The sequence below is a fragment of the Ctenopharyngodon idella genome, chromosome 21, assembly GCF_019924925.1.
Source record: "Ctenopharyngodon idella isolate HZGC_01 chromosome 21, HZGC01, whole genome shotgun sequence".
Taxonomy (NCBI): Eukaryota; Metazoa; Chordata; class Actinopteri; order Cypriniformes; family Xenocyprididae; genus Ctenopharyngodon; species Ctenopharyngodon idella.
In genome coordinates, this window is record NC_067240.1 from 14071562 (window position 1) to 14181448 (window position 109887).

The window sequence follows — 109887 nt, forward strand, 5'->3', positions numbered from 1 at the left end:
TTCGCACCATACCACAGTTTGGAGGGCACCAAGCAGTGTCATACCCATAATCATGCCAGGTTTCCTGCAGTGGATGACGTTTATAGTTAATCTTTATCACTTTCCCAACATCGACCCTCACTCTCAGAACCACTCTCTGGCTCTCAGGTAAATCCAGAGGGTATCTGGAGGCCTTCTGTAGATCTCGGCTGAGGTAGACACCAGGCCCAAGCATCCCATTAGAAGACTGAAGGAAACCATACATAACAATTTGTTGCTCATTCTCCATAGATGTGCCATGATACATTTTGTAGACTTTGCCTTCCTCTGGAGCTGTATAGCTCTCAAGACATGGTGGAGCAGATGGACCCAAGTCATCTTCTTCCCACATGTTTGCACCTGAACCACAAATAATTGTATGCATTGTATCAATATTGGAAACAGCTGTGCTGCCTAATAGTTTTTTGGAACCTGTGATACTTTTTTCAAGATTCACTGATGAAAAATGTTAAAAAGAACAGCATTTATTCAACATAGAAATCTTTTCTAACAATATAAATCCTTACTATCACTTTTTATCAATTTAACACATCCTTGCTGAATAAAAGTATTATTTATTTAAAAAAAAAAGAAAGGGAAAAAATGACTGACCCCAAACTTTTGAACGGTAGTGTATTTTAACACAAGCAAAGTAACTTACCTCTGATGCTTCTTCTAACACTGCGTGCAGACCTTCTGAAAGTAGGTTTATGAAGGGGGTTTCCACAATGGAAATATTTTGCGCGCAAAAGAATAAGCTTTCAGTTTCTCTTTATCTTAAACTCTTTTATGAATGATTACATGTATATGTGGACTTCGTAAAAGATAGAGCTATAGATTCTGTAAGATTTGGCAAATCTGCATTTGACCATTTTGTAAAAGCATGTTTATTTGTTTTCTCCAAAAGCAAAGAGAGCTGTACCATGATTCTCCAAGCCCAATATATTGACAAGTCTGAAGTAAATAGGGTATGATTTGTGGCCATGTTACAGGTTTAATGATTTTTATTAAATTGGAATCAAAACAACTGCACTGATTTCTATTATATATTATAATAATTATTATTTATTTTATATACGTTTCATTCAAACTCAGAAGAAAAAAATTCAGAAGAAAAGAAAAACATATCAACCCCCCTCCTCAGGTTATTCCATTAAAAAAAAAAGTGTAATTTTAGTTTCATTTTTACTTTACAGATCTGTTTTTCTTTAAATGCTCCATGTGTGCAGCTGGAAACTGTGACTGTTAGAGTCTAAAAGGGTCACAGTAATGAACAATGAGCATGGATGAAATGCTTGAAAATGCATGAGCAGCAGTTGTATGATGACTATGTGATGCTGAGTCGAACAGGCAAATTAAAACACATACCAATCCTGTTTTAAAGTCTATTTTCATCTTCAAGCACACAGAGGAGGGTGATCTTTCATGAGGGATGCAGTGAGAACAACAGAAACATGAATACTTGTGGCTACGTAATACTCAACTGACAGGAATGTGGTGGGAAGATACCTTGTGTCACAATAGAAACCATTTCTACACAGCTAATTTTGACTCAAAAGAGTTTTGGAAAAAAAGGAAGAGGAGAGGATCTTTGAATTAGTGTACAGCAGATTTATTGTTTTGTTTTAGATTACATGTTTAATTAATAGTGCAGTGGAAACAAGAACTATAATTTGCCCCCTTTTTCCATTTTTTTCCCCCCATTTCCCTCATACCATGTAAGTTTTCTGATTTACAGGACTGTTTCCTGGGAAATCCCTGACTTAGAAATGCTTACACAACTGTGACAGGTGTTTGAACATGTCCTGAAGGTTCATGAACAATAACTGATGTGATATGACTAAAACAGATAAAATCAACACATGAATTTATTTTTATTGCTAAAAATCTTTTTAAAATTGATTACATAGGTTGTCATGATAAGTATTCTATTGTGTTGTTTAGTTGTATTGTAATTATTAGTATTTTATAATTTATTGTTTTTTTTTTTTTTGTATTGTATTTTTATACTTCTGCATTTTTTTTGTTGTTGTTTTTTTTTGCTATTGTTTGTAGAACTTTGAGTTTTAGAAAAGTGCATTATAAATAAAATGTATTATTTACTTTTATTTGAAGTTAAACTGTGACCAATATAACATTTTCCATGTTAGAAACTTGCTCCAGACCAGTAAATACAATATGTTTCATAGGGTATTTAATTAAGATTAAGCTCAGTGTTGGGTGATACTACTATGGAAAAAACAGTTCTCTGTGTTATATGAAAAACAGTTGTCAATATCCCATTTTACTGCTTTGCAGTTTGAATGTTTGCTTGTTAGAATATACATCAGGTATGTGCAAAAGGATGGATGCATAGTGTTACGACCCAGATTAGGGACTAACATAAAAAGCCATTCAGAAAAATAGCAAAACAAATTGCAATGGCCAGGGCAAGAAAAAGATCAAATTTATTGGCAGCAAAAATTAACAAAACAAACAAGGAAGATATAAACATATACAAAACTTATAAGGACTGGTGAGTGAAACAAATAAGGACTGGTGAGTAAATCTAAATCTAATCTAAACTACAGCTTAGAGTTAAAACTTTCCTAAGTCCCGAGAAAAATAACAAACACAAAAGAATCTTCCGGGTCAGATTACTACACTGTAAAAAACTATTTTTATGTTTGGTGTTTGGTTATCACAACATTTTTTCTTTTGTCAAATCAACTTCAATAATTAATGTGGTTAAGATAACATAATATTTTGAGTTTCTGTTGATTAAACTAATCGCCTTCGTTGTATTAACTCAAGTTTTTAATTTCAATTAACTCAAAATTTAAGGCAACCAGGTAACTTACAGGTAACTTTAAGTTAAACCAACAATTCTTTTCTACAGTGTACCTATACTTTCCCTCTATTCTAATATAACTAAACAAACAAACAAAAACTCACCATCCTGTACAAAAGACAAGAAAAACAAACTCCAAAACCACCAACAACAGGGGCCTATACCATAAAATCGGTTTAGGTGGCTAGCAGGGTGTTTACATACCTGGCTAAACTCTGCGTTTTAGGCAGAGTGAAAGTGGCTTGGCTTTTAGCGGTGTTCCATCATCATAAGTTATCATAAGTTATATGCTCCATGGCTAACCTGCTCCAGGGCAGGTTATGTTCTTGGTAAGAGGTCTCAAACTGAAACTAGACCAATCAGCTGTGAGCAAAGTTACACGTCTGATGCAATAAAGTCACTCCCCCAGTTTCTATTGCTCCAAATTAAAGGTCACTAGTAGCAGAGTTTAAATACAAAATTGTCTGGCTTTTAGCGATGATTATTTATTATAATTATTTTATATGATTTATATATTATTTATATAATTATTATACCCCTAATCCATTACACATGAGCAATTTTAGTTTAACAATTATTAGGCTATTAAACATTTAGTTTAAATACACATAAATATATACAGATAATATGTAATATAAATAAGATTTGGATTCAGTAGATACAGCTTTAAAACTACATGTGAGCTTACAACTGAGTCTCTGTATACCTAGACTATATATATTATTAACTATATAAACTAACATCACAACTTTCACTTGCACTGTTGTAACAAGATATTTTCTTCTTACTGTGTAAATGCATGTATGTACTTCATATACTCTGATCTACTTTGACAGAAGAGAGAAATAAATCTCACTGATTCTCTCGTGAGAAGTGAATCTCAGTTTCACTATGTTTCAAGGCATGTGATTGGCTGTTCGCAACTGATGTCACACTTTTATGGGCATGCGCTCCATGAACTAAGGATCAAAGCCCGAGTTGACAGAGAAAACTGATGATCAGCGTCATCAGCAGCTCTTAAATAAGCAGAGGCCGCAGGTGTTAGGAAGAATCAGGCTCCGCCCTCATTGGCAACTATACTCAGAAAAAAAGAGAAAGGGGAAAACAAGAGAAAGAGCTGGGGCTCATAACACATGGTGTCAAGTGGTACATTATGTAGGATTTACCGTATTCTGGTACCGTACAGCTTTCGAGACATGATGGAACAGCTGGGTTATTTTCAGTTGTCATGTTTGCACCTGGACAACAACGATCTTTAATTCACACCCTGGTATGAATAAGATATTGATAAAAACTTAGATTACCACAAGTCAGCAAAAATACAAGTTAGATATGATAAACAAACTCACGCTTAGGATTGCACGTGCGCGTTGGCTCGTCTAGCCTGAAAAATATGCTTTTTTAATGCTATTTGAGCATAAGAAACAACATTTATGGGACAGTTCATGTCAGATTTTGTTGCTGATTTGAAATTTATTATTTAATTGTGAGTTCACCAAACAGTTTTTGAGGTTTAAGGATTCCTCCATTCAAATAAATAGGACTTAGTCTTGGATGCCCGAAATAGCTGCCCGGAGGCATTGCAAATATGGCCGCCGAGTGAACAGACTTTCCTTGAAAGGGACTTTGGTATAATAAATTATCTGTTGGGTATTTTGAGCTGAAACAGACACATTCTGGGGGCACCAGAGACTGACATTACATCTTGTAAAAGGGGCATAATAGGTGTTCAGACTGAGTGCATGGGTGTTTTTCCACTTATGAGTCAACACCATCTGAAACAAAATACATAAAATATGTTGGTTTTATGAGAAAAGAACAACAGATCTGCTCACTGATCTTTGCAGATTTTTTGCAAAAGTTTTGCCTTTGAGGAAAAGAAAATAATTTAATTCTTACATCTCAGATACATCCCAGTAACTGCAGAGTGTCTGCAGATAATAATTTCTGTGAACAAGCAAATAAATGCATCATACAGCTCCTGATCATACAGTGTGACAGAAGATACACAAAAACAACAGTGATAATGGACTATTATTCTTTGAAGAATAAAAAACACTTTGGCTAGACAGTCCTGTAATTTCTTCCTCCAAGGTTTATGTGAGTATTTCGATAAGGATCAGTAACAAAAAGAATAGACAGGGTAATACAACTTCTAAAAATGGGTAGATCATTTCAATGATCTGAATCCTCTGTGGATCCCAAACACAGTCTTCCTCAAGGCCGCTTGGCACCATGCCACATTTTGGAGGGCACCAAGCAGTGTCATACCCATGATCATGCCAGGTATCCTGAAGTGGATGGCCTTGGCGGTCAATCTTCTTCACTTTCCCAACACTGACCTTCACTTTCAGAACAACTCTCTGGTAAGCACACAGATTCACAGGATACCTGCAGGCCTTCTCTAGATCTCGGCTGAGGTAGACACCACGTCCCAGCATGCCATCATCAGACTGACGAAATCCCTCTTTTCTAATTTTCTTTGCAGCCTCCATGGATGTGCCATGATACATTGTGTAAACTTGACCTGATCTCGGATCTGCGTTGCTTTGGAGTAAAGTTGAACCATTTCCACCCCACATATTTGCACCTGGACAAATTACAAATAGTGTCAATATCTTCAAAATATGCATAGAAACAAACAAATAATAAGATTTATACTGGATCATACGTTTAATAAAAATAAATGATGTTCAAAAGAATCTTACATTTACATAACATTACCTGTAATGTATACAATCTATCTTGTATATAGAAATTTCTCTTACCAATCCTCGAATTCAAACTCAGTGACAAGCTATTTAGGTGAGATGACCAGTCCAGCCCTCTTTATGTTACTTGAGCAAACTTGTAGACCAGTAAAAACATTACAATATAGTCTTAAACAGTGTCGTTGAGGGCATACAAGAATACTTCAAGCTGTTATTTGAACCGGCACATTTCAAAACTGTATGCTAGCACTTTCTGAAAGTAAAAATGGACTAAAGGAACTCACTTTGAAGGCACGGTTGATGTCATCAAGCAGCTGTCGCGTACACGGACAGTCGAAACCAATTAAAACCTTACTTTCAGCGGGGCGGGATATTTCTCAACCAATCAAATCTTTCGTTTTTAGCTCATCTACAATATAAAACAATACACGTGCTAAAGGAGTGATGTTTCTGGCCCTAAATGTTTTTCACTGTTTAACGTTAACATATTTGAGGATTTAAACACAAGCTATCACACTATATGGAAATACTGACTATTCCAGTGCGAAATTCTGATAGTTGCTCTTTTATGTGTGATTTTTCTCCTCGTTCCTCTTTTACTTTCACTTTCCCAGTGAATCGCCATTGGCCATCTGACAATCATCACTATCAAGCGACGTAACCACTGCAACCAATCAGGCCACAGCCAAGAAGATTAAAATAGCGCGCCAGTTCAGCTGCTCTTGGTTTATTTGCTCTTTGATATTACTAGTGTTGTTCGGTGTCGTGTTGGTGCACTTCTGAACTGAACAGGCTTTAACGTTTGTTTTTTTACTCCAATATAAAATTCATAGATTTTATTCACAAAGTCACCATTTAATAGTTTCCAGGTAAAAGACATGTGGAACTGCATTAACAAGAAAACAACACTATGTTATTATTTATTTCTTTATTATATCTTAATTTACACTATAGGCATATTAACACTTTTTTACCAAAACCATTTTGCATTTTGATTTTACGTTGCTTCAGAAATATAATTACAATAATACACTATTATTAAAATCAATATTATTTAAATAAAATACAAAAAATAAAGCATTACTTATAGTCTACATTTTTCTTTTTAGCAATGGATGAACAAGTAGTGTCAAAATTAAAAAAGGTAGGCCTATATGACACAAAATTTCAAGGCAACTAAAATGTGTTTAAAGGCCCACTGAAGTGCCTTGAAAAGTGCAGCATTATTCAGTATGTTGATGTCATTTCCATTGAAACAGGAAGACAGGGTGGGACATATCGAACAGCTCCTCCCCTTTTTTAAAAATATCCAATAACCTTTAGTTTATATCACAGCTCAGGCCAGAGCCACTGAGCTCAGTAAAGCTGCAGTTCCTCCTAATCTATAACCATTCCTCCTCCTAATATCCTCCATTATCACTTTAAAATATAGCATTCTGTGCAGAATTCAAATGGGTCTGTTACGTTTTGTGGTCTGCGCCGACTTGCGCATATAATCCACTCTGTGCTATCGTGTCTCTAGACCGGAGCAAACACTAATGTGAAACCAGACTTCATTCGCCCCAAATGGAAAGCATATTTACACTGTCTGAATCGTTCACTATCCCCTATATAGTGCACTATGTACCATTGTAAAGAATAGTAAATGTGTGAACAAGTGACTGATTTTAGCCACAGCTTCAGCGTCTGTTTGGGGGCGGGACGCTTAGATTCTAGAAAGCATTTGATTGGGCAGAAAATCTGATGAGAAGCTGAAGTGTAGAGTGATGTCACCAAGAGACTTCTGAAGGCTTGTATCTTATAAATGTGAATTTTGTCATTGTTTTGGAGCACACTAGCTCATAGATAACCTTAAGGCTAACATAATTCATACTAAAAGCCAAAAAACTTCAATTTAGATTTCATGGGGACTTTGAAGTAGGCATATTTTTGATTAATTTTATCACATTATCAATGTTGTAAGACATGGTCAGCAGCAGAGCACTGTATAATGATCAAACTCTCAATAAAACATTATATTGTAGGATAAAATATATGTTCAGCTAACAAAATCACATACTCCTTAGTTTGGACTTTGGACGAATTACATCAATGACTGTGATTCGTTTTGGATCCCAAACACAGTCTTGCTCGAGACCACTTCGCAGCATCCCACAGTGTGGAGGGCACCAAGCAGTGTCATACTCATGATCATGCCAGGTTTTCTGTAATGGATGACCTTGATAATCAATCCTTTTCACTTTTCCAACATTAACCTTCACTCTCAGAACACTTCTCTGATGCACAGGTACATACAAAGGGACATTAAAGGCCTTTTCTATATCTCGGCTGAGGTAGACTCCACGTCCAAGTATGCCATTAGACTGACAAAAGCCATAAGCTTTGATTTTTTCTGCATCCTCCTTAGATGTGCCATAAAACATTGTGTAGTTTTTACCTTCAACTGGATCAGATAGAATAGTGTTTTGAAGGCTTGGTGGAATTACATCAATTATAGTGATTTGCTTTGGATCCCACACACAGTCTTCTTCAAGATCACTTGACAACATCCCACAGTTTGGAGGACACCAGGCAGTGTCGTACCCATGATCATGCCAGGTTTTCTGCAGTGGATGACCTTGTTGGTCAATCTTCTTCACTTTCCCAACATTGACCTTCACTCTAATAACAACTCTCTCATGCGGCTTGTCAAGTGGGTATCGGCTGGCCTTGTTAAAATCTCGGCTGAGGTAGACGCCACATCCCAGCATTCCATCTTGAGATGGCTGAAAGCCAGAAACTTTGATCTGTTCTGCTGCTCTTTCAGTAGTCCCGTGATACATTCGGTATACTGTACCATTCACAGGCTCTGTATTACTTTGGAGACACGACACACCTGAATACGAGTCACTCTCTGTCCACATGTTTAAACCTAAAGACAAAAAAAAAAACAATCTGTAGTTTTCATGTTCAAGTTTGGATAGAGAACAGCAGAAAGAGGGAGGGAACATTTAGAACATTTGTCTAAATAATCACATTCAGCGTATATGTTACTTACCTCTATGATGACAAATTCAGTCTGAGCAGAGAACAATCGTCTTGGACACACCTTTAACCAATAAGCTGAAGAGGTAGGGGGGGGGAAAGCATCTGTAGCAGCATGAGTCAGTATAGTTTACAGTATATTCTCTCTCTCTCTCTGACAACATATTTACACTTAGCCTAATTTATAATTTTATTTCTAATTCATATAGGCTAATATAATTAATATAGTATTTCATATTTATAAGGTGAATTCAGGGTGATTGGGACACTTTTTGCCATTGAGATGAATTGGAAAAAGTGTCCCAATCAACCTGAATTCACCCTATATGATATTGTTAATGTTTTATTTTGGATTACATGTCTAAATATTGTAATGACAATAAGAACTAGCGTAGCCTATATTCAGTATATGTTTGACCCTAGTTTCGTTTCTGATTTACAGGACTGGAAACCCCTCATTTATTCAGATTAATGAACAATATACAACTCATCTGATATGATTCGAACGGATAAGATAAACACATGAAAGTATTTACTTTTATTTAAAGAGGTCATGAGCTGCATTTTTTTTTCATAATGTTCTCTGAGGTCCACCTATAATGTCAGCGTTTTGATTTTTACATCAAAAAACATCCTAATTTAGAAGAAATAAGCTATTTTCTATCCTGTTTTTGACCATCTCCTCTTTTTTCAGTGTCGTGTTTTAAATAAAATGAAACGTGTTGTTATGTCTTACTGATGACAAAACAGAAGATGTCGTTCCATCGAAGCTTTTATTCAGGATTACAGCGAATGACTTGGACAAAAACAAAAGCTCTAGGTGCTTTCTTCCGCATCCGATAATCCAAAACATTAACCCCATAAACGCCGAAGCAAAAGAAAAAACAGCACATGACAACTGTCACCGTTCGATTTGAGTGCGGGGCTATAGTATAGGGCTTACTACAAAAATATGTTTTTGCTAATATTTCCATCAAGTTATGAAAACTTTATTTCTGATTTTTATTATTATTTTTTTTTAAACATTCAAAACGTCCAGTTTTAGAATGTTCTTTTTCTTGGTTAATGTGAACATTAAAGGAACATTCTATTATTTTGAAAATGCTATGAAAACATTATTTCTAAATGTTTTCTGAATGTTCAAAACGTCCAGTTTTTAAATGTTTTAAGAACTTTTTTTTGTTGGTTATGTAAAAATCCTCCAAACATTCACCCCGGAACTTTGCTTACATTGCCTACTTATCCATTCACTCTCCACACCGCTTATCCTCTCTGGTCACGAGGTTGCTGGAGCCTATCCCACCATTTTGGGCCACCCTGGAAACACCCTGGATCTGGACTGATGGTCAGTCCATCACAGGGCTCACACACAGACAATTAAGTATTGCCAATTTACCTATGCTGCATGTCTTCGAATTGTCAGGGAAACTGGAGTACCTGGAAACCCACAGTGACACACAGTAAGTTATAAACAATATAAATTCCAATATAAATTCAAAGTCACCATTTAAACAGTTTCCAGGTAAAAGACAAATGGAACAGCATTAACAAGAAAACAACACTACAGTTTTTATTATTTATTTCTTTATTTAGAGTGCATGACACACTTTTTACCAAAGCCATTTTGCATTTTGATTTTACATTGCTTCAAAAGTAGCCTATGCAGGCTGATATTTATGACACAAAACTTCACTAAAATGTGTTTAAAGTATTTTAAATTAATTTTATTTCTCCAGCTTCAAAATCAGATAATGTTGTAAGACATGGTCAGAGCACTGTATAATGATCAAATTCTCAATAAAACGCTATATTGTAGGATAAAATATAGCTAGGATTTTCATTGCTCAGCTAACAAACATCACTTAGTTTCTACGAATTACATCAATGACTGTGATTCGTTTTGGATCCCAAACACAGTCTTGCTCAAGACCACGTCGCACCAATCCATATACTAGAGGGCACCAAGCAGTGTCATACTCATGATGCCAGGTTTTCTGTAATGGATGACCTTTATAATCAATCTTTTTCACTTTTCCAACATTAACCTTCACTCTCAGAACACTTCTCTGGTGCACAGGTACATGCACAGGGACATTAAAGGCCTTTTCTATATCTCGGCTGAGGTAGACTCCACGTCCAAGTATGCCATTAGACTGACAGAAGCCATGAGCTTTGATTTTTTCTGCATCCTCCTTAGATGTGCCATAAAACATTGTGTAGTTTTTGCCTTCAACTGGAACAGCTGGAAGAGCATTTTGAAGGCTTGGTGGAATTACATCAATAATAGTGATTCGCTTTGGATCCCACACACAGTCTTCTTCAAGATCACTTGGCACCATCCCACAGTTTGGAGGACACCAGGCAGTGTCATACCCATGATCATGCCAGGTTTTCTGCAGTGGATGATATTGTTTGTCAATCTTCTTCACTTTCCCAACATTGACCTTCACTCTAATAACAACTCTCTCATGCGGCTTGTCAAGTGGGTATCGGCTGGCCTTGTTAAGATCTCGGCTGAGGTAGACGCCACGTCCCAGCATTCCATCTTGAGATGGCTGAAAGCCAGAAACTTTGATCTGTTCTGCTGCTCTTTCAGTAGTCCCGTGATACATTCGGTATACTGTACCATTCACAGGCTCTGTATTACTTTGGAGACATGGCACACCTGGATACACGTCACTCTCTGTCCACATGTTTAAACCTAAAAACAAAAAAAATAACCAATCTGTAGTTTTCATGTTCAAGTTTGGATAACAGCAGAAAGAGGGAGGGAAAACAATAAGGAGGAATACATTTGTTTTTGGTACATTATAGAATATTAGAACATTTGTCTAAAAAATCACATTCAGGGTTTTAACTACTTACCTCTGACAGATTCAGTCTAAGCAGATAACAATCGTCTTAGACACACCTTTAACCAATAAACTGAAGAGGCAAGAAAAAAGTATCTGAAGCAGCGCAAAAGAGTACAGTGTACAGTATTTTTTTCTCTAATATTTGCACTTAATTTGACAATGCAGATAGTTTTATTCTATGAAATGTTAGCACATACATTTATTTACACACTTTCTAAGTGTCATATGGGTAAATGAAAATACACTGAATGTGCTTGTATTTGGGGTACTGAAAATAAGTAAAATTTCTTGGCCAGCGTGGCGTTTCTGTAAAGAGTATGTCAACATTATCAGTCTTCAGATGATTGGATATGGGGTTCAAAGCGCAGGTAGTACAGGTTTGTATGACTCAAGCGTGGACAGAACAATCAGACAATGCTTTGTTAACCCTTTCGCACGTAAGTTTAAAATATTCTGGCTGACCCCCAGCGTGAGTTTTTAAGGCGACCGTTATTTAGAACGTTCCACTTTATTGTTTCCATGGTGCCGCGTCATTGCTTGTCACGTAAAACAGCACAGCGCTGTATGACTGATGATCTGCTTTTAATTTTTCCTTTTTTATTCAAAATATTCACAAATTTGTTAACTATAGCATGAAATATCTGATATTCCGATTGTCAAATATGTGCAAGTGGATGTGTTTTGCTGTTTAAACACCTTTATAACGATCGCGTTAGTAGAGCTGAATGCGCGATGGGCGCCGCCATGTTAGTTTGCGCCGCACAGAGAATCGGATCTGTTGGATTTACAACACGTGAATTCATTCACTTCTCCCGAAATACATGAAAGTAAGTGAGCTAGTCAACTGGGGAAGTATAGAGTAAACTTTAAAGTTACTTTCACAATGTGTATCTGATATGAATAAAACGTGTCGTCTAATTTTAATGGAAAGGGTTGTTATTTCCGCTTCTATAGACATCATTGTGTATTTTACAAACTCTAAATGTATTGTTTTGTTAGTACTCATGTGTATTTAAATGTCTGAAATGTGTATTTAAATGTTTTATTTGGTTGAAAACACTGCATAAATGTTATATATAAAAGTGCTGCGCACATCCGTCTTTGGTTAGCGCCAGCCAAAGCGCGCGCGCACATTTGAATTTGGCAGTTGATCACGTGATGCGCGGAACGTTCTAATCACACCGGTGTTATCGTACGCTCCTGGGGCCAGCCAAGACTGATCACACCGGTGTGAACGTACGCGTCAAAGGGTAAGTCAAATTCAATAGAATGCTAACAAGTCTAATAAGGCTGAGGCTAAATAATGCTGCAGAGACAGGCAAAGTGATACAAATCTGCAGGCACAAATCCAGAAAATGGCAGAGAGTAAACTAGGACAAATGGACCGAATAACAGGCATGAGAAAAACTTTGAAGAATTATACAGTGATATTGACTAAAAGCATTTTTAATTTCATTAAACACAGAATGTTTTAGATAACAATAGTTTAACAGTATAAAATATTTTCACTGGTTATTCTGTGATTTTTTAAGCTTTATGACCAAAAGCACAAGATATATTTTCACCAAGACAAAGTGGCGCCTTACCTGTGATATCGCTTCTAATGCTGAATGTTTGCCTTCTGAAAGCAGGCATATATAAATACAAATCTTTCAGGGCGTGTCCACGCTGGAAAATGAGTTTCAGTTTCTATTATGGATTGCACTTTATGTATGAAATTCATAAAACGTAGAGCTGTAAATTTGATTGATAATTTTATTTTATGTTTATAATATTAAGATATATAAAAATGTGGAAGAAATTTTATTTATATGTATGCTTTTATTAATATGTTATTATGCTTATGGAACATGGTATTATGTTTGTATTTTTGTACTGCTTAGAGAGACAGGATGTAGTTATTTTTTTTCACTAGGATATCATGTGGTTTCACATGCTTCTCTGCCTTTGCCTGAACAAAGAATAGTTATTGATCCTATAGATGTGTAAGGTCATTGTATGACAGAAAATAAGAAAAGTGTAACTATCATACGACAGGAGAAAGAATACACTCATATAGAAAAATGGTAAACAATGTTCCTAATAAGGTAAAAGAAATTATATGAGGGCCTTGAAATTTAGAGAGATATAAATATGGGAGAAGCCCTCCCTTCCTTATCACACACTCTGCAGCAACTTTGAGTCTCTGTATGACTGTTTGACCTTTTTCTTGCAAGAAAATAAAACCTTTGAGAAAGACAATTGGATCTTGTCTCTTATGTGATATTATTTTATTGCCACCATAAAACTAGTGAATATATGACTTGGTAAAACTGTTGACTTTTTTGTTTTCTCCAACATCCAAAAGCCTTGAGACTCTTGTACAATATTGATAGGTCTGAAGCAAACCAGGTAAAGATGTAACCTTTTGTTAGACTTCTGTAAAAAAAGCAGGAACTGCACTGATCTCAGTTTTACATTAACTTTATAAAATACTTGAACTGCTGAATTATATGATATGAATATTTCTAATTAATTCCCTTAATGTAATGAATATAGTATTTAATATTTGCATGTGATATTTTATTTTAGATTACATGTTTAATTAATATTGCAATGAAAATCAGAACTATATTATTTACCCCATTTTCCTATATGATTTAAGTTTTGTTTCTGATTTACAGGACTGTTTCCCTGGAAATCCCTCAATCACCTTATCAGGAAATATTTACTGTGACTGAAGGTTTGAACATGCCCAGTTAATGAACAATAAATACAACTCTTCTGATATGATTCTAACAGATAAGATTAACACACACAATTATTTATTTACTTTCATATAAAGCTACACAAGAAAAATATCTGTGACCAATATACCAGTTTCCGTGTTAGAAACTCGCTCCAGACCTGTAAATAGTAAATGCTATATATTTTAGTGTATTTTGAAGAGAAAGCACACAGTGTTGGGTGATCACAGGGAGTTTGGTTTAACTAGTGCAGTAAAATCAGTAGGCTACCATCACTTTCTCAGTTTTCACTTTTCCATCATACTGCTTTGCATTCTGTGTCCAGCCTGTTAGAACATGGATGCAAATAAACAAAGAACAAAGAGCTCCTATGTACATTTCTGTACAAGATTGAAAGTAATTGGCAGAGAGATGCTGAAAAATTCATGGTAAATATGAAAGCAAGTTTGATACCAAACTATTTATTTTTTACTGTAAGCATTTGTGATTGTGAATACAGTATTACACAGTACGAAAGAAAAGAAATACATAAACCATGTGTAGTTGGACAGAAATAATGGTTGTGTTTGAAAAAGGAAATCAAGACACTTCCTGTTAGATTTTTGTGTGTTCCATAGGGAACTGTGCATTGTGTTTTGCAAAAAGTGTTTTATGAAATTGTAAACTGAGTCGAAGGCCGAGAATTAGACTTGGTGTGTGGTTCTGGTGTTTAAGTGTCAGGTTTCAGAAATTGTGTGACAAGTAAGGATTTTGTGTGTAAGCGGTTGAAAATTTGCTAGAAAGAAAAGAAAAGAAAAGAAAAGAAAAGACCAATTAAAAGTGAACCCAACAGTATTCTGCTCATTTTGATAGGTGAAATGGCTCAGAAAGTGACTTTATTTTTTCTTTCTTCATGTAAATGAGTGTGCATTGAACACATAAACAAGCAGAGATTGTAGTTCAACCCTGAGCTCCTTTGTCATTTTACAGTACCATGACATGCCCAATTAACCTGACAAAAAAAAGACGACTATATGACTATGTCAGCTTTGAACACAGGTAAAGATCTGGCAGATCTAATAGCGACAGGGAGATCGTTCCACAATTTAGGACCGGCTCGAGAAAAGGTGTGTTCCATACGGTGTCAGAGTTGGGTTTTGTTAAATTAATGTAAAGGTTTGAATGAAGTTTTTCATTTTGCAAAAGAACTGATGTGTTCTGCTACTTTTGAGTGTTTATCTGTGAATTGTGTGTAGTGTTTTGACAAAATGAGCCTTGTTTTTAAAATTGTGCTTAAGCAATCGTAAAAAAAATGTAATTTACATAATAATTGATGATCTTTACAACAGAAGTGAATCAACACTGAACTGACTTCAACCAAACAATGACACTACTTTCTTTTAGAGCTGCTGTACAGCCGAAATGAACTATCTTTGTATTACTGATCATCATTTACCTGTTATCACTATAAAGCTGCTTTGAAACAATCTGTATTGTATACTCAGGCCGGACCCAACATGAAGACGTGATGCTGAAGCAGAATAATAGTCGTGGGCTAATGGTTAGCAAGTCCAACTAGTAATCCAAATGTTGCTGGTTTGATTCCAGCATGGCAGAACATGACTGAGGTGTTCTTGAGCAAGGCACCTAACCCCCAATCGCTGGAATGTGAAGATGTTTTAACTATGAGGAGTATCAAACTCAGAGGCCTTAGTTTAAATTTAAACATGTGGTGGGGGAGAGAGACAAAATAACAAATCACAGAAGTTGGCAGATATGTGGAAAGATCTTGTTTGAATGGTACAGATATTTTTGTTAAGATGTTGTTCTTCTCTGGCCAAAAAAACTTTCTTCTGATGGTAAAACAAATCCTGAGACTTACTTGTGTTTTGTTCTCTTTATTAAGAATATTCCCAGACAGTCCCAAATATAATTTCTGATTCATATATGGGGTGGAATATATGATTTAAAAAAAAATCCAATTATTGCATCTCTCAAAAGTGTTAAGTATATGTTTATTCTGCCTTGATCTACATTATTCTGAATACTGTAGTCTGTTTGTAGAGTATATTATTCGAATGTATTTGGTCCAATAAAATCTAATTTAATTCAGTAAAATCAGTCAATTTTATTTTAACTTAAAGTTTTAATGACAAAATACCAGTAACATTTCCATTGTTTTTTGTTCTTGGTCTCCCCACCCAATAAGAAGATATAAAAATGAAACTCTCAGAAAAACGAAATAATATAAATAGATTAGACATAAAGTCATAGTCTCAAAATGAGGTGCTGAAATTGCTTATATTGGTTATAGACCACAATTCTTTCATGTATTGAATAACAAGCACATTTATCTTTTGCATCAAATTCTCTGTCTTTTTCTACCCTTTTGAACAACATCAACTAAACTAATATTTTTACAGTTAAGTAACAAACTTGATTTTAGCCTTGATTTTGAACACAGACATGCAAATGCAATCTGCAAGCCTGGAAATATTCAAAAATATTACATATACATAAGAAGTTGTCAGATTAATGCAGTAATTCATTTGACAAGAAATCTTGTATTCTTAAAAGTCATGAAAAAAGAAGCAGTACATTTGCAATTTCTATCTATTTTATTTTGGGTTTTTCTTTTTAACAATAATAACCACATTGCACCTTTGGGTAAATTACATCAACGGTCTGAATCCGACGTGGATCCCAAACACAGTCTTCTTCAAGACCACTTCTCACCATCCCACAGTTTGGAGGGCACCAGGCAGTGTCATACCCCTGATCATGCCAAGTTTTCTGCAGTGGATGACCTTGATGGTCAATCTTCTTCACTCTCCCGACATTGACCATCACTCTAATAACAGCCCTTTCATGTTCAGGCAAATGAAGCGGGTATCTGCTGGCCTTGTTAAGATCTCGGCTGAGGTAGACCCCACGTCCCAGCATTCCACCTTGAGATGGCCGAAAGCCCCGGCTCATGATCTGCTGTGCAGCATGTCGAGAGGTCCCATGATACATTAGGTATATTTTACCATTCACGGGCTCCGTGTAGCTTTCGAGACATGGCACACCTGGACACAAGTCATTCTCTGCCCACATGTTTAAATCTAGAGAAAACAAACAAAACTATTCATCCGCTGTTGTATAAAGAAGTGCAAGTAAAGGTTTTAATTTTGAGGATTGTTTAATTTTCATATCAAAGATAGCTTTTGGTGTAAAGTTTAAAGAAATTTGATGCTTACCTCTTGGATGACAAATTTAGACTGTGCACAAGGCTGCTTAAGAGGTGAATATATTGAAGCCACACCTTCAACAAGATGGAAACCCCCAAATTTTAAGTTTCGTTTCTTTCGTAAAAAGTTATAACCAGAAACAGCTGCCAGAGAGCAGCAGAATGTGTTCACCTCAAGTCTTGTTTGGAATTTCACAATTCACAGTTTCTTACTGAGTCTTACTGGCATCTTTAAAATCACTTTCAAATTAGTATAGTTGTACAGTTAAGTGTACTACAGTCATAAAGATAACAGTTTAAAGATATAAAAAGAAATAAGTGTAATACAGAATGTTTGTCTTGCCAATGAAATACTGCACAGCTGCAGATCAAAGGAAGTGATTCATTTCAAAGACATTTCCTGGAAATGATCCACTGCATTTGAACATAGGCACATCCATCTCCTGTAAAAAGCTGTGACCTTGCATTTTTGTGATAAGCAACCATTAAAAAGGTCCAGCAGAGGTGGATCAGAGTCAGATATTCTTTACAACACATTTTAAGCATGAATTCTGTGCATTCTGTTGATGTCTGGAACTATTCCAATTACTCATTTTAGGAAGAAATACTTGTGCAGGATGATCACATTTGTTGTGCATAATTTATTGAGTTTTTATTTGAATTATTATTTACCATGGTACACGCATCTAAAAAGCTCTAAAGTTGTATTCTCTCTCTCTCTCTCTCATTTTTTCTGCACTTTAAAAGCCAAATAATTACATTTATTATTAACTTATACAATTGTCTGCTGATTTTTAATGCACAAAGTTAACACAATAAATGCACAGGTGACAATGTCACTTGGCAAAAAATAGTATACCATTTTTTAATTATTTATTTTTTATTTTGCAACAAAGAATACAACATATGCTACAACAGACAATAAACAAAATATTCTAAGAGGGTTAATACCTGGAATTCTAAACTAAAGTGTATTATAGTGTATTATTTATTTTATAAGTATTACACCATTTAACCCTTGTGCTGTGTTGAAAACCCTATCACACTCGTGGTGTTCCCGGTCAAAAATGACCGGCCTGCAAAAAATTGCTTATAAATCTCTTGTTATGCTATGTCAGTCTTTTTGTCAGCTTATTTTCTTTCAATTAGGACAGGTTTTGTGTTTATTTTTGGAATAGATCGATCGTAGGCCTTATTTATCTGAGCTTATGTACCTCAGTTTTTGAGTGAAAAAAGTGTTTTTTTGTGGATAATTTTGTCAATTTTGCACAAAATATGAAAAAAAAAAAAATTGCACCGTTTATCACACTAGTGTGCTTTCATGTTTAAATAGGAAATTTGTTTTGAAATGGTTTTATTTTGTTTATATTTATTACAAAATGGCACAAAATCACACTTGTAGTGTTCCTGGCCTGCAGAAAAATAACTTATAAATCACTTGTTACACTATTTTATTACCAAATATTGGATATTCAACTTGTTTCCTTTGAATTAGGACAGGTTTTGTATTCATTTTTGAAACTGATTAATCGTAGGCCTCATTAATCTGAGCCTCACTGATTTGAAGATAAAGTTCATCTCTGTGCAAAAGAAAGCCTGTAATACTCAAAATAGTTTGTTTGTGTACATGAACGTGTGTGAATGTGCACGGATGCACAAGTATGCATGTATCCACACATGTGGAGGTCCGAGGCCTTAATTTTTGCTCGCCCACATGTATATATGTGAACATGAACATGATGAACATGCTCCTGAACACTGGTTGTTTCTCTGATTTTCGACTCCCCATTCATTTTCAATGGACGGTCATTTTTGACCAATATAAGCTCAGATCAGTGAGGCCTACAATCAATCAGTTTCAAAAATAAATACAAAACCTGTCCTAATTTAAAGAAAACAAGTTGACAAAAAGATTGAATCCAATATTTGGTGATAAAATAATGTAGTGATTTATAAGTTATTTTTGTAGGCCGATCATTTTTGACCGGGAACACCAGGGGAGATTTTATGCCTTTTGTAATAAATAAAAACCAAAATAAAAACATTTCAAAACACATTTCCTGCTTAAACATTAAAGCACACTAGTGTGATAAACAACGTAATTTTTTTTCATATTTTTTGTAAAAAAATTATCCACAAAAAAAACACTTTTTTCACTCAAAAATTGAGGTGCGGACTCTCAGATAAATGAGACCTACGATTAATCAGATGCAAAAAGAAATACAAAACCAGTCCTAAATGAAAGAAAACAAGCTAACAAAAAGATTGAATCCAATATTTGGTGATAATATAGCATAATGAGAGATTTATAAGCAATTGTTTGTAAGCTGGTCATTTTTGACTAGGAACACCACAAGTGTGACAAGGTGAAAAACCTTCCCCAAAAAAGTACGAAAATTATTATCAAAAAAAAATTTGAGAAGTTTGTTCGCACAGGGTAGGCTATAACTACTTCTCAATTTTTTTTGATAATTTTCGTACTTTTTTGGGGTACATTAACTAGTATTTTCGGGAAAAAGAAAATCTTCGTCGGGTCAAAATGAGGGTCAAGGAACTTTAACAACTTTTGCTTCTTTTGTCGAAGAAGCCAGACTTCTTTCTATTCTATGTCTGAATTTATTAGTCCAAAAACTTGTATTTTGCGTTGTGATTTTTGTCCCTTAGCAGCGTCCGTTCGGTGACGTAATACATAAACAAGATGGCTACTTCCACAGACATTGGCAAAGGTGCTGCGCTTAATAAGGCAGATTACCTTAAAAGGTATTTATCAAGTGATGAAGCTGGTAAGAAGTCTAAAGAAAAGAAGATTAAGAAGAAAAGGCCGAAACCCACGGGGAGAGGGTAAATATGATCGGACACACGTAACAGAAATGCAGATATTAGCTCGCGGTGTCTACAGTAATCACTGAACATAATGACATTACGTCTGAGTCTCAAATGCTTAGTAGTTTCTTTAATATTTTGTCAAGTGCTCAAGCAGCGAACTTCTCATTATAAACTACAGGATGAAAATTGTGGATGATGACATTGATTGGAGGCAACTTGCTGCTAATAACGAAGAAAATAAAGAAGACGACGAAGATGATGAGGCGCCTATGGTGTGTAGAAGCACGTTTTTCCTATTTAAAGCTTTTGTAACACTGTCATAGTCAACATAAATACAGGTCTTTAGTGAGCGCTATCAGAAAAGTACTGTGGTACTACCTTGGTTTTTGAACATGGATTGCATTCATGACTAGCAGTGTTAAATGTCTTGGTCAAAATCTGTCTTTTTTAGATTGCAGACGTGATAGATGAACGCCCAGATGAGATCAAGCAGCTCGAGGTATTTCGAACCAGCAAGTGGAAAGTGTTGGGCGGTAAGACGTATACTTTATCCCCCAGTTTCACAGACAAGGCTTAAAGGGTTAGTTCACACAAAAATGAAATTTCTGTCATTAATTACTCATCCATCATGTCGTTTCATACCTGTAAAACCTTCATTCATCTTCAGAACACAAATTTAGTATTTTTGTTGAATTTGACGAGTTTTTTTTATCCCCTATAGAAAGCAACAAAATTGACACATTCAAGGTTCAGAAAAGTATCAAAGACATCGTTATATCAACTGTGACTACAGTGGTTCAACCTTAATGTTATGAAGCAACAAAATAATTTTTGTGTGCAAAACAACAAAAATAACGACTTTATTTCTTCTGTACCCTGTCATTCTCTTACGCTGTTTACGTTGTATAGGCGGTGCAGGCTTCCGGGTTCTATGTCAGAACAGCAACTCGGTATTGGCCGACGTTGTACACGTGAGCAGCTTGACGCATGAGTGTGATGCTGACGCAGGAGCCGGCCAATACTGAATCAACCTTGTGACGTAGAACACGGAAACGCTGCACTGTCTATACAATGTAAACAGCATAGGAGAATGACAGGGTAGAGAAGATATTCTTGAATAAAGTCATTAGTTTTGTTTTTGTCGCTTATTAATAAGGTGTGTATAGAATCTTTTAATAAATTAGTATGTTGCTGTGTACTTTAGTATATGTGCAGGTCAAGGCAGTTGGTTTAGGTTTTTTTTTGGCATCTCCATGTGGTCCTGTTCAGTATTGCAACTTGACTTGTCTAAAATGTAAACAAGCTCTGTGCTGTTGCACATACTATACACTCTGAATTCTGAAACTTTTTTTTGCTGTGAATTTTTTTTTTTTTTATGGGTGCTTTGGTGAAGCCTACATAAATGTATGAATTATATGAAATCATATAATTTGGTTATTTGGTGTCCTTTTTTGGAAAGACATATAAATTTACCTTGAAAAAAGCTGAAAAATACAGTTTTGTGAAAATCACACTTCAATCTGATGGTTTACTTTGCTGGATATAGGCAATGATGGCAAAATGGACGCGTTAAACAAGATAAATGGTGTATGCTTAATTTCGCGATAAGTGTTTTTTAAATCTATTGACCCCTAATATATATGTGTGTGTGTGTGTGTGTGTGTGTATGTATATATATGTATTCATATATATAAAAAAAATACACACTCTAATTTTGTGTCTTAGCAACAGAGCAAGATCTCCAAGAAACTCAAGACTCCACATTAGATAGAAGGTAACTGTCATTTTCTTCTTATTCTTATTAAAATATTCTTATTAAAATCATTACTGCATAGAGAGTATAATGAATGTTGCTTTGTTCAGCTCAGACACTGACAGAGGTCGTACAGTGCGACATGACTCACCGGAGAGTTCTCCTGTACAGAAGGTGCGGCACGATTCCCCTGACCTCTCGCCCAAGAGGACTCGGCACGACTCGCCAGATCTCTCTCCTCTGAGCCACAGAACTGAGAACAAAAACAGATGGCATGACTCCTCATCACCTCCACCTCCAAGGAAGAGCCAAATAAGCTCACCCTCCAGAACTCAAAGGCAGCATGATAAAGGTATGAAAATCCATCCACCAATCAGAAACCACATTTACACAACGAATGGAATCCCAAATGATTATTTAGCTTTTAATACTTAAAATAAATCTCTTCAGAGTCCCCACACAGAAAAAAGACAAAAACTGCAGCTTCAGGTGACCTTTCGCCACCCAGGAGACGAGCCCGGACAGGCAAAGGCTCAGACTCCGATCAGTCCCCACCACGCAGACGTCCTCATGGGCGACGGGACTTGGATTCTGATCTGTCTCCACCCAGAAAGAGAGGCCAGGGTGGAAGAGGTTCAGATTCAGATCTTTCTCCTCCCAGGAAGAGGGCACAGGGAGGACGTGGATCTGACTCAGACCTGTCTCCACCACGGAGAACACGCTCTCCTGATGCAGTAAGTTCAGGGTTCATGTTAGAGGATCCTTTATATTAGAGCAGGGGGGCAAAACTTAGTTCCTAGATCCCTGCAGAGTTTAGTTCTGACCCTTCTTGAAGGATTAGCTCACTTTCATATAAAATTTTCCTGATAATTTACTCACCCCCATGTCATCCAAGATGTTCATGTCTTTCTTTCTTCAGTTGAAAAGAACAAATGATCACCTTCCAAGTGGTTCCACCAAAAACGTACTTTCGTATTTTTCAAAAAGCTCACGCTGTATGTCCTACACCTTCCCTATTCTACTTACGGAACGAACGCAGCAGCAGTTACGTTTTTTCCGTAAGTAGTATAGGGAAGGTGTAGGACATTCAGCGTAAGCTTTTTGAAGAATACGAAAGTACGGTTTTGGCGGAAGCACTTGGAAGGCGATCATTTGTTTATATAAAGCATATACATTTTTTTTTAAAATGACTGATCGTTTCGCTAGATAAGACTCTTATTCCTCGTCTGGTATCGTTTAAAGCCTTTGAAGCTGCACTGAAACTATAATTTTGACCTTCAACTGTTTGGAGGCCATTAAAGTCCATTATAAGGAGAATAATCCTGGAATGTTTTCATCAAAAACTTAATTTCTTTTCGACTGAAGAAAGAAAGACATGAACATCTTGGATGACATGGGGGTGAGTAAATTATCAGGAAAATTTTATATGAAAGTGATCTAATCCTTTAAACACGCATACCTGTAGCCTAAAGGACTTAATTAGCTTGATCAGGTGCGTTTAATTAGGGTTGAAGCTAAACTCTCCAGAAACTGATGCTGTGTTCGAAATCGCCCCTATACCCTCATTCACTAATATAGTCCACTTGAAGGAGTGAATGAAATGAGTGAGTGAATTCGGACACTGATTGCACTGGGAGGGCTGCCGATTTCGCATAGTTTGTGCTTGCTGTTTAATAATCATTTGAAATGTAGCAAACTGGCAGCTCCAGAATATTTATGTTAAACTCTGCCATGAAAACTAACATGTACAAACCTTAATTAAACGATTTAATGATCAATTAAAAAGGAAATTATACTTGTATGATATTATACTGGACCAGCGCGGTGTGGAAAATGAATGGATGATTGATTCAGCTGCGGGCGCCATCTCCTGGCGAGACCCGGGAATTCATTCAGCACGCGACTCTCACAGTGCATTATGGGTATTCTCTAGCCGTTGAGCGTGCATAGGTTGTACACTCGTTATTGCAGTGCATTGTGGGATTGAATGAGTGCACTCTGCATAGTCCACTATGGTTTCGGACACCACTACAAATGGCTGTCCCCTCAAATAGTGCCCTATTTAAGGATATAGGGGACGATTTCGGACACAGCCTGAGTTTTGCACATTTGTATTTCTGGTTCTCAACCAGGGGGTCAGGGCCCTAGCAAACTTAAAAGGAGATACAAGATGACTTAAAATTAAATTAAATAAATGATATCAGGTTTTATTTATTTTATTGTATATTTATTTTCATGTAAAGTTTGTGTTTATTTAACTGAATTAAAATGCTAAAAATGTAATGAGGGAAAAATGTAAACTGTAGTATTATTTCTTAAAATTTATTTTAATTTTTTCCCCTCAAAACTCTTTTTTATTTAAGGGCATACATTTATTGTAACTTCTGGAATCACAGAATTAATGTGTAAAATATTACCCCTTTCATAATTTAAAATATTAAATTATTAAATTGTTTCCTCTGAGATCCTGTTATAATGTTAGTACTTAACTTCTTCACGGCCATTTTTCACTCTGACTCTTTAAAATCAATGGTATGTTTTTCTGTTGCTGTGCCTTTTAAGAAACACCCCCTTTGTGGATATAATAAGCCACAGTGTTCATAAAATAAATCCCCTTTTCAGTGGATCTCACATGAAATATATACAATTTCCTTTTTTTTTTTTTCTTCTTCTTCTTTTGGATTAAAGTTGTAGTATGGATTCTTATGTTGAGACTTTTACTGTTCTTGCTTTCAGGCCCCTCGAATGCTATCTGGTGGAGCAGCGGGGCTCGTGTCTGTCGATATTTTGAGGAAAGAACAGGAAGAAATTCGCAGAAAGGAAAAACGCAATCAGCCTCTTGAAGGTTTAATGAAAAGCCATTGTGTTGTTTTATTTTCTTTCATTCATTATGTCGCATGAACATTGATGTTTTTTTGCTCTCTCAGAGGCATCCAGAAATGCGGAGACGATATTTCGAGACAAGTCAGGTAGGACACGTAACCTGGAGCAGGAGAGAGTCGAGTTTAGCAAGAAAGCTGGAGAAAAGGCAGAGAAAGATGAAAAATATGCACAATGGGGAAGAGGGTAAGGTGTATTTAGTGGTGTTCAAATGCAGCTATTTTTTCGGTCTTGTGGCTTTGACATCTGTGCTGTCCTTTTTCAGGCTTGCTCAGGGTGAAATGCAGCAGCAGAATTTAACCGATGCCATGCGGGAGGCACAGAAGCCGCTAGCAAGACACATTGATGATGAAGACCTCGATCGGATGCTGAGGGAGCAAGAAAGGGACGGAGACCCAATGGCAGCTATGCTTCGCAAAAAGAAGGACAAAAATGCTAAGTTAAAAGGAAGCAACGGTAAAACTGAGGAATAATGTCCAAATTCCTATTAGTGATCACAGTTGTTAATGAAGCAGAGTCTAACCTGCAGAGATTAATCTGAAAGCAAGCTCACAGTAGTAATCGTAATAATTTACATTTTACTGTTTTCACCAGAAAAACCTCGTTACAAAGGTCCGCCCCCACCTCCAAATCGTTTTAACATTATGCCAGGGTATCGCTGGGATGGAGTTGACAGGTAAGAGATTTAGATTGATGAAAGTCAGCTGGTATCTTGATGTTAACTTATGAAAACGAGTTAATTGACTTTTCCTATGATTCTTTAGGTCCAACGGTTTTGAGCAGAAGCGATACTCTAGGATGGCAGATAAGAAAGCTGTCCAAGAGATGGCGTACAAGTGGAGCGTGGAAGACATGTAGATGTCGATGTAGATACGGAAGATTCCTTGTGTGCCATCATGAATCAGGACTTTTGATCGAAAAGCAAGACATTTTGTGTGCAGTTATCAGTCCTACTGTGTACAAGAAACATGTTCCTTATTAAATGCTACTTTTTTAATAAATCTGTTTTTATCAGTGTCATTTCAAACTCAATAATTTTAATTAACAGAACAAATTAAGTGACAGACAAATTTAGATAATGCAGCCTACATTATTTTGGATATAGATAGATCGATATACTACTATTCAAAAACAAAAACAAGTCGTTTCCTGTCAACTTCAAAATAACAGTTCTATTTTAATTATTTTCTTTAATTTTTAAGTTAAAATTTTAAATCTTAAAATGTAATTTATTCCAGTAAAGGCAAAGCTGAATTTTTAGCATCCATTACTCCAGTCTTCAGTGTCACATTATCCTTCAGAAATCATTCTAATATGCCGATTTAGTGCTCAAGAAATATTTCTTACTGTTATCAATGTTGAAAAGTACCACATTAAATTGGATTTTTTAGTATTATTATTAATGCATCCAGTGTATAAATGCACTATAATGATTCTCTCTGGCCTTCTTCTGTTCTTTTGAGTCGGGCAGGGGCTGGACGGGCATGCACAGAAACATCCCAGCCTGGAAAAGCCTCTTGCTGTACTGTTCTGTAGTCAGCTCTATAGAAAAGAGATTTAATTTGATTGCTTTCACAATATTTTCAGTTCAGATTTCAGGTAAAACAGAATATAAGTTCATGGGTTGTACACTTGCCTCATTGAAGTGTTGATCGCCAGGTTGTCGGGATGAGGTACGACCTGATTTCTCCTAATATAGATTCTCTTTGGGGCTGGGAAGTCCTGCTGGTAAAGAGAACATCTCTGTGCTTGGCCAGTCCTGTTGTCTCTTGCTGGTACTTTTCCCTGCCATGCAATTGGAGCGTCATCTAGGTTGTAAGAAGGGTAATCCTCCCTGTTTGTTGTGCTGAAGCTCCTGTCCCCTGCAATTATGTAGAGATAATAATGTTTGGCTCATAGATCTCCAAAATAGGTTAGGTAGGGTTAATTCAGTGGCAAAAAAGTGTTCCAATTTGCCTAAAATGAATTCATCCTAAGTTTATAATAGATGGTTTATATTGTTTCTAATGGATTCTAATGAAATATTTTCTAGATTTTCATGCCATATCAATTTATGCAGCACTGTAGGATCTTGAAATATATTTTAAAATGTAAATTTAAGTCTTCAGTGTCACATGATCCTTCAGAAATCATTCTAATATGCACTGTAAAAAGTAATACGCTCTATCTACTCAATACAATTGCGGCAACAGATTACAAGCAATATTATTAATTAAATTCAACATATAAGAATTTAGTTTGAATTAATCAAACTAATTCCTTAAAAGTCAACCATTTAAAATGTGCAAAATTAGCAAACACCATTAAAAAACCAAACTGACATAAAAAGGAACTAAACCAACTAAAGGAAACACTGATCACCATAATAGTGACCGAACATTTTCAATAAAATCAACATCTAAACCTCTGTTAATTCATGCGTTTCTCTTTCCTTCAGTGATTCTACAATGTTGGCAAAAAAAAAAAATAAAGAGTTTTAAATTCATCTTTGACGTCTGTCTGTTACTCAGATATTTTGTTTAAATTTTACTTAAATTTTACTCGTTTTAAATGGTTGACATTTAAGGAATTAATCTGATTAATTCTAACTCAATTCTATTTGTTGAATTTAATTAATAATATTGCTTGTAATCTGTTGCCAAAATTTTATGGAGTAGATATTTGTAATAGAAATCTTTTGTAAAATTATAAATGTCTTACCTATTTTTTTTTTTTTTTTAGCAATATGTAAGTAAATAAATAAATGTCTCCTTGCTGAATAAAAGTAATAGTTTTTTAATCTATCCCCAAACTTTTGAATGGTAGTGTTCATAAATATTTCTATTTTTTTCCCCCCAGCCCTCTAATGTGGTCTGCCAAGGAAATCAGTTATTTAATAATGAACTTGATTCAAAATTCAGTGAAATAAGTTAAGACACATGTAAATTAATATTTGGCTCATACCTCCAAAATAGGTCAGGTAAGTTAAAAATAGATGGTTTGTAGCTTCCCTAATTGATACTAATTAATTTATTTTTCCAAATGTGTATGATTTTCATACCATCTAGAGTTAGGTTGCACTGTAGGATCTTCTTTGGCTCTACCTTTGGGCATTTTTTGGGTCCAAATTCACTTTCTGTTGTGGTTACCATCTTTTCCCGCTTACCAGGATAGAGCAGCAAGCCTGAAGAGAAGATTTGACAGCATTTGTCTTCTAAGTGACACTCACTTGTTTAAACATGCTGTAATTGTCTAGTATGTGAATGCTATGTGCCATTTCCTGACTAGCCATATATCTGAAGGAATTCTGAAAAATTTCTTTTTCCACTTGTTACCTGCCAAAGAAGGAAGTTCTCCCAGCATCGGAAAGGCTTGTGGGTGTTTCGACACCATTTGACCATTTTTGAGGAGCAATAAATCTGTTCTACGCCGATGACCAAATGGGATTCTTAGAGATGGTCTCTGCTGCTTGCTGATTGTCTTCTCAAGAGTTGTCATCTTTGAGTTACTATTGAGACTGAAAATATAACTAAAAATGTTCTACATTGTTGTTGTTTTAAATGAATGAAGCTGATTTAAAGATTATACCTGTTTCATATATTTGAATCATGCTTTAAATTCTTAGAGGCTTCTTTAAATTACTCACACTAAAATATTTGCTAATGAGAAACTTCCTATGTCTACAGATCTGATGACTTTATACACCCAGTTTTGAAAACTTTGTGTGCTTTCTGTCTATATATATTCAAAGTAGTTACTGGCTTATTTCAATACCTTTTGAAGAGTTTAAAATGATTTCACCTTGTTCTCTTACAATTAAAATTAGTGCTTTGAAACTTACCTCATGCATGACATGTTTTCTTTGCATAAATCTGATTCCTGAGCAGTTCAGTAGCTTCTGATTTTTGTCACATTCTTGCAGCACAGTGGCATGTTTGGAAACTGCTGTTGCACTCTGTTAGTGGCTGTTGCCATGGCTGCTTTATTCTTTGAAAGCCTGAAGGGTGATGGACTCCGCTCAAGAACAATGAGTGTTCTGTAATAAATACCGTAGACTGACGTGACGCTGTGCTTGTGCTCAGTTCAATCAAACCTGAATAAAACCTGTTGATGTCAGTGTCTTCATATTTATGCTTAAAAACTGATCAATTTCTTAATGGATGATTAACCCTTATGTTTTTAATATGGTTTGGTTATTCCTTGGGATCCAATTTCTATAGAAATGTTTTTTTTCTGTATCATTTTTATATAACCATGAACTAAGATTCCTTGGAACATTCTGGGAACTCAAAATTGTTAGCTGGGAATAGTTAAATTCATACACATATAAATATTTTTATGTATTGTTATAGAAAATGCAAAGAGAGAAAAATGTTTTAATGGTTATGAATGAAGTCTCTTATGTTCACCAATTCTGCATTTATATCAAAATGCAGTAAAAACAGTAATAATATGGAAGATTACTACAATTTAAAAGAACTATTGAATATATTTTAAAATTTAATAAAAAATATTCCTGATGAAAGCTGAATTTTCATCATCATTACTCTAGTCTTCAGTGTCACATGATCCTTCAGAAATCATTCTAATATGCTGATTTGCTGCTTAAGAAAAAAAATCTTATTATTATTAATATTAAAAAGACTTTTTTGTTGCATTATAAATGTCTTTACTTTTTGGGGATAAATTTAAATCCTCCTTGCTGGATAAAAGTATTATCTTTTATTTTATAGTTTACTGACCCCAAACTCTTTCTTTTCTATATATATTATTTTTCCAGCCCTAATTTGGACTGCAAGAAAATTATTAAATAATGAACGTAAAATTAAATTTGCAGTGAAATAAGTCAAGAAACAACAATATATGATAGTTTACAGTTTTAATCAACAGTAACATTGAATATTCCCGAGCAATGGCTACAAATTATGATTTGAGGAAGAGTAAATACAATAGTGTGCCTGTTCAAAATCATTTTATGCATTCATTGGGAAGAGCAAGAAGCCTGTAAAGGTGCAGTCAGTGTCTCTACTGAAGATAGAGCTTGGTGCAGTAGTCTGTATAGACACTTTATCACCTATTTTCAGTGGCAGTACCACAGATCCTGCAGTTACCATCATCATACCAGGTGAATCACAGAAACTGACTTTCTCTTGCTCCCCTACCTGAATCTTTAGGCAGGCAGACTGAGAGGACGAAATGTGGTAGCTGATGTAATACATTCCAGCTATTGTAACGTTGAAGTAACCCACACTCTCCAAATCATCCTCTAACCTGGAGATCAGAGGGATATCAAAGACGATTAAGGTGTCTGCAGGAGCTCTCTGTGACCTAGGACTTTTTTTGTTAGAGAAAACAGAATACTGGGTTGGATCATCAACCCCTGTAAAATCGCCCTTCTCTCCCTTCGGTCCCATTGGCCCCGGTAACCCGTTCAGTCCATTGTCCCCCTTCTGACCAGGCCTGCCTGGGAATCCATGAATTCCAGGGTCCCCTTTTGGCCCAATCACTGGCACTGCATCGTCACCTGCAAACATTCACACAGCAGGGTAACATGAGTTTAAATGCAGACTTTTTATTTAATTTATTGGATTTTTAGCCTTTATTTATAGTGAGTCATGGGAGATAGAAGGCACATTTTTGACTTTCAATATGCAGGTTTTCCAGGCACTATCACTTTACCTGGATCTCCTTTTTCTCCTTTTGTGCCATCCTTCCCATCGGTACCGTGAACTCCTGGAATACCTGGTCTTCCAGGGAAACCCCTGTACCCATCGCATGTATCTGACACAGAGGAAGCCACCAGCAACAACATGATAGCAAGTTGCGGCACTACATGTGCAGTCATGAAGATAAACGCCTGTTTTAAAACAAACAGCATAGTTTAAACAGCATAGTTTAAAAAGAAAATTGTTGGAAAATAACTGAAACGTATAATACAGTAACTGCTAAAACAAGCATGCAAATTTTCAATAATCAAATGCTGCATTACAGTAAGACTTCTTGCAAACAGAAACAAAGCACAGATTTATTCCAATAAGGTTCATAATTAGAAGACTTTAATCTTACCATCTTATCTTCCAAGATAGTGTTGGAAATTCAGACGATGGCCTTAAAGAAGAGTGTTACATTGAATGTTTTTCTCCTGTATGTATGAAGAGCTCTGGTTTGATTTCCCAGCTTCACAGGAGAAGATCAGTGTTGCACAATAAAGGGAAGTAACAAAATGCATATTCATCAGAATCTTGATAAAGTTTGGATTACTTTTTTCATTAGTATTATTAACATTTCATTTTGCTAATGTTTGCAAGTTTCATATCCCTTTTCTGAGAAATTGGAAATGGAAGTCAAGAAATGAAAAGTTTATTACAGATCAAAACATTCAGGGTGCGAAGTATGATGGGGGTCTTTTAAAATGATGCCAGACAAACACAAAATATTGAGTACTGTTTTCAATATTAATAATAAATATTAGAATATTAGAATGATTTCTGAAGGATCATGTGACACTGAAGACTGTAGCAAGGAATGATGCTGAAAATTCAGCTTTGTTATCACAGGGATAAATGCATTTAAAATTAAAATAGAAAACTGTTATTAATTTGTAAAAATATTTCACAATACAACATTTTACAGTATTTTGCTCAAATAAATGCAGCCTTGGTGAGCAGAAGAAACTAATTGGTTGCATAGTATCACATTTTTTAGGTTTAAAAGTTTTTTTATGATTTAGATAACCTGTTTAGACAACTTATAACACAAACACTGTGCGTTATTGTCATTCAGATAATGCTTAGAATTGTAACAATTCATTTTTGAAAAATGTAGAATAATTGTACTTTGTCAGCATTGATTTGCTAGGTCTTGGATTACGTATGTCAAATACAATCAAACATTTGATAAGAATGATAATGTGTATTCAATAAACTTGAGACAAACAATTTACTGAAGCATGATTTTATTTTATTTGATCAGTAGATTTCAATAAGTAATTGTGTACATTTTTCTTATAAGTAATCATACCGTGTTTAATACTTTTCAATGTTCAACTTTATAGTTCAAAACAGTGCAACAATCAATCAGTGTGCATGAATCAGGAAACCTGAGAAAACACTGTCGCCTTTATTCCCTTCTGCATACAAGCCATTATAGCTACCTGTCACCAGCCAGACTTTCTCATTCTCATTCAGATAAACAGCCAGTCCACCAGAGCTCACCTGCTGGCTGCTCCTTTGCAAGTGATCACAGAAATTAGCTACCTTCTTATCATCATGCATTAGGGTTACACACAGACTTTTTTCTTTGGACGATGCATGAAACACAAAATAATAAGTGCCAGGAATTTTACATACAAATTTGCTCTCGTCAGTTTTGAAATGGCCATCGGGATTAGTGATAATATTAGTGAAGCGTATCACAGTATTGGGCTCGGGAGGCAATCTTGTACCACGGGACACACTGAATGCAGACTGCAGGTGAGATTTGGAATTCTCTAAATTGCCTGGGTCCCCTGGCTGTCCTTGGGGGCCATTTGGTCCCCTTTCGCCAAAATCCCCACGGAGACCCCTCTTTCCAGGCATTCCTTTGAGTCCAGTCTCGCCTTTTTCTCCTTTTTTCCTGGTTTCGTAAGGTTTTAGAGGAATCCCTGTTAAGACACACACCAAATGGTCATGTTAGAGGTACAGTATATAGGCCTACACTATCTTTTAAAGACAACTATTGGCATTTTTAACCCTTAATTAGAGGATATATTATTTAGTCTAGTTTTTATCAATGTGTCCACTCAAATACCAAAATATTCCCACCATTTTGGTCATTGCCAGTTTTACTGTTACTAAGTTTTAATGTGGGAAAAGTTGCTCTCTATAGACAGAACTTACACACAAACACATTCAACACACTTTTCTTAATCTCGGATAAAAACCTTTTATTGATACTGTTTCGGTAAGACTTATTTGATCTGAGCTTTGGTAAGAAACTTATATATAGACTTTATAGCTATTAAACAATATTAAACATAGGCCTATAGGCTAAAAGTGGTAACCACGTTCATTTGTTGTGTGTATATATATATATATATATATATATATATATATATATATATATACACATATATATATATATATATAATACTGACAAAATAATCATAAATTGTATCTTTGAATGTTAATCGATTCTTTAAGATGATTCATTAAAAGAACCAACTCATTAGAGTCATTTGGGAATTGCGCTACAATGGTTGCTCTGTATGATTTTGATTCACTAAAAAGAACCGGCTCAAAAGAGTCATTTGTTCGGGATTCAAACTCGCGCGACAACCGTTAACAGAACCGTTTTACAGGTTCTAGTCTAAATAAGAACTGGTTCTCGGTTTTCCACAAACTAAAGCACTCTGAATGTTTTATTTTACATAAAAATAAATAAATAAAAAACAGAGTCAATCTTACCAGGATCTCCTGTCTCTCCCTTCATCCCATGCCTTCCATCACGTCCAGGAAATCCAGGGATACCTGGCAAACCAGGCATCGCTCCAGCACTACAAGTGTCCGTAGAGACCAGATGGAGGCAGAGAGAACCAGCTAAAAGTGTTCCAAAAATTATGTGTCCACCAAACATGTTTGCTGTGGCGCGAGAAGATAACCAGACCAATACGTCTTGAAAGAGTGAGCTCTATAATCTTATACATGTACGCAAGGAGAAGCCAATGAAATGACAATCACAGTTCCTCATTTGCACTGCACGTGTTGCACCCATCCAAGGACCTTTCACAAAACTGTATTCAAACAAAGACTTGTTCATAGTAGCCTATTCATATAGGCCTGTTTTATATGCTATTCCCAACAATAAAGATGCAAATTAGATTTTTTTTTTTTTACATCAATTTTTATTTTCATTAGATATATATTGCATTGTTAATAGTTTTCAGAATTTAGAATCAAAATATAATGAAAAGTAATAATTTTGTATAGTCATGTTCTATTGCTTTTATTTAGAATTTGTTCATTTGACACATTTATCAAAGACAACAAAGCATTTAAAACAAAACACATGAATACAAGATCTGAATACAACAAAGCAGATTACATGGTTTCATTTATGTTTTTAAGTTGCTTACATCACTTCAGTAGGCTAAAACCTGACGATCAGTCAATAAACATTTGCAGTGTGTTTTATATGTAGGCTAAAATGTCTGCTATTCGCTGGGATAGATTAAAAAACCATTGAACACTACAGACATGCTTTTGGGCATTTTGCTACCACCAGAATCTTTGAAAGGCTCAATCCATACTTTATTATTTCTGGATAGTTTGAGTACGGCTCCACCTGACACAACAAGAGATTGTGATCGTAGGTTATGATCGCAGAAACTTAGGCTGACTGGAGATGCAGAGTCACTCTTAAGTCTGAGACACAAGTGTCCTTCAGACGATGCATGAAACACAAAGTAATACACACCCGGAACCTTGCAAGTGAAATAGCCAGTTTGAAGGTTGAAATCATTATTGACATTGCTAAGTTTACTTTCAAAGGTCACAGGTTGGCCATATGATGCATGATCTTGGCTTTTTCGCAACACAGAGAAAGCTGGCTTCTGACTGGCGACGATGCCACCAATGCCTGCGCTGGGTCCTTTAGGACCCTTAGGACCAGGGGGACCAAGTGGGCCCCTTTCACCAATGAAACCCTTTAGACCAGGTTCTCCTGGGGGGCCTCTGCTGCCCATCTCTCCTTTGAGCTCCTCTATGTTGATACTGTTCAGCTCATCCTGCAGAGCTGTAAGAACATTCATAAACTATCATTTCATTTACTTTGTACTAAACAATTGTAAAGAATGCTATTTTTAACTGGTTGTTTCCATCTAACCATGAACATGGTATGCATATTATACATTATTTTCTTACCTGGTGCTCCTTTCTCTCCTTTTGCTCCTGGTAAACCATCCCGGCCAGGGAGTCCATTCGCACCATCTCTCCCATGGTTCGCACAGCCATCCTGACAGGAAGCAGAGGGAAGCAGCACTCCCACCCAAAGAAAAGCAAACAAAGCCAAAAGCTGCATCCTAAAACATCTAAGATGAATCACAAATGAGGATAACGTCACAGGCATTTGAGGTAATGTACTATTAAAGAAACAACTAAAAAGGAATATAAAATAATACAATTATGATTATAAAGTCATAAAATCCTTAGTAGTTAGACAGGTCTGCCTTACCAGTATCTCGCTGTAAATTTTACACTTCTTTTCCTGATTGTAGGCAGTAAAATTGAAAAAAAAAGATCACTGCTGAGAAAAAAAAATGTAATGGTTTCATTTCTCCAAAATGTGAACTATATAAAAAAAAAAACGTTTGAAATTGCCAACACATGTATTTTTTCTTCCCTGTTCTCTATCAGCCTGTTTCCTATTCTCAAAACAAAAGGTCAAGCATTTATTGTCATCATAAATTATGTAAAATCATTAAAAAAAATGTTTTTAAATCTGCAGCTGCAAAACAACCTGCATGATCCATTCAGTTAATATTTTAAATAATTTTAATTAAGACAATGATCACCCCTTCACTGTCAAACAAGAAAGAAAGAAAAAATATTAACAAAATAAACATAACCAAAATAAAGTCATAGAAAACAAATAAGTAGGCTATTGTTCTGAAATTTTAACCCTACTTAACCCTTTTAACTGTCAACAATTATCAAATTACCAAACAATGAACAATTTAATTATAATTTAAACCCAAACTTTTCCTTGCCATGAATTCACTAGGAAGAAATATTTAATTTTTTTTGTGTCCAAACTGGTATGATATTCTTTCTTCTGGGGAACAGAAAAGAAGTTATTTTGAGAAATGATTTGACCATACATTGGAGGTCAATGGTAACCAAAACAGTTTGTTCTTCAAAATGTCTTCTTTTGTGTTCCTCAGAGGAAAGAAAGGCATACAGGTTTGGAATGAAATGACGACAGTTTTCCTATTTTTGGACAGAATACTTTACACAAGTACAGAAACCAGAATAACAGTGCAAAAGCATTCCATAACAAAGCTGAAAAAAGTGGTTACTTTTTATTAATTATTGCACATATGCCTAAATAAAATTAACAGACAGAATAGCACAAAATGACACAGAATTCAGCATAGATGCATGACTTTATATATAAGTCACAAAAAAACAACATTTAATTCATTGTCTGTTACTGTAATACAGATTCTAATTGTTTTTAATGAACATGGAGACAAGACTCTGATTCCTGTTTGCTTTCTTCTCATGGCACTCATGAACACCAGTCAAAGGAACAGGTGCTGTCTTACTCTCCCTCTGGTAGTATGGACAAACCTTTAGATGTTCAGAAATCGGAGGCAGTCTGTCGAAGCACCAGCTGTCCACAGTGGAGAACAAGTTGCTAAACTGCCAAACCTAATGACGTTTTGAAAGTCAGTTAGTGTAATATTAAAAGTCAGATTCTGTTTAAAATGTAAAAAGTGAACTGCTGCATCATTCTGACACATTTTAAGACTTATGCACTGAACATGTATCAGCTTTCTAATTGATAATTATGCTTCTACTACTATCTGTTTCAAGATATAATCACTATACCAAAACTATACCAAAATGTATTTAAAATACATTTATTTCATACTTAGTACAAATCCATTTACATATTTACTGATATATCGCTGATATAAATATTATAATTACACTTTACTTGGAGTACTTCTTTATTGCACAATGCAGATTTCTTAATATTAAGCCTAAAATGTCTTTTAATATCACTATTAGTCAGGATAGTATGATCACTGTATAATATCAGTCTTTAAATGCAAGATATTTAAAGTGTACCAAAAGTATACTTGCAATAATTCCATTTTAGCACTATCAAATTTAAGTATATCTTAAATTAAGATTAGTTGTTCCAATTTAGCAGATTTTAAGTATATCAATTTAGTATACCAAAAGTACAATTGCAGGGTATTTATATTAAGTACATAAACATGTAAATGTATTTATAGTATACTTAGCATAAAATAAACATAAAATAATGTAGCTAGGGGGTTTTCACCAGGGATGGCTGTCATAAAAAATGCATTTTTGTTAAAATTGCCCCTAAATGTTCTAACATTCTAACACCAGGAGGAATTTTATTTAAAAAAATACATAAAAGTGCATATACTTCACAATATATTTACAATTTCAGCAATATGCTCTTTTCTAAAGTTCTTTTTTCTAGTTAAATAATGGCTATGGATGGACACCGACGGACCTTTCTGAGGTAAATGTAAAGTCATGTGACATGTTCAAAAGCTGTTTTATTGATGTCTTACCGCTGCTGAAACACTGGCATAGCTATTATATGAAAGATGTTACATTTCAATAAGTCGTACTGTATATTTTTCCATAGCCTACCTTCTCATGTCTACTCATGTTTTGTTGGTCTACCAGTAGGCGAAGCAATGATCAGTTCATGTGCGCTCTGTGCTGAGCATCAAATCGACATTTATTGTTTGAATTTTGTAATACAACTGACATATTCAAAAGCTGAGACTTTGGTTTATCAAAAATACCATAAAACTGTAAAATTCATTTTTTTCCCCCAAACGCATTATTCTACAAACGGTTCATTTCGACTTATGACTCTAGACAAGTTTGCAATTTTTCATTATTCAGAATTTTGATTGCTGTAGAAACTCACCCTCTTCTTGCTTCTCCAGCACCATCCACCATGAGAGTAGACCTTCTTCTCCCACTTCAGTGAGACCATCCCTCTCTCATGAAGCAAGGTGCTGCATACCTCCCTCATGAGACGGGAGACCAGAGCCAGCTGGGACAGGGTGAAGCTGTCGAGAAATCTAGCAACATGGACCAGAACCTCAAAAGGTAGCCTGCTCAGAGCGTCTGCATTGCGTGCACGCTTTCTTTCCACGGTCACCGTTTTTACACCTTCATACAGTGTGTCTGAAACCTCTGGTCGGAGGCAGAAGGTGCTGAGCTCTTTGTCATAGAAGACCGTCGCTCTGTGAGAGCTGGGCTGAAACCTTCTCTGAATAAAAGTGCAGCCCAGGTAGGCGAGAGGGCATCGCTGTTCAAACCATCCACTGACGCAACTCTGGATATCAGAGTGAACATTCTTGTAGTGTGAAGGAAACTCATCCCGTCTGAACGTGTGGTTGCACAGGTATGTAAACGCAGAGCTGGATTTGTTGTGCCTTCTGGTGACGCTCTCGGCCTGAATGTGGACATGAAGTTTCAAAGCCCGGTCAGCAGTAATGTCAGCCAGCGAGGTCTCTGCTTTGAAAGGTGCTGAGTAGAAATCATATGTCTGAGTTCCAATGTCCAGAAGAAGTGCGTCTGTGGACACTGATTCAGCTATGAGATGCCCCCGTAGTTCTCTCTCTAAAGAGCACAATAGAGTAGCTTGAACTTCATCCCATTTTGGCATGTCATCGATTTCAACTCCTAGGTCAGAAGTGTCTACGCTTGCGTTCACCTTCTTGTTATGCGAGGGGTTTCGAATGCGACTGTGTTTGGCTTTGAAGCTGGTTGGGACTTTGAAAGTGCGGACTGTTTTAATCTTCATGGGCTCCAAATGTTCGTAAATTAGTTTCTTTTCGGGTCTTGTGTCACATGCAAATAGGGATGTGGCGATGAGGAATTTATGCTCATCCATTTCATATGCGTTGTATTGAGGGATGTCAGTAGCTGCATCTTGACTGTCGATCTGCATTTGCTGCTCTTCCTGTAAGACTTCTAACCTGCTTGGGTTTGCTTGTGGCTTTATTTCATTACCATGAGAGGATTCAGATTTTTTCCCCAAAGATTTTATCGTGTGCTTGCAGCCGCTCAATTCCATGCTAAACATTCTTTCCCAAATATTATAGCTTTCGAGATTCACCACAATAGGATTCCTCGCCAATTCTTCTCGTTCCTCCTGAGTCAGACCTCCTTCCTCAGTTTCCGTGCTTGAAGACACAGACGCTTCCTCGACTCTATTTGAGAACGGTACCCCTCCCACGGCCCCCTCTGGCACTGCAACTGAAGGCTCCTCAGCCAGCTTTTCAATAAGTTCAGGGAAGATATTCTTCATTTTAAGAGAACGAAACAGACGCTGCTGGTCCCTCAGAGCCATCGAGAGATCCAAAGGTTCCTGAGCGTAGTTCTCCTTCAAAACATTCTTATAGAACTCAGGGGTCTCAGACTCTTCAATGGGCCATCGGTTCCACTCCATGGAGCAGGAGACAACACTAGCAGGACACACCGCCAAGTGTTTAGCTAGGTTCGAGCGGCACATGGTGAATGGGCAGCCATTTTCAACGTTGAGACAAGGCACCCTCTCATTGGGACACAAAAGCATGTGTTCTTCTTCCTTGCACAGGTGAAACACGGCACCGCACAACAAACGGCAGCTGATGATCGCACATGACACAGAAATCTCAACTGCCGTCTTGCAGCGGCGGTTGTGGCAGCTCTCACAGTGGCGATGAAGCTTGGATGTTTGGGTCCTTTGTCTACCCTGTGAAGAAATGCAAGATAAGGGTGTTTTAACAGTTTTATACTGGATAGACACTTTGGAAAGTGTTTTAACATAACTAAGTGAATGTCAATGACTTAATCAAATCTCAGATCCTGAAGAACATCATTAAGGTCTTGGAATTACATAGATTGCAGTTGTAATTGTATTTAAGAAATAGCCCATCATTAACTCTAAGCTAATGCTAAAACTAAATTGTTTCTGCAAGAAGCATACACACATTTAGACTGTTTACATCTTGCATTTAGTAGACACTAAAAAGGCAAAAGTTGACCTACCATAATGTTTTACTGTGAGCTCCACAGTGGCGTTCAGCTTAATGTTGGAGTGAGCCTAAATCTGTGCCTGCCCATTAGTTAAAAATAGTCTTGTACTTGGGAGTGTGACTTGTTCTGTGGCATACAAGAGTCAAGTTACATGTTCTGCAAACTTAGCCGCTCTAAGGTACCCGGTGTTTTCAAGGCATCTAGCGCCATTTTCCACTGCTTTTTAATTGATTTTGTAAATACGTAAATCTTTGACCTCCGTGCAGCATCTTGCTGAATTTTCGGCGAGTCTCACACGAGCGCCGCGTTTTTAGACAATGTGTCAAGTTTAAAAATGTTTTTAACTTGACATGGCGTTTTAAAGTTTCTTCAGCTTTTCTTTACAGCGGTGCTGCGTCTGGCTGTTTGAATGCAAGAATTAAATAATGCACAAATGGTGTTTTTAAAGTTTCAGTATTATTAGATTAACATTTGTTAGATCTGTTTGTAGTGATGGCCGATTTCGAAACACTGCTTCATGAAGCTCTGAAGCTTTATGAATCTTTTGTTTCGAATCAGTGATTCGGAGCGTGTATCAAACTGCCAACCACGCAATCACGTGATTTCAGTAAACGAGGCTTCATTACGTCGTCACTGTTTCGAAACGTTTCAAAACAGTTCGAAATTTCAACGGTTCACCGGTAGAGGGCGATGATAAAGTGAACCCATGAATCATGCAGATTCATTGAGAACCATTGAACAAGTGTCTATGGGCTTTACCCTATTGTTTTACCTAATCAGTTTTATACATTTGTAGATGTTTTAGACATTAGAATAATTAAAATGAATAATGGTAGTTATTAATCTCTTATTTGCCTGTTTAGCTTGAGCCATGGAACAAACAAAACAAGCCCTGAAAATTGAAGAACACATATTATACAGACATTCTATATTTAATCTTATTAGATGGTTACTTAATTGAATTTAATTTATTTTTTACTTTAAATAAAACTTTTGCAATACATTTGTAAAAGGTGTTTTTAATGCATGTTTGGCCTGAGTTTTGTTGCATTTACACTGTTCTGACCACTAGAGGTCACCGTGGAGACGGGAGTCAGATTGTTTCGAAGCCTCGACACATTACGGCACATTTGCTTCAACTGCTTCAGTGTTCCACGATGCCTCGATCTGCCCATCACTATCTGTTTGTGGTGCTTTTCTAATCAAACAATCAATGTGCATATGGTGTGCGCAACGACAACATGTAGTAAAAATGGGGGGAAAATTCTTTGTACAGAGGACAACGTTATCAAAACGATCCCACGAAACTAAGGATGCTGTATTATGCATGCCAGGCCAGTAGTTGGCGATGTCACTTTGTACGGCACACATACTGCATTGTTTTACAGACCACTCGCACCAAACGCGCATATCCACCTTATTTTTCAACGCGGAAGTAAGTAAGGTGTTTTCTGTGAATGTGCCAGACTTCCAATTTTGCTACAGGGAAATAACTAGAATATCAAAGTGCAGTAAACTGTAAAACTGTTTGCACTACAAACCACCGTGTTTATAATTAAGACATTAAAATAATATACCAGTTTGCAATATAAAGCAGCATAACAAGCTGTTTTGTACAGCTTAAAATAATTAGAAGCGAATGACACTGGATGCCATGCAGACACATTAAAATTACAAATGGCCACGTCTGCTCTTACCTGAATAAGGTGGATAGACAAGTACACATGTGCTTGCTGTCACCATTTTCACAGATTTATGTTTTTGTAGTTTACACTGACACGATGACAGTATCGTTTTTCAGTAACTTGCCTTTCGTGTGCTCTCTTGAGTAGGTAGGCCTACTTATTTTGAAGTAATTACTTCACGGCCGCTAAAAAAGTATGTTCTATGTAGTATGAGTGTGTGGATGTAGGCTACTACATTCGCCATGTTGTCATTATCATGTGCCTTACCAGCGTCAGTTACGCTCTCTGTCACTCTCTGTTACATCAGTAATTCTCTCCCGTGGCCTCATGGGATAGTAAAGTGTCCATTGTATGCACACTTCAGAATCTCGCCGGAAGTAGTAGGTCACCCGGGTACTTTTTTCCTACTCTTATATGAGTACTGTGAATTCGAACATACTTCTTTTGTGTCATACTGTTTTTCACCTACTATACAGTAGGGAAGCATGAGATTTCGAATGCAGCCTTGCACTTTGAAAACCAGTTTTCAAAAGTTTGCATTTTCATAAAAAAATTTCCGTTTTAAGTTGAAACTGGTGTTGTGTAAATGGCCCCTTAGTGTCCCCATTCATGTTTGAACTAAAAATATTAAATGTAAACATGACAAGAGATATGGAAGTCTATGATAATCAAGTCATAAGACAATAATCACAAGCTGCTTTACAGTCAGTGATTTAATGAAAACTTAATTGAAGTTTTACAGAGAGAATAGAAGGTTACATTCAGTTAGATATTAAACATAATTTGAGACCTGAAAATCTAAGATCCCAAATTTTATTTAAACCTAGAAATAAAATTATTAATAAATAACCAAAAAAGTAATAAGATCCTGCATTATTTCTAGGCCACTAATCAAGTAAGCAAATCAGGTTTTACACAAACTTATGGAGTTCATGCAGCAATTCAAAATAAAAGTTACAGTATCATTTGCGTCCCATAAACAAAGAAACCAAACCGTGTTTCCCCTTTCCTTTGTTGTCAAACATTCTGGCCAGAGCAAAAGGCTCAGTTTTCAGTTCAGTTTGGTAGAATGGACAGTGTTTCAGGTGCTCAGCCATTGAAGGTGTGTTGCCGATGCACCAGTTATCCACTTTGCTAAAAAGACTACTGAACTCCCAGACCTAAGAAAGAGAGATAAAGAAATATGAGGAAGAGAATATAGTTAAAACCAATAAGAGATCTTTTACCTTGAACTTAAAAATGGATTAAAACCTGTCAAATGAAAATGAAAAGGTCTTTTTGACTACATTTCATTCTGTTTCTGATTTTAATATCAATTTTATCAGTCCTACCTTCATTTTATGCAGATTTTGAATTGTTAGAATCTTTTCAGTTATGTTATAAACAAATGCTGAAAAGCCTTACTATGGTAGGTTTCCAGCGGGCTCCTCCATGAGAGTATGACTTCTTATGCCACTTAAAGGCCACCATTCCTCTCTCCTGCAGAAGCGTGGCACATATATCCCTGAACAATCGTGAGACCAAGGCTAGTTGGGACAAAGTGAAACTATCCAGGTAACCAGCGATGTGGTGAAGCACCTCAAAGGGAAGGTTACTGAGAGAATCTTCATTTTTGACATGTGCCTTTAGTGCAACAGTCTGCAAATCGCCCATGAGAGAGGCAGGAACCTCAGGTGTGAGGGTGAAAATACTGAGGTCTTGGTTATAGGAGACTTTGGCCCTTTCCGTGGTGGGCTGTAATCTTCTCTGAGTGAAGGTACAACCAAGGTAGGCCAGAGGGCATCTCTGCTCAAACCAGCCACTCAGACAGGATTGTATATCCAAATGCACGTTCTTAAAGTGTGAGGCAAATTCATCCCGCCGGAAGAAATGGCCACACATGAACGTGAAAGCCGAAGTGAATTTGTTGTGTCTGAGGGTAACCGTTTCTGTACCAAGCTCAACGTGAAGTTTCAAATCTCTGTCTGCTGTAATTTCAGTCAGAGTTGCATTGTATTTGAAGGGAGCTGTGGCAAAATTATATGTCTGTGTTGCGATATCAACATAAAGTCCATCTGTCGCCACCGTCTCGCTTATTTTGTGGCCCCTTGTCTCAGCCTCTGCAGAACAGAGTAGGGTTGCAAACATCTCATCTATCTCCCAGCCATTTTTCTCAGATACATCCAGGTCAGACGTGTCGACACACTTGTGCTCAGTCAATACTCTTGAACAGCATTCTCTAAATTGAATGCGTTTTTCTTTGTAACTACTGGGAACTTTGAAAGAACGTAGAGTCTGGACTGGTATTGGCTCCAGGCTCCCATAAACAAAATCTCTCTCTCTGGGCGTGCAAGCATCCATCTGACCGAAGGAGATCAGCATGCGCCCGTGATGCACAATGTACATGTTGAATTCTCTGGGTTTAACCTCCTGCCCGAGTCTCTCCAGGACGCCATCCTGCCAAGGTGCAAATCCAGTTTTGGAGATATCCACATGGGATACATCTGCGTTCTCTTTCTCAGGCTCTACAGAAGCTCCTTGTGGCTTTGTCAACGAAGAACCTTTAGAAGGCATCTTTTTTTCTTTCTTATCTTCTGTTTTCGACGCCTCTGCCTCTGCCTGCTTGCAACCTCCCATTTCCATGCTGAACATCTTTTCGAATAGATTGTACTTCTCCTTGTCAATGGTACCATTTAGGACCACATCTTCATTTAGAGATTTCTCACAAGATTTTGATGGTTCATTTACTAAAACTGAACCTTCATGTCCGTTAACATGAATCCCATTACACACAGACTCTCTTCCTACTGCTTCCTCCTTGTCATCCTCCTCCATTGGAGCAGGTTCCTCTTCTTGTTCCTCCATCAACTCGGGAAAGCAGCTCCTCATTTTCAACCTGGCACATAGATGTTTCTGGTCTCTCAGTGCCATGGAAAGGTCCAGTGATTCCTGCTTGTGAAGCTCTTTCAGAAGGTTTGTATACAAGGGGGCATCTGGGTTCTCGACAGGCCAGCGGTTCCACTCCATCGAGCAGCAGATGACGCTCGCAGGACACACCTCAAGGTGTTTGGCCAGCTGAGAGCGATGCATGGTAAAAGGGCAGCCATAGTGAGCATTAATGCAAGGTACCTTCTCATTGGGACACAGCAGAGAGTGTTCATCCTCTTTACACATGTGGAAGAAGGCCCCACAGAGCAAGCGGCAGTTGATGACCATGCATGACACGGAGACCTCTATTGAGGCTTTGCAGCGGCGGCTGTAACAGGTCTCACAATGCCTGTGCAACCTTGGACCGGATCTCCTATAGTGGCTCTGTGGGAAAACACAATAGACAAGCACAACAAAGCACCTCATAAAGACAAGCACAGTATTCATTCTATAATGATGTATTTCCTATTGAAACAGGATGGAAAACATGTATGATTTACTGATAGTTGTGTCATGGTTATGTTTAGTTTCTTTATCATGGCTTGTTTAGTTTCATAGTCATGTTCTGTTTGCTTTCTAGTAGGAATGCACCGATACAGATACCAGTATACCGACACAGATACCAGTATCGGTATCGGGCCGTACTCGTAAAAATACTCCCGATACCAAAGACCGATACCTCACGTGACGTAACTGACAGAATTTTCTGTGCACAGAGACACCGACAGCAGCAAAAGAAACAATGTCAGCCTCCAGGGGTGTGGAAATACTTCAAAATTAATGATGACAACACACATATTGCGAACTGCATGCTTTCAGTCACAATTCGTTATCGATTAGCGAAGGCGGGATAGGCGGAATCGCGCTGAATGACACAGACCAGAAGCGCTCTCTCTCGTGCGCGCTCTCTCTTTCTTCCGCGCGATCCCAGTTCTCTCAGACAGCACGCGATCAGTTCTCCTCGCGCCTGAATGGTCAAATGCACACATAGTTGTCAAAATGTCCATCGTGTGGAGTATCTCACGTAAATACAGTCGGTTATGGCTTAAGTGGACGTAAACATTTGGGTGAAAACAGGATATATGTCAGTATCCATGGATTCGGTCTTAAAGGGACCGTAGCCTATATTTGTCATTAATGTTAATAAAACAACAAAATATGTTAAATAAATGTAGGCTATACATGGTAAATAAACCTACTGTATCTGAAAAACAAGTTTATTTAGTTTGTATCTCTATAGTATTTGTTGTATTGTTTGTAATTTGTTTGTAAATTTCTTTTTATATAACAACAATTATATATATTGGTAATTATGCCCTTTGAAGGTTATTGGAGACTGTGAAATTTTTGTTCTGTAAGTTTGGGACAAGTACATAAAAATTATTACTTTTTTCCATTAGAGTAATCATAAAGAAGCTGTCCTGCATTCATTAGTCTCACTGTGTTGTGCTAGGAAAACTGCAACATCACCAAAAAAGAGAGAGAAAGAGAGAAATTAATAAATGTATAGGCATCGGTATCGGTATCGGCGAGTACTAGAAAAAAAGTATCGTACTCGTACTCGGTCCTTAAATAATGGTATCGGTGCATCCCTAGTTTCTAGGTCATGGTTTTCAATGTCACCGTCTCTGAGTTTGCGTTCATTTGTTACTATGGTTTCTGATTATAGAGCACACCTGGTTCCTGTTTATTTGATTCCCTGCGTCAGTATAATTCATAGTAGTACTGTATTGATTACCAACATTCTTCAAAATATCTTCTTATATAACAACATAATTTTCATTTTTGGAGTGAACTATCCCTTTAAGCCTTCAGTTTTTTCAGTTCTGTGTTCAAGTTTATGTTAGATGTGAAGTGTGCTCTCTATGTTTATTAAAGTTTCTTGTTTCATCGTCATTCTGAGTCACGCATTTCATCTCTGGATTTAGCTATGCGCTAATCGAGACAAGTTGGAGTCAGGTGGTATGTAGAATTTAGGGGGTGGGACATTCTCATTCCCATTCTTCTCTCATTTATTTTGATATGCCCATGAGTGCAGGATGGGTCATCAATACTTCTGGTACATTTACTGTAAATTTAGATCTTATTTTGACTCAACTTTTCTAAGTACAATAATATATAAATGGTATCAAATCTAAATTTTGTGGACTTCAAGCCATAAAATACCAATCTTGAGCTATTATATTAAATTATATAATCTCTTATATAATTCTTTGCTCAGTTAATTATAATAAAGTGCATTGTAGTTTCCATTCCATCATAATGCTCCCTTATATAATGCTGACCAATTCTTTAATTTAAATATATATTATACCATATACTTTTACAAACAAAATATCACTTATTAACCAATATTTCAGTAATGAGAAAATTAAATGAACATACCATTATTATCCAAAGCAGTGTCAATGAGCAACAGCAGTTTCTGAACAAAGTAAAAGTAAAGTATCTTATTTGTTAAAATGTCTGTATACTGTAACACGTCTACACACATTGTATAATTATAACACAATTACCTTTATGCATTTATATTTGTGCTAAGACATATATTTTCACTTAAAAAGTACTTGCTTTTATAAGACCTTGTCTTATACATAAGGATAAGAGGTTGCAGGCAGCACTGACAGCAAAACAGTTGAGTAAACAGTTACCAAACAACTTACCTAAAGGGTGAACCATGTCTAAAGAAGTTCCCCGGCTTGTTCCAAGAGACCTTTCTAAGGAACAAGATGGTGGGTCATGTTAAAAATAGTTGTCTCAGCTGGCAGTAGCAAGTTACATGACCTGTAGATACTGTAAAAGTTGACAAACAAATTACAAACATTTATTTGCTAGTGTTTGTAATTTGTTTGTCAACTTATCTTACTATAATCAAAGCTCTTTACTGCCTTCATAGGGCAAACGGACGACAGGACAGATCAGAAGAAATAGTTTAAACCCATTTATATTTTAATGTTTCTTGAGTGGGTCACCAGATGGCAGTCTTTCCTTTTGTTTAGGACTGGGCTGCATAAGTACACAAAATGCATTCTGTGTTCTTCTCCATCCTCACCCTTTCCTTATTTTTCATTAATAAAGTCTGATGTCTTTATCAGAAGGTTCAGGAACATGCATCCATCCATGCTTTTTCCAAACCACTTGTCCTGTGTAGGGTCACGTGGATGCTGGAGCCTTTACCAGTGTCTCTGGCAATCTCAGGACTGGCACAGGAATAAGTAAAATTGCAATTTTTAAATGAAGCAATTAACTAATAAGATTTCTTCACATGACTTGGCCATGATGATATTCTACAGAAAAGTTAAGTGTGCCATGCAATGGCATGCTATAGCTAGTAATAATATAGTAATAATATACTATAATATAATATAGTATTTTAGTAAATGTAGTTACTGTACTTAAGTATCTTTTTGGCTACATTGTAGTTTTACTGAGAATCAAAGATATTAGCAAATTTTACTCTCTACTTGACTATTTTTGAACAAATGAAGTGATATTGCCATCTACAGGGCATTGAATGTACTATATCTTGTGCATTTTGCCCTTGCTCACCCAAACTTGTCAACAAGACTATTTTAAGCAAATGCGAGTACATTAGCAGGTAGATGGTGAATCGCAGGTGATTTATATAAGATGAGGACATGACTGCAGCCGGTGATGAGGATCTTAACTGAGACTTGAGTGTAGACGTTTAAGAGGCTGTTGCGTCGACCTTGATTTATTGCAATTTTGAGTTGTTCAGTTTATTTTGATTTTAGAAAATAAACATGTAATTGCTCTCCTCACAAATCAGCTTTTTCACTGGCATGTCTCTCAGGTGTCGAGGACTAGTGCATCTTTAAGCCTACAGTCAGAACGAGTAAAATACTTAAGTGCTGTTAAAATCAGATACTGTTAAGACTTTTACTCAAGTTGTATTGGAATTGGTGACTTTTGGAGTCATATGGAGTCATTTTTGCTGTAAGGTAGCTATGGTTTTCAGGTAGTACTTTTTACACCTTTGTATAGTATATTGTACCTTACAAAAATGCACTATGGTATAACCACAATTTCTGGCAAAATATCATACTTTTAATAGCTTATTACATTAGTAAAATCATTAAATTAGCTAATGAATATGAAATAAAACAAATACTATGTATCCATCAAGTAATGTAGCTTTGAAGTGTGTGTGTGGTTCAGGTATTCCCTACTTTGTGGGAAAATATTTTGGTCCCCATGAGGAAAACAGCTTATAAATCATAATAAATTATGTGTTTTGAAAATGTAAAAATGCAGTTTTCTGTGAGGATTGTGTTTGGGGCAAGGCTAGGGTTAGGGGATAGAATTTGTTCAATATAAAAATCATTATTTCTATGGAATGTCCAAAACAAAAAATCAACGTGTGTGTTTGTGTGCGTGTGTGTTTTTGTGACATATCAGGACACAGATATGTATAATGACATGGGTATGACATAGGTGTTACAAGGAGAGGGTGACTTATGAGGACATTACCCCATGTCCCCATTTTTCAAAAGGCTTATAAATCATACAGAATGAGTTTTTTTGAGAAAGTAAAAATGTGCACAGTTGATGGGTAGGTTTAGGGATAGGGGTGGTGTAGGGCGATAGAAAATACGGTTTGTACAGTATAAAAACCATTACGCCTATGGAATGTCCCCACAATTCACAAAAACAAACGTGTGTGTGTGTGTGTGTGTGTGTGTGTGTGTGTGTGTGTGTGTGTGTGTGTGTGTAGTTGTATCAAATGTGGCCTATAGGCTACTCGTTTTGTTCAACTTCAAACTGTCAAATGTCATGGCATTTATACTTTTTGTAGGCCTACATCAAACACTTTTGTGAACGTTATATTAAATTAAACTAGAGAATTTGCTGATAATTAAAAATAAATCCAGCATAAAATTGTTATTCTTACCCCCACCTTTTCTTTCTTTCTTTCGTCTTGGAAAAACGAACCTTTCATATTCTAGAAGTACAACTTCTACGGTCACCTCAGGAGGGTGTAGTAGCATAGGCTACATACCAAACACAGCACAGTCGCCTAATCATGTCCTTATGTTTTACTGTAGGTGAGCGGGATTAGACCAGTAGGAGTCACCGCTACACTCGCTTTCTCGCTCTACTGAACCTCTCAGTGATTGAGCAGGGAAACAAAATGCCGGAAGTGGGGTTTCGGGATACGGTGTTTCGGGACTCGTAACCGTAGAAAGTTTACATTATTAAGAAATCGACTTTTCCTGAGGATTAAAGGTTTCCCGGTTGCTGGTGTTCGTCAGGTTTTGTTACAGTGTTTTTCATTCATCCGCACTTTTACAATGGGGCTCCCGGCGCTGGAATTTAGTGATTCTTTTCTAGACAGTCCTGACTTCAGAGAGCGACTCAAATGCCACGAAATTGAGCTGGATCGTACTAATAAATTCATCAAGGAACTAATCAAAGATGGAAATATGCTTATCAGCGCGCTTAAAAGTAAGTTACAGCTCGTTTGTCTTTTTAAATTTAAGATAACCTATGATTTATTGAGGTTTAAGCCCTCAAATTTGTTGTACCAGTAAAATATATGATTCTCAGAACATATCTTAATAAAAATCCAGATACATACATATGCTTAGTTTGGTATTTTTTATTTTTATTTTTTTTGCAGATAAATCTTCTTTTTGCTGACTGTTGTTTGTTAGTATTGCTTGTATGTATGTATTTATTTATTTACTTAATTACATCAGGTGACAAAATGTTAAGAGTGAGAATTATGTTCTCAGAACTGATGTCTTCAGTTCAGTGTTCCCTATTAAGAAGGGACCAAACTAGTATTTGACCATTTGCCCTTTTGAATACCAAGACATTTTATCTAACTACTTAAAACTACAGCTTCCTATGTAACTTAAAGGGTATTATACACTTACTAAAAGTTTCATCTCAATGAGCTAACCGTTTCAGGTGTCACTCTCAAGCCCTGGTGTGTATACACACATATTTAACCACTCTAATATTGAACAGGAGTATTAAACAGTGAACATGTACAGGGTTTTGTGTATGCCATCATCAAATACTTGTTTATTCAGCTGGGATCTGATATGATATCAGAAAGGAGATGAGTCTCTGCTAGATATGCCGTTATCAACCGCTTCACTAGCATGGCTCCTCCTGCCTCCCTCTAGATGGATTTGCTTTACTAGTCTTAGTCTTTGAACTGTAGGTCCAGTCAGCTTTGGTTAGATCTTGCTATTTTCAACAATATTCTCTTTCACAAGTTTCTTCTTTATTCTCTGCCTCAGAGCAGTTTGGCAGACAGCTCATTCTGGCTTTTGTACCAAACAAAAGGCAGTGAATGTTTTCCCAAAAAGACCTTAATCTTGCTTTGCACTAATGCTTTGATTGAATAAGTATTTGTGATGTCATCTCCTTCCTGTTAGACTGAACAAATCAAAGTGAATATGCTCAAATGATAAGGAAGCTTCATAACATAATTGTATATTCGACAGATCTTTCTGCAGCTGTGCAGAAATTTTCCCAGTCCCTTCAGGATTTCCAGTTTGAATGCATTGGAGATGCAGAGACAGATGATGAGATTAACATTGGTAAGTAGTTAGCAAATGATCAAGATGATTTGAATAACTGAATTTGAATGATCATATAATTTATTAAATTATATTTTTAAAAATAGGAACAGTTTACCCAAAAATCATAATTTACTCACCTTCATGTCTTTCTAAACCAGTAAACCAGCTTCTTTCATTCAACTCAAAATGAGAAGTTTAGCAGAATGTCTGAGCTGCTCTCATCCTTACAATGAAAGTGGATGGGAACCAGAGTTAATCAAGCCCAAAAAAGCACTATAAATAATATTTACAAAAAATCTTGCCTTAAATAAATTAGCTTGATAGCTGTGATTACCATTCACTTTCATTGTATGGAAAAGACCAGCTTGGTCATTCAGCTATAAATAATTATTTTGTCTTTGGTTTGGAATGACATGACGGTGCGTAAATAATGACAGAACATTCATTTGTCGGGTGAATTATCCCTTTATGCTGTAAACAGTGATGCAATTAGTGAAACAATCTCTTAAATGTTCGTGCCTCTATAAGATTTTTATTTGCAGCTGTTGTCCTCAGGCACCCACCAACAGTAACAAATAATGTCTAATAAAGCTGAGAACACTGCACATTGCTGTAGTACCACAGCTCCATAGTGTCAAACACAACAGTGATGGTTTTTATCAGACTGGGACAATTGCTGCCTGGCATTTAGAAAACCATGAACCCAAACAACAACTGTCTGCAAGAAAGTTCAAGGAGTCAAAATGTTCCTTTCTGGCTCTCGATTCTGGTCATAACATTGTTAGATATTTAGACGGTTGAGACTGATAGTTTACTATTTAGGCCTGTTTAATGTTAATGGTGGTATTTTAAAGGGCTAGTTCACCTAAAAATGAAAATTCTGTCATTATTTACTCACCCTCATGTCTTTCCAAACCCGTAAGACTTTTGTTCATCTTCGGAGCACAAATAACAAATTTTTGATGAAATCTGAAAGCTTTTTGTCCCTCCATAGACAGCTATGTGACTACAACTTTGATACTTCATAAATCCATATGAATTGAGCTGTTTAGTCCACATTTTCTGAAGAAACACGATCACTTTATATGATTGAATTTAGGCTTTTATTCACATATAAACATTCATCAGCTCGCACATCAGTTGTGGTAAATGGAAGCTCAAGCATGTTTGCTTGTGTGAGAACCAGTGAGGTTCATTTTCGTGTGTTACGCAGCACGTTTGAGCTTCCTGAAGAGGTTTGTTCTCGCACATGAAGCAGGTTCGGTTGAGCTTCTGTTTATGTTCGCTGATCAAAGTTTATATGTGAATAAAAGCCTAAATTCAATCTGTTTATCATATAAAGCGATTGAGTCTCTTCAGAAAATTTGGACTAAACCACTTAATTCATATGGATTTGTTTTACGATCTCTTTATAAACTTCTTGAAGCATCAAAGTTATAGTTGCGTAGCTGTCAATGGAGGGACAGAAAGCTTTCAGATTTCATCAAAAAGATCTTAATTTGTGTTCCGAAAATGAACAAAAGTCTTATGGGTGTGGAACGACATGAGGATGAGTAATTAATGACAGAATTTTAATTTTTGGTAAACTAACCCTTTAATGTTAAGATGTATATAGTAACTAATTTTATCCTCAAAGTGTACAAAACCCATCCATTTATTAGAGATATTAGATTGAACAGAAATTAAGCAGTCACTAATAATGGCCATACAATACCGTTCAAAAGTTTGGGGTCAGTAAGATGAAAGCAAAGACATTGTTACAGAAGATTTCTATTTCAAAGAAATGCTGTTCTTTTGAACCTTCTATTCGTCAAAGAATCCTGAAAATAAAATGTATCATGCTTTCCACAAAAATATTAAGTAGTGCAGTTGTTTTCAACATTGATAATAATAAGAAAGGTTTCATGAGCAGCAAATCATCATATTAGAATGATTTCTGAAGGATCATGTGACACTGAAGACTGGAGTAATGATGCTGAAAATTCAGCTTTGCCACCAGGAATAAATGTCATCTTAAAATAATAGAAAACAGTTATTTTAAATTGTAATAATATTTTAAGATTTTACTTTTTTTGATCAAAAAGATGCAGCCTTGCAGGTGAGCGTAAGAGATGGCTTTAAAAAATATTTTAAAAAATCGTACAACCTCAAACTTTTGAACAGTAGTGTATGTGTTTGCGAAAAATCGCAATGCCAGAAAGTGTAAAAGCTGTTCTAATGTGAAATGAACATCTCATTAGGATAGCTATTGTTTCATGGATGCCTGGCAAGGCTATTTAAGTGCATCTCAGTGGATTTATGGTTCTTCTGCTATGCAGCAAAGCAGATTTGTCTTGCTGTAACATGATTTTTAAATGACCGAGGGTGTGTTTATCTTTAGGTCTGTGCTCCTAATAGAAAGTAGTTGAAAGTAGTTCTTATCTGAGTTCCTAATTGGAAATCTGGGGGAGGTAAAATCCCCAAAGAATGACGAGGGGGACTGTGAGGTGGGACCCTCTCTTATCGCCAAACAGAAAAATGCTGTATTTCCCAGGACAGGAAGTGATGTGGCCAAAGCGTCCTTTGTTTAAAAAAAAACAAAAAAAAACAAACAGAAGCACATACTCAGAATCATCATGTGCTTTTAGTAGTGTGACATAATATCAACAGTGGTTTATTGTAGATTTTCTCCCACATTTCTGTTTTAAATCATTTCTTGGGTGCTGATTTTAGCCTACATCTGGGTTAAATTTCAAGTATCATGTCCTATAAACATTAAAAAAAGGCATATTGGATCACTGGATAAAGGATCACTGTAATACATGCAATGTGGCTTATGAAATTAAATTATTTATCTTCATTTTTTTTCTACGACTGACCATGTCGCACACATGCAGGCCTCGTACAGGAAACGTGCTTTATGTTACTCTCACATTTCTTCATCTTGAACATGTGGTCTGCTGTTTCTTGAAAACCCCTTTGTGCATTGATCAGTTGTGGGTGGCCATGGTATTTTTTCTGCCTGGCTAATATTATGTGCAGGTTTTCTGTATTTCCTTTATGCCAAAAGTTCAAAGGGCAACATAAGATGTGCTGATAGAGTAATTACAGATCCAGAGCCGATGGATTCATGATTGGAATTTCTTCTCTCTTATCACAGCCCAGTCATTCAAGGAATTCTCCCAGCTACTGAACACAGTGGAGGAGGAAAGACGACGACTTGTAAGTTGCTTTGTTTCTGTTTAAAAAGTTTGGGGTCAGTAAGATGTTTATTTTTTATTTTTTTGCTCTCCAAGGCTGCATTTATTTGATCAAAAATGCAGTAAAAACAGTAATATTTTGTGAAATATTATTACTATTTCTTGTGATGGCAAAGCTGAATTTTCAGCATCATTACTCTTTAGTCACATGATCCTTCAGAAATCATTCTAATATGCTGATTTGCTGATCAAGAAACATTTCTTACTATTATCAATGTTAAAAACATTTGTGCTGTTAAATATTTTGGTGGAATCTGTGATGCATTTTTTTTTTCAGGATTCTTTTATGAATAGAAAGTTTAAAAGAACAGCATTTTTTTTTAAAATAGAAATCTTTTGTAATATTCTAAATGTCACTTTTAATTAATTTAAGGCATCCTTGCTAAATGAAAGTAAAAATGTCTGATTTTTCTTTCCATGGAAGGAAGGAAGAAAAATAATCTTTGAATGGTTGTTAGGGTGTAATATCTCAGTGATGGCTGTAAACACACCACATGATGTGGTTCACGTTGTAAATTGAAGTAACCATAGTGATTGTTTGCTTTTGTAGTAGTTGTCTCTTTATTGTTCCTTTTATGTGGTATTGTTCACACATGGATAAAGCTTCATAGCACACTTCTAGGCTAGTGGTTTAGCACCGTAAGTGTTTGAGAAAACTTGAGTTTTAGATTTGGCCAGAAGTAGTAAAACTACTATTTTGAGTGAGAGTTTTTTTGTGAGCTTCTGCAGTCAAGTCTGAGTGTTATGAGAAACAGACCGTCTACCAAAAGATGCTTTCTGTAGGTCATGACCCTTCATGGAGGGAAAGAAAACAGCATAGATCAGCAAGTGCAGATGATAATAAAATATCACTCATAGCATCTTCTTTCCCATCAGCTACAGCAGCTAATAGGTGCTTTTATGAGCATTATTCATAAGGCAACGTGTTGCCAGGGAATATTACTGGCGTTCACTGCTGCAGCTGGTGGATCATTAGTCATAGTACAGCAGTGAAAGACCTCATCAGGCAAACAATGCTCCTCTGTGCTTCACTGGTGACCCTACCCACATGTTAACTAACATGCAGCTTTGTTTGGGATTCATGAGACACTTTTCTATACATTGACTGGAGTTTCTTTTATTGATAATATAGATTGAAGACACTATCTTTCAAAGGTTTGGGGTTGGTCAGATTTTTCATTTTATGGTTTTGAAAGAAGTCTCTTATGCTCACCAAGGGTGCATTTATTTGATCAAAAATACAGTAAAAATAGATTTATTGTGAAATATTTTTGCAATTTAAAATAAATGCGTTTTATTTGAATATGTTTAAAAATGCCGTTCAGTCCTGTGATGGCGAAACTAATTTTCAGCAGCCATTATTCTAGTGTCACATGATCCTTCAGAAATCATTCCAATATGCTGATTTGATTCTCAAAAAACTTATCAATGTTAAAAACAGTTGCTGCTTAATATTTTTGTGGAAACCATGATATATCTTTTTAGATGGATATTAATTGACTTTTATTTTATTAAATGAATAGAGAGCTCAAAAGAGCAGCATTTATTTGAAACAGAAATCTTTTGTAAAATTACAAATGACTTTTTGATCAATTTAATACATCCTTGCTGAATAAAAGTATTAAAACAATACTGACTCCAAACTTTTGAATGGTAGTGTACATATATCTATTGATAGCTGCAATCACCCGTGTTTGAAATTTATAAACAGACCAATAATAAACGGGCAGATTGAGCAGATTGACTGGCCAAATCTAAAACTCAAGTCTTCTAAATGGAAAGCCCAAGTTATTAGCTGCAATGGTGTGACTGTAGGACAGCAGGGTCTATTGTAACAAAGACAAGCATCACTATTGTGTCTTCTGGGCTTGTGTCTGGATGTCTGATAAAAAACTCTGGGGTCAAACCTTAGGTCATCCACTCATGACACATTGTGTTGTTGGATCATACTTTTTGAGGATTACTTTTCCAGTCTGTAGATCACAACATTGTTTCTCTTCTCAGCGAGAGACCTGAGTAATGCTTCCTTGCGCAATATGTCATGTTATTGAGTCATTTCTGCTCCTTCATATTCTCATCATTTCTCAATCTTAAAGATTGATAGTTTTGTCACAATGTCACAATGAAGTGAACGTATGACAGTCATATGGCATATGACTGAATTTGAAATTGGTTACTTTGTTTTTGGTCAGATTTTATAACTTCTAAGATGAAGAACTGGATTTTTTTTTTATCAGAAATTTCCAGATTATCTATTGGCTAATCCATCTTGTCTTTCCATCTTGTTAGTGTTTTAAAGGGTTAGTTCACCCAAAAATGAAAATAATGTCATTTATTACTCACCCTCATGCGGTTTGGAGCACCAAAGTCACGTGATTTCAGCAGTTTGGCGGTTTGACACGCAATCCGAATCATGATTCGACACAAAAGATTCATAACGCTCCGAAGCTTAATGAAGCAATATATTGAAATCGGCCATCACTATATAAGTCGTTATTTTGTTTTTTGGTGCACCAAAAATATTCTTGTCGCTTTATAATATTAATATTGAACCACTGTATGAACTGATTTAAATATGTTTTTAGTACATTAATGGATCTTGAGAGAGGAAATGTCATTGCTGGCTATGTAGGCCTCACTGAGCCATCGGATTTCAGCAAAAATATCTTAATTTGTGTTCTGAAGATGAACAAAGGTCTTACGGGTGTGGAATGGCATGAGGGTGAGTAATAAATTACATTATTTTCATTTTTGGGTGAACTAACCCTTTAATAACTAAGAAGCCCAGTTAATTAATGACATCCTCTACCAGGAAGTGACATCATTTTCAGTTGTCAAAGGCTATGTTCAGACTGTCAATCTAAATCCAATTTTTGTGCATATCCAGTCAGATTTAGCAAGTGTGAACAGCAAAAAATCACATGAAAAGCTATTTTTACAAATCCGTTTCGAGCTACATTCATATGTGGTTTGAAAATCTATTCAGATCACATTTCTGGAAGTCCGTTTCAATCTGACTGCTTTGATCGGATTTCGCATGGTTTATATGACTTTCAGAGCAGAAAATGACAATATAACAGAGAAATGTTTTGAAACTGGTGGAGACGACAGCACGGAATAAAACCGCTCATACTAGCCTCCTATGTTTCTGCCAATGCTTCATAAGACGCATTAGTCCAGCACTGCGGCTACACATTGTCATGTTGTAAATAAGACAACATCCACAAATCGGATCTGAACAGTTGCTATACACAGTGTGGACAGTCACTAGCTGGGTTTCCATCCAAACTTGAAGCGAATCTTTTCAAAGTTCACAAAAAAAACAAAAAAACAACAAAAAAAACAAATGCGAATTAGGTGCGTTTCCATCAAGTTGTTTGAGCGGATGATGGTGGTATTGGTTAACCTAGTAACCAACAGTAAATAAAACACCATCAGCGGAAACAGCCAATTAGTAGTAATGTTTGCTACGTCAGAATTTATTCAGTAAATGCGTTTCCATCTCCCATTATTCACATTAACTCTTTTTCACACAAGTCAAAAATCACCTCAAGTGAGCATAAAAACTAAATTTGCCGTTTTCATCACTCGTTTCTGATGCAATACTTCAAATTGCCCATAAAAACAGGGTAATGGAAATCTTAGATAAGATTCCAGTCAGATAGACAAATAATCGGATTTGGACTGACAGTGTGAACGTAGCCAAAGTAGTTCTCTGATGTTTTGTAATGATAGTTGGTTTGATTTATTCTACAATTTGTAGAAGTTTGATAAAATTACAGAAATCTGTATTGTATTATCAAAATCCAACAGATGGCTAACTTCAGCTCTTTATTTCCATCGAGACGCATCCTGTTAATCTTATCTTGTTTATAATCAAGCTATAATTAAAAAATAAAGGGTTTTAAGCTTTAGCAGAGCATATTTCTGAACATCTAATATAACCTTTTATGGAAGTACTTGCTTAATTACAACACAAGCATATTCACACGTAACAGAAATGACCCTGAAAGTGGATTACATTAAAAATGTGTCAATGCCCCAAGCAAAGGCAATTCATTTTGACATGGAAACACTTGATTTGCGCAAGAGGATATTAAATATGTTGCATTTGCCTGGAGAGCCCCAGTCGGTCAGCATCCAGGCTGCATATTTAGTCCCATCCATTGTTCAATGGAGAAAGGAGAATGGGTCAGCAGAGCTGTGCGAAGAGCCTCAGGGGAAGAATTACCCAGCAGACTCCTACAGTTTCTTTACTTCCTGCAGACCGTGGCCGTGTTACGCTTCAGTCTCACAGGCTCCTGCTCTGGGCCTCTCAGGATGACAAACACCTCCGTCAAGCTGAGAAAGTCCCCAAGGGCCTTTTCATTCATAGACATACAATAACAGAGCCAAGGGGTGAATAACTCCCTGTAAATGCTTTGCCCTCCCACAGGGGTGCAGATGGGAAGTACTCCATGTTACTAGAGCATAGTGGCGAGACGGTCAGGTCCAGAGGCTGTCTCTCACGTAATGGTGAATCATTATGTAAACACAACTGTAGTGTTTTATTGAACTTCTGCCATTGTGTTCTGCCAGATTAGTAGACAGTTTCATATCCACTGGTACTTTCATCTTAGGCGCACTGCCAGCATGCTCTGCTTTAAGTGGGAGGCATTTTCCCACATGATGGATCGGACTGATGTAAGAAGTGAGCTTCCTCTCTGGCTAAAAAGGGCCATGGGAAGTTTTGACGGGAGAAACTCTTGAGCAAACAGTGACTGTCTGCACCCAGTGGAGTGCTCGGCACTCTGCTGTATCTGAAGTGCTGAAAGGCCCCTTGCTTTAATGAGTTGAGTGCTTATTGTTAAAGTTCAAGTTCAAATGAGCTTTATTATGATTCTGCTATATGTGTAGACATACAAAGGAATGAAATGTCGTGCCTCACAGGACCATGGTGCAATTTATGTAAAAATATATGTACATAAACAGACACATAAATCTATAAATATACATAAAACTATAACCTATAAACTATAAACCTACATATAAATATAGCTGCAAGCAGCGATATGGGGCCAAGCCCCGAAAGCACCGAATGTAGAGCAAGCACTTCAGCTGCAAGCATTGTGAGCACAGCAGCAAGCAGAGCAAGTACAGTAAATACAGTATGTACAGCAAGCATAATAATCAAAGCACATCATGTTTAATACTCAGTCTCTACAAAATGAAACTTAAAAAACACCAACTTTGGGGTCTAACTCTATAAAAAATATTTTTTTTCAAATGGTCCTAACTTTTGAACCCTCTGTTCTAGAAAAAATAAATTTAGTTCACCTGATTGAGATCTTTATGCTGATCAGATTGAACATCTTACATTAAGACTCCACCCATTACAGTAGTGACCATTTTTAAATGTAGTATTCCGTTTTGCCACAGTACCACTACTTCTATATTTGCTACCATTCCTGAGAAATACGTCTCCAAAGTTGACTATGCCTGTGATTGGTTTCTAATGCTACCCAGTTGCCTTTCTTCTAATGTGGCTCTTTGGCTATCAGGTTAACTATATGTTAGCAATTAAGTTAGCTCAGCATGCTAATCAGTCAAGATGCTAAGTAACGTTTTTGTGTGCTCATTCTTGCCTTGGAAACTCTCCTCAGCAGCCTGTTGAACATGAATCAACTAGTGGCGCACCGTTATTATAAGCAACAAGCCCTGAACCTTTCGGGTCGTGGGTTCGACTCCTGTGTGGTACATGCCCAGAACGAAAGAGGTACTGAGGCCCGGAATGGAGCAAAAGACGTTGTGTCTTTCTGAGAATGACTTAATCTGGACTTATTAAATATAGCATGCGGTGTATTTATATACACAATCTTCTTTTTGAGTAAATTCTCACCTGAATTACTGAACAGCTGGGTGAAAGTGTGTCTTCCGAGCAGTGCACAGCGATAAGCAACAAGCATGTGATCAAAAGATTGTGGATTTTATTCCTGCCTGGTACAACTTTATAAAAGTGTGCGTAATGTTGTGTAACTTCAGTACCTTTATTATCTGGGTAAGCGTTGTACTAATCTTTCTTCTTCTTGGATTAGAAATGTGTTTGTTCATTCTGTGTACATTCTCATCTGAACTTCTGTTCATTTTAAATTCATTCTCATCTGTATTTCTGAAGTTATGTACATTCTATTTCTTTCTTCTCTTTGTGTTTTCTTCTGGCTCTGCACTGCTGTTGCTGCAGCTCAGGGGCCGTATTGCTGCTTGAAGCTATATTTATTGTTATTATAATTATTAGTGTTATTTTTTAAATATTTAAAAAAAAAAATGCTTCCCTGTTTATTCATTTTAAAAACGTTGTCTGCCAAATTAAAGTCATGCAAAATGCAGAGACACAAAACAGGAAATGATATCATGTAGAGGACCTCTGCAGATCCTCAAGGTCAGTAAGTTTCTTAAAATATTAAATAATTTGACCTCTTTATGACAAGAAAGATTAGTTCAGCTTGTAAAATATCATGTAATGTGACTCCCCAAAGACCTCATTATATTTCTGATTGAATAATTCTTAAAATTTGTATAAAAAAAGCACTTTATGTTAAAATATTTTGAAAATTTTTAAAATAATGATTACATATGTGTATGCTCATGTGTAAGGAAAAAATATAAATACATTCATTTGATTGTTATACCATGTGACATTTAAACAAGAAGTATTTCAAAAGTAAAAGTTTTTCAAAACCATATGAAACCCACATGAATACATAGAGTATGCTGAGATATTTTATTGTGGCCACTCTTATATGTCCCATGCAGCTCATCTGTCTAATGCATGTAAGCCTGTCATGCTTGTTTGACTTGCTTGGTGCATTGCAATAAATGTTTAAAATGAAAGCTCAGTACTTTATGTATAACATATACTGTAAACTAAACTGCATTTTAGTATAAATATGCTGTTGGTTTACACTATAGGGAAAGACTCAGCTGTGCACCATGAGCTGAACAGGAAATGCACTCATATTTTAAAAATGGAGTTGTCACTTATATCCTTTAAAAGCCTATAGCATACATCTGGACCCGCTTGGGAGTCTGTACATTTCTATTATTTGTAAGTGCAAATTCCATTAATGTTGATGTGGGTGGAAGGAGCCTGTAGAGATGGATGGCCAGCGCTGCCGCTGGCTGAGCACAGGCAAGCATGTGGAACTTATTTTGACCAATTCTCCAGCGAGACATGAAGTCCTCCGTGCTGTGCCTGGGAAAGTGTATAAAAGGAACTAGTGTATGTAATTGTGTGTTTTTCCAATCGGAGTGCCTACATGAAAATGGTACTAATTATAGCACCGTTATTTTACAGTAAATAAAAGTAATTCCCTTGGATACTGTTCATGCACTGTTCGCCGGCTGTTAACTATTAGCAGAAACAGACTGATGTCAGTGAGTTCACACACTCAGCACCACATTGTTAAATGTGGTTTTTAACACTAGAGATTGTAAAATGGGTGAATTGTAAATACTTTCGCTACTTTGATTTGAGCGGATGTTGACATTTTTGTCATAAGGTGAAAAACTTGACATTTATTTAGTGTTTCCTTTCTTTAATCGAAATATTTCAAACAATATCAAATGTTTTTTGTCAATATCACCTTACATACTTTTTTCCATCTGGTCTTTTTATTTTAATATCCCTGTAGCTATTTTAATGCAATGCAGGTTTGTAAAATTCTTATTTATTTTACCCATTTTAAACCTCATACTAAGGAATGCAGGCCGAATGTAATGAAAGGCTATTTTAGACCATCTCAAGGCTGTACAAAGCAAAAAGGATTATTGATTATATTGTAATGTTTTATTAAAGGTTTTTGATGGATGATTCATTGGTATTGGTTTGTCATACTTGACTATTTGAAATTTTTTTTTTTTTTTTAATTTAGATACAGAATGCTGATGACGTCTTGATCACACCGCTGGAGAAGTTTCGCAAAGAGCAGATTGGAGCAGCCAAAGTAAGTTCTTAGACCCCATTGTGAGTTAATGTTCTGCATGTCAGTGGAAAGTAATTTTTACCTACACTGCGACAGGATCCTATACGGTCAATATAGAGGGGAAATTACAAACACCTGTTGAAGACAAGAGCAGTCAAATTATAGCCAGATACTGTAATGCCACATTGACCAACATGAAATGACCTGTGAGCTCTGCACTAGAGGGCATGTTTATAACCAGACTCTAGTTAAAGCTTTACTCTTTCTAGGAGATTAGGTTTTTGTGCTGCATTGGAGCCCTGGTGATCTGTGAATGTGACCCCTCCAGTTGTATTAGAAGAGCTGGAGCGCTGTTGAGCTCAAAGATCTAGAGCCAAAACACTTGATGCCTTATTTGGGCGTTTTGGCCCAATGCTCTTCAGCAAGAGCTGCGAAGGAACTCGCTTAACTTAGACATTGAGACATGATGGAGGCCAAAGGGAATGGCAGTCCGGCTGTTCAACCTCCCCCAAATGTGTGCACATATCCAAAACACTGTCTCAAACAATCTTATTTCTGACCTAATATATGTAAATATTAGGTCAATTTTGGAACGAAAATACTGAATGAAAACTGTAAAAACAATAATATTTAGATATTCCATATTTTATATATACAGTAAATTTATGTTTTTGAAAGAAGTCTCTTAGGCTCACTAAATCTGCATGTATTTGACCCAAAATACAGTAAAAACAGTAATATTGTTAAATATTATTACAATTTCTGTTTGAATGTATTTTAAAATGTAATTTATTCCTGTGATGCAAAGCTGAATTTTCAGCATCATTACTCTAGCCTTCAGTGTCACATGATCCTTCAGAAATCATTGTAATATGCTGATTTGATGCTCAAGAAACATTTCTTATTATTATCAATGTTGTTTTATCAATTATTTTCTAATGAAAGAGTGCTCACTTTCAGCAATTATTTTATCTATGGTTCTTAACTTCGAAACATTTCTTACAGATTTCTTACTTGTTGTAAATCAGATACAGATAAATTAGGTCAGTACCAGTACATTTATTTGAATGTATTAATGAGAGAGCGTATTAACTTCAATGGTCTCCAAACGATTGAAGGTCAAAATTACAGTTTCAGTGCAGCTTCAGAGGGCTTTAAACGATACCAGACAAGGAATAAGGGTCTTATCTAACGAAACGATTTGTCATTTTCTAAAAAAATTTTAAATGTATGCGCTTTATATAAACAAATGATCGCCTTCAAGTGGTTCCGCCAAAATTGCACTTCCGTATTCTTCAAAAAGCTTACGCTGAATGTCCTACACCTTCCCTATTCAACTTGCGAGACGAACGCCGCCCCAGTTCCGTTTTTTCCGTAAGTAGAATAGGAAAGGTGTAGGACATACAGCGTAAGCTTTTTGGAGAATACGGAAGTGCGGTTTTGGCGGAACCACTTGAAGGCGATCATTTGTTTATATAAAGCATATACATTTACATTTTTTTTTTTTTTAGAAAATGGCCGATCGTTTCTCTAGATAAGACCCTTATTCCTCGTCTGGTATCGTTTAAAGCCCTTTGAAGCTGCACTGAAACTGTAATTTTGACCTTCAATCGTTTGGAGACCATTGAAGTCCACTATAAGGAGAACAATCCTGGAATGTTTTCCTCAAAAACCTTCATTTCTTTTTGACTGAAGAAAGAAGGACATGGACATCTTAGATGACATGGGGGTGAGTAAATTATCATGAAATTTTAATTTAAAAGTGGACTAATTCTTTAATTGTGAAGCTGTGGGCTGTAAGTAGTTACTTCAAAAGTAGAAAAATATATGCTATAACTTTTGAGTTTCTAAGCTACTTTAGTGATAAATCACAGGACAGCATTGACAATCAGTTTCTGTCACTTGATGTGCAGCTAACTGTCTGTATGAGAGTTTGTGTGCCACAGTGCATCAGCGCGGTACCTCAATATAATGATATACAGACCCGATGCTCTGAAATTGCTTGAATGTCCAAACTGGCAAGCCTTAAAGGATTAGTTCACTTTAAAATGAAAATTACCCCATGATTTACTCACCCTCAAGCCATCCTAGGTGTATATGACTTTCTTCTTTCAGACGAATACAGTCGGAGGTATATTAATAATCACCCTGATGCTCTAAGCTTTATAATGACAGTGCATGGAAACAACCTATTTAAAACTCAAGAAAGTGCATCCATCCATCATAAACGTACTCCACACGGCTCCGGGGGGTTAATAAAGGCCTTCTGAAGCAAAGCGATGTGTTTGTGTAAGAAAAATATCCATATTTAACAAGTTATAAAGTAAAATATCTAGCTTCCGCCAGACGGCCTTCTGTATTCCGTATTCATTAAACCCCGCCCCCAGAGCCGTGTGGAGTATGGTTAAGATGGATGGATGCACTTTTTTGAGTTTCAAACAGGTGGTTTCTGTGCACTTCCATTATAAAGTTTAGGAGCATCAGGGTGATTATTAATATAACTCTGGTTGTATTCGTCTGAAAGAAGAAAATCATATACAGGATGGCTTGAGGTTGTAATTTTCATTTTAAAGTGAACTAATCCTTTAAAACACAAAATTGACAAAGTTTAGTGAAGACGCAAGTGAAAGTGATCTGGCTTCAGGGCTTGCACGTTGTTAGAGACACAACGCGGCTCGGCTGTCTGTGTCACAGAAAACGGCTCACGATCACTGAAGTGAGGTGTTTTCCATATTGTTGTTCTTGAATGGTGTAAAATCACTTGGATGTTCAAACTGGCAAGCCTTTAAACACATACAATTGACAAACTGGCGTTTGAGTTCGCCTCTGTGTTGCTTCCATGCCGCTGACTGGATGGGGCGGAGTCACGTGACTACACACACAGCAGTATGTTTTTAAGGGGAAAGTATTAACAGGATTAAAAAACGGAAACAACCGACATGGGAAAATTACGTTCTGAATTTCACTTTCGATTACTTTTTGATTAATCATCCAGCCCTAGATGGTGTACTTGCATATTATTCTATTTTTTATTTTTTTATGTCTGAGCCCCTAAATGGAAATGGTGGTGGAAAAAATGAGATGGGAGGAAAAAATATAATTGAGATTGAGAATATAAACATCAATACGTGAGAGAATGTTAAAAGAGAGGACATAAAAGAGAGAACATAAAAGAAAAAATATTTTTCCTCCCATCTCATATGTTTTTTCCATCACCATGTCCCTTTAGGGACTGCATAGCATACTGTATAACAAGGCTAACACATCTAAAGTGTAAAAAATATATATATATATTTTACACCCTTGCTTGAGAAATGTTTATTTAATGCAGAGAAGATATTTTCATTGAGTGCCTGCATGCATGTCTTTTTAAAACCCTTACCCTTGAAAAGAAAGAACACATTCCTAGAGAGAGTGATGTCATTGCTAGCCAGCAGATGGGCCTAGAAACTGGACTAAGCATGTCAAAAATGAGATTCCTCCAGTCTGTTGTTTGGCAAGTCCAGTCTATGGTTTAGATGGCGTGTCCATTAGAGGGTCATGGGAAAGGTTGGGCTGATGTCAAACAGGAAAAACAAACAGCTTCAAACTGGTTTCAGTTGCAGTCTCAAGAAAAAGATTCTCACTGCTGGAGGTCTGCAGCGCATAAACGCTCCGTCCAACGTAAATAGGTGCAGTCAGTGCGGCCACAGGAAGTGGGGGTCTTGTCTATTGTAAACATGTTTACTCAGCCTCATTTAGAGCCTTAGGATGTCCTATAGAATTGGAAATACGCATAATGTTTGTTGTTGTTTTTTTATCTGTGGTTACATGGGTACTCAGAGTCATCAGCTTTAACACGCTCATCACTGATGATACCTCAGTGACTAAGGAAGTGTACGTGCCGCACATGCTCTGAAGTGGCGCTTCACTCCCATTCAGCTGAGCTGACGAGTCATTTAGTTTCTTGTTCAGTATATTTGCTGGATCATACTAGATTGTCAAATTATCCACAATAAATAGTTTCATATTTTCTATGTAAAAAATGCTGCTCTGTGTTTTAGTTGGTGGTAACTATGCTTTTCTAATGTTATAGACCCACACTCAATCTTCACATTTTCCTTTTTATATTTCACAGTTTTTGTTCTGACTTTGAGTGTAAATATGTGACATTCGGCTGGATGGATTTAATATGGTATATTATTTTAAACACAGCTGTGCAGAATCTGCATCCAAACACTTATTCAGAAAGCTACACATAAAATTTTGTTAATTATTTTCAATTATAGTAAGTAAAACAAAAACAATCATGCTAGTTGTGGAAATAAGTAGAACTTTATTGAAATATTAAACCATATATATTTAATTTATTTATAAATTAAAGTGTTTTTAATTTATTTAATAGAAATTAAACGGAACTAAATATATAAATATTATATAAATATATACACATAAATAATGTGTAATAAAATATATATATATTTTTTTTTATTTTTTATTTTTATTATAAATATATAATAAAATATATAAATAATGGCCTGTTGAATTTTGTGAAAATCTGTTGTGCTTTCAGCAGAATATTGAGCCAGTCTAAATGTCACTTGAATTCAAGTTATTTAAAAGCCAAATATGAGTCTGCCATCTACTGGTTATTAAATTTCAGGCTTTGTTTTTGAGCTATGGAATGAAAATAAACAAATATAAACTCTCCTCATGTTTTCATGAGACTCTTACATGGTGTTTGTTTACAAGTCTAACATTTTATATAACGTCTTATCTCTGCAAAAAACATTTATCACCAAAATTACAGTACAGGAAATTCCAACTCATGCCACCTTTTTGTGTGTGTGTGTGTGTGTGTGTGTGTGTGTGTGTGTGTGTAGGAAGGGAAAAAGAAATTTGACAAGGAGACTGAGAAATATTACACGGTTTTGGAGAAGCACTTAAGCCTGTCTTCCAGAAAGAAAGAGTCCCTTTTGCAAGAGGTAACTTGAATGTTCTATTATTGCTATAAAATATCCAGAGTTACAGTATATAACATAGTTTTTGAACGATTTCCTTTACCCTCACTAAATGGTTTGATTATAAGTGATTTTTTCAAAGGCAGACACCCAGATAAATAAGGAAAGACAGGTCTTCTATGACGCCTCCCTGGAATATGTTTTCAAAATCCAAGAAGTGCAAGAGAGGAAAAAATTTGAGTTCGTTGAGCCGGTAAGACACATCAATTTCCATTTCTGCAGCACTATAAATGCAACTTTTATTTGGGGAGATGAAAAATACGAAGACTTCCTCTTACTGAGACAAAAATTGCTACACTGCTTTTAATCTATTGGCACATCTTGTAACATCAGCAATGTTGTTTCTCTGGAGCACATGCCTATCAGAAAGAAAGTGATGATAATAGCCACATCCTGAACATCTATCACCCTATAAATGGGTAGATTGTGCGTAATTATGAGTGTGATATTGCTTTTATTCAACTGTTCAAACTGCCTCTGTCCTTTTCACAGCTGCTAGCTTTCCTCCAGGGACTGTTCACTTTCTATCATGAGGGTTACGAACTGGCACACGAGTTTGAGCCGTACAAGCAACAGCTACAGTTCAACCTCCAAAATGTAAGAGACTTCAGATGACGTGGCCTGACATATCAGTCTGATAATGAGCCAACAAACATATTATGTTTATATAGAGGCCATTGTGTTGTGTTAAACATACAGTATAATAAAACTGTTGATTGTGTGAATCAGTCCTGTGTTATATATTAGAATATCCAGTATTTATTTCTGCATATGGAAGAAACTGAACTTTGGATTTCAGTGATGTCCCTATAGAACCAGTACACTGTTGTTTTGATGTTCCCTCTAAAGACAAGGAATAATTTTGAGAGCACAAGACAGGAAGTGGAGAATTTGATGAGAAGGATAAGGTCTGCAGAGCAGGACTTTAAAGCTCCAGGACAGTGGACCATGGAGGGCTTCCTCTATGTGCAAGAGAAACGTGAGTATCCTCCTGAGCATATCCATGCCAGAGCAATTGAATATAAAATAATATATATATGTGATCTAGTAAAAAACAAAAATAGAGCTAAATGTTAAATATGTAAGTTATAATATACATTTAGAATACTGATAATAATACTGAATACTGACTAAATATAATATAATATAATTTAACGTTCAAAAGTTTGGGGTCAAAAACAGTTGTGCTGCTTAAAATGGATGATTGATGAATTGATGAATAAATCAATGTCAAAATAATTGAAAGAACAGCATTTATTTGAATGTAAAAAGAATTGTAACAATGTAAAAGTCTTTACTGTCAAAAAAGTCTGTACTGATCAATATAATTGGCCTTGCTGAATAAAAGTTATAATAAACATACTGACCCCAAACTTTTGAACACCAGTGTATATTTAGAATATTGATTTCGAAGTAGATTGTTAATAGGTATAAATTCTTGTTCACGGGAACAATTCGTGTGCATTAGTGATCATCTGTCTTCTGTTGAAGGACCCTTGGGGTGCACATGGAGTCGCCATTACTGCACATATGAGAAAGGGACCAAAATGTTTACGATGAGCAACTCTGAATTCAAATCTGGAGGCAAACAGGTATTAAATGTTTAGCATTTAAATGTTATTAGCTTAATTTCTCATTATTATATTTAGATATAATTTGTCTTCTATTGATAGAATGGACTGATTATGAGTCCCCCTGAGATGTTTAAGCTGAAGTCCTGCATCAGACGGAGGACTGACTCTATTGACAAGCGATTCTGCTTCGACATTGAGGTGGTGGAAAGGTGTGTGGAAAGACTGTGAGAGAAATTTGAGTGCTGCAGGAGATTGTGTTTAATACTCTCTTCAGTCTGTCATTTTCAACACTCTCTCCTTCCTTCCATCTCTTCTTTTCTCTTCTCATAACTGAAGAGGTAACCCTTGTGAAGGGCTTCTGTTCACTTATCTGCAATGTTTCTCTAAAGCCCATCGGTACGTTGCACTTTTATCCTGGACTGCTGCCATGTTCTAATAAAATCACTTTTAAGAAAACCGAGCTCCTTTCCCCTGATGTACTGAATTTAAGGGTGTGTTCACACTTGGAAGGTTTGGTTTAATTAAAAAAAACACCAGAAGGAATGCTCTGTTAATGCAGTTCATTTAAATAACGCTTCCGTCCGAACCTTGGTGCACCAAACAAGGGGACCAGGAACCACATTTTCAGGGGGTCTGAAAATGTTTTTTTCAGGTGTCGGAACTGCAGCAGATCTTCATTTGTGTGCAACGGAGGCATTCCTGGCACTGTTTACACACTTAATAAGCTGTTTGTGAGTTCTCAGCTGGTAAAAATATCATCATATATACGCACATACAATGAGTGTATTTAGCCAACGTCCCTTTAAGGCAAGTCATTCACTCGGTGACCATCTTTGAAATGCCTCTCGGGCAGCTATTTCAGCCATGCAAGTACAGTTCCTGTCTCTTTGAACAGGGAAATATCAAATTCTCCAAAGCTGTTCACCAAACTTACGATTAAATGTCATATTTGAAATCACCAGTGAAATTTGACAACAGCTGTCTCATATTTGTTTCTAAATGCTCAAATCATTACAAAAAACAGTATGCGAACAGAGCAGTATGTCCGAATTCATAGTATTCGAAAAACAGTAGGCCAAAAGTCCCAGGATGACCTACTACTTCTGAATTGTGATTCTGAAGTGCGCATACGATGGACACTTAACTATCCCATGAGGCCACGGGAGAGGATTTGTGAATGGAGTTGAAGGGACGTAACTGACGCTGGTGGGTCATGTGACAGGAACAACATGGCGGATGAAGTACATCCGAATTCATTCATACTACACGCATTCGTACTATATAGAACGTCATTTTTTTACGTTCGTGAAGTAAATTTAAATTCAGAACTTCAAATGTAGTTCCTACTCAGCAGTACGTGATTTCGGACACAGCAAATAATTACTTTACCAATTGCGACTGGCTCTTATATTTGAGAGGCTGGACTTCGTGTTGCACTTTCTCCCATTCATAGTAATATGAGTGCACCATCTTTGTATATCTAAAGGCTTTGATTTAGCCCAGCACATGTTTTGGATGTTCTATAAGTATACATCATAAAAGCTGTTTTTTGTTTTGTGTATTTAGGTTTATTGTTAAAAATGACAGTGTGAACACTAAGCAAACCAGGACCAAATGTATCACTTTCTTTTTTTGGTCCGAAAAAAAAAGAGAGAGAGCCGAACTACAAGTGTGAACACTCCCTAAGTTACTTTTTAATGCTATATAACAGTGCCCTAAACATACTAAACAAAAAGTTCTATTTTTGTAACATTTTACTGTTTTTTTATATCACTAATTACAAAAAATTCAGACATGTTGTTCAGTAAGTCAATTGGATGTTAATTCAGTGGCCGCTCTGATGGATTTCGGTGAAGCTTTTGAGTGATTCAGACTTCAAACTAGTAAATTTGTGAGTCTTTTTGACCAAAACCAAACCAGAAAAAAGTCAGTTGAATGATTTGTGATACAAGCAACACTTTAAGTGCTGTACGAGTAAAGCTAGTGAGGATAACACAATGGGGGTTATGCACAACAACCTGTAAAACAGGTTGCATCACTTCCGGTTCAGGTTTTTTGTATGCGCTTTGTTAAATATAGAGCTGTTTTACTCAAGAGACCTTCAAAGGAGCGAGCAAAGATGAGCATAACCGATGTCCATCACATATGCAGAATGATATGTAAAAGTTTTCTTATTTTTCTTCTCATAAACATTTAGATATTTAAACTGAATAAAACACCAACAATATTAAGAACTAGCTAGGTTAGCTGATTACCTTAAAAGTCTATAGTCTATAGTTCGTACAGCCATTAACACTTTCTCCGACAATCGGATGCAATGAGACCTGTTTTCCTGTTTGTTCATGTCAAGTTTGGCATAAAGCCTGTAGAAAGACATGTGTTTGATTTATTTTGTGATACCCGTGCCTTTAATTCATTGCATTAATTAAAACTCAGGTAAAATATGATTTCTTTTGCTGTGTTGGAGCCGGTGAATGGCAGTGAAGGAAAAACTGCTTTCTGCTACACTCCAAGCTTTGTTTGCAAGCTTTGGAAACCTCTCTTTATGCATAGGCTTAATGCTTAGAGCTTGATTTAAAAAATCCTGGTGATAAATAAACAGATAAATTATGCAAAACTCTTACACCACCTCTCACCTTACACCAGTTAACGTCCATCAATCTGTCCCACAGGCATGGCATCATCACTCTTCAGGCTCTCTCTGAATCCAACAGAAGGCTGTGGATGGAGGCCATGGACGGAAAAGAGCCGGTAAGAGCAGCCGCCCAGCCTACGCTGCTCAAAATGAGACTCTGCTCTCGGTTTGATAAACATATGTCTGTTCATAGTGCACGAACTTAATTGTAAAGATTGTATTTTTTTAAATCCTGATAAGATAACAGTAGAAGACAGTAAAATAAAGGGTGGCAGTCTTTTATTCTCGGTTCAACCAATGGCATCCAAGTCAGGATATCTGTTTGACTGACCAATGACAGACAAGGAAACCCATTTGAATGGGCATTATTTTTGCACTTTAAAGAGGTTTTCTTTTTTCTTTAGCCTAAGTTATCATTGACTCCCTTTTCCCATTATAGACATGTAGTTGTTGTTATAGAGGCTCTTTGAACTCCAGGCAATGAATAGTTTACACATGGACAGGAAAAAGATGACAACTGAGAATTTACACTTCACTAATGACTCTTTGTTTGGACTCTTATGCTGTCAGCTGTAGTTGATTGGCTTCAACTCATTTGACCCTCATTGCACCGTTATTATTTAGCTGAGTTTGTGAATTCTTATATACAAAGGATTATTAGTGGGTGTATGTTTATAGTATAAAACTATAAATTGTATTTTGTATATTCGGCCTTATAATTTATTTCTGTGAAGAGATATGGATTATGCAATTTATTTCATTAATGTATATGCTTTAAATCGCATTTATCTTTTGTGTTTTATAAACACATTCTGATTTCTTCTAGATTTACACCCTTCCAGCACTTCTGAGCAAGAAAGAGGAAAGTAAGTTCATCTATTTAATTGTCATTTTTGGTGTATGTAGAGTAAGATGAACTGTTTCATTTGGCAGTTTGTAATATAGACATACAGTTTAATTTGAACTTGCATCCACATGCCTTTTGATTCATAAGACAAAAATAGTTAACCTGCATTGGCCTCATATTTATACAACATATAAACTCTCTGTGTCCACAGCATTCCTAAATGAAGCAGGCTTTAATTTTGTAAGGAAGTGTATAGAGCTTGTGGAAACAAGAGGTGAGTCTCTGCATCCTTTTCATTTCATTTAAGTTTTGCATTACGTGTTTTATGACATGTATTATGTACATTTATGTGCGTGTATGTACACTACCGTTCAAAATTTTTGTCAGTAAGAAATTAATACTTTTGTTCAGAATGGACGCATTAAATTGATCAAAAGTGAGAGTAACTTTAAAGGGATAGTTCACCCAAAAAATTAATATTTTGTCATCATTTGCTCACCCTCAAACCTGTATGAATTTCTTTCTTCTGCTGAACACAAAGGAAGATATTTGGAAGAAAGTCAGTAACCAAACAGATCTACCTTTGACTACCATAGCATTTATTTATTCTCGCCCCCCATTTACTACCATAGTAGGAAAAAAAAAACTATGGTAGTAAATGGTAGATCTGTTTGGTTACTGACATTCTTCCAAATATCTTCCTTTGTGTTCAGCAGAAGAAAGAAATTCATACAGGTTTGGAACAACTTGAGGGTGAGTAAATGATGACAAAATATTCATTTTTTGGGTGAACTATCCCTTTAAGTGACTTTTATATTGTTATAAAAACAATTGTATTTAAAATAAATGCTTTTATTTTTTGTAATGTGTTTTTAAATTTTCTATTTAATTTTCTATTAATCACTGGAGTAATGGCTGCTGAAAATTCAGCTTTGCCAGTAATAAATTGGATTTTAAAATATATTAAAATAGAAAACATTTCGCAATATTACTGTTTTTACTGTATTTTTGATCAAATAAATGCAGCCTTGAAAAGCATAAGAGACTTTTTCCAAAAAATCTCACTGACCTCAAAGTTTGAATGATACGATATGTCTAAACAAAAATATGATTATCAGGTTAAATCAGTAATAATTTATTAAACTTAAATACAAGAAGTTTATTTTGCTACTAAATGAACTACATTTTTTGATTAACTTACAGAATATTTTAACTTTTTTATTGCGTTTAATTGCTTATAATGCAAAAATTTTCTTTTCCCTTTCATGTCTAGGCATTAACACAATGGGACTGTACAGAATAGGTGGAGTTAACTCTAAAGTTCAGCGACTGATGACCTCAGTATTTGGTACAGTAATTTAGTAATTTAGTAATTTTAGTAATTTAAAAAAGGTTTTTTTTTTTTTTTTTTTCCTACAGAAACCTGATAAATTCATATACATAAAGACTTTAACATAGTACCATTTTTATACTATTGTTTGTTTGTTTTAAAAAAAAAAAGATTGTTTATTAGAAATACAATTTTACAATAACCTTAAAGGGTTAGTTCACCCAAAAAATGAAAATTATCCCATGATTTACTCACCCTCAAGCCATCCTAGGTGTATATGACTATCTTCTTTCAGATGAACACAATCTGAGAATATCCTGGCTCTCCAAAGATTTTCATCTTCCGGAAGCTAGTTATTGTAGATTATAAAGTTGTAAATATGGATATTTTTCTTACAAAAACCATCACTTCACTTCAGAAGGCCTTTATTAACCCACTGGAGCTGTATGGATTATATTTATGATGGATGGATGCATATATTTTTGGCCTCAAAGCACGCCCCCCATTCACTACCATTATGAAGCTTTGGAGAGCAAGGATATTTTTAAATATATCTCTGATTGTGTTCGTCTGAAAGAAGATAGTCATATACACCTAGGATGGCTTGAGGATGAGTAAATCATGGGATAATTTTTATTTTTGGGTGAACTAACCCTTTAAACATATGTTTTTGAAGTCAAATTCCATTTACCATGAGTTCATTTGACCCTTCCAGCAGCCAAAGCTCCTGCAGATATGGACCTTGACCCAGACACCTGGGATAACAAGACCATCACCAGTGGCCTGAAGAATTACCTCAGGTTTGTAAATAATTGCCATAATCTTTACTTCTTGAAAATTGCATGTTATCAAGGAAATAAAGTAAGTCATTCTGTTCCCTACAGGTGTCTGGCAGAACCTCTAATGTCCTACAGACTCCACAAAGACTTCATCATGGCAGTCAGTGAGTTCTAGCGTGTTCTCTCCTCTATGAACTCATCCTTCCATCTGTGACTGTTTATTTAATGATTAGATGCTTTTGGATTGTTTTTTTAGAGTCTGATGATCAGAACTACAGGGTCTGTGCTGTTCACGCCCTCGTCCACAAGCTCCCTGACAAGAATAAAGAGATGCTGGATATTCTGATAAAACATCTTCATGTGTATGTCGCTCTAGTTCTTAAACATTGAAGAAGAAACTGCACGTCTAGTACATTTGTTCATGAGTGTGCTTTAAATTCCACAAGGTGGTGCTAACCATAGTGTTTTTTAAAAAAAATGTTCTGCTGTTTTTGACAGGGTTTCCACACATAGTCAGAAGAATCTGATGACCGTGTCTAACCTGGGTGTGATTTTTGGCCCAACACTCATGCGTTCTCAGGAAGAGACAGTTGCTGCCATGATGAACATCAAATTTCAAAATATTGTTGTAGAGATCCTGATAGAAAACTATGATAAGGTGATCATTTAAACAAACAATTCTCTTTCAATAGACAGCTGATAGAGGAACGAATTGTTAAATAAAAGATGAGAATTGCTTATCTGACTACTAGGTTTACCCTTACAAGGTAATATTTAAAATTCTAGCCAATAAATAATTCATGTTACTGCCAATAACTAGTAAATATCCAGTATTACAATTTTATAACATTTTGTCTGAATAAACTCAAAATAAAATGGTTAATAATACTAGAATCAATCATTTTAAATTTAATAGTTTTAGTTTTTATTTTAGTTCACCCAAAAAATGAAATTTCTGTCATTAATTACTCACCCTCATGTCGTTCCAAACCTGTAAGACTTTCGTTCATCTTCAGAACACAAATTAAGATATTTTTGATGAAATCCAAGAGGTATGACTCCTCCATAGACAGCAATTTAACCAACACTTTCAAGGCCCAGAAAGGTACTAAAGACATTGTTAAAATAGTCCATGTGACTGCAGTGGTCACCCTTAATTTTATTAAGCGAGACTTCTTTCAAAAAAATCTTCTCGACCCCAAACTTTTGAACGGTAGTGTATATCTTGCGATAACCAATAAGGTACAGATACTGTATATGGTATAACCCTACTTCTCAACTATCAAATATTTGTTTTTATATATTTTTGCTCATCTAATGTTCTTTGATATTCTTTGGTTAGATCAAAACACTTTTCTTGCCTTTTTTTTTCTTAGATATTTCATCAAGCTCCTGACCCTAACGTCCCGCTGCCACAGCCTCAGCCTCACTCTCACTCTCAGTCTCGTGCCAGTGCCCGTCGCAGCAAAGCCATCTGCCTGTCCTCAGGGTCCCGTAAATCCAGAGGCCTGTACCCTCCCACCCTGTGCCTGGCTGATGCTGACAGTGAGTGTCCCCAAAAACAGGCATTTTGTCCATCTGTTAGAGTAGTCAATTTAACCCCTTCTCTTCATCAGGTGACACGTTCAGCAGCAGTCCAAGTAGCACTCCCATGGGCAGTATGGAGTCTCTCTCATCGCACTCTTCAGAACAGAACAGCTGCTCTAAGACGGGCTCCCCTTCTCGTTCCAAACACAAGGCATCAGGGAGTCTGTGCTGGACCACTCCATCTCCCCCCTCCAATGGGCCTAAAAGCCCTGCTTGCACCACCAGCCCAGATTCCAGCTCCAAAGAGGATGCCAACAAGACTGACGGAGAATGGGAAGAAGCACTGAGTACAAGCCCAGGAGATCGAAGCTCTCCGGCTTCAGAGATTCTCCAGAGGACCGTAGGAGAGACAATGGAGGATCGTGGGGAACAACGACGCAGTCTGTCCACCTGCTCTTCTCTCACTTCACTTCACATTTCTGAGGGTAAGAAAGAGTACATTTAGCTGCATTTTTGCATCAAATTATTAAGTTTATTAAGTTTCTTTCCTGTTTCCAAACATGTACACTTCTGGTTCACATTCATCCACCTTAGTCTTCCTCAACATCCCAAAATATGCATTACTTCTCAGAATGCAAATATCTTCTTCATAAAACAGTTTCTCTACCTCTCTAGCAGTATTATTTTAGTATCCTCTGAGATATTAGGGTTTTTTATATTTTTGAAATAGTTTGTATTTTTGTATTTTCTGTTTTCATTTTCATTAATGTTTTAGTAGTTTTGTCATTTTTATTAGTAGTTGTTTTTTATAAGTCTGTATTACCTTTTATTTCAGTTTTTGTTATTTTAGTACATCAAGTTAAACTAAATGAGAAATGTTTTAGTTTTAGTTAAAGGGTTAGTTCACCCAAAAATAAAAAATCTGTCATTAATTACTCACCCTCATGTCGTTCCACACCCGTAAGACCTTCGTTAATCTTCAGAACACAAATTAAGATATTTTTGATGAAATCCAATGGCTCAGTGAGGCCTCCATTGACAGCAAGTTAATTTACACTTTCAAACGCCCAGAAAGGTGCTAAAGATGTATTTAAAACAGTTCATGTGACTACAGTGGTTCAACCTTAATGTTATGAAATGACGAGAATACCTTTTTGTGCGCCAAAAAACAAAATAACGACTTTATTCAACAATATCTAGTGATGGGCGATTTCAAAAACGTTTACTGAAATCACGTGACTTTCACGCGCCGAACCACTGATTCAAACCAAAAGATTCGTAAAGCTTCGAAGCTTCATGAAGCAGTGTTTTGAAATCGCCCATCACTAGATATTGTTGAATAAAGTCGTTATTTTGTTTTTTTGGTGCACAAAAAGTATTCATATTATTCAAGTATTCGTCGCTTCATAACATTAAGGTTGAACCACTGTAGTCACATGAACTGTTTTAACTGTTTTTAGTACCTTTCTGGACACTTGAAAGTGTAAATTAACTTGCTATCAATGCAGGCCTCACTAAGCCATTGGATTTTATCAAAAATATCTTAATTTGTGTTCCAAAGATGAACGAAGGACTTATGGGTGTGGACGAGATGAGGGTGAGTAATTAATGACAGAATTTTCATTTTTGGGTGAACTAACCCTTTAACTATAAAATCCTGCTCCCTAGTCTCTCCCAAGGCCTGTTGGCCTTGACTACAGAAAGAAACATTGTTCGCTTGTTCCCCCTTGTGGCATTCGGCTACAGTAACCATTTGAAACATAAGAAAAAGAAACAACATAAAGGATACTTTTCCCAAGACATAATGATTCACACACACATATACGTTTCTTGGTAACACACAGGTTTCAGAAGTTGTCACGGCTCCATCCAGAGCCTGGTGTCACGCAGTCAGAGAGACAGTCTCAAGTCCCTCCATCTGCCTGATCTTCCTCCTAAAGAGAGTGTGAGATACAGAGCTGACTCCTCAGCCAGCAATGGCTACCAGAGACCGGGATCTGTGTAAGCAAAAAACCTCAGTGACCTTCTGTCATAATGAAAAATCAGTTTGTTACACTGATCTCAGTTGCTGTCGATATGATATCAAATGTGGCATGCTTTTATCCCCCAGTGTGGCCTGCCGGGCAGCAATCTTTGAGAGTCCTATGATTTCCCAGCCCACAATAGGAAGGTAATAAACAGATTATGTGTATTATTAAGTTTATTATTGGTGCTGTCGATTAATCGCATCTAACATAAAAGTTTTTATTTAATGGAGTAAATCTGCACAAATGTGTGTTAAAATAGCTAAAGTGCTAAAGTGCACTGAGCTAAAGAAAGACAATACAGTCGTGATCAGATATCATTTATGCTCTATTATATCTTATGAGGATATTTCTGAAGTCTATTCTATGTCATAGTCCTGTCATTTTTCCTATTGTTCAATTTGGGGTCAAAAGCAGTAATATTCTGAAATATTATTAAAGTTTATGTTTGATATTTTAATATATTTATGTAATTTATTTCTGTGATAGCAAAATTGAACGTCACATGATCCTTCAGAAATCATTCTAATTTGTTGATTTGCTGCACAAGAAACATTTTTTCTTATTATAAATGTTGAAAACAGTTGTGCTGCTTAATACGTTTGCTGCTACGTTTTTATACTTTTTTACATTTAATGCATCTAATGTATTTATTACTTTAAAAAACTCTTACTGACCCGAAACTTTTAAATTCTACTGTATATCCCTTTTTCTTTGCTGCATATCCCTAGAATTACATTCCACATTCTTGGAAAGATTTTGGGCTTTGCTCTGTATATATTCAGGTGTTGTTTGTTGTTGGTTTGCTTTTTTCCAGCCCTTCTTTCTTTGCAAATAATAAAAGATGAATAAAAAAATGCAGTAAAGTATGTTTTAAAAAGGCTCTTGGTCACTGAAAACAATCAAATTATTGTGTGTAGAACGTTTTAAATGACAGGCACTGAAATGTGCTGTAATTTGACTGAATTTCTTGATATTGTCTGTACTTAGAAAAGCCAAAGTTTAAGTGTTGTTGGTGTTGTCAGTGATGTTCATGAGTTTCCTTAATGGTCTTGTCTCTAACTCCCTCTTGTGTTTTTACAGAGAGGCTAAAGCCTTGTATTCCTGTCAAGCGGAGCACAGTCATGAGCTCAGCTTTCCTCAAGGGGCGCTCTTCTCCAATGGTAACCACACTCTGTTTAAAACTGCGCTTTGTGTACTGTTGCTAAGGATACGGTTTGAGCTATAAGCCTCTACTTTTATTAGGAAACAGAAACACAAAAGGCTATGTAGAATGTTGTGTACTGAATTTAACTCTTTATTGTTATGTGTTTGTCTTAATGTCCATGCAGTGTACGCTTCAGTGGAACCTGGCTGGCTCCAAGCTACATATGATGGCAAAACTGGACTTATCCCAGAGAATTATGTGGCGTTCTTTTGATGGGGCCAAAAAAAGGCAAAAGCAAAAGTCCATGGTATCCATGGTGTTCATTTCTGCAAAAAAGGGACCATTTAAATGTACGTTGCTGCTTTACTATATGTAAATCGTTTTTGCATAGCATTATAGTTTTTGCGTAGTATTATAACCAGTTCATTAACCATCGCATTTGATAAAGTTTATTCAGGATGTAAATATCACCTTTGTCTTAAATGTACAGTAGATTTTATTACCATCTAGGTACATGCAGTTGAATGTATTAACATACTTTCTATATTTATATGTGGCCCATAATGCTAATGGGCTCTGATACTTTAAAACTGTAGACATGAGCTCATAACACTCTGATCAGTGTTGCGGTACGGCTCTGAAGGAAATGTACAGAGGGAGAATTATACCTGTGCCATATGCATTAGTTAGCGACCATATTAAGTAGAAGATACTGTATTGCCCAATGTGACATATATGAAGTTGTTAGTAGTATGTTTTATTGACTTTTATTGATCTTTTCAGTGATACCAAAAGATCACCCATTTTGGTAGATGCAGGTCATCTTTCATTTCAGTCATTTTTGAATCTTTTAGGTGAAATCAAGGAGTTGCTACTCATTGTTATTCCATACAATTTCAAAAAGTTAAAGAGAAAATCTGTGCCTCTAAAGAGTGGTTTTTTTTAATAAGAACCTTTTCATGTCTTTACCTTTTTTCCCTTAAATTTCAACAAAATACATCTTGAATGAACTGACTTTATGAGCCAAAATATTTTTTCTTATATACTTATTTTATTATACTAATATACTGTCATTTCAGTAATTGTTGAAGCTTGTAGGTGAAATCAAGGAGTTGCTACTCATTGTTATTCCATACAATTTCAAAAGGTTAAAGAGAAAATCGGTGCCTCTGAATAGTGGGGTTTTTTTAATAAGAACCTTTCCATGTCCTTAACTTTTTTCCCCCAAATTTCAACAGAATGTATCTTGAATGAACTGACTTTACGAGCCCAAAAAAAATTCTTATATACTTATTTTATTATACTAATAAACTGTCAAATTTGTGGCGTTCTTTCACGTGTTCTTTCAATATTTTAGGTTATACTGTTAAATGTAATATAGATTTTGTTTAATGAAGTACAATCAAAAAAAGACAAAATACTTCTGACAGTGTTAAATTTTGTAGTGTCTCAGTTATAATTTGTTATAGTTTGTGCTCATGAAAAAATGCAGTTTTTCCAAGTAATGGCTCTGCTGTATTTTATTTTACACTGGTTTAGCATTTCTATACCTTGAAATGGAAAAAAAGAATTGTTATATAGATTATTATACTGATTATTAACATCATTCACAAAGTAATTTAATGTTTGATGGGGTTTTTTTCATAAAGCATTTTTAACTAATAAAATGTTGTTTATTTACTGAAACCATGATTGTGTTTTGACCTGTTCTTTTGTCCGTCTGTCTGTCTCCATCCATACATCTTTGCCAATTCATTTCAAATCTAAAAGGCATTCACAGTTTTGGCCTGCTTTGCATTCTATATACACTGTTGAGAGAACATGAAAAATGACAAAAAAAATTCCAGATTTAGAAATGTGAAAAGATTACTTCACTTTGCCTTTGTACTATACAGTACATCAGTATGACCCACATTAGTATTTTTGTAAGTTAAATTCTCCTGTGGTATCATTTGTTTGTAAAAAGTGGTTTTTCCTGACTGTACTGTGGATGGATAGGTACTATCTCTGACATCATCATCTAAGGACCTTTAAGAAAAAGTCCAGGGGAGACCAGCAAAGTGATTTCCAGAAAGGAAATGCAATTACAGTATTGCAATTGATGTTACAACATGTGAACAGCAAGGACGTCAAAGATGTACCATTCAAGTGCATATTCACAAGTTCGCCTGCCCATTCAGTCTGAATGGTTAATGGTAAAACAAACTTGGCTTGCTGTCCTCGAAGGAGGCTCGAACCCAAGTCTCGGCTTGAGCTCCGAGTTAAACCCCCCTATAACAGTGCTGTTTAGAGGGAGAATAAGAGAAATTGAGGAGGAGATGCTGGAAGAATTGCACTGGGATGACGCAGTGACTGCTGCTTATATACGCTCGTAATTATGATTGAATGTTTAGGCTCCTCCCGAACCAACGTTTGGAACTGCATAAAATTACAGACTGTAGTAGCTTTTACAATAAAAACCTTACCAGGATTTAGCCACAAGTATATATATATATACATTTTTTTTTTTTTTTTTTTTTTTTTTTTTATTCTGGGCAGGCTTTATCTAAAGGTTTGTGTTGCTCTGGTTAAACAAAGCTTTGCCAACTTAGCAGCATGTGTTATTGTGTCAGCAGAGTCAAACAAAACGGCTCTGATTCATGAAGCCTGCTGCATTCTTTATTTTTCCATTCTCTGTGGAGCATTTGGATTTCATGGATTTCAAAAACCAAAAACATGGCCTTACTTTCACAACATAACTCTGTGATATTTTTAATTTGCATAACATAAATGTTCCTGAGTTCGTCTCATGCTTAGTTGGAGACTTAACTGTGACCTGAACAGAAATTCTTTTGTTACACAAAAAGGAGAAATGAGGCATATTACTTAAGAGTCCCTGTGGAGAAAAGGAACATGACATATTGAAAAAGTGGGCTGTCCCATTATAGTTTATCTCGATACAAAGAAAAATCATTAAACATTTTGTGTTTGAACATAACTTTATGTAATCGAGGGAAAATTATGTTGATATATCTGATAATGTGATTACATCATTAGAGGTAATTTCCAGCAACAAAAAATTGTTCGCCTAGCATTATTACCATCTATAATTCTGTAGGTTGAGCATTGTTTATAGACACAAATTACATATATATATATATGTGTGTGTGTGTGTGTGTGTGTAATTTGTGTCTATAAAAAAATAGAAAAATGTAAAAGAGTAAAAAAGAATGAACTAAATTTTGCTGTTGTTGTATGTGAATTAGAGTTTTGAACTAACAGAAATAATCTTTAATAGTAAATTGTGCATATGTATCATAAAAAAAAACTTTTGTTCAGTAATGTATCACCAAAACAGAAACACAGAATTTCACTTTTTCAGTCACAGAAAGATCAATAGCTGTTCTTTGTTCTGTTAAACCAGAAGGCCAAGGCAGAGAAGCATGTGAAACCACATGTAGTCCTTGTGCAAATTGTCTTGCTTGATAAATAGTTAATTATACGCTTATGTACAAAAAAAAAAAAAACACTGTTGTCTGACTTCCTCAATTAGACTTTAATATCAAGCAGTCCTGAGAGAGATTTGTTTCAAGTGTCCTCACTAGCTTTGCCAGCTCCTCCATGTTGTGTGACTTCTCCTCCAGCAGCTCATAGCGAAGGCTTGAAATGTCCTGCTTAATCTCCTTCAGTTCACCTGTAACACAGCAGTCTTCAGTCTTAATTATGAAATATATGAATCATAAAACTTTGAGTATATTCAAACAAATTTCATCAAAAAATCTATCATTATTCCCTCACACTCATGTTGTTCTGGACCGCTTTGCTTAATTTTTTTCAAATTTTTGCTCAGCCATTAATGAGTTAGTAGTGACCATGACCATTTTTTTGGTGAATTATTCCTTTAATGAAATTTTAAATACACACACTCACCCTCATTGACTTCATCGCATTCTTTGTCATTTTGAGCTTTGATGATGTATCGCTTAACGAGACGCTTCATAATTTTCTGTACAGATCAAATGAAGTAAGTTCACTCAAATGCAAAGAGCAAATATAAACCATATTCAGATCTATTATAAATATTCAGTCAAGAATATCCAAAAAAGTAAACATGCCTGATATCGACTGGAGCTTGAAAGATTCTTGTCCCTGCAAGTTTTGCTCTGTCCCAACTTAATTATGATCCAACAAATCACAAGAGCAACATAAATGGATTAGTTTATTGTGATTGTAAACGAATGATACAAATCAACTTACTCTAATGCAGAATCAGAGTGGATTTGCCTCACCTCACTGAGCTCAGATCCCTTCATAATGGCTTTGTGTCTGTCAAAAAGCTCCTGCAGGAGACTTTTAGCCCCCATCACCAGACCCACAACAGACTTGGGACTGGGAACCAAGTTAAAAGGCACAGGGAGAGTCCTGCCCTCCTCAAAGTAGGTGAACCAGAGCTTGGCCCGGGCAAACTTCCACTCCACATCTGCATCATCCTGCAAGACACCAGGAAACACTAATGTTTTGAATACTTAAAGCGACAAATGAATCAATACAGATATGCAGAGGTAAGAGATGTGCGAAGAACATTACTAAAACAAAACTAAGCAGTCAAACTAATTATCCCATCCTGAAGTGAATAGAGATAACATTTTTTCCATAGTATGCAAAAACCTCTTCAATGGAGTGTTTCATCAGCACAAAGTCTTAAACACAGATTTACAGATCCCATTTGGTACAAAGATTTATAATGTCAGCAGCTTTTAGAAAGAAATATGAAGAAGTAAAACTGAGAAGACAAAGTACCTCAATCTCCTGAAAGGAACTGTTGATCATGGCAATGAGCATGTTGAGTAGGACAATGACCACTGTCACATTGTAAACTCCATAGAGAACATAGCCAATGTTCTCGATGAACTTGTGTCCATTGTTCACGACTACTGATCTGACCTCAGAAAGGCCAAATATCGCCCAAAACAATGTTTTGAAGCTTTCTTCTACACTACAAAGATAAAGAAGACATGTATTGATGGACATTTAAACTAAGGAACATTTCCTTTTTTCATAAGAGATGAGATTATTTTGCCAACTACCAAATGTTCGAGATGTCACACTACCGTTCAAAAGTTTGGTGTCGGTACAATTTTTTTTTCCAAGGCTGCATTTATTTGATCCAAAAAAAAATTGTAAAAACAATATTAAAATAACTGATTTTTATTTGAATATATATTTTTTACTCACGTTGTGAAAGCTTCATTCTGTTTAGCACCCCGATAATATGAGTAGAGGTTGAACATTCCAATCATGAAAGCCAGAAAGACCAGGATGAAGATAACCATGAACTTGAAGATGTCCTTCACAGTTCGTCCCAAAGATATCTGCAGGGGTCCAAAGCTCTCATTTGCTGGCAGGATGTACGCAATTCGAGAAAAACTCAGGACCACTGCAATAGCGTACAAGCCCTCTGAAACTAACTGAGGATCAGACGGGAGCCAATTGATCCGAGCTGGAATAAAAAAGATCATTTATGCAGATTGCTTGTTGAGCTACATTGTAATTTTGCGGGAAGTGAAATCTTGCCAGACTTTAGATGACTCACCCAACTGGAAGTATCCCACCTCAAAAGGCAAAGTTACATTGGTTAAATCTGTGTAGTGCTCATCAACATAGCGTTGTGCTACACATGCATGCCAGAAAGCCATTATCCTTGAGATGAAGGATGCCACAAAAATGGCCAACATTCCAAAGTCTAGAAAATTCCAAGGCTCAAGAAGATATTCTCTTGGACCTTGAGACCAGATCTCCTTGCACTCTGCCCAAATCATCCCTGAGAGAAGGACATAAAAACATAGTAATGAATGTTGCAACAAACTGTTTGTCCTAGGACATGGAAATGAACTGTACATTTCATTCTCTAAATACAGATTGTAGTAGAGTAATAACCTTTGACTAGTTAAAAATCAGTCAGAAACAAACCTATGACCCAGGAAATGATGAGCATTTCCATCCACGTAAAGGGAGTTGTTTTCATACGAAACAGCTGCGTCGGATAGTCATGAATGGTCATATTTGGAAGCAGCTTTGTCCCATCAAAGCGGTCTGCAGCGTTCATGACCAAAAGGCCAAGGAAAATAGTGAAGGAGGCTGCGTGTGCCACAAACTTAAGGAAAGGGCCACGCATGATCTTTCCCATCTGTTGGTAACAGCATTTTTTACTGATTGTGGTGTGATAAACAAAAGACTTCATGTGCTGTGGACGCATTCTTCTATTGTATATTTGCACATTACTGCTTATCAGCCAGATATGCTTATCAACATTATTATGACTCATAGGATATTTTAAGCACTGCTATAATTTACAACCATGGGAACAGTCTTATTGAGTAAAGATTTCAGTGGATGATTCATGTGTTAAAGCCTTTGCTTTATTCTTTAGACATGTACTGTATGTTTGCTATGCAGTACATCTGGTTTTCACTAGTGTTCGAAAGTAAATAGCACAACTTACCTTGCTGCATGGTGCCACCCAATACACCATAGCTAGAAAGGGGAGTCCCATTGCAACACCTAAAACCACTAAGAACTTAATGGCTGTGGTCTGCTGCCTGAGTTCGGGCAGGTTTTCGTACCATATTGACAAGAGCTGTTGTTGACAGTTAGGATGGGCCACAAACTGTTTGGGACAAATTAATTAAAAAGAAGTGTTTTATGATAGAATTAGAAGGCAGATTATGAGATTTCTGTTTTTTATATTTACCTTTTTCAGTTCGTACTTTATTGCGAGTTTTAAGCGAAAGAGACTTGGTCGGCCGGGCAGTTCTAAATTCTCATCCTCTTCACCATTCAGAATGGCTTCCACTTCCTCTGTGCTCCGACACAGGTCCAGAAGCCCCACAACAAAGTCTTTGCATTGCATAGAAAGTTTCCTATATTCATTCTGAGGAAGATAGTCATTACAAAGAAAATGCAATCTTTCTACATTTTTGAAAGTATAGTTCACCCAAAATGAAAATTCTGTGAGAATTCTTCTGTGGAACTCAAAAAGAGAAGCGTTGAAGATTGTAATGGCTGTTGAGCTCCAAAATGACGACAAACCAGCAAAAAGCGATCATACAATGAGTCCAACTTGTGTTCTATATTTTAAGTCTTTTGATTCTATATGTTTGATTTTTGTGATGAAAACATTTAATTGGTTATCCTTTCCTTTCCTTATCCTTTCTTCCACTTTATACAGGGCCCCCTACCTTTCTTCCACTTTATACAGGGCCCCCTACATTGTAATTGCCCCCTACATTGTAGGGGGCAATTACAATGAGGAATTTTTTTTATTTATTTTTATTATTATTTCTATTTCACTATAATAGTAAAACACTGTAAGACAATTACTATCTAAAATTAACAAAATTCACAAACCTTGTATCTCCTTATTTTGTCATTTTTTCATAAATCATAACTATTGGTCACTCTTTACGTCTGTCTGTGGGTTTTTCAAATATTTAACCTATGAAACCTCCATTTGATCCTCAAACTGTCGGTCGTACCTCATAACTCCAACCACCTCTATGAAGTGCTGCACACAGTTTGTACCATCTCTGCTTGTTTGCAATGCAGGGGTAAATAAAGAACTGGTTCTTTGAATAAGTACAGCATTTTCTTTACTCAAGAAACACTATACATAAATTTTTTATGTGTCTTAGTTTAGCATTTGTCATCGAGTCATAGCCAGTAACTGTACTGTCTTAGCCTGTGCGTAGCACTTCATCTTTAATAACATGAAATTTTGGCCAAATGACAGAAAAAACGAGCGCCCGCATGTAGCTACAATAAACTTTATAACCTATAAGTTGATAATGATGCTGCCGTTCTAATGATGGACAAAACACATAGGCCTATGTTCGACATTCTCCGAAATTCAGTGGTCAAAAACCTTGTAACTCTATTTAAGCTTGTTTTTGGTAGAATGTTAATAATATAATGACACATGCATGTTTTAACCATATATAAAGCCACAGCATCAACGTTGACAGTGTTTAATTAAAAAAATACCCATTTCCTGAAAAGTAGCGGTTTTGGGCATATGAGGTTTCCACCCGACAGCGGCGATATATACAGTATGTAGTACCGGTGGGGTATTGAGGGGGCCCAAAAAATTCTTTTGCATATGTCACAATATAAGGTAAATCCAGCCCTGACTGTAGTTGTCATATCTCATGTGCACTTTTAGATATTCAAAGATGCAGCAATTGTTGATTGGTCACATAGCACTGTTGTTAAACCTGCTGCCACATTTGAGGATTTCAGCGAAAAATTACTTAAATTTCAGCCTGTCCTTGTGAAAAGTAAAGAAGTACACTTTATGACACAGAAATAATATACTTTAAAAGAATGTACTTAAGTGTGAACTGAATGTAATGTTTTCAAACACTTAATTTCATGTAAACTGCAGTTAAATGAAAATGTATTATAGTTTACATACATATTAACGTTATTTTTTTTGGCCCACTTAAATAAGACTTGATTATATCTTTATGTCTTTGAAATATGGTTTAAGTGTACTAATGAATGTACTGACAGGCATTTATGGTAAACTTAAATATGCTTTAATGTCATTTCTCTTGAAACGTCTATGTCAAGTATTTAACTATATTTGTTATTGCATATTTGTAATGGTCAAGTTGCAATTTAGTACATTTAAAATGTATGTAAATATTGAGTAATACCAAATAACATTACAGTTAAGCTATAATCAATCACTTTATCTGAAAGCGCTTTTTTAAAGATAATTTTAGGATTTGAAGTAGGCTACTTTACAAGTGCACAAGAGCTCATCACAGAAATGTGTATGACTTCAGAAGACTATTGTGACTATATTCTATTGTGCTCACTTTCACTTTATTTACATAGAAAACAATTGCCAGTACATTCTTCAGGTTTGGAACAAAACGAGGGCGAGTAAATAATCACAGAATTTTCATTTTTGTGAGAACCTTCTCTTTAGATGTCGAACAGTTTTGGTTGTCAATAAGATTTTATTGCTATACCTTAAATTCCTTTTCAATATTGGCCAAGGAGGCGAGCTCATTGCTGAGCTCCAGAGCAGCCAGCACAGGATCCTCATTGGACAGAGAGAGGTACGCTGGACTGGCCAATCCCCTGTAGGCATTGATACGCGAGCGGGAGTGGCAAAAAGAATCGTACTTTTGATGGTAATTGCAGGTGTCGCAGGCACAAAAGTAGTCATGTGGCTGCTCAATGCGAGCACCCTTTCCCAGAAGAATGTGCACGATCTCGTATTCGTGACAGTGAGATGCTAGAATGATTGGAGTGACATCATGAGAAAAGCGCGTGCCGTCTTCGTCATACGCAAAAAAGTCATCGTGCATCGGTGCCTGACTGGGGCTTGCTGTGAGTCTCTTGGAGTCGGCGAAAGCTTTGTGGCTCAAAATGGCCTCGACAATCCTGGTGTAACCTTTGCTGATGGCTAACAATAGTGCATCCCCAATACGCGACAGATTGTCTTTCTTCAACAGGAGCTCTGTTACCTCTAAGTGTTCGTTTGCCACTGCCAACTGCAATGCATTCTGGCCCATGTAGTCCACACAGTTAACATCCAGCTCAGGGATCTCCTCAAGCATCCGGCGCACGACAGGTATATTTCCATACTCGGCAGCATCAAGGAAACGTTCCTCGACAGGTGTTAGGCTGTTAGGATGAGCATTGAACATGTAAGCTGCCCCTCGTACCGCCTGCCTTCGGCTCTTGGGTAGCGCCTGACGGGCCAGGTTCTCTCTACGATTAAAAACATATAAAATAAATAAATAAATAAATATATATATATATATATATATATATATATAATTAGCATTTTATTTATTAATTTCATAATTAATATGCCATTGAATAATACCAATTAGGTCTGTGTGAAATTATGTTGGCTGTTGTTTACAGTAATAGGCTATCATTAATTTATTCATACAAATATTTGCAAACATTTTTTGGTAGCCTTAGCAATGCTAAACATGTTATTTACATTGAAGGATTAATTCCGAATGAAAATTTCCTGATAATTTACTCCCCCCATGTCATCCAAGATGTTCATGTCTGTCTTTCTTCAGTCGAAAAGAAATTAAAGTTTTTGAGGAAAACATTTCAGGATTCTTCTCCATATAGTGGACTTCAGTGGGGTTCACCGGGTTGAAGGTCCAAATTGCAGTTTCACTGCAGTTTCAAAGGGCTCTACGTGATCCCAGATCTAGCGAAACGATTGGTCATTTTCAAAAAAAAAATTAAAAAAATTATACACTTTTTAACCACAAATGCTCATCTTGCACTAGCTCTGCGATCCGCACGCATGACGTAATCACGTTACAAAGGTCATGCGTGATGTAGGCGGAAGTACCGATCCAGTGTCGGTAAACGCCCTTAACAAAAAAAGGTAAAACAACAATATCAGACGATTTTGAAGTAGGAGTAGAAAATTAGCGTGACCTTTTCAACGTAATGCATGGCGCATCGCAATGCAAGACGAGCATTTGCGGTTAAAAAGTATATACATTTTTTTTTTTTTTTTTTTAGAAAATGACCAATTGTTTCGCTAGATAAGTCCCTTATTCCTCGTCTGGGATCGCTTAGAGCCCTTTGAAGCTGCAATGAATCTGCAATTTGGTCCTTCCACCCAGTGAACCCCACTGAAGTCCACTATATGGAGAAGAATCCTGGAATGTTTTCCTCAAAAACCTTAATTTCTTTTCGACTGAAGAAAGAAAGACATGAACATCTTGGATGACATGGGGGTGACTAAATTGCCAGGAAATTTTAATTCAGAAGTGAACTAATCCTTTAATTCATGCCAATGACTTACGCATGATAAACTTTTAAACTGGCGCTACTAGCTTTTAATGAGCCTGTGTAATGAAAACTGGCATTTTAAATGAGCAAACGAATGCACAAATATTACATTGAACTGAGTGACAGTTTCCGGTCAGGACATTGAACTATATATTATCTCAGAAGGCAATGCCAACTAAACATACAGTACATAACCTTGACCAACTCACCCATGGTAGTATCCATAACTGCCATAAGAGTCCTCACCAAAGTCTTCGTTCATCAGTAGATTGTCTTTACTTCTGTTCCTCTTTTCAATTGTGTGATACTTTGATTGATTTTTATCTTCCAGAACAGGTCTCCTTTGATTCATACTTTCAACTGAGGCAGTTCACGTCTTAAATGTGAATACACCAAAGCCAACACATTGTATTATCCAAACATCCAGCTGTGAGTGATTGAGTATGCGCTGCACACTGGCAAGTCACTATCCTCTTCAGCCTTTGTTATGTTCCCGTTTAAGTCTTGAGATAGTGCAGAGCACTGAGGAATTCTAACTGCTCTTTTCCACGCATTGGCTATTAATGAGGAATGTAACAATCTTCATGCTGGTTTACAAAACCTAAAAACGAGTTGTTTTCTTCCTTGCTTGGTTTATTTGCTCAAACTGAATGAAATTGAAAGCATTTAGTCCTAATTTCAACATTAGACAGATAACGGAACCCATTAATTTTCTTGATTAGTAACATTTTCAGTATGAAGAATTTGAAGAAATCACAGAAATGCCATGTGCAAGTCCATCACCTTTCAAAATATCCCTGTCGCTGTATATTCCTCTCTGTTTCTATTAGGAATCATGAATAAAATCTGCTTCCAGCTTCTAAAATCAAAACTCAGTGACGGAGTGCAGATGTAAAATTCCTTTGGGTCTATTTCAGCATTCCCAATAAACCTCTACATCCTGTGTGTTCATTACAAATCTCCAGCTCTCTGTAAACTGTGGGAAAAGCCTTCAATGGAATTCCAGACTGACCAATCATCATGTACATTCAGCGGCAACATAACACTTTTGATTCTCTTTATTTTGCCTCTCTCTGCCATTCTTTCTCACACAGCCTCACATCTATGTCTTTGTGTGTGTGTGTGTGTGTATACAGTAAACCCACATGACTACATGTGTACGTGCTGCAGTGGTCAGAATACTGCCCACAAACGTCTAACTGAGTACGTGAGCCAAACCAATGGGTCAAAAGGTAACCCACACAGTGGGTCATGGGAAGCCACTGTCTTGTTTCTATTCTCATGTTGATAGGCCCTGATACTGATGACCATCAGAGTGACTATTTTTAGACTATTTTTATTAACTAAATGCCCTCGGCCCAAGGCTTGCTGCAATACAATTTTGCAGATAGTTTCTGTTAGATCCATATAAATAAGATCCACACACAAAAAATGGCTCACATGGTATTATTGTCCAGAGGCCACAAATAAAGTGCAGAGTGCGCAAAACTTTTTTCGGGATTAACCCTTCATCTGCACTTTTTGTGTTTGGCGCTATGCTTTTCCAGTCTCTTGCAGAATGTTTCTGTGCCAGGAATGAAACATTGGTAACACTATACAATAACGTTTCATGGTTGCACTTTATTTTACAGTATGTACTTACAGTGTTCTTAAATACAGGGTAATATAAGGTAACTAGGGGTTAAGGTTAGGTTTAGGGGTAGGTTCAGGGTTAGTACCTATAGTTATTGCCCAGTTATTGTAATTCTGTAATAAGTATGTTGTATGTACATGGGGAACAGGACTGTAAATTAAACTGCTACTGGTTTCATTTGTTACCATTATTGCATTAACTGACATGAACTAACAATGAAAAAAATATTTTTACAGCATTTATTAATCTTTGCTAATGTTAGTTAATAACATTTTTCGCACAGTGCATTAACTATAATGTTAACAGATACAACTTTTGATCTTAAAAAAGTATTAGTAAACGTTAATACATGCTGTTCATTCTTAGTTTATGTTAACTAATGTAGTTAACTAATGTTAACAAATGAAACCTTAAAGTGTTAACGAAACATTTTTTCTCTAATAAATGGTTGGATCACATCTTTCATTGTGGTTATTATTAAAACATCTTTTTAAAGTTTAAAACTTTAAGTCTGTAAATCATTGGAAAGAGACTTTTGAGGCATTTTCCCCACTAAAGTCAACTTTTAACATGGTTTCTTGCACCAAAACAGTTGTAATTTATTTTTACATGACCATTTCCCATCCTCTCTCTGATCCTAAAAGTTATGCAAGCTGTTTTTGCTACTGTAACTTTTAGAATTCTACACGTAAATGATCTGTTAGGATTGGCAAATCTCCATGTACCCGCATCACTGTCCTATATCAGAGTTTAGACTAGAGTGGTTGAGTACTATAGGCATTCATGTATTAATGTGGTCGTATATTAATAGTTATGCCTATTCAAAACTAAATCAAGTGGATTTTAAATGCAATTTAACTGAAGACTGGGGTAATATTTATAAATAAATACAGCATTTCCTTCCAAAACATAAAAAAAATCAAAATCTAAAATCTAAACTTTTTAATGTTTAATATATACGCATACATTGTGCTCTTGTGAACGCATTGGAGATAAATATTTTGTAAATGAAGTGGTAAATTATGTTTTTTTGCACAAACAAAGCACTCACATCACTTCATAAAACTGAGATTATACCACTGGAGTCACATGGATTACTTTAATGATCTCTTTACTTCCTTTCTGGGACTTGAAAATGGTAGTTGCATAGGCTGTCAATGAAGGGACAGAAAGCACTCAGATTTCATTAAAAATATCTTAATTTGTGTTCCGAAGATGAATGAAGGTCATACAGGTTTGGAAAGACATGAAGGTGAGTAATTAATGACAGAATTTTAAATTTTGGGTGAACCCTTTAAAATTAAACTTCCATCTTCATATAAATTATGTAAATGAAAAATGAAATGAAAATCACTAGTCTAACATACCTTATGTTTTTAAAATGTTTCACGCTCATATCATGGATATAAGTGAGGCAAAAAAAAAAGAAAAATGAATAGTTAGATGATGCCCCTGAATGTGTTCATGGTGACATTATAACGATAATGATTTCAGAATGAGCCATTTTTGCAGCTCATTTTCCATAAATGAGTGGATGGATCTGTGTAGAGTAGGGAAGAAGCTTTGCTTTCTAAACATGGGAAAGTTTTATGTCTGAGCAAGGACATTACTCTCTCACAGTGACTCCCACATAATAGGCCCAGTGCAAGGTCCTACTCATGAAATGCTTCAGCAGAACTGGACTTTCTGTTTAGTCTTTGGCAGGACAAAATTTGGCAGGATTCTTTGCTCTAAATAGACAGTACAGATGGTTTAACATATACACATGTAACGACTGACATATTTACCCAAGGACAGCGATGCTAATAGTGGCCCACACACTACGCAGCTTATTTTAAGCGTGTTAATTATCTCTGTCCTGCCAATGAATCAGGACAAACAACAGGCCACCCACGTCTAAGAGCGAGCTCTCATGACAGTCCATACCTTTAGGAACACATTAATTGTTCTTTGGGCTCTACTGTCTATTGAGTGCTTTTCATCACATCTAGAATTAATGTGTCCCAGTCAACCTGAATTCACCTGTTTTGTATGGAAACTTGTATCTACTGTATATCCAACAATGTGAATGTGTATCTTGCAGCTGCAACTGTTTCTGTAATTGCAACTTTAAATCTTACAGAGTGACTTTATATAAATGTGACTATATAGTAATTGTGACTTCATAACTCTCACAACTTTATATTTCACACTATCTTACAGTCACTTAATCACAATGTCTAATTGTTTTCAATAGAAATTGTAAAATAAAAAAATTATTTTATTTTATTTTATATTGCTTTATTTTAAACTTTATCTCAATTACCTTTTTATTCTTCGCTCTGAGGCAGAAGCAGGCTTTGAGTGTTTTGAATAAAATCTAATGTCTCATGCAAACTAAGTACAACAGTCAATTAAAAAAAAGTGCTTCTGGGAATTTCAAGTGTTGATAGTTTGACAGTTTCTTTCAGACTGAATTATTTGGTTTAATCTAGCAGTGTTCCATGTAAATAAAACTGTCTAGTAATAACACAATTCCCTTCATTCATAACAATGAAAAGATTAGTATGAATATTTTGGGCTGTGACCCAAGATTAAAAGGCACAGTGGACTAAATCACATGCCAAAAGTTTAATTCCCATTTGACTCCAAATGATATTTTGTTCCATTTTAACACATCATGTTCAGAATCTTCATGGATTTATTTTAAATTCGGGATCTCAACTCTCCTGATCTTCATAGTCACTGATTTGATGTTGACAAGCGTGCCATTTTTGGTCCAGGTGTCCCAGTGGATATGTGACTGGGTGGAGAGATCTTGGTCCAAAGGTGAGCCATTCAAATTTGCCTTGCCACACTGGTTAAACCACCATCCAGTGTTGTTCTGGTTCTCACTGCAGCTCTCAACAGCTTTATCAGCAAACGTGCAGAATGGAGAACAGCCGTCGTTGTCAACGTCAGAGGTACTGAAAGGGGCCGTATCTTGATTCTGCTCTTGGTCATACCCTCGAAAAGCATCACCTACAGAGAGAGAAAGAGAGACACATATTATTCCTTGAGCTGTTTTGAAAATCCTTAGGTTAGTTCATTAGTCAATAATTACTCATCCTCATGTGGACTTTTCATCTTTGGAATGCAAATGAAGTTCTTTTTGATGAAATCTAAAAGCTTTCTGTCCCTCCATAGACTGCTTACGCAATTGAAACTTTGGTGAAGCATCAAACTTTCAATTGCTTAGGCTGTCTATGGAGGGACAGAAAGCTCTCAGATTTCATCAAAAAGATCTTCATTTGTATTTCAAAGATGAACAAAAGTCCACATGAGGATGAGTAATTATTGACTAATGAACTAACCCTTTAAAAGGTCTTACGGGTTTGGAACGACATGAGGGTGAGTAATTAATGACAGAATTTTCATTTTAGGGTGAATTAAATTGCTTGTAAATCTCTCATTATGCTGTATTATCACCAAATATTAGATTCAATATTTTTGCCAACTTGTTTTTTTCAATTAGCACTGGTTTTGTATTTCTTTTTGGAACTGACTGATCATAGGCCTCATTGATTTGAGCTTGAAACAACAGTTCTCTAGTATAAAGAACCTTTTGGAATGGAATGGAAAGTTCCATGGATGTTATATGTTCTTCATGGAACCATCAATTCCCTAAGCACTTCCCCTCGGGGGAATACCTGCCACCATTTTGAAGTGCGTTCAACTTTGTCAAGTGGACGAGGGAAGTTAATTTGGACAGATACTCAACCCCTCCATTTTGTACCAAGCGAGCAAGTCTACTCATGTACACTTCAGGAAGATCCATGGACCACAACACAATTGTAACGTCACATTAGCAACTCACAGCACTCGCATTTATTTACCCACAAGTGTCAAGGGCTTAGGGTGTTCCATTTAAAACATATTTGTAAGGGTTCCACCAGTAGTAGGCACTTGTGCAACGTAAGCAATGACGTACAGTGCACAGCATAAATGAGTACACCCCCTCTGAAACTTCTGAAAGTCAGACATGTTAGGATTCTTTAGAAATACAATGTTCCAGCAAGTCTGCCTAATCAAATACCAAAGAAGCAAGTCAAAATCATTCAGAAAAATGAGATTTTCTTATCAAGGTGATAAGATGCTGTGTTGCAAAAATGAGTACACCCTCCTAAAAGTTACTAAATAAAACAAAATAAAAAATTTCTGGTGTAAGTTTAAGGCAATGTTTGATCAACTGGTAAGTATGTTGAACCAAAACATTTAAAGAGAAGTAATTTCTTGACAATTAAAAGTGTTATATAGCCCACTGAATCATTCTCAGACTTAATGCTGACAACAATGGAAGCACTTGGGAGAGAACTGTCAGGAGACTTATTTCTTAGCACAAAAGAGGACAGTGGGACAAGAGGATTACCAAATCATTGTTTTAAGTGTGAAAATATAGCAAAAATAACACAGAAATTCAAAAACAATGGACTTGTGACAAGGACCCTGAAATAATCAGTCCTTCATTTTAAGCTTTCGTTTAGTGATGAGTGATTTTTTGCTAGACAAAGAGCAGGAGAAACACCAAGCGAGTGTCTCAGAGCCAGCAAAAGCTATGAAAAGAGTGGCTGTTTATCTCACAGAGTAAGATGCACCCTGAAGAAATGACATGTATGGTTGTTGTTCTCACTGGAACTACGTACTGTAGCCAAATCACAATAAAGTCAGTTAGCCATTTCCAAAGCCCATATTTACTCTTGAGCACCTGTGGGGGATTCTGTAGAGACGAGTTGAGCAACACTCCCCATTAAAGATCAGGGCATTTAAGGAACTCATCATCCAGGAGTTAAACAGGACAGATGTGACAATTTGTCATGAACTTGTACACTCTGTGCCAAGAAGGGTCAGAGCAATATATTCAAAATTATGGAGGGCATACTAAGTACTAGAATATTATACATTTGTCGAATTAAATCTAGGGTGTACTCATTTCTGCAATCCTTAATTTAAACAAAATTGGCTAATTTACTTATTTTATGGCTATTAATGACATATATTTCTCAGCTTTTATTATGTATATGTTTAATACATTTTAGTTTTGCCAACTTTCCATGAATTGTATTAGTGATCATAAAGAAAATACATCTTTTGTATTTGTTCAGAGGGGGTGTACTCATTTATATGGACTTAAACGCAGAAATAGAACAAAGCTAAAAGGAAAAAAGAATACAAAACCCTGTCCTAATGTAAATAAAACAAGTTAATAAAAAGACTGAATCCAATGTATGGCAATAACAAAGCATAATGAGAGATTTATAAGCATTTTTAGGAGCACCACAAATGTAACAAAAAACACTAAAATTATATATATATATATATATATATATATATATATACCCTGTGTAAGCAAAGTCTGCAATTTTTAGTCCAATGCAATAACATTAACATTTTCATGGAAAAGAAATTCCTTTCCAGGTTAAAATGACTGGAACACAAGAGGGTTAACATGGATTCAGTAAGTTTCCAGACTGTGCAACTCATTAAATTGGTCTTCTGCAAGCCCAGACGGAATTTGTGGACATTATTTGCATTTCCCGTGCTAAATTTGAAGGGAAAAACAGTGTTATGGGAATAATATTTGGCATTGGCTGACCTGCACTGCCAGCATATCTGCCAAGGTGTATTGCAAAGAATTTGGTTTCGTCTTCGAGCCAGAAATTGTCATATGAAGCATAGGCCGTGGAATCATCTTGAGAAACCAGGGACACGTGCAGCTGGAAACGTGTGTTCCTCTGACTCACAATATTGAAGATCTTCCTCAAACCCAACCAGTGTTCACCTTCAGAGACATATAGATAAAGTCAATGCATGTTAATTAATTCATTGATTTACAAATTAACTGACTTATTGTACCTGGTAAGTGTCCAAATCCGTCCAAGTACTGTGACCACATTCGTTTAAAGTCAGTGAGACCATCAGTCCGTCTCTGTATTACTGTCCATCCGCCTTCCATGTAATCCATCTCACAGAACACCTGTTAGACAGCCAATTGAAGACACTTAATTCATCACGTGTAAACCTAAAACCATGTTTGATTTGCTATTAGATTAAAATAACTGTGGTTGGAAATTTTTAAACAAAACTAAAAGGAGGTACTTTCCTCAAATGAAACATCTGTGTTTTCTGGCTGAATGATATAAATTCCACTAGGGATTTTTGGAGAAACGACACCTAGTGTCTCTTTGATATCACTACAGTCTTTTCCTGTGGAATGAAAAGGAATCCACTATGAGGATGTGTAGATGATAAATATTTTGCAGAAACTTTGAAAGCATGTTAATCATCTTACCGTGGGACTCCATGGGCTTCACGGAAAAGATGTCACTGTTGCTTCTCTGCACATCTGAACTGAGTGTGTTTACTTTGGCCATAAGCTCCATTATCTAAAATAGAAATCAAAGCAACATGTTTAAGAATGCAGAAGAGGATATGCGGTTTAAAAGTTTAGAAATTCTAGAATACCTGACTTGAGAGAAATTCCAAAGCCTTTTGCTGTTCATCAATGAGATCTCTGATCAGCTTCCTAGTGTTTCTTGTATATGACACCATGGTATGCTGGAGATTAACTAAAATACACAAACTGCATAAAACTCTCTGCCACTATGAGTTGTGAAGCAAAGTAGTAAATAGAAAATGAGAAATCAAAAGGCTTACAAAGCAGGATTAAATGAAAAGAGTGTGAAATATTTCACTGTATGCACAATTAAAAAAAAAAAAAGATGAAACACCTACTGCACAAGGAATGTTTTTCATCACGCATTAGCTTTGCAGTCATTTCACATGGCATAGTGCACTTGTCTTTGCCTGCATCTCTGTGATAATATTCTTTTTGACCTTGAAGAGAGATGTACTCAGTCTCCTCAGTTAATATAACAGGTTCATTGCGATGAGTATGGCTACTATTCTGTTAAGACAAGCAAAATATATCACACATTATTACACATTCACAAGATGAGTTGCATCATACAAAACATTAATTTGCGATGTTAATAATTAAATATTAATATATAATTAATTAAATTAATTAATTAAATATATAATAAAAAAATATTTGTTAAAGTATTAATAATTTATTATTGCATGAAACATGAAATTTAATTATTTACCCTTTACCAGTTATTGTAACCCTTACAAAAAAGTATACTTCAAGTTAACTTTAAGTAATGCTTAAGTATATTTTAAGTATACTTTATGTAGTAAGTATACTAATATCAATGTAATAGTAATATACTATTTCAATACTGCGTGGGACTAAATTGGCCCACGTTTTATTATGTAAAATATACGTTTAAGTGTACTTTAAGTGTAACAGTAGTAATCTTTAAGTGCACAACTAGTTCACAACTACATTTCTCATTTGTACTGCATCCGTACTACAAGTGAACTTATAAGTATACTAGTAGTTTACTATTTTAATACTTGTAGCACATTTTTAGTATATGAAAGTTAGTGGTTAAGATCCGTAGCCTACGGACCAAGCCCCACGGTTCGGGACGCATGTGATTCGCGGATCAATTGCAAGTTTAACCGCAATAGAGTGAAAGGTTATCATTTGCACGTGTTTTGTCTTGCTAGTTTACACATTAAATAGATATAAAACCATTCCAGCGCTAGAAGAGGCAAAAGAGGATTTAATTCGGTATCGCACGCCACGCTGTTATCGGTGCACACAGACGCACATACATTAATACAAGGCTCGCGCGCACACACACACAGAGCTCGCAAACTCCAAATTGATTTCTCTTTCGCGTCCTCAATGCAATTGGATGGACACATACACGCATTATGTCAGTCAAAATACCCCTCTCGGCAAGTATTCTCGTAAACACATTCGGTTATGTCTTAATTGAACGAGGTGAGAATTCGGATGTGTATCTATCGGATGTGTGAGTGCATGGGGTCCTATTCTTAAAGTGACAGCAACCTATAAATACCTGCTGTTGTCTATCATGTAAATCAAACAACATAACACAACTTTAACAAAGATTAATCTATATTAAATTTATACAGTGAACAGTGTCATTTTACATTTAATTATTACATTTATGTACACGAAAATTAATACTACAGTTAGACCTTATACTTTATTTGTAACTTTATGTTGTATTATCTATGCTTGTAATTGGTGTACAGTATTTGTTCTTTTTACAGTCTGTTCACTTGCCTTTAATAATGTATTAGTTAGGCTAGTAGTTTCTGCTGTGGTATCGGAGTAGTTAAAGTGGGCTAAGTAATAAATGCAAAGTTACCCCCTACCCCCCATTTTTTTTTTTTTTTTTTGTGCTGATCCGAAAAATTATTCGATCCGTGACTTAATAACCGTGATATGATCCGAACCGTGAGTTTTGTGATCCGTTGAACCACTAGGCTAATGAAAGTACACTTGAAGTGTACTCTCAGTAAACTACTAGTTTAGTAGTTTTATACTGCACTTTAAGTTTTCTTTAAGTATACTACTATGTTCCATATTTAGGTAGGCTATTCTTTTTTATACTTGAAATATAGGCCTACCTTTAACTGTACTTTAACTCTTTCTATTTTAAAAACATTTTAGCTTCGTTTCATTAAAAAAGTAACATTTTAAACAAAAAGCTGAGAAAATCGCATTTTTGTCAAAGACTACATTCGGACCAGATTCAGAACGATGATCAAAACACAGATGGAGTAGATCGCATCCATCAACACCCCCAAAGCTTCACAGTCATTTCCTCTTCATGGGTTCGACAATTCATTCAGTAACGTTCCTATGGTAACGTTAGGCAGTTTTGATTTATATGTTGTTTCATTTTTGATGATTTCATTGTTTTACATTTGCGTAAGCAATCTTCTATCAATTGTTTCCGCTTCTTCTTCACCTGTGTTTTAATCAGGAGATTCTGTAGTGGAAGATGCATAATAGCGCCCCCTACCGTATAACAATGAAAACATGGATAGCCGGAAAATTCAGTAAGTAGCAGGGAAAGTGTAAAGTAGATTTAAAGTAAATTCCTATGTAGACTAGACTAGTGGTCTAGCCTACAGAAACATTCAGATACTCAGAATTAGCAATATCTGTTTTCCTTATAAATCAATATTTTCAAACAATGTAAGTTTATAAGACAGTATGTAAAACTAGCCTAGTGAAAAAGTAGGCTATTTAATAGGCTACTCAATCAAAAGAGTAAACACAACTACAAGCCAAGTATACTTAGAATACTTATTTATACTTTTAAGTATATCTTGATCAAAAGATTGAGTACATGTGTAGTTCAAATATACTTTGACCTTTCTGTCTGTCTAAGTCAAGTATACTTTCTTATTTTTTAGTTTAAAAGAAATATATTAATTGCACACTTGAATAAACTTCTTTTTCATAAGGGAAGTACCATATGTTGTCTTAACAATGTTCATGCTATACATTAGAATATTAATGCATTCTAGCAAATATTACAAGTATCCCATTTAATAACAATGTAAATAAACACTTTAAGATTTAAAGATAATATTCTACACTAATTACAGCTGACAGAAAGGAAAGGTTTCCAACACTCACTTCAGTTGATGAAGCAAGAAGATTCAGAAATAAAATAATCCAGATCATTTTGGTCTTTGTGGCAGTTCCACATGTGAAAATGTGAAGATGTGCACTTTTCAGTGAGATGGCAGTTGTCTCCAGTGTTGTCCTGTGGGCTGGACTGCCTTTTTTACTTCGGACAAATCCTCACAAAAAAGACGAACAACTGTTCTCACCTCAACAAAAAGTGTCCAGACCAATTCTGTTTTATTTCTAAAGTACTGTTGCTTTATTGCACTTTGACAACATCCTGTATTGACTATGAAAACCAGATGCTGAAATGTGACACTTTCTGTTGAGGGAATCAGCAGGACCCAGAGCAGCATACGCAAATGCATTCCTTCCAGAAACACTGTGAGATCCTGGACATGACAGAATGAAAACACAAAATAGCCTTTTTTTCTTTATAATGGGGCATTTGTTGTATCTTCCAAACTAATTTGTGCTGTGACTCCTGTAGCTCAACTGGAAAGGATGGCACTAGCAAAGTCAAGGCAATGGGTTAGATTACTCTTGGCATCTATGCAGAAATTCTTGGTCATTGTCAGAAGGGTTTGTGTCCTTCAGTGCCCTTCAGGGAACACATCTGTTGGGCATTAGACAGTTCTGTTTATGCAACATACTGTAGACCTAAGCACTGGATGTCTAAAACCCCTATGTGGCTGTTAACTCTTTCCCCGCCAAACACAGAATTTTCCATTATTTATAAGAAAAAGCTTCCCTGCCAAACACGGAATTTTCCGGGTTTCCATGTTTTCACTGTTATACACTCGGGGCGCTATTACGCATCATCTGAATGAGTACAGAATCTCCCGAACGAAAGCACAGACGAGGAAGGCGCAGAAACGATCGATCTCATATGTAAGCACATGCATATGAAAATAATGCGAACATCAACAATAACAACAACATATAAATGAAAACTGCCTAATGTTACTGAGTGAAATGTCGATCCAGGAAGCAGGACTGTGCAATCTTTGGGGTGTTGATGGAAGCGATCTTTGATCATCATACTGAATATGATTCAGATGTAGTGTTTGATAAAAACGCGATTTTCTCAGCTTTTTGCTTAAAATGTTGCTTTAAAAAAAAAAAAAAAAAAAAAAAAAAAAGAAACTACCAATATTCAGGTGTGGATAAAAAAAAAGAATGGTTAAAGTTAGAATAAAACGTTTGTTGTTCAAAAGTAGAGACTCTTCTTTATTTTGATGTATTGCATTTTCAGATATGATCATACAACAAAATATTCTGGGGGCAATGAAAATGTAGTAAAAATGATCAAAAACGCTGGCGCTGGCTGGCAACTTTTTTTCAAAAACGCTAGCGCGGAAAGAGTTAAAGTCATTTAGAATAAGTTTAGCTATTGCATAGATAAAAAGATTTTCATTAAAACCCGGCGGCTGAGTGTTTATGTTCATGTTAAATCCTAATATAGCCTCTATAATAAATAACAAAAGAATACTGGGGCTAGTTGTCACACTTACTCCAGTGAATATTTCTCAGGATGCTTTTAGTAGGTTACTGAAAGGCAAAAATATAGGCTATCTGTCTACAAAGTCTACAAAATTAAATTACTTTTTTTTTATTGCTGATCAAGAACATGAACATACAGTTATAACATAGATTATGCAGAACAAATAATCACCACGTAAAAATAAATAAATAAGAGGGCCGTTTTTATTACAGTTTTATTACAAACATTTTTACATGAAAAGCAGAGCAAATTGTTGGCTAAACGTTTAGCTTCTTATTCGGCGAGACTGAAATCAAGTACAATTTTCCAGTTCTTTTTTTTAAATAGAGAATACAAGACAAGTTTACAGTTTGAAAGTTTGCATTTGGGTAGGAAAATCATTAAATTATTAAGACATCTGACGACATTTACGACATCAAACGGGCGTCATTTCGCATTTTTTAGTTGTCATGGTAACCAGTGGACAACAGGCAGCATGGCGGAGGAGAAACTTTCATTCGAACAAGCGTTCACCTTCAATCAGCTTTCCACCAAAAAGTTTACGTTTCAGCAAGATCCTGAGATATCAAGACTCCTGATGAAATGGTAAGAATATCCTCTGTAGGTACAATTTCACTGAATTCACTGACAGCGGTGAGGAACAACCCAGCTAACAGAATTTTGTTATAAGAACGTTCTCTAAATATTCAGTGTTGGTTCTGGGAACGTAAACGTCCAGTTTTCTTGACGTTAGAGGAACGTATAAGGTATAATGTTCCTCAAACGTTCTTTCAACTTAATTTTGATTTAAAATTCAACATTCTAGGAACGTTGATTTGTAACATTACAAGAACATAAAAATGTACAGTTTCCTTAATGTTAGTAGAATGTTATTTAAAGGTTAGTATGATGTTCCTGAAACATTCTTTCAATCATTCAAACACCTGCTGTGAACAAGCATTGAAAGAAAGAGAAATAGGAACACAAACTACAGCTTTCTTCAGCCACTTCTGCATTGATAAAGTAAACAGTAAAAGCAGTAAAACAGTAAAGCAGTAAAACTCCATGCAGAGAGACTCCCAATGTCGGTCCAGGAAGGAGGGTATCATTAAGGCTTCGACCTTGGTATTGAAAGGAGCAGTTGAAGACCAAACGACTCGTTATGGCTCACTAAGTGGTGTGGTATGTACCACGACTCATCTGTGGCTGAGGCCTCACTTGGGTCAATCTTCTTGACCGCCCCCGTCTCCACCAACTTCCGAATTGCTGTGCTGTACTCATCGGCTCGTAGGGGGTCCCGGGCCAAGCGTCTCTCTAGATTTCTGAGGCCAGGTAAGACGGCTTCCTTGGGAGCTCTGAGCGGGGGAATGTCTTGCTTCCTTAGCAGAGGTGTGGCATATCAGAGAATGCCTGCGACCGGTACATGCCTCGTTTTGGCCTCCAGAAGCTCCAGCGCTTCCTTATCCTGCTTTGATCTCATAACCAATTTGCTGTTCTGGTATGGCAGTAGGTCCATTTTGCGTCGGTTTGGTGTGTCAGGGCAACTTTGGACACAGACGCTGCCGACGTGAGCCAACCCCGCAGTCTGCTTTCATCGCCACTAGTTCCTCAGCGTCGGCTTGGTGTGTTCCAGGCTTAAGAGAGCTGTGCATAAACAGATGCCCACGAACCTCACACAACGTTGTAAAGAAGAGTGGGCAAAAATTCCTCCACAACGATTTGAGAGACTGATAAAGTCATACAGAAAATTATTATTTCAAGTTATTGCTGCTAAAGGTGGTTCAACAAGCAATTAAATCATAGGGTGTACTTAATTTGTCACACATGGCTTATCCATTTTGGCTTTATTTTCGTTAAATAAATAATGACAGTGTAATATGTAATGTGTTGTTGTTCATCTGAGGTTGTGTTTACCTAATTTTAAGACCTTCTAAAGACCAGATGATTTTTTATTATGTCCTGATACATAAAACCATAGAATTCAAAAGGGTGAATTCACATGACTGCATTTTTTTTTTAGCATTATTCACTTTTTAGTCTGTATAATATGTTTAAAAAACACATAAGATATTCCAAAATCAGCCCTCATAAAATCTAGCAGCAAACTCAAATGAACAGATGTAGGTGTAAAGCTGTTTGCATTTTGACCTTCTGCATGTCAAGCGTTGGGTTTTTATGAAAATGTCACTAGATATTTCTAGGTAGTTTCCAATTGAGAAGTTCATTGTTTACTAAAGTTATATGGTACTGAAGCTTAAAAAGTTTAAAGTATTTTAAAAATTAATTTAAAGTAATTTAATAAGCTTCTTTTAGAATATATCTTTTGGGAAATGCAATAATACAGTAAAATTACAAAAAAAAATATCCAGTAAAAATTTCATAAAATTTTTCTTGTATCAAAAATTGGTTAATTACCCATTGTAAAAGAAGATTTTTAGTCAGCTTGAGCTGTGCAATATTTCCAATGTTTGTAATTATATTTCCATTTGCCTTTTAGGTCCATGTTGGGTCGAATTACCACCCAGGCCTTCAATTTTGACCAATCTTTCCAGCCTTATAGGAGCAATGACTTTGCCTGGGTAAATATTCACACATTAATTTCATCTTGCACACAGCAACATTAAATAGTATATGATAATATACAGTGCTCAGGGTAAATGAGTACACCCCCTTTGAAAAGTAACATTTTAAACAATATCTCAATGAACACAAAAACAATTTCCAAAATGTTGACAAGACTAAGTTTTATATAACAGCTGTTTAAATTATAACATGAAAGTAAGGTTAACAAGCTAGATCAGCAAGAAGAAGGCTACAAGAAGATCAGCAAAGCTTTACTTATCAGTCAGAATATTGTAACAAAAATTTAAAAAAGATGGAACTGCAACCATCTCACAGAGACGTCCAGGTCATCCATGGAAGTTAACACCACGACAGGAGCGTCTTCTGATGAGAAGGGTTGAAGGAAATCGGCATGCAAGTTCACTGCAGTTATCTAAAGAAGTAGAAAGCCAAACTGGGGTGGCTATTTCCCGTGACGCAATACAGCGTACACCGCAGAGGAATGGCATGCATGGGTGCCGTCCACAAAAGAAGCCTCTCCTAAAGCCCAGGCACAAAAAAGCCCACCTAGAGTTTGCCAGGGCCCATGCTGACAAAGATGAAGACTACTGGGACTCTATACTCTGGAGTGATGAGACCAAGATAAACTCATTTTTGCATCACCCTAATTTGAGTAAAACTGAAAATTTTGTTCTCTAAGTTATATTATTAACCTTACTTTCATGTTATAAGTTAAACAGATGTTACATTAAACTTAGTCTTGTCAACATTTTGGAAATGGTTTTTGTGTTCATTGAGATATTGTTTAAAATGTTACTTTTCAATGGGGGTGTACTCATTTACGCTGAGCACTGTATATATATTTTTCAGAATTTCTTTCAAGATCCGTGCGTGAAGAACAATTTAAAGGTACTTGATTCCTCTGGATCATGGACACTGCTGGGTATGTTAATGTCAAAATGATAAGGCATATTGTATTCATTCACAATGTTTTATATTATCTCCTTTCATATAGGCTGATAATGGCTTTTTGCCCATCCACAGGTAGAGACATCACACATGTAAATGTTGAAGTTGTTCCATGCACAAAAGTGTCAGTGGACATATTCGATCCAATTTACTCAAATGGAATTTTGCGTCCCTCCGGCCACATTGTCAAATGTTACCATGAAGTATGCCCTGACTTTGATGAGTTAAGGATGGTATGGATTATTTTATCATTTAGCCTAACATTGATGCTCTCAAACATATCTGAATTTTATATCTAAATGTTTGTTTGAACTTTGATCTCCTTTGTTTGACATGCTTCCTGACAGCTTTTGCTTGAAGAAGACTCTGACAATTATCATATAATCAGTCCAAGTGATCGGCAGGAATTTTTGTTCAGACTGTTCAAGCATATGGTCTTAGGTGGTGAACTGTGCCAATATGAGGATGTCATTGAACCTTACACTGAGACAGTAAAATTGATGTACAAAGACTTGGTCAGGTGAGAATTTTTATGTTGCATTCTTATATTTCACATTTCACCATGCACAATACCTGATCAATTGTATGGTAGTCATATGATAAACACCCGATTCACGTGTCTTCCACAGCGTTCAGAAGGATCCACATACAAAAGAGATCAGTGTGGTCACAACAATCTTGAAAGTTTCTGCTCACGTATGTACCTTAACTGACCTCTTCTGCACCATTGTCCTTAAAGGTGCACTCAGGATTTTTTTCCTTATTAAATATATGTTAACATTGCTATTTTTGTTTATTAGGATCACGGTGGACTGTGCTACCCATGTGCAACAGACAATGAGCAGACATTTGCTTACCTCTGTATTGACCCATTTAAAAGACATGTGTATGTTTTGTACCATTCATTTGGTATAGGGGACTTTTCAGGAAACTAAGTGCTCTTGATCTAGGTCTACATAAAAACACTGAGATATTATTTTTAAGAAGTTATTAATTTCTTAAATAATAATAATGAATAATTTAATATTTTTAATTGTTCATCCTACAAATATTGTCCTCATTTGTAAAACTAAAAGTTAATCAATCAAAAACCACAGCCACTCAGAACAAGTGTGGGCAGGCTCTCGAGGCATTTGCACGGCAATTGCAAGGAAATGGATGACCATATTCACAAATATTACACAATTTAAACATTATTAAAAATACACACTGAGATACTGATACAGTCTTTATCATAGAATACACTTGTTTTGTTCACAGTTTGAACATTCTTGCTTCCATTTGTTTAATTTCAAGATCTGAGGTTAATTATCCATTGTTGCTTACAAAGCTGGGAGCATTAAATGATATTCAAAGTCACATTACATGCTTTTAAAATTAAATAAAGCACATAAACATTACCTGAGATTACCATTGCCATGCTTTGTGTTGTTGCTCCAGCCGCGACTTTGCAAAAAAATAGAAACCGTTTCTAAAATAGAATCGTCGCGTCACCATTGCAGCTGGTTAGGACAACTGGTAACTTAAACACATCTGATTGGTCATTATTTTCAACAGAACTCCCTGTGATTGGCTACAATACTTAATGCTGCAAAATTACGTTGTGAATAGACACGTTGGCAGCGCCATTGATCTTACATGACACAAATATAACAACCAGATCGCTTTAATTTACTTACTTTTCTGTTTTAACAATACAAATTATATGTTACACATAGTAATATAACTCCGTTAATCCTGCATGCAACGAATTAAATTATTTAAATTGCGTTGACTTAAATTGACTAGGCAGCCAAAGTATGGCAGTTGCCATGCCCTGCCATACTCAATTGATGCCCCTGCAACTGCAACTAAGATCCCAAATGTAGCTAACACCAGGCCTCTGGTTATAGGACACATGAAAAATTATAAGGTTTATGACCTAAAGGAATTTTAGAGAGAGGTCTGACTCTCACTTAATTCTCATTGAAAAGGATAAATAGACCTTTTAATCCTATATATTCTATACATAACCACTTGAGAAATGTATAAACGTATCCAATTTTCATTCCCTATTTGTCAATTTACATTTTGCTAAGTCTGTGACACATTAGTATTATAAGAATCTTAAAGGTTTATCTCTCAAACACCCAATCAAATTACATATTCAAGTTCCCTGCTAGAACACAAAGGATCGTAAAGTTTCCCTCCAAAGGAACAACTTCTTATTGGCCCACACACCTCCAGAGGGTGTGACATCTTCACGCTTTAAAAATCGCTGATCACAAGATCACGCCGGTTCCGTTTTCTGAGAAATTCTGATATGAAGATGATGCTAAACTAGAAGTCTAAGGAACCCTAAATTTGTGCCAGGAATTGGCCTTGTCTTTCCATTCACTCAAGATCCTCTGACTCAAACTGGTTCTCTCTCTGGAGCCTCAACAAATTGCATCAGGACAGTTTAATTCAAATGGGTGAGACATGCAAGTATCAAATTTATTCTCATTATTTTATACATTAAGGCCCTGGTTTCACAGACAGGGCTTAGACTAAGCCAGGATTAGGCCTTAGTTCAATTAGGGCATTTAAGTAGCTTTTAGAAATGTGACATAGAAAAAAAAACATTACTGGTGTGCATCTTGAGACAAAACAATGGCACTGACATATTTTATATGTTAGTGCAAGTTCCTTTCAGTTAAAACAGCTCAAACATGCATCTAAGTCTGGGACTAGATGTAAACCTTGTCTATGAAACCAGAAGGGTGTGTAAAGAAGGGTGTGTTAGAACTAAACTGATGGTTTGATCAAGGCTGTTCCTGAATTTCAAACAATGCAATAACATCTTGATTCCTGTATTCTGCTTCAGCACTTTTTCCCTTGGTAAACTGTATGCATGTATTTGTGTGTATGTTAGAGTAGTTTAAGTGTTTAGTCTAAAGTCTTGTTCATGATGTGTTACAAAAAGTACATTTATCACAAACAGTATGAATAGATCTCATAACTCTCATATTGTTACAATAATGTAGCAAATTCTGTAAAAAAATAAAAAATTTGAATGCAGTTTTAGGCTTGACACATTGGGACCCAGTTTCACAGACAGGGCTTAGATTAAGCCAGGATTAGGCTTTAGTTCAATTAGGGCATTTAAGTAACTTTTATAAATGTTCACTAGAAAAAGACTGCTGTGCATCTTGAGACAAATCAGTCTGACATATTTTAAGAAATGTCGGTGCAAGTTGCTTTCATTTAAAACAGCTTAAACATGCATTTTAGTCTGGGACTAGCTTAAGTCTTGTCTGTGAAACCGGGGGTGGAAGTGCTGAGTTTATTTCAAGTGGTTATTTTAAAATGTCTGCCACTTATGTGATACATAAAAGTTCCTTTATATATTATGTATCTAACACTGTGAGTAATGGTGGTGTCCCCACACTACACGATACATTTACACTGAAATTTCCTTATAACTTGAAGTTTGGTTTTCAGCAGAAAAAAAAGATAATGCATTGTTGCACATGTTCAGACAGGCCCATGTATATGAGGTATTTGAGGTATAAGTAAATTTTATATTATTTTATTTGTTTATTTTCTGTGTTTGTTTAATTATTATTCTAAATGTTTCTGTTAAATTGTTTTATTATTATTTTAATAGGCTATTTGTTTTAAGAGTCTGTTGGCGTCTGTCGGAGCTTGTTTTCCCTGCTTGAACATGGTGAATCAATGCTGATTTAGAATGTCTGAGAAGTGACATGGTGTAATTTGTTGATTGCATCTGCCTGTGCAGTTTGAATCGAGTGCAATCCCTGCGTGCAGGGTTGCCAGGTCCCAGAAAAATTTCCAGCCCAAAGCTTACTCAAAACCCACCCAAAAGGAATGAAAAGTAGCCTAGCTCGTTTCCCCCTTCCCCATCTACTCATAGCTGACATTATTCTCAGCATAATGCCATTAGTAAACTATTTTTTATTTATTCTGTTTTAAATTTTATTTTGATAATTTTAGCTAGACTTGTTTATATGTAACATATGCACATTATTTTATCTGTATTTTATTCCTCTTCATTCACTACATTTTAATTTTTCTTGTAGACTATACCCTTT

General features: G+C 36.1%; 12 protein-coding genes across 25 annotated transcripts; 3 read left to right on the forward strand and 9 right to left on the reverse strand.

The window, feature by feature from the left end:
• Positions 1 to 6468: 6468 nt before the first annotated feature.
• LOC127503309 (uncharacterized) lies at positions 6469 to 13116 on the reverse strand. Of its 5 annotated transcripts, XM_051876951.1 has the most exons (4): positions 13025 to 13113; positions 11449 to 11508; positions 11028 to 11284; positions 6469 to 8213 (listed from the first exon to the last, which is right to left on the reverse strand). In XM_051876951.1, exons 3-4 carry the CDS (start codon positions 11274 to 11276, stop codon positions 7611 to 7613), a joined length of 852 nt encoding a protein of 283 aa, XP_051732911.1. In that variant the 5' UTR covers positions 11277 to 11284; positions 11449 to 11508; positions 13025 to 13113; the 3' UTR covers positions 6469 to 7610. The 5 variants fall into 5 exon arrangements, with proteins under 5 accessions (XP_051732911.1, XP_051732910.1, XP_051732912.1 ...); XM_051876950.1 differs by lacking the exon at positions 13025 to 13113 and having other exon boundaries at positions 11449 to 13018; XM_051876952.1 differs by lacking the exons at positions 11028 to 11284; positions 11449 to 11508; positions 13025 to 13113 and adding exons at positions 8597 to 8661; positions 9320 to 10434 and having other exon boundaries at positions 6469 to 8470.
• Positions 13117 to 20016: 6900 nt separating this feature from the next.
• bud13 (BUD13 homolog) lies at positions 20017 to 25832 on the forward strand. The gene is made up of 11 exons (XM_051878426.1): positions 20017 to 20213; positions 20377 to 20470; positions 20650 to 20731; positions 21924 to 21972; positions 22062 to 22303; positions 22402 to 22685; positions 24688 to 24796; positions 24879 to 25017; positions 25097 to 25287; positions 25426 to 25507; positions 25596 to 25832. Exons 1-11 carry the CDS (start codon positions 20071 to 20073, stop codon positions 25687 to 25689), a joined length of 1509 nt encoding a protein of 502 aa, XP_051734386.1. The 5' UTR covers positions 20017 to 20070; the 3' UTR covers positions 25690 to 25832.
• si:dkeyp-69c1.9 (uncharacterized) lies at positions 25803 to 28836 on the reverse strand. Of its 2 annotated transcripts, none has more exons than XM_051878428.1 (5): positions 28652 to 28836; positions 28146 to 28327; positions 27872 to 27994; positions 26468 to 26693; positions 25803 to 26373 (listed from the first exon to the last, which is right to left on the reverse strand). In XM_051878428.1, the coding sequence occupies exons 1-5, from the start codon at positions 28663 to 28665 to the stop codon at positions 26256 to 26258; spliced, it is 663 nt and encodes a 220-aa protein (XP_051734388.1). In that variant the 5' UTR covers positions 28666 to 28836; the 3' UTR covers positions 25803 to 26255. The 2 variants fall into 2 exon arrangements, with proteins under 2 accessions (XP_051734388.1, XP_051734387.1); XM_051878427.1 differs by having other exon boundaries at positions 28146 to 28339; positions 28652 to 28820.
• An 836-nt stretch (positions 28837 to 29672) lies between these two features.
• Positions 29673 to 31081, reverse strand: c1qb (complement component 1, q subcomponent, B chain). Its single transcript, XM_051877913.1, has 3 exons — positions 30877 to 31081; positions 30490 to 30667; positions 29673 to 30334 (listed from the first exon to the last, which is right to left on the reverse strand). Exons 1-3 carry the CDS (start codon positions 30877 to 30879, stop codon positions 29784 to 29786), a joined length of 732 nt encoding a protein of 243 aa, XP_051733873.1. The 5' UTR covers positions 30880 to 31081; the 3' UTR covers positions 29673 to 29783.
• A 667-nt stretch (positions 31082 to 31748) lies between these two features.
• c1qc (complement component 1, q subcomponent, C chain) lies at positions 31749 to 33523 on the reverse strand. Its single transcript, XM_051877912.1, has 2 exons — positions 33255 to 33523; positions 31749 to 32452 (listed from the first exon to the last, which is right to left on the reverse strand). Exons 1-2 carry the CDS (start codon positions 33421 to 33423, stop codon positions 31887 to 31889), a joined length of 735 nt encoding a protein of 244 aa, XP_051733872.1. The 5' UTR covers positions 33424 to 33523; the 3' UTR covers positions 31749 to 31886.
• A 253-nt stretch (positions 33524 to 33776) lies between these two features.
• c1qa (complement component 1, q subcomponent, A chain) lies at positions 33777 to 35181 on the reverse strand. The gene is made up of 3 exons (XM_051877911.1): positions 35020 to 35181; positions 34710 to 34876; positions 33777 to 34581 (listed from the first exon to the last, which is right to left on the reverse strand). The coding sequence occupies exons 2-3, from the start codon at positions 34864 to 34866 to the stop codon at positions 34001 to 34003; spliced, it is 738 nt and encodes a 245-aa protein (XP_051733871.1). The 5' UTR covers positions 34867 to 34876; positions 35020 to 35181; the 3' UTR covers positions 33777 to 34000.
• A 166-nt stretch (positions 35182 to 35347) lies between these two features.
• fbxo40.1 (F-box protein 40, tandem duplicate 1) lies at positions 35348 to 40094 on the reverse strand. Its single transcript, XM_051877910.1, has 3 exons — positions 39606 to 40094; positions 37492 to 39309; positions 35348 to 36218 (listed from the first exon to the last, which is right to left on the reverse strand). The coding sequence occupies exons 1-3, from the start codon at positions 39606 to 39608 to the stop codon at positions 36012 to 36014; spliced, it is 2028 nt and encodes a 675-aa protein (XP_051733870.1). The 5' UTR covers positions 39609 to 40094; the 3' UTR covers positions 35348 to 36011.
• Positions 40095 to 41972: 1878 nt separating this feature from the next.
• On the reverse strand, positions 41973 to 49238 carry fbxo40.2 (F-box protein 40, tandem duplicate 2). 2 transcript variants are annotated; one of them, XM_051878146.1, is made up of 5 exons: positions 49098 to 49238; positions 46849 to 46902; positions 46571 to 46610; positions 42683 to 44569; positions 41973 to 42438 (listed from the first exon to the last, which is right to left on the reverse strand). In XM_051878146.1, exons 3-5 carry the CDS (start codon positions 46571 to 46573, stop codon positions 42241 to 42243), a joined length of 2088 nt encoding a protein of 695 aa, XP_051734106.1. In that variant the 5' UTR covers positions 46574 to 46610; positions 46849 to 46902; positions 49098 to 49238; the 3' UTR covers positions 41973 to 42240. The 2 variants fall into 2 exon arrangements, with proteins under 2 accessions (XP_051734106.1, XP_051734105.1); XM_051878145.1 differs by lacking the exons at positions 46571 to 46610; positions 46849 to 46902; positions 49098 to 49238 and having other exon boundaries at positions 42683 to 44858.
• Positions 49239 to 49281: 43 nt separating this feature from the next.
• Positions 49282 to 80491, forward strand: arhgap42a (Rho GTPase activating protein 42a). Of its 5 annotated transcripts, XR_007927251.1 has the most exons (26): positions 49282 to 49651; positions 50665 to 50760; positions 53882 to 53943; positions 61892 to 61963; positions 66805 to 66906; positions 67025 to 67135; positions 67435 to 67539; positions 67792 to 67921; positions 68434 to 68534; positions 68616 to 68725; positions 68853 to 68912; positions 71189 to 71267; positions 71978 to 72017; positions 72210 to 72272; positions 73272 to 73346; positions 74044 to 74128; positions 74213 to 74271; positions 74364 to 74469; positions 74606 to 74765; positions 75484 to 75652; positions 75724 to 76119; positions 77479 to 77635; positions 77745 to 77804; positions 78742 to 78821; positions 78990 to 79659; positions 79904 to 80491. XR_007927251.1 is itself a non-coding variant. In XM_051878141.1 (25 exons), exons 1-25 carry the CDS (start codon positions 49498 to 49500, stop codon positions 79076 to 79078), a joined length of 2721 nt encoding a protein of 906 aa, XP_051734101.1. In that variant the 5' UTR covers positions 49282 to 49497; the 3' UTR covers positions 79079 to 80491. The 5 variants fall into 5 exon arrangements, 4 of the variants coding, with proteins under 4 accessions (XP_051734101.1, XP_051734102.1, XP_051734103.1 ...); XM_051878141.1 differs by having other exon boundaries at positions 78990 to 80491; XM_051878142.1 differs by lacking the exon at positions 68853 to 68912 and having other exon boundaries at positions 78990 to 80491.
• A 950-nt stretch (positions 80492 to 81441) lies between these two features.
• Positions 81442 to 90707, reverse strand: trpc6a (transient receptor potential cation channel, subfamily C, member 6a). 2 transcript variants are annotated; one of them, XM_051876845.1, is made up of 12 exons: positions 89836 to 90707; positions 87820 to 88567; positions 85536 to 85715; positions 85287 to 85451; positions 84755 to 84971; positions 84378 to 84605; positions 84020 to 84284; positions 83585 to 83780; positions 83074 to 83274; positions 82900 to 82956; positions 82715 to 82790; positions 81442 to 82478 (listed from the first exon to the last, which is right to left on the reverse strand). In XM_051876845.1, exons 1-12 carry the CDS (start codon positions 89976 to 89978, stop codon positions 82330 to 82332), a joined length of 2625 nt encoding a protein of 874 aa, XP_051732805.1. In that variant the 5' UTR covers positions 89979 to 90707; the 3' UTR covers positions 81442 to 82329. The 2 variants fall into 2 exon arrangements, with proteins under 2 accessions (XP_051732805.1, XP_051732806.1); XM_051876846.1 differs by lacking the exons at positions 87820 to 88567; positions 89836 to 90707 and adding an exon at positions 86023 to 87752 and having other exon boundaries at positions 85536 to 85976.
• Positions 90708 to 92353: 1646 nt separating this feature from the next.
• angptl5 (angiopoietin-like 5) lies at positions 92354 to 101367 on the reverse strand. 2 transcript variants are annotated; one of them, XM_051876858.1, is made up of 8 exons: positions 100810 to 101367; positions 98010 to 98181; positions 97740 to 97843; positions 97567 to 97660; positions 97377 to 97481; positions 97131 to 97250; positions 96871 to 97056; positions 92354 to 94259 (listed from the first exon to the last, which is right to left on the reverse strand). In XM_051876858.1, exons 1-8 carry the CDS (start codon positions 100855 to 100857, stop codon positions 93940 to 93942), a joined length of 1149 nt encoding a protein of 382 aa, XP_051732818.1. In that variant the 5' UTR covers positions 100858 to 101367; the 3' UTR covers positions 92354 to 93939. The 2 variants fall into 2 exon arrangements, with proteins under 2 accessions (XP_051732818.1, XP_051732819.1); XM_051876859.1 differs by lacking the exons at positions 97740 to 97843; positions 98010 to 98181; positions 100810 to 101367 and having other exon boundaries at positions 97131 to 97481.
• Positions 101368 to 101490: 123 nt separating this feature from the next.
• On the forward strand, positions 101491 to 108853 carry cfap300 (cilia and flagella associated protein 300). Of its 2 annotated transcripts, XM_051876866.1 has the most exons (8): positions 101551 to 101691; positions 102749 to 102889; positions 104781 to 104862; positions 105716 to 105788; positions 105890 to 106047; positions 106162 to 106334; positions 106444 to 106510; positions 106615 to 108853. In XM_051876866.1, exons 1-8 carry the CDS (start codon positions 101627 to 101629, stop codon positions 106747 to 106749), a joined length of 894 nt encoding a protein of 297 aa, XP_051732826.1. In that variant the 5' UTR covers positions 101551 to 101626; the 3' UTR covers positions 106750 to 108853. The 2 variants fall into 2 exon arrangements, with proteins under 2 accessions (XP_051732827.1, XP_051732826.1); XM_051876867.1 differs by lacking the exon at positions 102749 to 102889 and having other exon boundaries at positions 101491 to 101691.
• The last annotated feature ends 1034 nt before the right edge of the window (positions 108854 to 109887 follow it).

Bases quoted from the DNA above. Each gene is read 5' to 3' on its own strand.
- trpc6a (XM_051876845.1), bottom strand. From the start codon at position 89,978: ATGAATCAAAGGAGACCTGTTCTGGAAGATAAAAATCAATCAAAGTAT. The intron at 88,568-89,835 runs GTGAGTTGGTCA...TTTTAATCGTAG, and splicing joins AGTTATGGATACTACCATGG to AGAGAACCTGGCCCGTCAGG. The intron at 84,606-84,754 runs GTTTGTTTCTGA...TCCTTCTCTCAG, and splicing joins CATCATTTCCTGGGTCATAG to GGATGATTTGGGCAGAGTGC.
- fbxo40.1 (XM_051877910.1), bottom strand. The intron at 36,219-37,491 runs GTGAGTTTCTAC...AAACGTCATTAG, and splicing joins GCTGGAGAAGCAAGAAGAGG to GTTTGGCAGTTTAGCAACTT.
- angptl5 (XM_051876858.1), bottom strand. From the start codon at position 100,857: ATGATCTGGATTATTTTATTTCTGAATCTTCTTGCTTCATCAACTGAA. The intron at 97,251-97,376 runs AAAGTACCTCCT...CTGTCTAACAGG, and splicing joins CACAGATGTTTCATTTGAGG to TGTTCTGTGAGATGGATTAC. The intron at 97,057-97,130 runs GTACAATAAGTC...ATGTCTCTGAAG, and splicing joins CGGATTTGGACACTTACCAG to GTGAACACTGGTTGGGTTTG.
- cfap300 (XM_051876866.1), top strand. From the start codon at position 101,627: ATGAGTACAGAATCTCCCGAACGAAAGCACAGACGAGGAAGGCGCAGA. The intron at 101,692-102,748 runs GTAAGCACATGC...CGCATTTTTTAG, and splicing joins AGAAACGATCGATCTCATAT to TTGTCATGGTAACCAGTGGA. The intron at 104,863-105,715 runs GTAAATATTCAC...TATATTTTTCAG, and splicing joins GGAGCAATGACTTTGCCTGG to AATTTCTTTCAAGATCCGTG.
- c1qc (XM_051877912.1), bottom strand. From the start codon at position 33,423: ATGTTTGGTGGACACATAATTTTTGGAACACTTTTAGCTGGTTCTCTC. The intron at 32,453-33,254 runs GTAAGATTGACT...GTGTCTTAACAG, and splicing joins GGGAGAGACAGGAGATCCTG to GGATTCCTCTAAAACCTTAC.
- si:dkeyp-69c1.9 (XM_051878427.1), bottom strand. The intron at 27,995-28,145 runs GTAACAAGTGGA...TCTTCTCTTCAG, and splicing joins AGAACTTCCTTCTTTGGCAG to GCTTGCTGCTCTATCCTGGT. The intron at 26,694-27,871 runs GTATGAAAATCA...ACATAATTGCAG, and splicing joins GTGCAACCTAACTCTAGATG to GGGACAGGAGCTTCAGCACA.
- c1qa (XM_051877911.1), bottom strand. From the start codon at position 34,866: ATGCAGCTTTTGGCTTTGTTTGCTTTTCTTTGGGTGGGAGTGCTGCTT. The intron at 34,582-34,709 runs GTAAGAAAATAA...ATGTTCTTACAG, and splicing joins AGGAGAGAAAGGAGCACCAG to CTCTGCAGGATGAGCTGAAC.
- arhgap42a (XM_051878141.1), top strand. From the start codon at position 49,498: ATGGGGCTCCCGGCGCTGGAATTTAGTGATTCTTTTCTAGACAGTCCT. The intron at 74,766-75,483 runs GTGATCATTTAA...TTTTTTTCTTAG, and splicing joins TGATAGAAAACTATGATAAG to ATATTTCATCAAGCTCCTGA. The intron at 76,120-77,478 runs GTAAGAAAGAGT...GGTAACACACAG, and splicing joins TTCACTTCACATTTCTGAGG to GTTTCAGAAGTTGTCACGGC.
- c1qb (XM_051877913.1), bottom strand. The intron at 30,335-30,489 runs GTAAAGTGATAG...GAATGTTTGCAG, and splicing joins AGGAGAAAAAGGAGATCCAG to GTGACGATGCAGTGCCAGTG.
- LOC127503309 (XM_051876949.1), bottom strand. From the start codon at position 13,073: ATGCCTGCTTTCAGAAGGCAAACATTCAGCATTAGAAGCGATATCACA. The intron at 11,285-13,024 runs GTAAGGCGCCAC...TTTTGTTTTTAG, and splicing joins CATTAGAAGCGATATCACAG to GTTTAAACATGTGGACAGAG.
- fbxo40.2 (XM_051878145.1), bottom strand. From the start codon at position 44,632: ATGAATACTGTGCTTGTCTTTATGAGGTGCTTTGTTGTGCTTGTCTAT. The intron at 42,439-42,682 runs GTAAGGCTTTTC...TCTCTTTCTTAG, and splicing joins CCCGCTGGAAACCTACCATA to GTCTGGGAGTTCAGTAGTCT.
- bud13 (XM_051878426.1), top strand. From the start codon at position 20,071: ATGGCTACTTCCACAGACATTGGCAAAGGTGCTGCGCTTAATAAGGCA. The intron at 20,732-21,923 runs GTAAGACGTATA...TTTGTGTCTTAG, and splicing joins CAAGTGGAAAGTGTTGGGCG to CAACAGAGCAAGATCTCCAA. The intron at 22,686-24,687 runs GTAAGTTCAGGG...TCTTGCTTTCAG, and splicing joins GAACACGCTCTCCTGATGCA to GCCCCTCGAATGCTATCTGG.